Source organism: Motacilla alba, chromosome 3, assembly GCF_015832195.1.
Source record: "Motacilla alba alba isolate MOTALB_02 chromosome 3, Motacilla_alba_V1.0_pri, whole genome shotgun sequence".
In the NCBI taxonomy this organism is placed as follows: Eukaryota; Metazoa; Chordata; class Aves; order Passeriformes; family Motacillidae; genus Motacilla; species Motacilla alba.
The window spans coordinates 97,138,682-97,282,860 of NC_052018.1; the positions used below are offsets into that span (position 1 = coordinate 97,138,682).

General features: G+C 40.2%; 1 protein-coding gene across 2 annotated transcripts; it reads left to right on the plus strand.

Annotated features, from left to right (window-relative positions):
* Positions 1-1,747: 1,747 nt before the first annotated feature.
* C1D (C1D nuclear receptor corepressor) lies at positions 1,748-77,987 on the plus strand. Of its 2 annotated transcripts, XM_038131719.1 has the most exons (5): positions 1,748-1,894; positions 3,148-3,214; positions 3,697-3,752; positions 23,819-23,877; positions 77,924-77,987. In XM_038131719.1, exons 1-5 carry the CDS (start codon positions 1,748-1,750, stop codon positions 77,970-77,972), a joined length of 378 nt encoding a protein of 125 aa, XP_037987647.1. In that variant the 3' UTR covers positions 77,973-77,987. The 2 variants fall into 2 exon arrangements, with proteins under 2 accessions (XP_037987647.1, XP_037987646.1); XM_038131718.1 differs by lacking the exons at positions 23,819-23,877; positions 77,924-77,987 and adding an exon at positions 6,609-7,249.
* Positions 77,988-144,179: the final 66,192 nt, after the last annotated feature.

Here is a 144,179-nt window from a genome sequence, read left to right on the forward strand (position 1 = left end):
AAAACCCCCCTGTACAGCACTCAAAAATCCTTCCTTTCACTTCGTGACTACTTCTACTACAATACCTAAACTTTTGTGACTTGTAATTCTTCATGCAGAGCTGGTAATTTGCTCCACAGGCTAAGATCAAAACCCCACATGTCTTTGGCTGCATGCCAGGGTCTCAGAGCCTCTTGCCAGTGGCTCTGGCCATCCAGGGCACCCAGAGGGATGTCCTGGGTTCCCACAGACAGAAGTAATACTTATGTGTGTGGTGTATGGGTTACATGCTGGGGTGGGGAGGGGACCTTGGTTGGCATTGTGATTCTGTACTCAGTGTGAAAACCACCTCTGACCAGGATGAGCAGTCATGCAGCTGAGTAGGATTATAAGTCTTAACTGTGCAAACAATAGCAATGAAACTGGGCTTGTTAACTGCCTGATCATATTTCTGAAATCATGTGGTGTGGTTAAAACTAAAGTTGCAGACAAGCTTGAGTAGCTCCACAACATTTTTTCTCCCAATCGTCTTCCTTTTTGACCCCCCAGAGACAATATAAATAAAAATAAACCTCTCTCACACATCCCATGCTCTTGCCAGGGAAAGATCAAATTGTTATCTAAAACAAACTGCAGTGATGCGACAGCTCTTTGCTCTTTGTACTGACTGTGTGGCTTGGTGTTCATAGATAAAGTGCACTCTCTCTGATTTCTGTTCCCTCCCTCTGTACTCAGCACCTGGAGAGTGGGATTATCACACTGAGTCTAAGAAAGTCTGCAGTGATCCAGGTGCTCCCACTTTTCTTGATTCAGCTCACTAAGTAGGCAGGAAAATTACATATTTCTTCTTTCCCTAGAACATTTGAAAAGTGTTGCTTAGTAGATGTTGTAGAAAATAATATATTTATTCAGCTCTAAGTAACATTAACTCCCCAAGATAATACCTGATTTATGATTTAAGAGGAATTAAAGATATTGATTATAAACCAGCAGCCAGATGGCTTGGCAGTAGCCATACCATGGTACTATGAATTCTGGGGAAAAAAAAGGATGCTTTGGGATTTTTCACATCTTGTTTCCCAGTTGCTGTGCACTGATGTGTTGACAAGATTGCAAGAGTATTCTGAAATCCGAAAATCAACTCAGCTTTTTTACAGGTAGAGTTATATTGGGGATTATAATACCCCATATAGACTTCAGAAAGCTGGATGCACGGTTCACAAGAAGAATTTTTTGGACCTACTCCTAAATGAACTGACCATGACATAACTGGTGCTGAAGTAATATGTCTTCCTAAGACAGACTGAAGCTATATCCCCATTGGTTTGGTTTGTGGTTTGTGGGGTTTTTTTTGTTAGTTAGTAGTTTTGGTTTTGTTTTTCCTGGTGTCCTGCCTGCTATATAGCTCTTTATATAGTGTGATTTATAGAGCACTTCTTTTAGACATGCAAATAATTTCTTTCTATCATAGATCATAAAAGCTAAATACTGTTTTAGGACTGTTGCAAGAATAGGTACTAAAGTCATGTAAATTGTAATGCTCCTTCATGCCATTTTGCACAGGAGTTAGGAGCTATCCCTGAAATTGCAGGACCTTTAACAGTGTTGTTGCTGGCATTATCTGCTAGAACTCTTCACATGTAGGCATTTCTTATAATGTTTAATGAATGAATGCTAATGCTTTGTGTTGTAAATTGCAGTCTTTTAAGTACCTACAGTCTTTAGGTACTCAATGAAAAGGATTATTATTTTTGTTTCCACTTTCCAGATGGAAATGTCAGAAGATGATAACAACATGGAAGAATACCCCACTGAAATTCATGATTATCTCACAGCATTTGAAAAGTCTCTTGGTTCTGTAGATGAGATGCTGAAGACAATGATGTCAGTTTCTAGAAATGAGCTTTTGCAAAAGGTAAGTTATCTTCCTTTTGAAACTCTTTTCCTTGTTAATACACAAGTACTTGAGAGCCTGAACTGAAATAAAAGGGTCTGTTAGGCCAGCCACTGTACTGAGAAATAACAAAAACGACACTCCTACACTTGACACTTACTGTTAAGTCCTTACATTTCTAAGAAATTCAGGTGGTCTTACAAGCTCAACAATGCAGCACATGCTCTTCCAAGATGATAAGTGATAACTTTACCAGTGAGTCATTTAGCTCAGGGACATTATAGCTTATTCCGACCTTCCTTAACATGCTCCTCCATGATGGAGAGGTCACTCACATTTTTGACTGAGACTTCTTCACAGCAAACTGAATGGAACTGGTGTACCCAGCAGGATGTGAAGGTGAACTGGCAGAAGTGAGAATTGATCTGATTCCAGAAGTCTAGACTTGCAGAACCTGAGCTGTCTCCTCTAGCTATGCTATAAGTCTGCAAAATGTGGCTTTTTATCAGAGCAAGGTAGTGCCTGAGAATTTCATATAAGCATCTCTGTCTTGTAACATTTAAAGCCTAACGTGTAATTTCTTTCTGTAGGGCAAGAAAAAGGCAATACATGAGGGAACTTCTTTATCCTGTGAGGATTTCTTATACAAATAAATTATGAAGAAAACAGTCTTGACAACACAGATCTTTTGACAGCATCCATGTTAGAACTAGTGAGCTCTTCAATGATGTTATCAGAGTTTCTGGAAGTCATGTAGGACTAAAATAATAAATTGACTTAGGCAGTCAAGGGAAAGAAAAACCCTTTCATTACCTTTACCCTTCCTTTGCTTTATATCCATAAGTATTCTGACATGTGTAGTGTTAACATTCATTGATTGTATATTGACATTGGCGTTTCAGCAACTTTTAAACTTTTTTTTTTTTCCCTTCCATTGACAGGAACAACTATTTTGAATTAAGTTTCTGTGGAAAAACGGGGACTTAATTTCTGACTATGGGAGCAGTAGTCCAAGAGCTACATGCTAAGGGATTGTGCTTTTGGTTGTATGGGACTGTGGCGGTTAACTTCAGACTGGGAGAATTACATGAATACTTGGAGAAGAGAGAATGAATGGTCCTTGATGGCACGGAAATAAGGCATAAACATAGTCTCAGTGAACTTGTGATGCAAAAATGTGCTCCCTCAGTGTGTATTCTTTTATTAATATATTTGCAATTATAAAATGTGCACATTACCACAATCTGTGCATATCTTTTTTTTTTTCATTCTAGTTAGATCCTCTTGAGCAAGCAAAGCTGGATTTAGTTTCGGTGTACACATTAAATTCTATGTTTTGGGGTAAGTATATGGTATAAAGAAAAATGTAGTATTTATGATTACCCTTCGAACACCTAGACAGCCACAAACACAAAATAATCATATCTCATAGCCAAATAATTAAAAAACTTGTAATTACCCTGAGGACCCACATTATTGCCATCCATAGGGTAAATGATGTTGAAATTCTGAATCAAAAATCTATATTTAGAAAAGCTAATCTTTTACGTGCGTATGTTTCTGCTTCCTTTGTGTCAGCCTTTTCTGTTTGTTAAAGGACTGAAAGTTTAACCATTTTAGTTGTTAAATTTTAACCACTTTAGTTGTTGGGGGTATTTTAGCTGGAATATTTAATAATAATAGTTTGTCAGATACTTAATGACACCATTAACAATTGTTAATGATTTTGTGTGGAAGCTTTGGTTTGCCTATGTGACTGCTTGATAGGGTCCTCAGTCATAGACAGCCTTCAGTTTCAAAACAATCTTGTTTTTTTCTTGTAGTATACTTGGCTACCCAAGGAATCAATCCAAAGGAACATCCAGTGAAACAAGAGCTGGTGAGTTGCTTACACTGCATGTGTCCTACTTATGCAGGATGGTTAGCCCAAATAGAATTTTAATAATGTTTATATCTACAATTGAAAATGATACATTGCTCTAATAGCATGCATATGCTACATGGTGTTACATAACTATTTATACACCCTGATGGGCTCTCTAAATTAAGAAAGTAATTTTTTTTACTTTTAAACAGTACTGTTTAAAGTAAAGTTGTAGAGTCTGCTGAAATTAGAAAAGGATGATGAATGATATAATCTTACCTTTTTTTCCACCTTTGGTCGAGAACTGGATATTGTGCAGAGCAGCTCTTCACTTGTATCTGTTGAATGGAAAAATGTTACAAGCCTGATAATAATTTATAACTTCCAGTATGGCATTTTTTTTCTTATAATACTTGGAATCATGTTAATCTCTGAGGCTGCCTTTTCTTACTTTTGTATGACTCTAAAAGTACAGTGTGGTTGATTTACTAGCAAAGATGGGAAAGTGCCCTTCTCCCCCTTCCAAGCCCTCCAATAATTCATTTTCTCAGCAGTAAGGAATCCAGTTCAGCAACAAAGCTAAAAGCTTTTTTGGCACCAGTTGTATGTGTATTGTCCAGTAATTCTGCATTAGTGACATATTTATGACCTATAATAAATCTTTAGTTTTGTCTTTGTATTCCATTTAGATGCATGACTACAGTATAGAAGGCCAGCTATCTTGAAAATTCTGCTGACTTAAAAACCGGAATCATTTAGCCTGAAGAAAAAACAGAAATCAAAACTTCTCACTACTCATTTTAATTCCTGAACAAATGAAAATATTAAATCTCAGCAGATGTAAAATAGTTAGCTTAAATGTTATCCTTACATAACCAGTGGAATGGGAGAGAAGAATAAAAATGCGGAAAGCTAGCCAGAATAACAAGAATACTTCTGTTTTTAAATTTGTGAGGTTCTCAGTAGTCTAGACTGTATCATATTAAAAAATGCATCAGTTAATACTTCATGAGCTTTCTCTCAGTTTTTTGTTCCTCCTATATTATATAGTGTCTGAATATTGTGTTAATTTCGTGATACTAAGAACTTTTATCTCTTCTGCTGTGGCTGTTTTATGTTTGTATTTTGCTTCACAACCACTGTTTAACTCTGAAGAAAGAGTGAATATTTTCATAGCCTAGTTTGTTACTCAGGTCTCTTTTCCTTTTGCAAGTATCAAGGTTGAATGAATGCACATTTCTTCCTTCCAAAGACATTGTGATGTTCTTATTCATGTGGAAAGGGAATTAAAAAAGACTGTTCTGTCATGATTATTTTGTTTGTGGAATTGCTCTCCTTGTGTACATGTAGGTATTCAAACTGCATTAGTAAAAGTCACACTCAGGCTATCAGAATTAATTTCTTTTGTCAAGTTGACATTTTCCAGCTCCTTTTTCCCATGTAAGTTTTTCACATGTAGGTTTGCCATCTGTTCTCATTAGCCATCTCAGTTATCAAAGAAATATTATGGCCGATCATGATTTCAGACCCTGTAAAGCCCTCCTTGTTAAAGCTGTGTTTTTGAAACAGGAGTGGCCAAGTTTTTGACAGTTGCTTAAAATGATCACTGAAGAGTTGACAATCAGTTCTGTAGTGTAAGACTTGTAACTTTTGTTCCAGATTCAAAGAGGTGGCAATGGCTGTGAGAAATGTGTGGGTTACATATCAAAATTTATTTTAGCGGTATCCACATGTGTTCGGTTAATCCGCATTCATAATTCAGGTATCACGTAGAGCACTACATATGTGTGTGTGTATATATATATTACTGTTGTTTGTATGACTGTGACATCCAAAGGCCCTACAGTTAAAGGCCATATTAGGCTAAATATGTAGACCTGAAATCTGCAAACCAAATTGTTAAATATTTTGCAGGGTTATTGTAAGTGCACTCCCTCGTCAGAGAAGAGAAGCAGGCATTTATCAGTGGCGAATTCCCTTAAAGCTTCTTAGTACCCTCTCAAAGTAATTTTCTTTATTTGTTGCAGGAGCAGATGAGGATGAGTAGGCACATAAATGAGATTGTTAAGCTGGAGGGTGTAGTTCTGTGGGGCTGAGTCCAAATAATTGTTCGGTCAAAAAAAACCCCCATAAACACCAAATAACTGGTAGGCTAAGATTTGTCATATAAGCGTACCCTTCTCCCTGAAAATAGGCCTGTATTGCTTTTTATGGCCATAAATGAACTTCTGATATGGGAAATTCATCAGGCTGCCCTAAATAGGTTCTTTGATAAGAGACCTTTTGACCATTTCAGGAACTTAAGCCCTAGACTTTGGGGGTTCAAGCATGTGTGATGCTTGTACCATCTTCGATTTTGTGTAAGATGCCTTTTTAGCTTTGCTTGGACTTGCTGATTTTTTTTGTTTTTGTTTTTTTTTTTTTTTTTTTTTTTTTTTTTTTTTTTTTTTGTGGACAGTAGTCAGGCAGTATAATGCATCCATAAATGTGTCAAATACCTAAATATTATTTTGGCATCTTTATGTAGGTCAAACTCCAAACTGAATTCAGTATTTTATTTTCTAACTTTGCTTGTAAGAACAGTTCCCATATCTCTGCAAATTAGATGCAGAATCTGCATCTCTGTAGGACTTTGAGTTCCTGTTATAGTGGGTGTCATGCAGATGGTGTGGTAGGTACCTGTGATGGAAAATATGCCAAAGGGAATCTCAAGTTTGCAAAGGGCCTGTATATTTATTTAAGTAATACTATTCATCTAGTTATTATAGTTCTAGAATTGTACAGTGTGGAGAACTTCTACTCATTGATTCATTTTAGCAGTAATCTTGGGAGAATGGTTTGAAATACTTTTCCTTTCTTTTTTCTCCCTAGGAGAGAATAAGAACATACATGAACAAGGTCAAAGAAATAGCAGACAAGAAAAAGGCATCCAAACTTGATAAAGGAGCTGCTTCTAGATTTGTAAAAAATGCACTCTGGGAACCAAATGCAGAAAGTGAACATACTTCCAAAACTCCTGCTAAAGGAAAAAAGAGACAGAGGGACTAAATCTTTTTTTCCCCTCAAGAATTGCAGACACCTAGAACTTACTTGGAAATGTTTTGCATACTGCATACATCTCATAGAAGTGCTGTATAACAGATTAATTTATACTTACAAATTTTACAGGATTGTATTTTGTCCAGAACATTTGTCACTGAGGTGATCACATTTAATGTGTATCTAAAAGTGCCATTTCATGCACATTGGACATTTAATTACTCAAATGATAATGACCTGACATATACTTGCCGGTAATAAATACTAGTGATGTTTTGTTTATAATGCCTATGAATTCAATTTTTTAAATGATTTATTGACACTTTTTTATATGTCCTCAATCTCCTCAATATTGAAAAGTTTCAAACACTGCTATCCAGTCTGTGGTGTTTATGAAAGAGCATTGTGTGAAATGCTGTATTTTTAGAGTTTTGTAAGGCTTATTCACTGTATTAAACTCTTTTCAACTTGAAGGTGTGCAATATTTCCTAACTTCTGTTGCCTCTGAGAAAGCAGGGCTTCAAGGGCCACAAGCAAACACCCTGGATTCTGCTCTAAGCCCCTGAGTCTAGTCAGTGGAAAAGTTAGATATCCCCTAAAGGCAATTTGTAGGGTCCAAAGAAAAGGAGCAGGCTGGGGATGGCTATTAGGAAACAGCACATGCAGGAGCTTGATGGAATTTTGACTGCAGTGCTCATCCCTTAGTGCTAATGCTGGGAGAAATGTGCTCTGGGGTGGTAGGAGTGTGGCCATCTGTTGGTGTTTCTGAAGTCTTCATTAGGGAAAGCATCCTCTGGTGCAATAAAAACTACTGCTCCATCTTGGAAATACTGTATTTTTCCTCAAAATGTTTTCCTCTAAATGAAGATTAGTTGTTTAGGAAGTGTGGGGTGTTAGGTGGGTTCAGTTTTCAATATGCTGCAATGCAAAGCTCAATTATCTGCCCAAAAGCTATTTAACAATTAGCAAGGAATTAACAATTATGAAGGAAAAATAGATGATTTAGCTCAAAAAAATGCAGTATGGGTAGCAGTCCATACAAGTGTTTGGGAAATGTTGTTAGTGTAAAATGATAAGAACAAAGCTCTAGTATTGCAAGCTGAATGATGTTCAGTGGATGGTTGCTGTCCTTGGCATTTTACTGCAGCAGGCAATGCAAAGTGTGAACTAAACTGAATTAGGTATTAAAATGAAGGGTTTTCCCTAATTATTATCTAAAAGTACACATTTGAAAGAAAAAATTCAATGCATTGACAAGTTTATTAAACTCATTACATGTCTAGAAACTTTTTTAGTGACTGGTTTGAAGTTACATATTTTTGTTTACAATAAACTCTTCAGGTAAATAGCAATGCCTTCAATCCATCTAACAAGAGAACTATTTAGATGTGGCTACCCAACGTTGCTGCCTCAAATCCACAGGACTGCCTATGTGAGTACACATGTCAAAGGCCTATAAAAAGCTAAAATGACAGTGCTTTATTTCTTCAGGTTAATGTCATGGTTGTGTCAAATGAAGGAGCTGTTGGACTTGGGAGTCCAAAAAAAGTAGGAGAGTTGGGAGAATTGTTTTCTGGTTTTTTTTTGTTGTTGTTGTTTTGGTTTGTTTGTTTGTTTGTTTGTTTGTTTTAGTTAAGGTTAAAAACTCAAAAGACCCAAAGTGTGTTCTTGACCAAAAGTAACACATTTATGTGAAGCAGTTCTTCTAAATAGGTTTGGATGGTGTTTATTTGGAAGGCTGTGTTCCCTGTCTTGTACCCCTTTCAACCTGACACTGCAGATGGCAGTGTTAGACTGTTATAAATAGACTTATGGACTAAGTGTGAGTGTTGAGGTCTGCATGTACAAAGCATGAGGTTCAAAATGTTAATCTCAAACCCACTGATCTAAAAAAAAAGAAAAAAGGTCAGGTGTTCTTTGGACTAGTGGGGAAGATGGTTAGAGGATAGAAGTGGTCTGAAGTAGCATAAACCAGAGCACTTTAATATAGAAATTTTCTGGGAGATAACATCTTCTGCTTTGAGAGGCATTGTCTTGAGGAAATGAGTAGCTCAGCTTGTACTTATGTGCAGTGCTGCTAATTAAAAGGGGATTGGAGGACATTTCCATTACATTATTTTCCTCTTAAGCTTCAATTATAGATTTTGTTTTAAAAGGATAATTTCTGAAAAGGATCGTAATTCATTGCCCAGTAAAGTACACAGGTTTCATTGGTAAATGTTTAAACAAGAGTAATGCAAGGCTATTAGCTGAGACTTACTGAGATAGAAGTCCATCTGGCATAATTAATTATATGCAGGTATTTGACATTTGTAATAGGACAGTTTAAATAGATATAGCATGTGCAATTTTGTAATTTTTTTAAGCCTTGCATCATTCAGTACAGCTGTTAATGGTGTGGATTGCAGCTTTGGTTTTCTGACTCAACACAATACGGACAAATACCCCATAAACTAAGAATCCTCACCCTGTGCTTATTATTCATTAACAGCCCTATTTGAAAGAAGCTTGAAATCATGATTATGAATGCTAAGTGGTTTTTATGTCATTGAAGTGATTACTTCGTTAAAAACTTTTGTTTTGATTCAGGCATTTAATGAGTTCTTGGACCTTTTCTTTCTTTCCACTATTTGCACCAAGGAAGTGGTGAGTGTTAAGTTTCCCTGGGATTTTGAGCCGATCTGATAAGCTCTCAACACCCAACGTAACACCCCAAGATAGCTCAGCTTCCCTTGGGGGGCATAAATGAGCAGGAGACTTCTTTTGCAGTGTTAGAAACAAAAAAGGTTTAATAAAAGGCAAAATAACAAACAGAAAACCAAGCCAGGTTCACAGGTCTGTGCTCCTGGTAAAAACACCTCACAAAAGCGATTAGCTTCTTTGTTCTCTTCTTTTTCTACTAAATGGCCCAGGCGGAACTTTCTGGCTCCTGTCCAATTAGCTATCCTTAAACTTGAGGTGAAGTCCCCAAGGTCCTTTGAGGTGGCTTTTTTACCTAATCGATGAGAGGAAATTCTGGGCTCTTTCCTTTTTGGGGGACAGAGGATAGTTCTGTCACTCTGTTCACAGAGGGTACATTCCCACAGGTGAGGTTGGTGAGAGTATGTAAAGTTAGCAGCTGGGACTAGAATTTGGTATGAGGTCGCATGAGGAATTTTCTAAGTTCACAAAAATATATTTCAGAAGAGAAATGAAAATGTAGCTCAGGATGTTAAATCCCACTCGTGTTAGTGGCAAATAACTACATAAAAATAGCAATTTGGCATTAACTGTCCTAGCTATTAAGGAGATTTTTACTGTGAGAATGAGAAACGAGATATTCTCTGAGCTGTGTGAAGTTTCCACAGATCTACTCCTAGAAAACTTTTATCTGACAGAGAGTTTACTGTGGCTGTGCACAAAGGGGGAATTTTCCTAGGGCTTAAATTTCCAGCCTTAAAAGTGCTTGCCATATGACTTGGGAAGTCAACATATCAATGAGGCTCATTTGTACTCCTCAGTTATTTTTATTCCTGGAGAACTGCATTCCTAAGAGTTTGTTTTCTATGAAGTCATCTTATTTTTCCTGGCCTTGAAAATCAGTGGTTGCATAGACCTTTGTCAAAAACTTTCAGTGTTGTAGTTATATTGAAAATCTCAAACATATTTATATGGAATAATGAAAGCTAAGCAAACAAAATTCTTTCAGGATTAGGAACTTTCTTGGGTTTAAGAGAGTGGACTGATACTCAGTTTTTAACTGCAGGGCTGGGAACATTACAAATGTAAAGGGAAAATCCTAGTTTTCATAGTAAATGACATACATTACCCAGGAAGTTATGATGACCTGTTTCTGCAGCTCTAGAGGAAGAGACTTCGGTTACCTGGATCAAGACTTGTATCAACTTTTGGGAGTCAGCAACAGCAAACTCTAGTCTGTAACTGGAAACATGGGTAGAGTTACATTTGTGGAATTGGCTCCTGTGGCACAAGGTTTCCAACTTAGAAGTGCCAAAATAATTGAAAGTGGTTGCATTCCAGATGTATACATGTTATTAGTTTCTCATAAACTGAGATGTAAAGATATCAAAAGAGGGCATTATTAGTTTATGTTATTATTTCTCTTTCTTAGACATTCACTTGCTAGTGACAAAAAAAAAAAAAAGATGTTAAGCTACATCAGTTACAGAAAATAAATACAATTGGTCATTTTAGAATCACACATGATACCTATTTGTTAAAAAATGCATTTATGTTCCACAGTGGGACGGTGTAATTTTCTTTTTCCTAATCTGCTTTGAGTAGTATTTCTTACACAAAGTTTCAGAAAGTCTACATGAATGCTTTTGTTTTGCAGAGCACTCTTAGCATCTTAGCATTAGTGACTGGGATTTTTTTTCTTCAATTTCTGCTTTCCAGTGGGATACACTTCTGATATTTTATTGATAAAACCAACAGTGTATCTTTCTGCTGACTTTTAACCTTTCCTGTAGCAGAAGATTACAGATCTATAGAATAGTTAGTGCTGGTGATCTAAGAAGCAGACCTTGAACTGCACTGTTTTCATCAGCTATACCAGAGGGAAAAGAGCAAAAGCTTGTTTTTATTACTAAGCTGAGTGAATATGGCATGGAAATATTGTAATGGCAAGGTATAAATTTGTAAAGTGATATATTTCAGAAGGGATAGTAAATCTGACTGTAAATGAAAAGTTTTATAAATGGAACATTTAAGAGGCTATCTTTTACTTTTCAGTGGACGGTTGCCTTGACATGCATCATTTCAATTTGGCAGCCCCAGCAAATTGATGGAAGAAATTCAGTATGACAATTCAGTAATGTCAAGAGGCTTCTTTTGAGTCTAGTATGGACACATTCCATGGACAAATTTAAAGCCTAAGTGATAGAAAATAGATTTCATTCGGCTCTATATTGTTCCAACTTTACATCAAAACAGTCTTGGTATCAAAAGTACCTAGAGAGCATATCCAAAGTGTACATGAACCAGAAATTAATTTTTAAGTGAAGGATCACCTCCAATTTATGGTGCTATATCTTGCATAACACTGATCCAGAATAGACAGAAAAGAAGTAAAACTCAAATGTACTTGCAAATGTACCTTATTAGAGTACTAATTCTAGGGGTAAATTCTTAGCTTGTTTGCCAGCAGAGTCTGTTAAAGAAAATGAGCAACTGCTGAGTTCTACAAGGGAAAAAGTAGTCTTTGATATTTTCTCACATGGTATGGATATTTCCATGAATATGGTGTAGCATTTGTTTTCTAGAATGCTTTTTTTCATTGTCATCTGAGTGTTTTTTGCCTCCATGGGAACAAATGAGTCATTGTTTAACAAAATTCCTGTCCCCATTATTGAAAGGTGAGAAGGAGAAATGCGGAGTAACAAACACTGACAAGTTGGATAAGCATAGGCATAAGCATAAGCAATCTTTTTAATTTGTTGCACTGGGCTGACAGACTTACTCCCCAGCTCACACACAAAGTATTTTCTCCTGTGAAGTTTCCATGGAGAGAGCAATTCCTTAAGGCAGTTAATCATATGAGGTGCTGCTGTCTTAAGGATGTACACATTACACATTCACCTGTGTGTTATAGATCACTTGGTTGTCTGGAAGTTCAGTGTTCAACAGCACAAAGTGCATGTTACTGAAATGATGTTGTTGGAGACTCTGTATAACATCACAAGCTTAATTCTCTTTGCATTAAGTCAGTTTAGCTCTTAATTTCATTGAGGTCTCAGTAGTAAAAATCCAGTACAAAAGAATTTGGCTTTATGTAGGTATGAATGTCTTTATGTAACAAAACTAGCACTAAGATATTTACTTCCAGTGAAATTTGTCTGTTAAACTCTACTTCCTTCCTGCTTTGACAGTATTTGATAATCTTTGTTTACCTTTTAATATATACAGGGCTTACTACTCATACTTCCACACAGTGCCTCAACTTCTTACAGTAATATGTTCCCAGATGTCTGTGATTTTGCCAGCTTTTAACTACTTGTGTTTGACTTTTTCATGTTTGGTCTCTGCCATGAGTGAATTCCCCAAAAACCAGAAAGGTTGAGTTGCTGACAGTTACTTACAGTTGCTGAAGAACATGGTGTGTAAAGTACAGGCCACATTGGAATGTCAGCTTAAAATTTCCAACTATGTTTTTCTAAAGGTTGTAACTCATCTTCCCTGAGGGGAAAATTCGAAGTGCATTGTTAGAAGATTAAAAAAAAAAAAGTTATCTCAGTGAAAATTTATCCAGATAAGGGCTCTGGGGAACCTCACAAACTGCTTGGTAGGTACTGGCTCTTACTCTGCTCATGTTCTGGTCTTGCCATGCACGAGAAGCTCCCGGCACAGTTCTGAGGCCACAAATTGCTTAGGGAGCAATATGGGCTTGAAAATTAAAGTTCAATATCTCAGATGATGACAGGGCTCTGTAACATACTATATTTGAAGAATTGCAGCTCTAATACACCTTTGCCATTTTTAATGGTGTTGTTTTAATGTAGCTTTATTTATTTCAGATTTTAAAATACTTAATGTAGACCACAGATGCTCTTATACATATCTGATTACTTTACATTATGATCATGCTGGGATTTAGTTTTGTACCAATTAAACTAAGATGGAATTAACTCATATGTGGCATCTCCCTAAGTGGTAACTCCTGTGTAAGGGTGCCTCTTTTCACTGTTTAAGTATGTTGAATGTATTAAAAATCTGAAAGTTTGGTTTTGTCTCACCTCAGAGCATAAAGAAGGGTTACAGTTGCCATACTAAGTTAGTTTATTTGTTTTGTAAAAGGAGTTGCATTTATTTTTTTTAAGTTGTGGGAGCTGCTCCTTGCTTGAGCTGGTAAAATGAAGACTAGTCCATTTAAAGTATTCTTTTTTAATAGGTGTTCTTGTGATGTGTAGAGTGAAGTATCCTATTTTTTGGAAGGTACTCAGATCATATTAAAAACAAAGAATTCAACCTCATCCCTTATATATAGAATTACACAGAAGACCTTTGGTAGGTAAATGAGTAATTTCTGGGCACAGGTTGGTATTTCTAGGTGTACCTGTACTTTTTCCCCAAACCAGGGCAAACTGCCCAGACTGAGACTTATGCACCTTGCACACTTTATACCCACTTACACAATTTAACAGGAAGAAAATAAGCTTGGAAAAACCTTCTTGTTTTGTTTGTCTTTTGCCACCTGGGTGAGGTTGTGCTATGAGAAAAATTAAGGGCCAGATTTTGCCCATGGATTTTCTTGCACAAGTTTTCAGAATGCAAAAGGCCAGATTCTGATATTAGCTACAGTGACTTCTGACTTGCAGAATTATCTGATGCTTACATTCTCATGGCAAAAAGGTAAGATAAAATTGAGCCAAGCCTTCAGTTAATGCATAATGGTAAGTTCATCTGGTCCAAAGAGAGTTTGAGGTTCTAAGTCATTTAAGACAAAGCCTGCACAGGGTAGTGGGCTGGCTTCAGGAGCCTCAGTAGTCAGTACCTCAGCTGGCAAAGATTAGTAATGATTTCCTCTACTCAAGCATTCCACCAACAAAAATCTCAAAGCTGATTCTCAGCTGGCATTACCTACAGTGACTTTGCTGGCAGTGTGTGTGTGTGCTAACGCATTTATGACCCCCATGTTGCTAAAATATCTGAATATTTTTTTGACATAACTGCAGAGCACAGAGCTTAGGTTTTGAAAAGCACCTGGAAAATGAACCAGTCAACCATGAGCTTAGAAGTTTGTAATTTTTCTCTATCTAGTGTATATTGTACTTCTTCATTTTAGTAGTTTAACTTAATTGTGTAAGTCATAAGTTGTTGGGTTTTTTTTTCCAGTTTGATAATGGTACAATAGAGAAGGTGGGCAAATTCTCATGTTTAATTATGTTAGTGCTTAAAGGCCATTTAATCTCTTTTTCAGTCTTTCAGCTGCCTTTCCTATGTTCACCGTCAACATAATTCAACTGTGTGGCTCTATGTCTGCCTCTGAAGTTAGATTGAATGAAAGAAATACTGCCAGAAGTTCTTCAGAGCTCCTCACAACTCTGTGCTCTTTGAGCACATCTGTATGATATTACCTAAAAGACAGCAATTGCTACAAAAACAAGATGTATTCAAACAGGGAGAATATCTTACAGTATGTTAAATTAGTTTAAATTAAAAGCAAAAGTGAACAGTGTATACCTCACTGGAAGCCAATATGAACTGCTGGACTCCTTGAGAGCATCTTCACGCAAGTGTCTCCCTCAGCAGTCTCCACAGTGTCCTATGCACTCCTCTAGTATGGGCAGCATTCCTGCCCCAAAATCATCTGTTCACAATACAATGAAACCGATGTTTATTCCTTTAACCACTTCATACATCTCATCAGCAAAAGAGGTTAGTGATGCTATCTTAAGGGGTACCTCCCCTCACTTGAGCAGACCTCTCAGATGCTGTGTTTACATCCCAGCACTTGTTGACCTGTACTTCACTTCCTCTACAAGAAAAAGTGCAAGTTAAACATTTACTTTTCCTTGCACTTATATCTACATTAAGCATGCCTGTGTCCCTTAGTGGAGGAGCAGCAAAATGAGAACACATTACTGAGGAAATACATTTAACCCCTGAGGAGTCCCTTCCTTACAGTGTCTATTAGAGGTGCTGTGTAGTGCTATCATGTATTTGTTATTGTGACAGTCTCTTTTTACGTGTCCCCAGTTTCTCCTGTGAATGGCGTACTGTGGAGGCTGCTTAGGGTGGCATTGCCGGCAGTGACCCTGGTCACCTCCCCATCCCTGCAGGTAACCCCGGAGGAGGCAGTGGCTGAGGGGATAACTGGGACAGCAGATTCAGAGGAGCCCTTTGGCCTCAGCTCCAGGCTCTTTCGGCACGTTTTTGCCACCCCGTTTCTTTTCCACGTGGTGGCAGCAAAGGAGCATCAAAGAGGCAGCGAGGAGAAGAGCTTTAGTCACAGAAATTTGCTCCCGCTGTTCTGTGGGGGAAAAAAAGACCCCGTACAGACTGCCCCGCCCAAAAAAAAAAAAAAAAAAAAAAAGAAGAAAAAAAGAAAAAACCCGCAAACCCATAACAAAACCAGCCAACCCCCAAACCCAAGCTCTGAAAGTCTTTAAAAATGCAAAAATACTGCATTTCTGAGACATGTGAAACTGCTGCTCCACCTATCGGGTAGTCTAGTTTAAAGTGCTGCTTTTTTTTTTACCTTTCCTCTTTATAACAAGCCCGTGTAGCAGACTGCATCATGTCTTTTGACTTTGGCAGATATTAGCAGTTTTTTATGAACAACCAGTTAAATTTCCATATGTTCTGCTTAGTTTGTCTGATTTCCTGGAGAGGTTTTAAAGATGGTGTGTGTATACGTGTGTTTATGCATGCACATAATGTAATGTAATCTCTGCAAAATTGGAAAGTAATACACTGACTTCTAAATTCAGCTAAGTTTATAGACCTGTTTCTACTCTCACACCTGTTTTATACTCATGGAAGGCTGCTAATGTGGATAGCTTTGCTCCTGATTTACAGTGGTGTAAGCAAGAAGTAGATTAGGTCCTTTATTCTCAGGATTCTAATATGTGACAAATATTGAGTGGAAAAGGGCAGCGTTTCTCCACTGCAGACTGGAGAACAGGACCCCAGCTGGTGCTCTGGGAGCTCTAAAGGCTTTGCATTTCTTTGGGAAGGAATGATTTTATCAGAAGGGCTAAGCAGGTGTTGCCTTGTGTTAGGTGGTTACTGCTGGCCTGATGTGTCACACTGGGTGTGTCTGAGGTGAGCACATCTGTGCAGTGCCCTCTCCAGATTAAAGCTGTGTCTTTCCCACTGGATGGGAAAAGATGATCAAAGGCTTGGCCAGCAAAAATAGATGTTCTTCTCTTAATGGAATGGTGTTGAGTTTCATCAGCACAGAATGGTAGCCCCAAATACCCCCTTTTTTTTTAAATGACTTTATCTGGCAGTCTTTTTGAGGCAAGGTCTAATTTTTGTGGGTTTTTTTCTCTGCTTAGCATCTAGTCACTAATTATTTTCACGCCTGTGCCTGAACTTGCAAATAAGCACATCACGGGTCCAAGAAACTTCTATGTCAAGTCTGAAATCTTGCTTTAATTTATATCTGTATAAATCCTAGGTAATCTAACTGATTCCTGTGGATTTACACCATGAAAAATATTAAGATATTAATAATGACCTATTTTAAGAGTTTCCTTAGACCTAAAATTTGATTCTGTTTTTTAATAAATCAGGTATGACTAATGAAATCACTGGTGTTATGTGGTTGTGAAATCCTGATGGGGGCAATAGAGCTTGAATTCTGTTTTACATTCCATGGGCAAACCTTCTTGTGATTTACTTCTCCTGCCCAAGTTTGCCTGCTGAGTTTAGGAGGAATGCAAAATCAAGTCCTTTGGGTTAAGTCACAGCCCACTGACCCATGTAGTTATCTATACATTGGTTTTTCTCTTTTTCTGTCCAGAATTCTAGCAGTTGGAGTCCCTTTGAAGATTTTGCTCCTGAATCAACCTATTGGTATAAGATTATTCTGGCTGAATTCCAAGATGAGTTCCCTGTTTAAATCTTGGAGAGTGAATGCAAAATACTCAGCTTCCAGAAGAAACCCTGTAAAGAATGAATCTGGTTGCCAAACCCTTTAGCTTTTTTTTTGTTTTGTTTTGGTTTTTTTTGGTTTTTTGTTTCTTATATCTTTTTAGAGGGAAAACACTCTTAAGCAAATCCATAGAGAAAAAAAGAGCTTTACTCTTTCTCTTCCTCCCTTTTCTTCTTAAATAATGTGTCTAGACTTGTTCTGCTTCTTATAGCACTCCTGAATATCACCATAAAGAGCATCGGTGTAACAATTAAGATGGATTTTAAGACAGGCATGTGAAGTCCTCCATTAGACAGCCATGGTTTCTGCACTTCATTAGAGTTGCCTAGGTCTGTTAAAAAATCCTGTCAACATCCCTAACTAATTAGGTTTATTTGCCCCCAGAAAACTGTTCCAGAACTGTATTTCTGTATTGAAGCTGTTGGTTTAGTGATAGCTTTCTTATTTCAAACCAAAATGTGCCCGTGTGCAACTTACAAGCCATTTGTTCCTGTGTCCAACTACTGCTTTAGTTTAAATTGAAAACCCAGTTTTGCTCCAACTGAAGTGATTTTTTCTGCTTTTGATCCATTACAATCTTAGTTATTCATAGGTTTGCTTTGCAATGGAGGGAGTAGGACTATGCCTGGTAGAAACCTGTCTGTAGGTGCTGAAAATACCATATGAGCACTCTGATCTCAAGTCCCAAGCAAATTTCCCAGTGACTTTGGCTTAGGTTTTGGCATTATAAGTTTCCTTCTGTCTTCTGGATCTGGAGGTGAATCTCTGCTATGAATGCAGAACTTAATTTATCTTTCTGTTAATGAGTACTTCTAATGGTGGGTGCTATTTTCTAGTGAAAGAAGTAATTAGTTTTCTCAAGCTCAGCAGGTGGCCCAAAACTTCAGTCAGCACTGGGTTGTGCCCATTGTCATGAGTGATTGGAAGAAGGGAGGATATTAAAGATTAAATTTTTCTTTTTTTTTTTTTTTTTTTTAAATGAGGCAAATTGCCAAAGGGGAACAGCAGTTTGCTAGCTCATTGCCTTGCAATGTTATTTAGAGGTGCAGAGACCTAACCCTTTTAATTCCTCAAACTCTCCTCAAACAGCAGCGAACAAACCTCCTGGGCTTGTATTCCAGCCAGTGGCAGAGAAAATACAACTAGGAAAAAAGTATATCAACTCTTTTCCCTGCATTTCCCTACAGGTAAGCTTAGTTCTGTCCTGTGGGGATAAGTGCCTCCATGCTTCCCCAGCAGCAACTGGTACACACAGCATTTTGCTGTGGGGGAAGAGGTTGGGGTTTTTTTCCCACAGTCCCTCTGAATCCATTGTTACTATTGTTGTCTACTATAGGCAGGCATGGAAAATTTTTGAAATTTTATTAAATTAAGCCATTAAGGAAAGATTGGCAGAATCATTTAAATTGATATAATTTTGATTATAAGTTTATTATGCCTTGATGATAGATGAGTCAAGGAAACGGACATTTTTCATGACAGAATCAGGTTAACTTGCTGGTTATAGTGAAATATAATTTTCTAGTTGCCTTTAGTGTTTATAGCAATGAGGCCTTTAAGTTTGAAGCCATAAGTGCTCTTCACATCACTACTGGCTGAAGGAGCATTATTTTGAATTATGCCAGCTGCAGATGTGGACCTCCATGTGTGGGGCCATGTTGTAGATGAAACAATCTTGAAAGGCAAAGTTATGGTTCTCAGCATGATTTTAGCAAAATTTTAGCTGAAAAGACAAAGCACTTTCAAGGGCTTCTCCCTTCCCTGTGTGCAAGTGTGAAGGGTTTTCTTTTTGACAGAGTGAGAGCTCTTTGGCATTGCTTTAGCTTTGTTCAAGGACTGTCAAAGCATGTCTGAAAAAAGGTGAGTGAAGATAATGCTTGTATGCTGCTAGACCACCTAGAGTTGCCTTCTGAGTGCTCTTGCCTCTCCTGCTCTGTGCCTTATACCAAACCTGGCCTTTTGTACTGCCTGTGGGTATTGTTTAACTGTCTGAGAGTTTATCTTCTCCCTGCTGTCACCAGACCATCATCTCTGTAAAACTGAAAGCTGTAAAATTCTTTGTGGCCTTCTTGGCCCTGATGTTTTGTTTCCCCTCTTCAGATACATTTTACTCTCTTGTGCTCTTGCTTATGATTTAAAAATCAAGAGTCATGCATTTCTTTTTCTGTTGGCTTTGGTCAATATATAAAATCATTTTGCTTCTACAAGTGTCAGGTTCTTGAGGGCAGGGATACATGGTCACCACAGTAGGGCCTTGAAACAGAATATGTTGTCTCGGATTTGAAGAGGGTAAGGCTTATTTTGCATGCAAATAACAGAGTATTTATCTTAACTTTTAATTTAATTTGCTGCTCAAAGTGAGCTACAGAGCTTCTTACTGTCATTCACAGAAGGGGCAGGATTGCTGGGTTGGCTCATTCCAATCCGTGTGTCATTTTGTCTGTATGTCATAAGAGAAAATTCTGGACTTGTGGTTAGACTGGAAGACTTATCACTTTTAATATACACTGTTCCCCTTTTTCCTTTTGTTTCCCTTTGTTCTTATTAACAAATACAAACACAGGATCCTAACAAGGAAATCTGGCTGATGTTTTGAGGTGATGAAAGGCAACAATCCTATTTTTAAGTAGTCACTAGAGATGAGGAGGTTCAGCCAGTGTTCCTCAATGATTCCCTTGTAAAGGCAGGATCCCACTGCAGAGCAAGTAGTCACAGATTAATTGAGACTGTGATTTCAGACAAAGAGGCATTGAGCTTCTCCAGATGTTTCTTCAGATTTTTCTCCAGATTAAAACAGTTACTCTTTTTCTGTTTAAAGCTGATAGTTAACACTATTTAAAAGGGCTCCCTTTTGTAGATTGTTGCCTGAAGATCACAAAAGATACTAAGAATATTAAAAATAAGAAAGTAAAAAATTAGGCAAGAAATACAAAGGAATAGAATGCATAACATCTCTTTCTCCTCAGTGTTTACCTTGGAGTGTTTCCCTCGGAGATCAACCTATAATGTCAGCTCTGTTTACTCCTTGAGTAAATGTCTGGTGTCACTTTAATAAATCAGATGAACTGTGCTCAGAAAGATATGAAGGCTGTCATTTGATCATTAAGATTATTTACTGTAGGTTATGTAGCTGAAATACAATAGTAATACAGACACACACAAACCTAAACTCCTAAACAGAATAAAATTAATGGATGAAGCCTGACATAGTATGTTTTAAGGTAAAAGGACATAAATCAATCCATACCTAGTTTAGATCATTGTGATGGTGTTTGATGCAGAACATTCTGAGCCAATCCAAAATAGTACATCCTGTTTTAAGTAAATCAGCACAGTGTGTAAGACTAATTTTTATGGGCCATCTGTAGATAACAGTATGCTGTTTTCAGATATTTTTTCCAAATGCTATGAGATGTAACTTGCAGCTCACAGAGCAATGTAGGCAGTGTGAGTCTTAGGTGTAAGTGTATTTACAATTGCAAAGCTGTGCTTTTACCCATAGAGTTTGCTTTCCTTAGGGAAGAGCAACATGATGTTGACACATTATCACCTGCAATTCTTTGTTTCTGTACTCTAGAAATTAGTTGGTTTTGCCAAATTCATTCGTGTCTTCAAAATCAGAGTGTTCATAATAGAAATATGTCCTCAGTTGGCCCCAGAGGTTGTAGTTAGGGAATATTAATTTTTTTTTTTTTTTTTTTTTTGCTTCTTGCTTTCAAGATGCAAATAGCTTTTCATTACTATTATAAATGGTGCCAGCATGATTCCTTGAGAAGCCAACAGACACCAACAGAGACCTGGCAGCTCTCTGTCTTTGCAGCTCATGCAGTTTAATCCTGATTGAATTCCTCTGCAGCTGGGCAAGGCCCAGAGCAATGGGCAGTCTCTGATATCTAAATGTATAATGAGATGGCATAGAGGGCCAGCCTGCCTTCTGTGAGAGGATCTACAGGTGCTTTCTGACAGTGCTCTGTATAAGCTGTGCTCTGATGTGCATCTGGATATCATTCAGAAGACAGTTAAACTGTGAAGGGTTGTAGTGTTCCTGATAACTTCTTCAGGATAAGCCCAAGTGGAGATTGATGGACTAGTGTGTCCACATTAAGAGCAAAGACCTGCAAAGAGATTCTTTGCAGGTCTCCAGGCAGGTTCTGCTTCTGGCTAAGCAGAAGGGGGACCTGCCTGTTTATTGTGTTTCCCCACACCAGGAGTGCACTAGGACTTTCACTCTGTGATCCTCAGGTGCTGGAGAAGTAATTGTAGGACTGGGGTGAATGCTCTCTTACTCCCTAGGCTTTTGTGAGGTCAGTGGAGTGCAGTTAATGCCCTCAGGAGCTGAATTTCACCTGGATCTGCTGCCTGCAGAACCTTGCACACATGTGGGATCCAATTGCAGGCCATGATCTGAGCTGTATGGAGTTTCACGAGGAAGTCTGGGTCAAAGTCTCAAGCCTTTGTATAGCAGAGCTGTTAAAGATGTGCAGAGCTTCCAATATGTGAGTAACCCCCACCTCTCCTTCCAGCAGAGAGAAGTGCAATTACTCAGGACAGCAAAAGCCATAGTGAGCGAAACATGGACATATGTTCTACAAAGAGCTGTTTTATAATCCCTTCTCAACTGGCAGCACAGACTGGTGTCCATGTACACCTGTAATATGTATGATTCAAATGGGGTTTGGTTGTTGTAACTAAGCTGAAACAGACTGGGGGGGGAAATAATTTTATTTGGAAAGAAAGCACCTGAGGTGTTACATCCTATGTTCTTCTGTTGACATTTTCACGTTTGTAAAACCTCACAGTTTGATTTGTTGATCCCACAAAATTATCAGGGGACTGAAACACCAGAAAAGACTGTTTGCCATGAAAACAGATAGTGGGAAATGTACTGGACCACTCTGCTAGTCACTTGAAACAGTAAAAAATTAAATAAATATTAGAGAGAGAGAGAGAGAGAGAGTGGTGGGGAAATGGCAAAACAAGCAGTGGGAAATACCATTCTAAATTTGTGTGGTCTAGGATCTCTAATGATAGGCTTTTATCCCATTACATCTAATTGACATAGAACTTTATCATTTAGAAATTGAGAAGTATTTACTCCCTGAAATATTTGGGACATATTAGTGACTTTCTATTCATGATAGACTGTTGAAAGGACTATTACAGCCTGGCTGACATGTAACCTGGGAAAGTGATCCAGCAGTCTTCAAATGAAATGTCATTTGTCATAAGCCTTGCAGGTGTGACTCTGTTTCTATGTTATAATACGTGATGGAGTAATAGCTGGATTGCAGGCCTATTGCCAAGCATAATGCACATTCTGTGAGTGTCCCTGGTACAGAATTGCATAAATCTTAGTAATAGTGAGAAGTTTTGAAATGCATGATCTTTCTCTTATAAGGTCAAGCAAGACTACACCATAACTTAATTTTAGCCTTGCTGTCTCTGCAGTCAGAATTGTAACATTCAACATTGCCTGTTCACTGTCTTCTCCTGAAGGCTTAATTTTGAAGGGCTTTGTTATTTTATTGTATTGTTTTGTTTTGTTTTACTTTTTCTTATTTCCCTCCATCTCCCTCTCTCCCCTGCCATCCCCAGCCAAGAATGGCATGAGTGAACTGGCTCTGGAAGAGTGTTTTGTAAGGAATTTTTGGGTCCATTCCCAGGCCTTTGCACTGTGTCAGTGCAGAAGAGGTGGCATTTATTCTAACTGCATGACTGAGGATGGGAAAAATTCTCAGATGGCTAACGGTAGCTTTACCAGCACTATTAGTGGGATATTGCAAAGGTTGAGGTACAAAAGCTGTTGAAGTAACTTGCATACAGGAAAGTGCTGTTTGCTAGAGCTCTAATTGCAACAAATAGTGCTATGTTCTTTTTCACTCTCAGATGCTTAGTTGGGGTAAATCACTGAGTGCAAATGTTGGAGAAATTTAAAAGGGACAAATAATACCCAACCCCGTTTAGTTTATCTTGTTAAGGATTTAGTCTGTTATTTCTTGAAAATTATGTTTTCATGTTGTTACTGTTTGGATATTTTATTTGCACTTGCTCTCTCTGGTCGAGAGAGCAAAACAATGGAGAAGGGTAGGTTCTTTGCTGATATGTGAAGCTGATACCCCTGTGCACCATTTTCTGAATTGTTTAGTCAATTATACACAAACCTTAAAATCTGCCAAGCCTGAAGTGCCTAACACACTTGCTTAAACACAAAATCTGAGGTTTCTGGAACAAGCCACTTCATAGAGAAACCTGGAAATGCTCTTTATGCTTTTGTGTATTTCTGCTACTGCACATTTCTGTCCCTCTCTGTGATGCTAACCCACACAACCCCTTTTGAAAGGGGCAGGCAAAGTGCAGGTCTTCTGCTTTTTTTTTTTTTTTTTTTTTTTTTTAATTTATTGCAGTATTGCACAGAAGGTGAATCCTATCTTTAATTCTGTAGGCTCTCATATGCAGAGAAGATGAATTTTGCTGGAGGCCTAGAGACGAAGCTTTACCTCTGTGAGTACAGAACTACCCTGTTGCACACACTTTACCTTCTAAATTAAACTACTTGCACAGAACCCTTAGTGCTAAATGCTAAAGGACAAGGATAGACTTTGTAGGTATGTTTAGCAGAATCAGGTGTTGTGTTGAAATTAAGTTCTTAAATTATGTTGTTGTTTTGGTCATATTAATAATAATAATTTTTTAATGATAGTTTACTGTATATGTTTATAAGTTCTTTTTTGGTTCAAGAAGGCCATGGATTCTGTTGTCCTGAATTTAATTTACCTTTATAGTAACTGAAAGAATCTTCTAAGTCTGTGTGGATAATGTGGCTTGAATGAGTCATGGAGGTACACCTCATCATGTAGCCTTATCCCAGCTTGTAAACTCCATGAGCTTTTAATTTATATTTTTTAGATGTTTGAAGCTGTTGCAATCAGCTCCTAAGTAATATAGTGTGTGCCTTACAGGAAGACTAGTGAACACAAAATACTCTCTCTCTCTTTTTTTTTTTTTTTTCTTTTTTTTTTTTTTTTTTTTAACAAAATATGTCCCATGTGGCCCCTCACCTTCCTCCCTCATTGGTACTGAGATCAAATTTCAAAAGAATTCTAGAAGCATATTGAATTTCAGGTTTTGTTTTCCCATTGCAGTGATTCTGGCCAAAAAGCTTTTTAATCAAAAGGACCAACTGTAACCTTGTTAATAACTAAGAAAACAATGGCCAAAGGGAAAAGACCTGCCAAAAGCTACAAGTAATTTCTGTTGGCAGAATAATTGGTAGGTCATTATTTTGGTTGAAAACAATGTGATTTGTATTTCTAATTTTGTAAAATTACTTAATTAATAACACATGGTCAGCAACGTTGATTGCAGAGTGACTCTTGACAGAGGACACTTTAAAAGAAATGTTATGGGGGCAAAGGTAAGATTACGCAATAGCTGAGCAAATAAGGCCATGACTGCTGTTCAACAGATGATTCTGCCCTTCTTGGGAAGGCATAAATTATTATGACATTGAAAACATAAGACACTGTAAAGAGGACAGAAGAATATATTTGTGACTATGGGATCATCACTAGGGGCAAACTGGGTTATTTCCACTTGGATTGACAAGTAGAACACCCTCCTTAGAGGGGAATGCTACTTCATGGCTGTGCATGGAAATTGGGTATTCAGAAAATACCTGGAGGGGAAGTGTATACCCACAAAAAAGAAGTCTAGGGAATGTTGCTGGCTCTGCAGGAGTAGTGGTATTGTCAGTGTTGTGCAAGAGTTAAGGCTGGCTTAGACTTCAGTACTCATGTGTGTCCATGTTTGTGAGCAGAGAATGTGGGAGCATTAAGGCAAAGTGTGGAGATACTGCCCTGGCCTGTAAGCCCATGGTTCACAAGACAAAAAATCCAAATCCTTTGTTGCAATCCAAAAATGGAAATTCTTTAAACTGTCCTTGTTTCTCAGTGCATGCCTTTCTTGCATGGGTTACTGGCTGCCATGAGACTGAATGTACAGCACAACTTTCCTCTTCCTTGTTTGTTTTGTGCAGTCTGACTGTGTTCCTTTCCCTGGGCAAACCAGCTCACAGCGAGTGTGGAGGGGAAAGGGTGGGAGAGAGGAAGCAGAGTACAGGAGTTTTACTTCTGCGGAAGCCTTACAACCATCAAGACACTTGCTGCAATAATCCATAAGAGTTTTGTGGCTCTTGGGATGCCTGCAAGTGCTTGTCTGCCACGTTATGTACAGTATTTGATTAGCTATTGTTTCACACTGATGAAGGAGGTTGTTCTCTCCATGACTGAGATCTTCACAACCTCTTTTCTGTAAACCTTGTCTTTTTTCACTATGCGGTGCAAATTATTTCCTTTTTTTAGAGTGAGTAGCCTAACACCTATGTACATTGAGTACCAGGGTTTGAAACAATAACAAGGCAAATGCTCACCTTTGAAGCCCTTATTCCAGTCATTACAACACAGTTTATTCCTCTAGAGGACATTAACATTTGAAAATGTGTCAACTAGAGTACAAAATTTATCATGATCATGAACCATCTGCTAACTCATTAGACTTAACATTCTGATTTCCTGTACTCCAGCATTAATCTAATGCTTTGCAGCCATATATATTTTTAAGCCATTTTAGTTTTCAGCAAATTGTTTTTGAAGGCCAAAGCAATATGTTGTGATGTGGGAGAGAAAAAGTAAAGAGCCAAACATGTGGTCAAAGTGGTTATAAAGGTTCAATCAGCAATACAAGCAATGGCAAAACCACTGGAACAGGGGCAAAAAGGAGAGGAAGAGATTAAAAAAAAAATTCTTTATATAGTTAAGGAGCAATTTTAAAGTGTCCAGTCGTTAACAAAAGAGTATATTGGAACTATTCTACAATACTGGAAGTGTGTTAAAGCTGAGAAGAGTTTCAGACTATCACCTTGCTAGAAGTCTGAAAATTCCTGGTAACTTTTCCTCTAAGCGAGGGCTCATACTTCAGCTCAAGGTGTAATATAGCAGTTGGTGCTTCTGCCTATTTTTTCAGCAAAACATTTCTTGAAAGAGTAATAATTCTGGTATTGGATTGAAAAGCTTTTTCAGGATTTTAATAAATGGCATGTATGAAAATGGCTAAAGCATGTGATGACTTTTATTGGCTAAGTAAGACTCCCTAAACATATCTTGTTTTTGTTAGTTCCTGAAGATCCACTCAACAGATGATGTTGCAAAATCATGCCTTTTGGGGTGTTTCAGATTATTAAAATATGCTATGTGATGTTACAAGGCTGAGAGAAAGTGTTCCTTAGTTTGCAGTTGGCATTTACATCTCAGCTGAATCCTCTTCCCCCACCTTGCAATGACCCAACTATTTTGCTGTTTGATTTACCTCACTTGTCAGCGTGCCAAAGCGCTTTATATGAAAGAAACATTTGCAGAGAGGTGTATTAAATCCCGAGTGGTTAATTATTTGCTGTAATTGTCATCTTTGCTGTATGCTTTGCTTTTTCTTCACAGTAATTGCTAGTTAAAAAAAAAAAAAAAAGCATAGCACTAGGATGAAAATGAATATTTGGTCTTGGTGATCAGTAGGTCTGCTCCAAGGAATTAAAATAAGTCTTAGGCAGGTAGCTTCAAACTGATGATTAAGAAACTGCATGATCCCAGAACTGGTGCTTTTCTGTTGACTTCAGTTCAAATCTGATTTTCTCCAGAACACTTTTTTGATTCTTCAGGAAGAGAGAAAGATTGAGAGAATAGTTAATGCAAATGGACAGACACAGCTGTGCAGAAGACTTAATGGAAAAGCAATGCCAGGAAGGGGGAGAGGGGAAAATAATTCCTTTCTTCACTGTGTGAAAAGGCAAAACTTAAAAACCTCTACCTAGAAAAAAAGGATTGTGATTCAGAATAGCTTCATAAACAGAACTTTGTAATAAAAGCCTAATAAAGTCTGACTAGATGCTGTATGTGTATTACAGGTGTGAGCACACACGTGGTTACAAGCCCTCGGTTGAAGAGGTAGCCTTGCACTGCCTTGGTTCCATCAGAGATGTGAGCTGAGAGTGTTCTATGTGGTCTAACTGGTGGCCTGAAGGCCAGTTCCAGGCTTCTGTTCTGATCCATCCAACCTGCCAGCTTCTTCCCTGGAGGAGCTGGGGAACAGCTGTTTGAGCTACAACTGCTCATTCCAGCAGTTGAACTTGTCCTCCAACACAGAGCCAAAATGCTGTTGTTGTTGACAGGTGTGTGTTTTTGGGGCAGAATTAGTTATTACTGAGGGGCAGTAATCCAAGGGATTCTGCCCAGCATCCATGGTGCCTGTGCAGTGCCTCATTGCTGGTGCTGTGTGGAAGGTCTGGAGGCACTGCTGTACTGTCTTAGGGAGAGGGCTGACTGCTGCTGGGGAGATAGAGGCAGGATGCAATCCATGTTGAGGAAGGCAGGAGGGGAAATTGTAAACCCAAATACACCCCCTGTAGTTGTTGAGGCTGGACCAGCCTGTACTATCTACAACAAAAGTGGATCTTCAGGAACTAACAAAAACAAGATATGTTTAGGGAGTCTTACTTAGCCAATAAAAGTCATCACATGCTTTAGCCATTTTCATACATGCCATTTATTAAAATCCTGAAAAAGCTTTTCAATCCAATACCAGAATTATTACTCTTTCAAGAAATGTTTTGCTGAAAAAATAGGCAGAAGCACCAACTGCTATATTACACCTTGAGCTGAAGTATGAGCCCTCGCTTAGAGGAAAAAGTTACCAGGAATAACTATTGGGTCTAGTGCCTCACTGAATTCCAAAAAAAAAGGATTTGGAGAATCTCGGGTGGGAAACATGGAGAAATGGGTGCCTCAGCAGGGAGGTGAGACCAACAGGAGTCTGCCCAGTCTTCCTGCCAATATATGTAAATCAACAATAATCCAGCCTCATGAAGGGTGTGTGAAGAAGTACAATGATTTGCTGCCATGAGAATAAACAGCAGCCAAAACTCAGGACAGACTTGGAAGTAAAAACTCAAAGGTGTAATTTTTTATTTCCTTGCTTTGTGTGTCCATATTTGGACATACAGGGAACAGAACAGAAAATATTTTTTCCTGAGTCCCACTCAGGGACTCAGGAATATGTACCTTACAGTGCAGGAAATTTGTGCTTTGTCCAGGGATTTTACTGGCTATTATTTTCTTCTTCTCCCAGGGATGTCACAGTGCCAATAAAGTGATGAAGCCGTGAGTATAAGCAAAATGTGACTCAGATCTGCTTTAGAACATGTCTATATTATTAACCAATTTAATTTTTGCTAATTATTACATTTGAGCTCATTCTCTGCTCATCACCATACATACCTATCAGTTTTACAGCAGATAGCACATGACTGGATCCAGCCTCCTTGCAGGCACAGTGAAGATGCCATCTATCTCAGCAGCAGCGAAAGGATGAGGTGGCAATGCTTGATTTTGCTTTCAGCTGTCCTGCTGTGAACGGGAGTTTATCCCCTAAGTGAAGTTATGCCTGCAGTATAAGCTGTGTGTGGGCTGTGAGGATCTGATCTGTCGTGTCTTACAGTTTGTGGAGCAGTTTCTCGTTTCCCACATTGGAAGGGGAGAAGGAATCCTGTGGTTAATGACTGCTGTCTGAGCCCTACTAAATTAGGGCTACTTATCTAAGTACAGCAGGAAGACTTCGTTCTTGGCTGGTGTAATAACTGGAAATGAATGATCCAAGTTGCTTATGCTTATTTGCAAGACCCCTTACTTCATATAAAAAGCCTCTGCTGGATCCAAACCCTTTTTGTTCCCAATATTATTGTAGAACAGATTCTGATTTTCTCCTTACCTGCTGCCATATTCAAGCCACTAACAAGTACTAGGTGTACTTCTCACAAGTGCACAACAATTCAGTGGAAGGGCTGAAGTCATGGCCAAAACAACTTGCTCTATTTTTGATTTTTTTTTCCATGGCTTGCCCAATTCTATGACAAATTAGGGTATGTAAAATTATAGTGGGTGATGTCTGAAAGTCACAACATGTCAGGTAGTATCAGTGGTGATATTTCTTGTCTGAGTTTATGCAGAATACATTGGTCTATAGCTACCAGATGGTATTCTCAGGAATTAAGGTATAACACTTCATGTACCGCATACAACTGTATAAACAGGTTTACAAACTAACCCTGTAAATGCTGCATTGGCAGAGATCTGGGTTGGTGTCACTCACTACTTGCAGCACCACCACTGAGCTTTCCTGGCTTCATCCCAGTTGAGGGAACTCAGTCAAACAGATGAATTCCACCAAAACATCTGGAAGGGACTTTTGACTTTATTTTTTCACTGCTGCTAAGGCTGTTTGGAGTGTGTGGAAAATATCTTCAGCTCTGAGGAATGGTATAGTGTAATGTGACAACAAACTCTGTGAAGGTTATCAGTGATATAATCAAATCTATCTGTGGGACAAAGACACCCACTGTACAGCTAATTAAAACTTGTTTCTTCTCTGCCTGTTCTCATTCAAAGGGCATTATTTAGAACTGAACTGCAAGGCAGTGGAGCAGAAAGTTAACAATATTTTAAAAGTAGCTCTGTCCAAAAACTTGTCTTGAAAGAAACCACATACTCTTTTTCTTGTGGGCTGCATGAATGGGAGATCATGAAGCCATTTTATGGAAATTTCCCTCTCTGCAAAAGGTCAGGCATCTGGAAAAAACCCCAAACAGTTGAACAAAAAAAGCCCCAAAGAAACAAACAACCCCCAAACCAAACCACACCACCTAAAAAGCACCACCAGACTCCAAAACTTGTCCTTTTTAAATTTCTTTGAGCTGGTCACATTATTGCAATGGCAATATAAAAACTCTGTCTTGTCCCTTAATAAAATGTGCACCTGTATCTCAGATTGATCTCCATCAATGATTTCTTGTGTATCACAGTATTATGTTTTTTCTTCCTTCCCTTGGTGTCCATGTGGCTATTTTAAAAAAAGGCCACATATAAGACAGGAGACTTTTGGTGAGTTTTGAGGCCATCTCTGCCAAGGCAGTGCTTGTGATTTCAGCAGCATTATGGAAAAGTGAACAGAGTGCAATGTTGTTCTGTGTTTGGCACAAAGAAGAGCTCAACACCTGTCCTCAGCATGCGAGCAATCCTTCCTGGTGTAGCACTGCTATGACTTTTGTTTCCCAAAGCAGGACTTGTGCAGCCCAGCTGTGGTGTGTGGTGACAGCCAGCTAGACCATGACTATTGGAGCAGGACTGGTTTGTGAATTGTGCCAGTAATAGCATTTGTACTGTGGAAGTGACAAGGGCCTCTTGCCAGGCATGGCACATATCTAAACCAAGAGTCATGTAAGGCTCCCTGAGGTGTACAAAGGCTGATGGAGAGTCCTGGAGAAGTGAAGGACTGATCAAGATCCCACAACAGGTTGGTAGTTCAGCTGGCAGTAGAATTTGGAGAGGAAACTCTGCTGGTATGGCAGCTCCCCTATTGAATTTCTTTAATTTCTTAAAGCCAGGATTTTTCCTTTAGACCCAGAGATTGTTTTGCTTATTAAACTGCCTGAGCAAGAGATCTTGGTTTTGGGACCTGTTGAGTGCTTTTCCATTCCTTCCATAAGGCAGGCATATGTGGGTTGCATCTGCTGATTTGTGGTTTGTACCTCAGTGATGCATTCCCAGACCTGTGCTGGGCTGCTTCTTCAAGGTGATGGTATTGTTGACCATTTCCTTCTTCTGTGTGTATATTCAGGGAATGACACAGGGACATCCTTTCTCCCCAGCTGATAGGAAGGGATTGTGAGGTACATATGTTTTTGGGGTTTTTTTTGTCAGCTGCTGTCAATATAAGAAACGTCAAGTTCTGTTGGCATGATATTTTTGGCAAATAGACCCCTGCGTTCTCCACTGTTCCCTGTTTCCTCTTCCACTGTGTGATTTCACAGCAGCAGCTGTTGGTGGTACCTTTCTGTTGTCTAGCTTGTGATGTGTTCTCAGAAGTTATGTGGTCTCTGAGAGAAAGTAGCTGAGATAAAAGGTTGAAATTTGAGTTTGCTCTTGACTCAGTCAAAACCAGAAGAGTTTGATATTGAGTATGACCAGACTGTGAAATATGACTAGTGATTCTTGCAATTCTGTGACTTTGGTGTACAGAATCTCTGCCTTTTTTGGCAGACATTTAACTCTATTTCAGTGCCTTCAGGAGCTGGAGAAGTCACTGTGTCTCTATGTACCAGTGTTGGAACTCTAATGGCCTACTTTCCCTTTCTATAAATGGTCACCCTTCATGTCTCTGAACTTGCATGGCTTTGGCTCCTGGCCATGAGGTCTTGTCATGCCTTTTCCACTAGATTAATGAGATCTTTAGTACCAGAAATATTCCCCTTGTAAGCATGGGTCGTATCTTCTGATACATTTAATAGAGTTCAGTTCCATTTTCTTACCCTAGTTCAGACTCCCCGGCTTAAGTCACTGTGACTTCCAGCAGCCTGCATCTCCATCCCTGCTTTTCAAGGTGTGGATAATGATACTCTGGGTTATGTCTTCCTGTTTTCCATCATGTGGTTTTTTGCAAGCAAGCTGTTTTATGCCAAGGACATTTTCCCTATGATAGCTTTGCAGAGTTTCTGGCCTGTTAGTTCTTGACCTGGGCTGGGAATTGGAGGTGGTTGCTGAGATATAAGTTGTAGCAGGCACAGGGCCTGCAAGGCCTCCCTGGCGTTCAGCAGCCTAAGATAGGCAAAATGCCAAGCCATGATGACTGGACCTTAGGAGCCCCTCTCTCCTGCTCTCAGACCCTTGCTTATCTCTCTGTAAGGCTATAGGTCACTTTCCTTTAACCGTTATGATTGGACAATTCCCAATCCTCCTTTACCCTATATAAACCCCAGCTTCTGCCCGGTTCGGCAGAGGAGTCATCACTGAGAACCTTTGCAGAAGAGCTATCCCCAAGAAGATCAATAAAGACAAGCTGTGGAACTTCACATGGCTCTTCTCCTCTCTCGCCCCGCATCTGCCAGCTGCTGCAGCCCGTGGCCCCTTGCAAGCTAAGAGCTGAAATCACAAATGGGCTGATAATCATGAAAGAGCTGAGATCACAAAAGCTTGCTAAGGTAGCTTGCGGCCGGGAGCTGCTTGGGAACTCGGACAGGCAGTTCTGAACAGGACTGAGCTATCTGGGATCTAATGCAGCCGTCTGGGGACACCCCGTAACCCAGCGAGCAGCGTTAATTAGTAACAAAATTAAAATAAATACATTCAAACTCAGAACTTGCTATGTTCCCCTCCAAGTTTTAATACTCATTCAATTAAGAAAATAGCACATTCCCACACTCTACTCAACTTGAATTAAAACATCATAATGTAAATAATATTTTATTAATTTTTTAATTACTAGGAAGCACATTAGGGAAAAGCCTTTCAGGTAAGATTCTAAATTTGCAATAGTGATGATCTGAGAGGAAGTGATTGTTTGCCATGAAGTAAATTATGCATTAGAGGAGCATTTTAATATTCTTATTTAACATCCAATATTGATATATTTATCGGTCTACAGAAGCTGTATTACTGAAATATGCAAATCAATTAAAACCATGATTAAAGTGAATAATAGGTACAAGCACCAGGACTTGTGACAAAATGTATGTGTATATATATAATCTTCTGTTTCCTTGTATCTCCACTCCGCAGTGGCTGATGCTATTTTAAGAACAAAAGAAACCTCTCTGGGCATAGAAGTTGCAGTAAACAGAGTAATTTGGCTGTTAGCCTGTGCGTGCTGCAGATGATGCATGGCTTCCATTTGCTCTTTTAAAATATGCCTGTTTATGCTTTGGCCAAGCACACACAGAAAAGCTTGGAAGAAAGGGCAATCTTCACATAATTCCCATTTCCTGGCAAAATGAGAACTCCTTGGTCAGGATTGGAAAAATAGGTGGCATACAGGAGCCAGGCAGCTGGATTTTCATCAGTGTTCCAGAGGCAACAGTTTCCAATGAATGTTTGGCTCTGTATGTTTGCTGTGTGTCATTTGCAGCAGTATTTTTCAAACAGGCAAAAGTCAAGGATTCCCTTGCTCAAAAAGCCAGTACCAGCTAGAATGCCTGGATACTGAAAGTTGTGGAGGTTTTTCCCCTTTTCTGAGGTACCTAAATAGGAGCCATCCTCCAGAAAATACTGCCCTTCCTTTCCTGTTGAAGGGGTAGCTGGATCCTTTTATCTGCTCTCTACAAATGGCAGGTCAAAGAAAGTTAAATCCTTCCCAGTGTCTTGGAACAAAGTGGCAAAGTGACTCTCACTTCTTCAGCTTCCCCAGAATCACAGAAGTTATGTTTAACACAGATGCCCTGCATAATGCTGTATCACAGAAGGTCTCTTTGCTGGGTGTCATCCTGGAAGCATCCAGAAGGAAAAGCAGGAAACTGCTGTCTATGCTACAGGCCCAGGCCGTTGGATAGAGAGCGCTCATATGCCCACATTCCCTGTGGGTCTGGCAGGGAGCAGACTCCATGACTTTCCACAGAGTACATCATGTACCAGTGAATATAGCAAAACTATACCCAGCCTTCCTTGCCATTCCTTGAAATGGAATTTCCTCTAAAATTTGCCCTAAATCAGGACACTCCAGAATTTAGGAGAACATCTGTACCTGTCCATCTCCAGCATCATAGAACTCTTGATGAATTCTCAATTATGTGGGCTACTACTTCATGTTTTTTCTCTTTTCCATTGGCTTGTTGTAAATGGAGGAAGAAACAGACACGTGCAGGCAATCCCAAGTTTGTGGTCAGGAGTAATTTGGTACAGGTTTTAATATGGTGTGGAGGAGAGGATAGGAAGACACTATTTTGCTGGCTTCTTGTGTTTTAAGCTGGGAAATCAGAACACTAATCCTAGGACTCTCTGAACCTGGTTTCTCTCACAGCAGCCCCAGCATATCCCAGAAATATGTGACAGATTCTGCCTGCATTCTGCTCTGTACTGATTCATGGCAAGACTTCAAGAGATCTCTGCTTTTGGTTCTTGGATCAAGTGTGGTATTTATGGTTGGGTTTGCTTGTAAAAAGAGCTATGTCTTTAAAGATTATTTTGGGGATTTTTTTCCCCTGAAGTAGAGATATTACAAGAGTATCTTAGACAGTTTCTTTTTCAAACTTCGTTGATTGTAAAGCAAACGATGAGTTTGAATCCAAGTGATACTTTTCACTTTGTATCTGAGACCAATTCATATTCATATAACTGTGCTACCTCAGTCAAATTAAATACATGTCCCTTTCTTGACCTATCTTCTTTTTTAAAGGAATAAGATAAAAATCCCCAAGTATGTTGGCAATGGAGAGAGACCGGGAGACTGACTCGGTGATCAGAATACCATTTCATTGTGGGATACAAATGCTTATATACTATTTCAGGGAGACTAGTAATGTGTACTACAATGATTAAGTTAAATCACATACACAAACTTATGTATATAACAACATCTCTTTCTTGCAGAGTTTAATGGGACTTTCTTTTTCCAGAAAACCCATTTGATTTAATCTTCTTGCAATATAGGTCTAATTTTCAAAGTTCTGTTTGCTTCTGCCAAGGCATCTTGTTATCAAATCTCTTATGTTTACCAGGTCCAAAGTCCATCATCTGTCTTGTGTCTCCCAACATTTCAATACAAGTAAAGTAAAATAATAAAGAGAGCAATGTCTTTGTCACAATGTTTGCCCAGAGTTGATGTCCTCTTGAGACTTAATCTCTAAACTAGAATATTTGTTCACAAGTAGACAGGTGGAATTTCCTGTCATTTGTCATTTTTTTTATTAGTGATTCATGCTATTTAGAGGTTGCACAGAATACAGTACCATCATCATCCCTAGGGTCTTGTTTTATAAGTTCACTAAAACTAAGCTTGGAGAGTTTTCCAGCCAAACCCCAAAGTTGAAACCAGGGTCCTTTAAAGGAACAAAAGAAAATAAAAAAATAAATAGGGAAGGATTAAATAAATAGGGAAGGATAAACTTTCATTTTCAACTTACATTTCTAATCCATGTAATTTTAATTTTTTTTTTTTAAATTTTCTCTCCTCAAACTTCCCTCCTCCTTCCCTCCTCCTTAACCCCACACATCTTTTTGACCCCTGGTTTGAAGTCATCCATATCAACTACAGAGCACAGTTGTGCTTCCAGATGCACTGTGCCTGTGGTTCGGATTTTGTGCTGGTGGAAGAAAGAGGAAAACAAACCAAAACCCACCAGTGTTGGAAAGCAGTTTCTCTGCTTGCTTTCTTTGGGATTGCCTAACACCCTCAATAAACAAGACAAGGGAAGGGTGTCCTTTGCATTCAAGGTATGTTGGGAGCTCCATGCTGAGGGCAAATGGTGAAATACCAAATGTTCTTGGAAACAGATATTAATTCATCTTAACTTATTGAACTACCTGCCCTTGTGCATGGAAGAGGGGATGTGAAAGTTGCGCTGATAGCCAGGTGACCAGCAGACCTATTTCTGGCAGAGGTATTTAAGCCAGAGACACCTAGAACGGAGACCATGAAGGGCTGTTGCTTAAGGAAAATTCTTGTCAGTGGTGCTAGTGACAACCCTCTTCTCCTCTAGTTTGTAACTCTTTACCTTCCTGCTCCAGTGTGATGTCATGGTTTACCTCAGAACTCCAGGTTTCACCCCTGAAATTCCCTCCCAGGTGTGTCAATTGCCTCTCCTTTCCCCACCCTGACCCCTGCCGAGCACTGCCTGTCAATCCTGGAATTCCAGATTGGGCAAATTCAAAAGATGCAGCCTACCCCCTGGGGGGCATTGGGCTATCCAGATGTCCTTTGTCCCCTGGAACCTTCTCTCCCGTACCTGGTTGGTAAGCTTCCTCTCCGTTCCCTCCCCCTCTCCACCAGGTGGAGCAGACCACGCAGTTGGAAGTTCTGTTGGAGCTGTTGCTGAATTCAGAGGCCTGCGGGCCACAGTTAAAACTCTGGATTAAAACCCTCCATCAGAACTGACTCCTTTCCTTCACCTCGCCTTAAAGCTTCTTCATCAGAGGAAGACCTGAGGAGCAGACCCTCTTGTCATGGTTTGACGCTGGCCCAATGCCAGTGCCCCTATGAAAACCCATCTTCCCCTGGTGTCCGCTGTGAGATGTGATCAGAGACAGAGCAAAGCAGGCCTCCACTTGTAAACAAGAAAAAAACTTTATTATCATATAACTACAATAAAATTAACACACAGAGCAGAATGGAAACCTTTTAAACATTTCTCCTCCCCCCACTCAATTTCCACAGAATGACACAAAACCTTAGATCTCTTCCCAGTCCATCACCCTTCAAATAATCAACTCAGTCCATCTCCACCCTTCCGACAATCACCTCTCATTTCATTGAGGAGAGAAGAGCCCCTCTTGTGCTACCACAGGCAAATCCCCCGTCACTCAGCACCACACGTCGTGACTTCTTCCTTCCATGTTCAGTGCTCTCACCACTGCACATGGACCAGAGCTGCTTTTAGGGTTTCCCCTTTCAAGGATGCCTTGCCCAGTTCCAGGAGAAAACGACAGTCTCTCACCTTTTCGGGACACCAGTCCCCCCCAATATTTCACCCCCTGGGGCCGAGGGGTCTCACCATCACTTCATCACCTGTCGTCTCCACTCACATCACTCCTTTGGCACCGCCTCCCCCTAAAATGCAGTCTCTGTATTACAGGAAAGGTTCTATCCATGGCTATACAAGAAAAGTCCAGCCAAAAGCCATTCCATCATCTCCTCCACCTAGGATTTTTTCCTCAACTTCTCTCAGTCGTTCTTCACTTGCACAGCTCTCATCACACTTCCATATTTCCTCTTATCCGTCTCTCTCCTCCTTCGACTCCCGGAGGATCAGCATTTGCCAGGTTTCCACCGTCCCACAGAAGGGTTAAAATCACAGTCTCTGCTCATCTCGAACTCCCACACCAGCTCCGCACTCTTCCCTTGTCGGCCCCCCCTTCTCTTCCTCGGCCAGGCCGGTGCTTATCAAGTTCAAGATAGCACTGGCACCTCTCTCTTTCCCTCTCTCTCCCGAGGGGGGGGGGGGGGGGGGGCTGCCCGCCACCTTTCTGAGTTCTTCCACCCTTCCATCTCTGTGGGGAACTCACTCTTGTCCAAGCCATCGCCTCCCGTCCTCTGCCCAAGGCTCCGGCCCACCTCGGTCGTATGGCTTTCCCCTCCCCTGCCCAGCCCGAAGCTGGGCAGGGGAGGTCTGAACTCTCCTCCGACCAGAACCAAGAAGAAGTTCCCGTGGGAGTTCCTCGCTTTTAACCCCTGTGTTCTCAGAGGCGTATCCATATCCTCAATGGTCAAACCAGGTGCCAATATCCACATCTGGGCACCTATTGGTTTGACCACCACCACCTCCCAAAAACTCACTTCCTCTCAAACCACGACACCTCTTCAAGAGGGAAACTCCATCCCGCTGCCATCGGAGCTCAGCATGCCTGGACTTGTTTTCATGTGCTCTGCTGCAACATCTAGCTAGCGAATAGTGTCTCTGGGGTGAAACACCACAGTTGCCGCTATTTGGTTCAGACGCAGGGGCCAGGCAAGCCAAGGCATGTCCCTTCAGCAATATTGGTAAACTCTAATACCTAGCAGATAGAGAGCAGACTTTATGACCATCCCAAGAATGGGATCAATATACAGTTCATTGTAGCTGCTTGCACAGTTCTGAGGCAATATCTATTTGCCTCTTTTTTAAAAAAATGATTTAGTGAATCAGAGACAGATGGTGGATGTAGTGACAGAGATGTGAAGTAGGAAGAATGGTTGAGGTCATTAGAGGCTGATAGGTTGCCAGGCAGGTTGGCTGTATGAGGCACAATAGGAATTTTAGTAATATCTTCTAAGTCTTTAGCATCTCTAAGTCCCTAGTCTCTTCTCTTGCTTGCAAGGAGGCTGGATCCACTCATGTGTTATATGCTGTAAAACTGATGTGTGGCAGGCTGCAAAACTGGTATGTCTGGTGCTGAGCAGAGAATGAGCTGAAATGTAATAATTAGCAAAAAGCAAATTGGTACTAATATATACATATACTAAAGCAGATCTGAATCACATTTTAAATCACTAGCAACCACTGTGTTGGGAAATTTTAGTTTTCAGGCTTACAATTTGAAAGTCACTTGTAGACAGCATCCTAGAGGATCAGGGCTGACAGTTCAACAGTGGAGTGGCTATAGGATGTGAAACCACTGTTACTTGCTGGCTTGCTGGTTTTGTTTTCTGATTTGCTGGGATTTAATCCTGGTGGGTTGTACTTGTTGGCTTTTTCCTTATGCTTGTCTTTTTCAACAAAATGAAAACTCTTTTGTGCAAAAAATATTGTTATATAAAAGACTTTTTGTATGGGAAACTTTCTCCTATCTTTAAGTGGGAAGACTGGTTAAGAAATTTTAAAAATGAAGATGGAATTTTGTATAGGTGGTGAGATGAATCATCGTATGGGAGAGAGATTACAAAATGCCATGGGATTTTCAAGCACAATTTCCAATGCAAGCTACTCTATTTCTATCTTATTATGAGAAGTTTTAACTTGTAATTTCAGTCTTCTGGCCACAGAGCACTCCAGGCTGTGACAAGATCTGCTTCCAGAAGCAGAAGATGGTGGTAGAAGCGATGAGTACTTTCACCAGTTCTTGAGTGATTCATGGGAACTGTTAGCTGAGTCATTTTTTGCCTTGGAGACAATAATTTGCACTCCTGAAATTGCTGTTTGGTGGCCACTCTGTTCTCTGAAAAGGGCTTGGTAGTGGAAGCCCAGGGGGAAAATGAGGGTCTAAAGACAGGTTCCTGTAGAACAGCTGGATAAGAAACAAATGTTTGTGGCTGAAGGGCACAGTGGGGGAATGTGATCAGATGTAGCTGAAATCTCCTCTGCCCTACAGCACTGGAGTCCTGATAGGGAAGGAGTAATTAATTTAAAAAGAGTGGGGAAATCCACCAGTACAGGACAGAAAACTCTTCAGGGTAGTATTAGTTCATAAAGTAGGATAGATTTTCTTTTGCAGTATTTATTTTCAGATTGTGTTTTAGAACAAAATGAAAATTTCCTGGGGTTTGAGTATTTTCTGTCTGTAAATTGTGATTTTTTTTTTGATTGCTTTTTGTTTTACTTACTGGTTGTTTCTTTGCTATCTTGTGATATCTTCCCGGTAGATGGTAAGCTTTGTGGTGTGGGAATGACAACTGAAATGCACATTGTTCTTGAATTCAGTATTTCTGGGGCAGCATGTTTTCATGTGCAGAAAGGGAGGCAGACTTAAACATGACTCAGGAAGTAGAAAATAGAGGTATACCATACTCTTGTCAAAATCCAAAGGAAAAATAAGCATCCCCTCACAGAAGTCTGACATATTTATGGTACCTGGGTGTTTTGTTTGAGTTTTTAGATGTTTTGAGGTTTTTTTTGGAGGGGCACACATCTTTCTTTCCTCATCTAGCCTTTTATTTACACTATTCTTTATAATGAATGTCATATGACTCTGCCTATCCTGGTTAATCTTCCCAATGACTTTGCAAGGTCATCTGGGGCACTCTCTGCACTACCTTAAAATAATCAATTACTTTCTTAGTGCAATTCTGCAGTGACCATCTTAAAAAAAAAGAGAGAACTTAGTGGAACACAAAATGACAATCCAGTCTATTAGAATAAAATCCCCTAAAAATATCATGACATTTTGAGGATGGATTGGAATTCTTCTCATGAAATGACTTATGACCACAGCTAAAACACCTAGTTTAGGATCCCATTAAGTTCTGTTGATTGCAAATTTTTTGATTTTTAAATTTTTGGATTATAATTGTATGCTACAATTAAGTTCTACTGCTATCCAGGATTCTGGGTCAGTACGGACTCTCTTGGCTGGAGGGAAATTATTTTCTTCTGGACTCCTCTGCTTCTGAATAGCTTAGAACTCCAAGCTCTACTTTCTTAATGAATTTGTCTTAGTTCATGAGAGTAAAGTAAAGGTTATACATTCCAAGCAAGGCTTTATATTATTCCCAGCTATGAAAAGAACTTGTTTGATAAGAACCTGAATTACAGAAAGAAGAAGTATGTAAAAATTAGATTCTTGCTTTGGCTTGGAGGTCTTTGTTTATAACTTCACAGGCTATTGTGATTTTTATTGTTAGCAATATGGATGCTATTTCATGTAAATAAATGTTTATTTTGATTTATAGTGCACCTTGGATTGTCAACTAGAAGAAGATAAGCTGAAGTTTAAAAATAAATTATATAGGAGTAAGACATCTTGATCCTCACATAGCAGTATCCATTAGAGCCATTAATATCAAACTATGATTAAGGAATCAAATTAAGTCCATGCTGGCAAGGGAGGAGAGTAAGCTCATCTTGGTAAATAGGACTGCACCTATTAACTGTGTAGTGTCAAACTTCAGGATTTATCCTATATCTACTTCCAAAGTATGTCATGCACCAGCACTATCTAAATTTTGCTAGCTGTGAAGCTGGTCTGTTTATCTATGGAAGCAATGTAAAATTCTGGTTATTTTTGTAGCAAAAATGCTTTTTTAAGAATACAATGAAGAATGTCTGTAATTTTTGCAGATTAGACCTTCTGTTGTACTCTTCAAGGAATATTTTTCTATTATTATTATTATTATTATTATATATATTATTATTATACATTATTATTGCTATAGAAAAAAGTAGATTATTAGACTACAGATGTCTGAATTGCTTCAAAAGCACAAATTCATTTGTTGCCTTATAGGTCTGTTACAACTGCTGGGGTTTTGTTTTTTCTTGGGAAAAAAATTACGATGAAGGCTGGTAAATAATAGGAAGAATTCTGATGGGATATTCATTAACTACTCTGTCTGGAAAGCTTTGAATTTATGTTGTTGCCTCATAACAAAGTGAAAACCTTTCAAATACCGAAAAGGCTAAGAAAGTAATTGTACAGCAATTTTAGACTTGGTATTTTTTTAAAAATAATTTTCTAATATTGTTCCTTGAAAACTCCTCATCACTATAAAGGTAGTAAGAATATATTTTCATTTGTGGATAAATAGTATGCTCTACAAGAGAAAAAAATGTTCTGGAGAGCAACATTTGGTCCATAAAAGATAAACAAGTGAGTGGGTTTTGTAAATCTTTTCAGAAGAGAACTGATGTTCTTCTCCAACCTAAATACAACAACAAGAAGAAAAGGTAGTCCAAATAGGTTCTATAGTGAAGCCTAGCACTCAGGAGAATACAGGCAGAGGACAAATACATGGTTAGCAACACATATTTCCATGAACCACCACTGCACCCAGATGAACATGCATGTGTTTTATTTACGTAGTGAGAAAAAGAGAGCATATAGACTGCTACCTTGGAGAATTTTTTTTATTAATCTAGCATCATGAGGTGCACCTAAAGATTTCAGTACCTGAAATACCTTGATACCTTACTTGATATCTTAGTCCCTGGGACTGTCTCTCACACCAACCTTCACTCTAAGAAGGTAATGTATTTTCAGGACTGGGTGTTTGATGAACTTGGAGCAGTTGTTTAATTTCCTTGTGCTTGTGAGAAACTTAGTTGAAAATCTTGTATGTTAGAAATGTGTAATCCCTACTTAATATTTATGGATGCAAATTTACCCAAAGCTGCCATCTGCTTGTATGTACTGCACCTAAAGAATTGTATGCAGTAAACTGGGTTTGGGTGTGTTTAATGCTGACACTCTGAATTTGTGTAAGTCTTAGCAAGGAATAAATGAGTCCTGTTACTTCTATTTAATAGTATGTACAGAACAGTTTAGGGAGAATAGTTAAAAATGTAGCAATCTGAAATGAGAGCAGGATTTAAACTCGTTTGCTTAGAAGCTTGTGCTCTAGATTTAGCTTTGATGCCAACAGTCAGGCAGCTCTCTTGAAAGTGCAAGAGGATCCAAAGGATCCCTGTGAGCCAGGAATTTGATTTGGAGACTCTTGTAAAAGACAATGTCTGAGCATCTCCTGCGATTCTTTTGAAGCGGCTGATCAGAAGAAAACACCATGTGCAGAACAAATGACCCTCTTCCCCCAACCACCCCCCATGCCTGTTGTCTCAGCTGACAAGTGACCAGACCTGAACCTGTGTAGACTGTGAGCTTTGGAGAGATAAAAGGACAAATAATGCTGTAGGGAGAGAAAGCAGGTCAGATTTTTTTTTTAACTCAAACATTGCTGCTACTTCACTGGTTTTGAAATCTTAAGCTAATGTAAGAAAAATAAATCATTGTAGAACTGAGGCAAAAGAAAGGATTTACACCCCAATGTGATCAAGTGCAAACCGCAAGGAACTTCAGCACAAAACCTGCCAAAGAGATCTGTTTCCAAAGCATGGGGGATTTATTTCCTTTAATGCGTTTCCTATGCCCATTTGACTTGATAGGAAATCAAATGAAAATCACATGTAGTAGTAACAGCTCAAGAGGTAGATCATTGATGAAGAAAATATTGGAGAAAATTATTACTTTCGCAAGATTTATGCATCTTTTCCATTCCCATTCTGCCTCCCAATTACGCACACTCTTCAATCTGCTTAGATTATTAAAACGAAGAGAAGACAGACAATTGCAACACCTGCTAAATCCAGGGAAAAAAAGGGGTGGAATGCAAAAAAAACCCCAAAAACCAAAAATACCCAAAACAAAGCAAAAAAACCCACCCAAAATCCCAAGTCATCACGAATGGCAACCCAAGCAACAAGCCAACACTTAACGCCTCTGGAAACGAGGCAGGTTTTGTGAGCTTTTTCCCCTTCCTTAAACGAAACAAATAAACAAGTACCTTAACAAGCCTTCTTAACAAGGAAGCTGGTGGTTGTAATAATATCCTGCCTTCACCCAAAGCAGAGGATCTATTCTGTCTCCTTTCACATATGTGGCAAAGGTCACCTATTGAGAGTGACTTGTCTTTGCCACTGTGGGAGTCTGTGTCTCTGTATTACTGGCTTCTACTCTTTCAGTCCCAAGTGTTTATTTTTTTTTTCAAGGCTTCAGGATTCCAAACTTATTGGGAGAGGAAATAGATCAAAAAAAGGAATCCAAAAACAAGGTTAAAAGCACAAATAACGATGAAGAGAGAAATGGAAAGTGGAGGAGAAAAAATGGAGGGGGGATCGGTCCAATTTTCTTTGGAGAGGCATATCATTGTTGGGGCTGTCTGGCAGTGTTCCAGGGCTTCAATTGAAAGTGAATTTCTTTTATTGAATTCTATCCAGAGATATCATAACCTCAAAAGGCTACTATTACCCACAGGGTTTCAGATGAAACCATCTGAGCGTGACTTTCTAAATGCAAGAAGTCACAATTGTTGTTTGACAGCATGGGACCTGCCAAAGACCCTCTTTCCGGACAATAGTTTACATAATCCTTCCACCCACCCTGTTGAGGTGAAAACACTTCCATTGCAGGCCTTCTTACCTCAGCAGGTGCAGAGCAAAACAAAAAAAAAAAAGAAAAAAGGTCAAAAAGACATGGTGAACTCCAGAAAGCCATCCCATGCCTTGACAAGCAATATTTAAACATTGGCTTTTTGAATGTGCATTGGAAGGCAGTGGAAGAGATCTAGGTTTCAATTAACCAGGTTACTCCTCTTGTAGTGATAATTATAATAAAACAGAATGGCAAGTAAAAGACCAAGTTGTTTGAAAAAGACATTAAAAAAAATGCAGCTCCAAACCTTAGCAAAACCAGCATGCAGAAGGTGATTGGGAAGCTGATGAGACACACCATGCACTCTCAGCCTTCTTTGACTATGTAAGAGTGAAACACAACCACTGCTGGTGGGAATTGCTGTCATATACCCCCACCCTTTACTGGGTGAGGTGATGGGGGCTGAGAAAACTTGAAGATGAGCGGCATCCTTCCTTCAGCTTCTGGAGGGCAACATGTCAGCAATCTTATTAGAGACATCCGAAGTTAATTGCTAGTTTGGAAATTTTGCCTGGTCTCCATAGATGCTAGGATAGTGTGTGTGTATGAAAGCACATTTTCAACATGTTTTGGGTTTTTGGCTGCTGATAGACTAACTATGTGTAGAGCCCAAAGTGGAGTTGTAATGATACTCCCACACTTGCCAGGAGGTTTTGATGTAAGAGGAATCGATGTATGGGATGTGTAGTGCATGTCTTTTACTGAGGATGAAAGGAAGTAGCAAAAGATTAGTGGTTCTGTTTTGATACAAGCTCCACTCACAGGCTGTCTGTCAAGAGGGCAGAAAAGTTTACAGTGAAAAGGGGAGGAAGTCTTAAAGCGTGCAGTAGGAAGGCTGCATGAAACACTTGGGGGAGGCAAATGGAAATAAATTTGACAAAGGTCTGGTAAGAAGAAAAATACATAAAAGAGGCATGTTGGAGAAAGGGATGGAAAGCCCAAATGAGGTACATTTTCCTTGTGTGCAGTCACAACACAGTGTGGTTCTAGGTGTGGTGGGGAGGGGGGAGCTCTGGCTGACAGTGATGCAGCAGTGGACAAGCTAGTTCAAAAATCTTTTGATTTTTGGGAGCAGTTTGAAATTGGAACCAAAAGACAAGCTGCACTTTTACTGCACTGTGTGGGTGAGAAGATAAATGTCTTATGATTCGCTGCTCAGCAAAATCCCTGGTGGAGCTGAAAACACCTTTAAAATTTTCCTTCAGTGTTAAGCCTTTCCAGGGGAAAAAAAAAAAGAAAAAAAAAAGAAAAAAAAAGAAGTAAATGAAACATTTTTCTTACATTTGTCTTCAAGCAGGAGAGACAAGATGTAGGTGTGACAGGGATCCATAAATACACCCACAAATACTTACTTGTAAATTTTGTGTGACAGAGGGTGAGATCAAGACAAGATATTTGATGAACTGTTGATGACCAGTTCATGGAGCAAAGTGTTTCAGACCACATTTAGGACAGACTGGTGAGTGTCCGATGATTGTAGATATGTGGTGGAATAATGGATGTTGTGTGGAAAACAGCATTAAGTCTTAGAACATGATAACATCCCTAAGTCCTCAAAAGCCAAAATCAATTTTTTTTACATGCAAGGCAGAAAACAAAACTAAGGAGTAACTTTACAAGACTAGCTTTACTAGGAAATATGTGAAGGAAAAGATGGTACAAAGGAGAGCATGGGTACATTTACCTGTCTGCAAAGAATCTTAATTTGTAGAACTACTGCATGTTGAAAGGTGTTCTTGATATAAAACTTTCAACTCCACTCCTTGAAACTTTTTAAGTGAAAGAAATTATGCTGGCAAACAAGAAAGGCTGAAGAAAATGGAAGATAAAAAGAAAGGAATACACTGGTTATTTGCCAGGATAAAAAGAGATACTTGTAAAGGAACATATGAAGTTTGGGAAATGTAATGAAATGTATAAGGTCAGAAAAAAACTTAAGGGAAGTTATAAAAATAATTTACTTTGAGGTTCTCTTGACAATGTCTCCTTAGTATTGTATTCTCTATCTAGACCCTGTTAATTTATCAGACTGCTTGGAACTGGCTATTTGCTCCAGGTCATTCAGATACATCAAAAAGAAAACAGGGAAGAATTTATGCAGGGAAAATATGGCCTAAGGAGGTACAGATTATTGATGGTAAAATGCCCCCATATATTAGGACTCCATTTGGAAACTTTGGAACATAGCCTTCTTTAAGACCATTGCAGACAAAAACTGATGTCTGCTGTCTGTAACCACAGCAATGCAGACTGTGACAGTGTACAGAACTGCACAGTGAGAGGTTTCTTGGGAGAAAAAAGCTGTAAGCTTGTATTTCTTAATGCTGAGTAAGGTTTTAAATTGTAAGTGGAGAAACATGTTGATGAGCACTCTCATAGCAGTGTAGTAAACTCTGCAAAATCCAGTTCTATTGGAAGTTTGTCAATATACAAGATACGATAGCATATGGAACAGATGCTGGAGTTCTGCTGCAAGAAGAATACTAATTCTGGATATGTGCCTGATCCAGATGTCCTTTCATAAAAACACAAGTTGAAGTTATCTTCTTGGAAGCCATAGTAAATCCATAAATATAATAACACTCAGCAAGAGCAGAAAACATATTAGTGGCACATTTGCAAGGCGTTTGTCGCTCTTTAATTCCATATTTAAGTGGGCATAATTTTGTTGATTGTGCCTTTATTTCTGTCAGGAGAGGACTTTAGCATTGCTAATCTCTTCTAATTAATGAAAACAATAATATCTCAATTGCAGTGAACTGTATGAGCTGGGTAATGAAAGTGTTAGAAATCCGAGAGGGTGAGTTTGTGTGAAGGTGAGCTACTGAGTAACTCCACCTGTCTCTCAGTGGAGAAAACCATTTTTTTTTCTGTGGTAATCTGGAATAAAAGATCAGTAGTTTTATTTTTTGTGAAGTGTCTCCTCATTAACAGTAGGAAAAGATATTAGGGCAGAGAATGAGTCAACTGATTTCACTGACTGGTGCAGGTTTGCTGCTGTGGGTTGGGAGCCTACAGGTGTTAGTCCCAGTGAGGTTTTGTCTTGTCTTCATACAGTAAGAGCTTATAAATACACTATTTATTTGTAATATACTTCCTTCCCCAATACGTTATGTCAGGCTGTAATAATTAAACATGATCTATAGACATATTTTTGAACAAAAGGATTCCTGGCAGAAGAAAAGTGGTATTTTTGTATTATGTTAATTATTATCAGGATATTAATTGATATATTTTCCAAGCCACTACATGTTACACATGTGATCTGTCAGTGGAAAACTGGAATGTCATGAGGCACTGCAGTAGTTCATGAACTTAAATAAGTATATCTCCCTTGGAACCAGATAGTTTTGGTTCTATTCTCCTAAAAGGAAAAAATGAAAATTTTTTGAATGGAAATGTTTTTCCTGAAACTACTTGTTTAACGTGAAGACCTTTTTCACTTAGAAAATTCCAACCCATGAGTGCAATTATGATTAAATCTTGCCCTCTGTTATTGAAGCTAGTCGTGTTTGTTGTGATTTTATCACATGACACAAAAAACCATCTGTAGCATTTCAGCAGGTGCTTGCTGTAGATCTAGCTCAGCTATACTCAAGTTCAGGTGCTCTCTGCAGGAAGTGTTTGAAAATAGGAAGAAAAGAAAAATCATAGGTCACTAACTGGAATGAACCTGGATGCTTAATTTCTTGTCTGACAGTGCTGACAGGGCAGTTGAGTGTGGAGCTTCTTGACGGTTGAGTCATGGCTAAATGCGTTCCTGTCACAGCAGTGCAGTGCAGTTGTGTAATTTCTCTCCTTCAGATTCTATCAACCAATTTATTTCAAGAGGGGAGAGCAAAACTCCTAATTTCATAATTCATAAAACTAAGAAAGAATGCACTGATTTGTGGCTATTCCTACAAATCTTTCATCAGTATGCCTGTATATTTCTTGATACCTTTCCATGCAATAATTTTGGCGAAGACTCTGCACAGAAACACTCTTCTGTATCTCAGGATAAAATATTTCAGTGTCACTAAATTGAGAACAGCAGGAATTTGTTCCACTGTGTTGATTCTGTACAGAATCACTCCTGTTTAGTAAAGTATTTCACAGCACAAAAGGAAATACATATGGGGGATTCCCACATTTCTGTGTGAATCTATCTGGGTATTTTAGTTTCTTAGCAAAGAGTTTAGACATGCAGTAGTGGAAATATAAGTTGAAAATGATGTTTTTACTTATACAAGAATCTCTCATCTGCTGGACTACAGGGATTTACTCACCCTTGGGAATTATCACAGCAGGTGTCAGCTTTCAAAAGTGAGAGAGGACTGGAGGACTGATGCTTTGAAAAACTGGCATTTAATATTTTTTTCTGTTGGAATTAGGTTGAGCTGATGTATTTTGATCTATGTCAGAGCCTCTCTCCTATAAATGGTTCAGTTACAGAAAAATGTAGAGGAGAGAGGTAAATCTCAAGGCTGGTGTGCTGGTACTCTCTCTTGTGGCAGAGATAGCCTGGTCCTGTCTTAGCAAAATGACAAACTGGTTTCATTAATTCCTTTTCATCACCACTAAGCTTCAAATCATCAGGGAAATGTGATTTGGTTTCTGGTTTTAATTTTGTTTTCAAAAAATAGACAGCATCACATCTCTACCTGCCAACAAAGAGTATGTGATAATGCAGTGACAAAAGATGTCTGAAAATGTTGCACTAATTCTTCTTGTCTAGTGGAAATATATACTGGGGCAATCCTCAGGTAAAACAATTCAGTAGGAAGGGTCGTCCTTAGGATGAAAAGGACACTTCTAAACCCTGGCCTGCACGAGCCATCAAATAGAGCCAGGAGACATGGCTTCGCACTGAGTAACACATGTTGAGACCTGAGAAAACAGGACTCATGGAGTTTCATGGCAGCAGGTTACTCAGCTCATTTGATCATAATTCAAACCATGTGTGCGACTAATGATGCTCTCAGATGTTTGGCAGAATAAACTAATCAGATGTTTAACAGCAGCACAGCTTCTCTGTGGCTGACAGGGATTCTGCTTCAGTCAAAGATGCAGCTCCTCTCTGTGTGCATTTTCCTTAACTGTGTGGCTCAGTAGCCTTTCAGCAGACCTATCTCTAAAACACATAGTTCAACAGGAAGAAAGAACATGCTTGGGAAAAGGCACTCTTGATCAGTTGCTGCATGTCTGGTTTAAAGTCTTAAGGGTGAGGCTGTTTACCAAGTCAGCCTGTGTCTTGCCAAATCTGAAATGGTGCGAATCAAATAGTCTCACAGATGTGTGAGAATCAAATAGTCTCACAGATGCCCTGTTGTGGTTTGTATGTGTCTCCTGAGAGATGAACCAAACATTATAGTCATAGCAGTTGGGTTTTAGTTTTTTTAACATTTCAATCTCTCTTCTTTATTTTTTTTTACCCTTAAGGGAGGACTGATGAGACCTACTGGCCCCTAATAGCATGGTATTTTAGCCTAGACCCTCTGCTGTAAGTAAAAGGTGCAGCTCCATGGTTATTAGCGCAGCTGCAGTAGTTGGTATTAGTAAGGAATGTAGTTGCCTGATGAATTTATAGACCAGATTTCCTCCATGTATTTAGAGAAGAGCTAAGCCAAGTCTGATTGATTGACTTGATTCCAAGTCAGAACTACAATTTAATAGGAAAATTGCAATAAAGGCAATAGTACAGAAGCACTGCCTTAAACTGAAAGTCAAAATACGACCTGACACCCTGTTTGCTGGTCAGGTTGATGGTAGAAGTCTGATTAAACTGTGGCTGCAGTCCTATTGGAGTGATGGATGTGGTTGTGTCAAAGTGGAGATCCTGTAGAAAGGTGTTTCTCTCTGGAGGTCCAGTGGTGGTTATCAAGAGCTCTTGTGCTCTGGGAATCCAGTGGTCGGTGCTGCCTGTGCTCTTCTGAGCCTCAGATTATATCCAGGTAGGAATGTTTGGTTCCTCCCCCAAAGGCAGAGTATCTCACAATGGAATGATGTAGTTCTATAAGTCACTTGGGGAGACTTTGGTGGCCCCTTAGCTAAGATAGCCCCATGGAGGGGAGTTATCAGGGCTGGCTTGTGGATAAGATAAAGAGCACTACCCCACTTATCTTAACAGCTTGTGTAGACAGTAGTACATACTTTTGGTTACAACTTACATTGTAACCTAAGACAGTCTCTAAAAGTGAAAATCCATCAATTGCTACAAAGGGCACAATCCTGTTGATAAACTACTGAGCATGTTGAGAGGGGTTCAGGAAACTGGCCATTATAGAAAAGTTTGTATTTTGTTTTTTAACATCCATGTTGTAGGGCCCTGAAAACAGTATTTACAGTAAAGTTGCTGACACCACCACATTCCACAGCTGCAAAACCATAATATTAATGCTGTGCAGGTACACACATTGTTACAATGTATTACTTTGTCCCTGGAACAGAAACCACAAGTACAGTTAATGATGACTTTGGATGAGTGCAGGAGTGCTTTAAAGACAAAGAAATAGGTTAGCCGGATTTGCCAAGGAAGCAATTTTGTCCATTTATGGGATGTATTTTCTTATTTTCAAGTTTTAAAGCTTCCTTTAAGTTTCAGTGCAATGTATTTTGATAGAAAAAGAAGAGTGTGTTTCCAACAGAATTAGTATCCCTAAAGGTTCCTTTTTGCCTGCTGTTTCTGCTGAAAACAGAGGCTAGGATTATTTATCCTTTTGTTTGGTTCCTGACACCCTTTCCAAGGAATAGTGGGCTGCAGAACCTGGGTATAGTTTGCATACTAATCATTTCTGTAATTGATCTTTTCTGCTTTCTTCAGTCACTGTGGCAGGTTGTCAGCTGCTTCTTTGAAGTTAACTAATGATCATACAAGCAGGAATCTGCAGTCGGAGACAGGATCTCCCTGGTGCTGTAGCAGAACAGCTTCCACATGCTGGCACTCTCCTGTTACCTTACGTGGTGTTACTCAAGTGAGCTTGGAGTTAGAAAGCTTTGATTGCTGTGTATATCTTGGGGGTCAGGGCAGTGCAAAGAAATTTCCCCAAATGGAGGAAAAAACAAAAAGCCAAACACAGCACTCTTTCCTCCTTTGTGTCAAAAGTTGGCATATTTGCCAAGCAACTACCTGGCATTCCTTTACATTATTTGCACTGGAAGGGTTATAAAGTCTAAAATAGGCTTTAAAATCTTCTTTCTCACTTGAACATTCACAGACGTATTCATATAACTGAAAACTGCATACAGGAGAGGCTGGACTAGCATCTGAGAGAATTCTTTTGCTGACCTGGCTGGAGTTTTGGATAAGCTCTTAGAGTCAGTCTGTACAGTCAGATACTCATTGTATAGGATGAGTCTATTCCCCCTTGTTTTCTTTCCTCTCACTCTGCCAGCTTTTGAATAGATCAGGCTGTCTTATTTCTTCTTTATTTTCCCTTTTTATCTCTGTTTCTCTGCTCTTGTCTGTGAGTACTACAGCAGAGCTCTTTTCTCTGCTCTAGTCACCCTTAACCCATAAAATAAACTACTTTTAAAAGGGCAGGGAAGAAATGATAATAGATGGTCTAATAAAAGATACTGTCTCTCTCCACAAGCCTTCTCTCACTTCAAAACAATACAGCAATGTGATAAAATAAACTGCTGCTGCCATATGTTTTACTGAAAAACCCCTCCCCCTTTCCTAAGTGGTGACACAGTCACAGTTGTGTTGAATTTGGTAGAGCTGAAGGCTGACCTTTAGAGCTCTTAGTTTGGAAAATTATCATTCTGGGGTGTTACTGTAAGTATTCTTTACTGACAGTCAAGATAATTTCAGTGAGAAAGGAGTAAAAAAAAATTTCTCACTCTGAAAGGAGTGAGAAAGGAGTATGTGTGTATGTATATATATATATATATATATATATATATATATATATATATATATATATATACAGAAACATATATATACATGTATATGTACAAGTGTGTGTATATATATACATACAGATACATATATATACATGCATATGTACATATACATACACCCTGTTCTTTTACTCATGTAATCAACAGAACATTGTTGTGGTCTTGCTCATTTTTCCCTTATTCCTGAAGTAAGAGGCTGTGGGAGGACATTTCAGAGGAAAAAGGGTTGTATGGTTCCCTTGTCCCTCTTGCTGTTAAGCTGAAGTTGTGTTTGCATCTGGATCATACTTAATGTGCCTCCTTGTGAGAGTAACACTTTTATGGCACATGATTTGGTTCTAGAGCCAGCATTTCATGGCGTGTTAGGTTTTTTCTTCCTTTTTCTCCTCTCTCTCTAAGAATATACTTAAGGCTGGGAAAACACTGGGTTTTTAAAAATTTTTTTTAACATTTATTCTTATTTCTGTATTTGTAGCAGGTAAGAAATCGGTTTATCAATCACAGCAGGAGCAGGGCTTACAATCTTAATATCTGTTAGCAGCTATGGTACACTCTGCATTTGTCAGTCAGTCTAGCTAACATGTACTGAATTCCTTTTTTCTACTGTATTTCAGTTCTGATGTATGAAATAACAGTAGATTAAAAGTATATTTTCAGAGGGAGTACTTTCTAAATCAATAAGCTGCCCGGGAACATTGGTTACTTTTAATCATAGTTCATCCTGATGTGTCTTGGGCTACCACTGAGGGTCAGTGAAAACATCTGTAAGCTCTCTAGGCTATGACATTCTACCCTAGAGTTTCACAAGGTGCTCCTCTACTGATATGACTAGCAGGGGTGTCTTTGTGTTGATACCAGCCTAAAAGCTTCATACTTGTAATCCCAGAGGAAGGATTAAAATTTTAAAAGAAAATGTCACTCTTATTTTTATCAGTCATTCTCATGTTGCTATTTGCTTTTCACAGATTCCTGGTTTTGTTAGTGACATTTGGGGCTGGGGAGCATCATTTATGACAGTAGAGATGTCAAGTGGTGCCTTGTGAAAACTGATATGTGTCCAAACTTGAATACTTTATCCCTTTTCTTCCTTCTGCAGACCTGAAAGAAAGGATTTTTTTCCTTAAGAAAGAAGCTTTTTTATCAGGGAAAAATAATATCTATTCTTCAATGACAGCAGGAAGCCAACTAACTGCCTCCCTTGCCTGGTTGAATTGCCTTAAGCCTGATGATATATTTGGAGCTGTACAAGCCTCTGGCATCAATGCAATCAGTCCTTAAAACGTCATATTGTGTGAGAGTCACTATTTTCAAAAGAGACAAATCTGTTCCCGTATAAGAAACAAACAAACTTACATGTGTCTTTGAATGGACTACACCCACCTTTACAGTTGTTAGATATTTGCTAAATAGTCTATCATGGCCAATCTGTAGTATTTTCATACCACATCCATCAAGCCTTACTGCTGATTGTAGAAGTTATGAGGTGGGTGATAGAAAACCCACAAATTACTAAATTTGGAACATGCATGGGTCACCAAAAATATGATCATTTGGGGCTTTCTTCCCTTTTCCTGGCATTAGCCAATTTGTTGCTTCTGCTTCCTATTTTACCTCTTATATAGTACTTTTTATTTTCTTTCTTCTTCCTATCTGCACTGGGATTTTCTTCCTCCAGCATGATGCTGCTGAGACTGGCGTGTGGTGATTCTGGGCTTTTCTGGCACTGCTCACTGAGATAAAAAGTGACAGCCTGGGAGCCCCCTCATGTGCTCCTGTGCTTTCAGCCTGTAGCACAGAGCAGTGTATCAAACACCAGCAGGCCAACCCCTTTTTGTTGCATTAGCCAGTCAAGCATTTTGTGCTGCTGAATGTCATCTTATTTAACATTTTGTTAAACAGCTTCTAAAGGTCTTAACAATATGACAGATGGGCTATTGAATGGATGCTTTAATGGCTAAGCATTAGTTTGGTTTTATTTCATAGTGTTTATTGTTAGTTAAGTACTGTTTAAATAAATCAAACTTCTCCCTCTCTCTTTTACAACACAGACACATTCAAGAGAGGGTTTTATTCTTCTTGTGATGGCTATGTCTTTCATTCTGTCAGGCAGACATGATATATGGTGGTCTCATTTCCAGTCAGTCTCTGCCTCACAGCATATGAACCCAAAGTCTAGGTCATGCCTCTAAAGGTTAAAGTGTGCCTTGAGGATTCTGCCTAGTAGATACTAGAGATACTAAGAAGATAATCTATGGCAAAGTAAAATTTGGAATGAAATTTTTTTGGGTAACCTTCTTTCAAGTTATAACCTTCATTGTCATTTGTCCTGTCTCTGAACTTAATTTCTGTAACCCTTAACCCTCAAGCCTGACTGTTGTTACAGTTCAGTCCATGTGAAGGCAGCAGACTGGGGGAATTCTATTCCTTCCAAAGGTGAGAAATCCAAATAATGCATATGCATGCAGGCAGACCCTTTGGCACAGGTGGAAAAACTTCCTTTTGGCAAGAAGCAGTCAGCTGCCTGAAATCTCCATGTGCCATGCTGGGTAGATCTGATGAGTCAGGACTGAGCTTATCTCCAAAGCAGGTGTGTGGACAGGCAGTGGTGGCTGGCAGGCAGAGCATGCTGTATATGTAGCTGATCTAGAGACTTTTTCCAGATATGGTCACTGATTTCTGCTACCGAGGTATTAGAGGTGCCTTTTGCTTTTGGTAACACTGAACTACTGGATTTAAAAGTTATGTCTGTTAAATTTCAGAAGTTGCCAAAAGTGTTCTCTTACATTCTATGGGGAAGTCAGAGATGGAATTTCTCAGCAGTGTGAAAATTTTGCTTTATCAAGACTGAAGGACTACTGTTGGGATGGCATGAAACAGGAAATAAAATATTTGGAAAGTCAAAGAGAAGCCTTCTCCTCCATACTGCATGTGGGAGGTTGGAAAGCAGAGGAGTAGCATTTCCCATCCCTGAGAGTGCTCAAGGCCAGGTTGGATGGACCCCATAGCAAATTAATTTAGTGAAAGGTGTCCCTGCCCATTGTGGGAGGGTTGAAACAAGAAGACCTTTAAGGTCCCTTCCAGTGTAATACATTCCATGATTCTTTGATAAGTTACTGCTATCCCTGCAGCATCTTCTGTAGCAGAGTCCAACTGGGCCTGAGTTCATGGGCTGCAGAGCTATGGCTATTTTGCAGCTTGCAGAAGTCTGATGTAGTTGAAGTTGCTGATTTTGCTTCTTCAAAGAGTCTGCACTAGCAGTAGTTGTTTTCAAGACCTTGGGATGAGTCACCAAGGTACAAAATGCAAGCAGTGTGCCTCCTCCTCTTTTCCTGACAGCACATGTTCATGGCTTGAGTACAGATATTGTCAGTCTGTTTCCAGAATCTTGAAAACATGACACAAGATCTGAATCTAAGAGTCAGGAATTTAGTGTGGCTATTGATTCTGAGCTTGTTTTGGACTTCTGGGGAATACTGAGCTGATTGTAGCATTCCAGAGAATGAAAACACTTCATGTTTCCTTGAGACAATTGAGAATTTTTGTCTGTGAGCAAAATTTTCATCTGTGATGGTCATTAGAGGGCCAACTTTACAGGAGCAGGTAACACCTCTGATGTTTGACCAAATTCTAGTTTCAGTAAGCAAAGCTTATCTGTCTCTTATTACCTTTGCTATCTCTAGTGGCATATCTATTCTTAATTTCATTCATCATTTACATACAGGAAAGGGGAGGAAATACAGGTCTGTTTCTGAGGCAGAGGCCTTAGGTGATGCCATTGCCCTTCAACTCCTCAGTGGGCATATGGGAGCCAATTTACTTATTTATTTTGTGAGATGGTATCTGGCTTATTAAGTGTCTACACCATTTGTAATTTAATGGTGTCTGGGTCTCACTTTAACTGTTCATGCATCTTTGAGAGACAAATAGCAGTAATAAATTTGCTCTCATTAATTTGCAGACTGCCTTTTTTTTTCTTCATTGTCCCTTTTATTTTTTTTAATAACTCAATCCTCCAAACTTCCAAAACACTCATCTGAAATAACAAAGTGTTACAGATGAGGTCTTCTGATTATTGCCCTTTAAAGCTTTTTTCACATGGTCAGGCTTCACAAAAACCTATTTTACTCATAGAAATTAGGTTTCTGGTTAGCAGGAGCCCTAAATAGACATGAATTACAGGAACGTCCTTTGAAATCCCACACAGTACTTGTTTCATTAAATCCCATGAAGCGACCTTAATTTAGCGGAACACTGGATAGGTTGTTCTTTTAACCTATTAACACTTTGGCCAGTCCCATAAACCATATTCATGGATGATTCCATCAAGAAGGACAACAGTGGGATTAATATTATTTCAGGATACAGTAAATGCCACAATGATGAAGCTGTTTAAGATCTGGTGCTCACTGTGTCACACTGAATGCATTGACATTTACTCTGCCATCACTTCATTTCCAATATTCTTTCCAAATCAGCCGATGCTAATGTTTCAGTGTGTGTGCAGAATACAATTCCATCAGGGCTAGGGACAAGGAGAAATAAGCTTAAAGCAAGTCCCTCTCCCCTGTTCCCTTGGCACCCTCCTGTTCTACTCCCACCCCAGCATGGCAAATGGCTTACCTGCTGTGACATTGTACCTAGCTAGGAAAGAGCAAAGGCACAGGTGGAAATGTGACAAAATCAGGGCTTTTGTTGTGTTGTATGGAGTCAGCAGGAGTCAGCTCATCCAGAGTCAGGTACAGGTGTTGCTCAGTGGCCTGCTTATAGTCCCAAGAGTACAAGGAAAGAGCCCATTTGCTCACCATGTGGCAAAGGGACAGCATGAAAATGACCTTCCTTTTTCACCAACGCCACCCACTGCCTAACTTTGCATTCTACACATCTGCCTTTGGAAGGGCAACAAAGGGTACCTACACCTCTGCTCTACCATAACTGAACTTTGGAAGGCTTTAATATCTTTCCTCCTCAGCAGCTTTGGGGAGTCAGCACAGTGCCTTATGCTGTTTTGCAGGCTGAGGACTCAAAGGGGATTTCAGCTGTAATTCAGAGGAGAGAAACATGCTCTTCTAATGAGATTCCAGAGGGAGCCAAACTGCTCTTGTTAAAATTGTGCAGGAGTCTCTACCTTTTGTATTGCCAAAAAAAGGATCTCAAATTGTCTCGCTGATGTTTGCACAGGAAACCAATTACAGAAGAGAGGTTTGAACACAGGTTTCCCTAGCCTCAGTCTATCCAAGAGACATTCCTTGATGTGGCTGAAAGGTAGCAGGAGGAATGAGAAGAGAGTTGTCATGGGACATGACCAATGTGGCTGTGCTGCTATCAGCTATGCTGGCATTGAAAGTCTGCTCAGGTTCATCTGTCATGTTCAGTTGCAATGCAGGGGAGAAGGTTACACAGCATTAATCACTACCACTCTGGTGAACTGTGGGAAGTAGGAAAGATCTGGGTCCTCTGTAAACCAAAATTCTTGAAGCTGGAAGAATTAGGTAGGGAACTAGTTATGTGCTGGTCTCACATTCCTATCTTCCAGTAGGATTTCTCTGTTGGTCACTGCTGGAGGTGGTGGGAGTTGGTTATTTGCTCTGACTTGGTGTGGTCATTCTTGTGCTGAGGAATGAACACATAAACTACTCTTACAGCAAAGAAAATGAGCATTTTGAGCAGAAAACAAGGAGTTAAGGAGAGCTGGGGCAGCCATTGAGACTTTGGATTTATTGCATGTGCAGGAGGGCTATTGGTTAAGCAAGTCTGCCCAGATATCAGTTTAGATTATTGTACCAAAGGGAAAGAGTTACTACATAGTCCAGGTTAGGCAAAAAATTATGGTAGAGTCAAGGCAATGCAATACTTGTACTTGGATAAATAGAAAATGTGCTGGATTGTGCTCTGCATGGTGGAAATGAATGTGCCTATCTGGGTAATCTTTCTTTTGATTGGTTATTTTACATGATTCAATATAGATAACTGGATACTTGACTGCATTACTTGTATATGGTGGCACAGTGTGTTGAAAACTTCAACCTTGATTTTGTAGGGTGTCCACTGGAATCCTCCATAAGAACTTGTGTCATTTCATTGTATCACCACAAAACCTTATTATTAATATCCTGATGCTGTTAAAGCCTTTGTGGTCCATTTGGGAAAAGATGGCATATTGCATTTGGAAGGCCACATTGCATCCGGAGAACTCAAGAAAATCAGATACTATTACCAGGAAGTGTTAAAATGATAAATTATAAACCCAGACAAACCCATTCTTCATGAAACAGAAATAAACCATTGAAATATAATGAACTGCATTGGTCCTCAGTATTTAATAATGAGTTTTATCTCCTCTTCATAAAAAAGGTACTCAGCTAACTGGAGAAAGTGAATAGATTTCAGAGTCTATGTAGACAGAAATCTATGAATTTGGCCTACATTTTACCTAAGCATTTGGAGCCCATAAGTTTTCTTTCCTCTGTTGCACCCTGAGCTGTAACAGGTCTTCAAGGGCTGCATTACAGCTTTTTTGGAAGGGAAGCTGGTATTTGATTTGCTTCTTGTGCCAGGAGTCTGGAGAAGAATTTTGGTGGAGGAGTGGTGAAGAAAAGGGCTTGGTTCTGGAGAGAAGCCAGAAATAGGTAAGGTGACACCTCTTGACCCTGTTGTCTGTGGTGTTATGCTTGTACAAGATTTTGAGCAACCTGCAGAGTACCAGCAGTTCTGAGCTATTTTTAAGCTGCAAGATAAAACATGATTCTTCTGCCAAAACTCTGATTCTGTCCCATTTTTCAGGGATTTAGATGCTGAAAGATGACACACATGCGTATTTAAAGGTATCTGATTTCAAAATGGAGAAATTATATTAGACTGTGAGAAAAACCCTTTCCTGTGACAGTTTCATAGTCCTTCTTACTGTAAGAATGTGAATGCTTCAAAACAAACACATACTTTGAAAAAATAGACAGCTCTAATCCTCCTTGCAGGTGAAATAATTTTAGATCTAACAGATTACACAGGCCTCAAGATCTGACTGGAAGTCAGGTGTCTCCAGGGGACTTTTGATAAACTTGGCCCTGGCAGTGAAGTTTTCCTGTGGCTTTGGGCCCTTTACTTAGTCCCTCTGACTCAGTTTCTTCTGCAAAGCAAACCTTAGAAAACCCTCTGTGAATGCCATTAGCAAAGACTACTGTGTTGTGGTGTGTTTTGTTTTATTAGTAAGATTATTGTTTGATTTGTAATTTTCCTGTGCTGTCTTTTGGTCTCTGCCCCTTTTCCCAGAACTTTCTTTACTCTTCCTTTCATGAAATGCCAATCTCTCTCTAAAATCTGCCTTCTCTCAAGAAACTTCCCTGTCAGTTTTGTACTTCTTTAAACTTCATTAGTTCACTGAAACTGTTCTTTTCCCTTGGGATTCTTCATTGGTTGATATTTGAATGCCCGCCTTGTATGTTATCTTTAGTTCTCCTGATTAGTTGAATTTTGTATCCTCCCCTGTGACCCTCCCTCAGTATATAAGCTATTGTCTGCCCTGAGATCAGGGTCCTGGGAAGCGCTGAAGGGGAAGCTGTAGCATCAAATAAAATTATCCCAGGATCCATGACTGCTGCCTTTGTTTAGTGCTGTGCCTCTCCTGGCAGCTGGGAATCAGCGGAGTTTGAGAGGGGACTGTAGCCCCCACCACCATCTAGCTGGGACAAGCTACACAACTGTTACCCACAGTCATTTTCCTTGTTTAAGTACAGGAGGATGGTTAGACTTTTGAACTACCACCATGTGGTTCCTTCTCACAAGTTTTTCAACTTTCATTTTTATCAATTCCTGCCTTTCCCAATACATTAAGCATTGCAATCTCTACTGTGTCCTTTGCTGTGTAAGGCCTTTGCCTTTACCAACACTGTTTTGCAGTGGATTTGATTAATTGTTGCATCAAAAGATCTGGCTTACTTCAATCACCTGCCATATTTTCTGTGTTATCAGGTCAACTTCGAGTTATTTACTATGGCAGTTTGCTGGAATCTCAGTGATAAAGTTCTGTGGAAACCTTGTGGGATTTGGCAGGAATAGGATCATCCTATGCAGGTGTCTGACATTTGTTGGTAAAACAAAAGAAGTAAATTTTTGGAGTGATGGACTGTTTATGGTTACATTTTCATCAGCTGTATGGGACATCAATTTCATATCTTTAGTGTGTAACTGCAAATTTTCAATACCTGCTTTCAATAGAACTTCTAAAATAGAAGGGAAATGCAAGGAAGGGATTTGTTTAATCTTGAAATGATGGGCCCTGAAGAACAGCTTGCTCTTTTGTTTTAAAAAAGTGATATTGTACTGGTTTAAGGAAATCTTGCAAGCTTGACCATTTTATGAACACATACTATCAAGAATGCATTTAACTTCTTTTAGTTCTATATTGTGTAGTGATATTTGCATTGCTTTACCATAGTATTAGATTCCTTGGTGACATATTAATTCAAATTTGAGGTTAAGACAAGATTTTCATACAATAAAAAACAGTAAGTTGGAAGTGTCAGGAAAATTCAGTGGGCTAAAAAGAAGTAACTTTTTTAAAGGCTAGAAGTCCCTACTTGAGTGTCAGCTTTTAATATTAAGTGCTTCTGTCACACAGCCCTGTCAAAAGACTCTGTGGGCACTTTTATAAGACCACTCCAACATGGAGGTACTGAAAAATAGTTTTAAATCAAAACAAAATCTTTGCTGTCTTTTCAAGAGCTTGAAAGGCAGCCAGGGACATTACAGCAAAGCAGAATGTCACTGTATTAACACCAGAGAAATAATTGTGCTGATTGTAACAGGGAAGTCTGTAGGGTGCATTCAAGAGACCAACTCTTTTCCAACAGGGTTGATAAGACACCTTGCAAAGTCAATACACTTTCTGTCTGGGAATAAACTAATTTCTATTTTTTTTTCTGGTTTCTACTGGAGAAAATTACTTTTCTTTCTCCTCTGTTGCTAACATAAACTTTATGTTGCACAAGACCACTGGGTTGTGACAGCTGCTCACAAAAATAGTGACCATTGTTGGTAGCTGTGCCTCTGTCTGCCTCCTTACCAATAAGCTTGCTTCATGGATTGTAGGACAATACTGAAAAGCAGATTAGCTAAAGGGGATTGCTGAAGATTGCAGCTTGGCCTTAGTGTAAAGTGCAACAACATGCCTGTGTCCCAAACAAAGGTTGAGGGACATCTGCACTGCCTATTTCTTGAGGCAAAAGAGAGAAGAAATGTTGCAGCTGACAGAAATATGCTTTTGGGCAGAGACTATTCTAGCACTAGCTCTTTTCCTAGAATCAGTCCTCTTGCTTGTTGAGAGTTTCCTGCTAATTTTGGGGGCTTATGTTCAAAGCAGCTATAATGCAGTTGTCTACAATGAAAAACACTTGAGCCTTCTGCATGTACATGACTCATGTTCTCCAATTATTTTATCACCAGTATAGATACTGCCTTTTTGGTTTAGGTCTTGCCAATTTTATACTTTGCACTTCTTAAACTTGGTCCCAGTTATCATGGGTAGAACACTGATGCCAGTGTGGTTCTTAGCCCAAGTAGGAACTGCTTCAAAGACCACTTGGGTTCAGCTTTTTCACATTGTCCAACCAAATTTCTCCTTTTCAGGAGGTCAGCTGACCCTATCATCTCACTCCTGCTAACCAGTAGCCCAGCGCCGTCCTGGATCCCTTTCTTGTTTTCAACCACATTCTGTCAGCCAGTCCAAACAGCTCTTCTGCTGATGACATCATATTTAACTGCAGAGGTGCACAACAACGCTCTTTCCCTTAAAAAGGGACCATTTTATTTTACAGAGGAAACAGGATGACTTCCTGTGTGAGACCTGTTGAGGATTAAGGGTCTGTCAAGATACTTAATCGGCAGCTTCAAAGGGCTGACACGTGAAAGGACTGCAGTGCTATGTGAACCACTTTCAGGCTTAAAACTATTCCTGTAGTTCAGTCCCAGAGAGCTGAATGAATATGAACAGAGAATTCAATTGCTTCCTCGCCAGCCTCAGCAGAGATCCATCTACATGCCAGGAGAAACCATTGCTGAGCAAGAACATAATGCTGCTCTCATGGGAACCACATAAGCAGGATAGCTATCCTCCAAATCCTGCATGTTTGGCTGGAACTCTTCAAAGATTGCTGTTTACCACATGACATACCTGTACTTTTCACCAGTATGTCACACAGGAATTTTGAAAGCTCTTCTCATACTTACTAGAAACTTGAGGACAGATCTTGGTCCCCCATGGCCTGACAGAAGAAACCTCTCTTCAGCAGGCCAGAAGCAGAGCCTGGGGAATTTCCAGGGTGAAAAGACAAAGGGTAAAGCAGGATGGATATTTCTGAGGTTTTTCTCTTCAGGAAGCGGTGTCTTGGGGGGGGGGGGGGGGGGGGGGGGTGAGGGGTGTCAAATCTTTATTTAATTTATTTAGGCACAATTTCCTATTTACCTGTCTTTGGATGGAGGAGAAAAAAATAAAAGAAAATTATCTACAGATACATAATAGCCTTTCCTACAATGACTGTGTATTTTTCAGTTTACCTATTGAAGAAAAAGCTGTAGATTGCCTTTGTAGCATTGGAGGAGATCTATAATGTCTATGTCATGCTTTTTGGCTGTAGCATGTAGTGAGCAGAGGTAGTCATTTATTTTGCAGCTATAACTCTTTGGTAGGCTGCAGGAAAGGGAGAGGTGTCCTGCTTTTGAATTTTGCTCTATAAATGCTATACCTTTGACTTCTCCAGTATGGTAAACTGAGGCAAAAGCCTTTCAGTGAAAAGGAATCTTTTATGTATTGTGAATGTTTAATAGTGTTTCATTTAAGCAGTCTCCTTCCTCTGATTCTTTTGCTTGATTCATTCCCTTTTGTGCAGCCTTCCTTGGCTTCCCTGTCTGTATGAAAGCTCAGGTGGCTTGTCTTTTCTGGGAGACTTGCCAGGGAAAATCTATAAGCCAGTGGTTTGAACAGTGCAACTCCAGTCTGGGTATGTCTTTCACAGTGGCACTGAAAAAATGAAGGACACTGGCACAGTGAAACCTTCCCAGCCTGGTCCTTCCAGTCTGGGATGTCAGCCCCAAAGGTCACACCTCATCTTTTGGCTGCAGGTACCTCCTATGTCTTGCAGAAGGAATTACCCATAACATACAACAGGACCTCAAAAAGTTGCTGGTAATTATTTGCCCATTAACATTTTAAATGAAACCACAGTCCAGATGTAAAGATTTCTGTTTTCCTGAGATGGGCTATTGAACCTCAGAAGCACTGCACTGGATCTGGTTTTGACTATCCTTTCACCTTGAATTTTACTTATATTTCTCCTTGTGGTGCTGACAGGATTATAATGTTGTAACACTGTCGCATCTGGTTAGGGAGAGGGGCAGGAGGAGGAGGAAACGAGGAACTCTCTCCTGAACTAAGCTAAGCTCTATTCTATAAACAAATGAACACAAGAAACTCTGGTGAGTGGGCCACAGTCTCCCACAGCTGCAGAAGGATGTGTCTTGCCTTTTCCTGTGTACTCAGTGCTCTCATTAACTTCAGTGAACCCCAGAGACCCTGACACAGGAAAATTTAGAAAGTTGGTGCTAATGCAACCTTTCACCTGTTGCGGTGTGATGTCATGGTTTGCCTCAGATACTCCGGATTTCTCCCTGAAGATTCCTTCCCCAGGTGTGTCAATCACCTCTCCTTTCCCCACCCTGACCCCTGCCGAGTATTGTCTATCAGTCCTGGAATTCCAGGAGGGCATTGAGTGATTGGGCAGATTCAAAAAATGCCCTCCACTGTGGGGGGGCATTGGGCCATCCAGGTGTCCTTTGTCCCTGGAACCTCCTCTCATGTACCTGGTTGGTGATCCCCGTATTTGTCCCCCCTCCCTCTCCCCCAGGTAAAAGGGCGAGCAGACCACGCGGTCGGGAGTTCTGTTGGAGCTGTTGCTGAATTCAAAGGCCTGCGGGCCACAGTAAAAACTCTGGATTAAAACCCTCCACCAGAACTGACTCCTTTCCTTCACCTCGCCTTAAAGCTTCTCTGTCAGGGGGAAACCTGAGAAACGGACCCTCTTCAAGAGGAAAACTCTATTCCGCCACCACTGGAGCCCCAGCATGCCTGAACTTGTCCTCATGTGCTCTGCTGCAACATCTAGTTAGCCAATAGTGTCTCTGGAGTGAAACACCACAGTTGCCGCTCTTTGGTTCAGATGCAGGGCCAGGCAAGCCAAGGCATGTCCCATCAGTAATATTGGTAATATTCCAATATTCACCTACTGTCTTTTTTCCTTCCAAAGTCAGTGGGAGACTTGTATGTCAAAGAATGTCTGTTCATTTCTAAACATTGGGGTATTTACCTTTTCTAATATCTGAGGTTGCTCATTTGTACCCCAGCAGGTTCCTAGGACCTCACTAGATTATCTCTGGGACTTGGATTCTCAGCCTAAAATAAGAAGATGGGACAATAGCAAGTTTTAATTTTTATTTGGTTTAAATAAAGAAAAAATATCTGTGATTAATGATTAAATTAATGAGACTTATCACTAATTATTATTTGCCATGTGCTAAAGTGAAAATAATTTGAAAATAAGACGGAAGTTTACAAACTACCAAAACAAAGCCTCAGGTTTTGTGGTAATTGCCCAGGCATTTAAATGGGATACACTTTACTTTCAATGCTGCAAAACAAGCATCAGAGTGAAAAACTTCCTGACAGCAAAAAGAATAAGCAAAAAGTATCAGAACCCTTTTTTCCCACTCTTTCCCATTTTAGGACTTAAAGTCTGTTGCCTACTTGTATGACCTTTTGCTCTGCAGTTGGGTAGGACTCTTCCATGAAGTGTAGTGTGATTCCAAGCCTATTTTTGGTCCCACTAATCTTGGAAATGTGACTCACGTCACAGAGCCCAAGCTTGCTTGCCAGATCCATGCTTTTGCAGACAGTCCAAATTCAGTCCCTCTGAGCTCTGTTGCTAGGCTCCCTTTTAGGCAGGTACCAGTTCAGGCTGTGTAATGTTAGCAGCAAGACTCCCTATCTGAGAAGCGCTTCATTGTCTTGATGGATTTTTTTTTTGTGTGTATGTGTGTTCATATCAAGCATCAGTACAGCATATCTGCCTTTATTGTTTTGCCTCTCTTCTTCACCCCCTGGCTCCCCTCCTGTTATGGCTGAGAACCCCTTTGTCTTTGCAGATGTAGTAGGGTTATACAGTAAGATGAAATGCTTCTTTTGTCAGGGAGCCAGCCCAGCTGGGTAGGATCAGGCATGAGAATGTGCTGCTTATATCATCCTCAGGCTGAAGAATTGCATTCAGGTGTTGCACACCAGTTTTGAATAAATAGGAGTGCATAGTGGGGGAAGATCTGTAAAGTATCTGGTATCCATTGTTCTAGTCTGTTATCTGCTTCTTGTGTCTCCCCCCACCCTTCCCCCCCCCCCAATGTTTTATTTTGTTGAGACTGAATTGTATGCCTGAAGTCTGACTAGATGAAGAGGAGTCCTCAAGGGAGTGAGAGGGTTTTCTCTTCTTTCAATACTTTTATTCCCCATTTTCCTAAGGATTCTTTCTGTAGCCCCAGAAGAGCGGGAATGTGGTCATAAGGCACACAATCCTCATGAGTCTCTGTTGATTCTCTTCTGAGCAAACCAAATACTTGGCCTGGGTGCCAGCTGAGTCCTCAGGAGTGGAGTTATACTAAGCTCTCAGTGGGAACTTAAAGGAGAGCATGAGAAGGAATAGTGTAGGGGAGCAGGGTTTCTGCATATGCTTACAGAAGATTAATGGAGATCCAGGGAATCCAAAGAGTTACGAGCCCAAGACTTTTTCAGAAGGATGGAAACATTCCTTCTCTGAACAGAAACTTGAAGATTTGCAGGGCAATGGCAGATGCTGCTCCCACATCTCATTCTTTCAAATTTGTGGGTTGTTTTTCCCTCCATGTTCAGATTTTTTTTTTTACTGACTCAGATTCTTTTTGCCAGGACATGAACTACAAATTATGTAGTTTGAAACAACAACCAAAGTAATATATCTGTTGGACAGATAAGGTTCTGTATACCAAGAGCTTTTTAGAACATAGGGAGCCAGCTCAGCCTCCAACATCAAGGAGGCTGAGACTCATCTGTACTCTTAGACATGTTCCATACGTACTCCTAGGTGAAAGTACCATGATAGTGAGTAACATATGATGCCAAGTAGGCCTCCAGCTCTGGGCCCTGTGACTTCTTTTGACACTTGGAGAGGTGAGTTGTCTGCTGGATTCTTTGATTTAGGAATGGTATATTCCCTGTGAGGACCAGAGTTCTTAAGGCTTTAGATTGAAAAAATAAAAAAAAAAAGAAAAACAGGATAGTATTTCAAGGGTTTGCCTGTGCACTAGGCAAAGATTGTGATCAAGCACAGAATCATCCCTGCAAATCTATGGCTTTTTCAACCCCACTGCTAGTCAATAGGCTTGGGAGATCATCAATAGTTTTCAAGTCTGGGACGTTAAGGAGGCTTTTTTGCATGTAATACTGTATAGCCACTAAAACTGGGAGTAAATAATGAGTACTGCTGGAAGAAGGGGATGTTGAGACTGTTTTACTGCCCCCAGTGTGGGGTGTGGGCTATTACCCTCACAACTTAAGTTAAAAACAGTCAGATCCAGCCATATCTTCTGGCAACTGCAGTGGAAATTATGTGGACTACTAATTCAGTAATGAGGTACAATTTCTGACAGTGTAATGGAGAATCAAAATGTTTAAAGTAGTTTTGACTATGACTTTTGTATTTTGCATGTTCCTGGGGAAATATTTTCTTTTAGGTTTGCTTTTTACCTGGGGGATTTTTTTACATGCTTAATTTCTTTTAAAAGAAGTCTGAATGTGTAGGGTCTACTTTGTCACCTTGCTGTTGGTGCAGTACTGGTCCCAACTGCCAAGAGCAAAGACATGAAATATTATATTTGCTAAACAAAACTGACATATTTGTACTTTCACACAAGGAAGCAGGGGCACTTCCCATGCTCCTCAGAGTTTAAAATGATCAATTTCATTGAATGATATAATGATAGCACTAGCTGAGCACAGCAGTAATTATTATCTCTAGGAGACCTTGGAGAACAGTGTTTTAAAAGGAAAAAGAGTGTTTTTCATGTATTTCTTTAAATTCTGATATCAGCAGGATTTGTCAGGCGTAACTAAAAGTAGAAATTGTAGCCAGATGTGTTTCAGGGGATAGATTGTGTGGAGGCCTCTTGGAGTCAATGGGGTGGGATACAGCCCAGGATTTGTCTGTCCATTGGCTCCAGTGCACTGGGAAAGCTGGCACAGCTCAGCATGTGTATGATGAAAATCAAGTAGAAGGGACTGTATTTAACTTGTATTCAGGCTGTTTGAAGTGGGGGTAGGTGGTTGAGTTGACTCAATTTTTCCCCCTAGGATTTTTGAGACACAGGTGGTCTGACTGCTGCTAGCTCTCAGTTTGTCTGTATATGACAGTGTGAAAGTTAAGAAAAACTTGAAGAAAGGTGAGATGCAGCAAACTTTTTGGAATATGTACTGGTTTACATCAGGAGGTATAAAGGTGTGTAAGCTTTGCTTAGAAGGACTAATCTTCAATATTTTGTGATGCTGACAAAGTAACAACTGCAGGCAAAATAGCAGCAACATGAGAGTAGACATGGCCATTAATCTCTTTTCTTGTAATTGCAAACAAACAAAATAAAAAATATGAGCCATGATAAGGTCAGAAGACTTGAGTTCATCCTTTATCTCACAAGCATTGCTGTACATCTGATGTTTTCTTCTTTCTTACGACATTGTGAGCATCCTCTCAGAGGGTACTGACTGCGGAACAGGACAGCACTTTGCAGAATTCCACTCTTTGAGTGGTCAGCCTACAGAGCTGGCTGTGCAATCTTTCTCAATGCTGTTGGACCACAAACATATTTATTATATAAATAACTAAATTTGGGATTTTTCTGGGAATAAGAGGTCCCTTTAACACCTTGTGTGAGTAGAATGCGATATAATGAGTGAACTTCTACATTATTTTCTCAACAAAAACAACAAAAATGCCTAGAAAATTATACTGGTCAGATCCTTAGCTTGTGTAATTGGCCTTCTGAATGAATTTTTCTAGAGATAAACCAGTTCACTGTAAGTCAGTACTTGGCTTGGTATTAGCATGCCCTGTGTTACTCCTTCCTAAATTCATCCAGCTGGCATTCTGCCCATTGTGGTTATTTTTACCCTTTGTCCCTAAAGACTTTTCTGAGAGCCAAGGTCCAGGTGTATTCTTGGGTGTCAGTTGCATGTCAGATCTTAAGGGCAGCTTTAAATTTGTAATAGGAAAAATGGAGTGCTGGCTGCTCCTTTCCCACTGTAGAAAATTCTCCTACTTGATGACAATTCCTTCATCCCCTAGATTTACACTTCATTAGAAACCCAAACCTACTCCCAGGTTTTCAAGGGCTTGTTAGCTCTCAAAGCACCAAGACTGCTGCCTAATTTGCAAGTGGGAAGGCTTGGGGAAGGCAGTATGACATGAAGTTTCTTTTATCCAGCTTTTCAGGTTGTCATGGTTTGATACTGGCCAAATGCCAGGTATCCACAAATGTTGTTCACTTACTCTCTCCTGCTACAGTTGGGCGAAGGAGAGGGAAAGAAAATTAATGAAGGGCTCATGAGTTGAAATAAGGACTGGGAGAAAACACTCTAAGGGCAAAACTGGTTTAAATTTAATGGTATAAAGTGAATTTGTTATTAACAAAGTCAGAGGAGGATAATGAGAAGTAAAATAAGCCTTTTAAACACCTTTTTTCCCCTCAGACCCCCTCTCTTTCCCACTGACAGTGCAGGGAGATAGGCCATGGGGATCTTGGTCATTTTTCCACTCAAGATCTTTTTCTGTTCGCTCAGGGAGAGGAATCTTTGCTGTGCCATGGTGTGCCTCCCATGGGCAAACAGTCTACCCAAAACTGTTGTGGTGTGGCTCACTCGTCTACAGGGTGCAGTCCTCTAAAGATAGGCTGCTCTAATTGGGAAGCAAGGGCCCTCTATCTCTGGAAGCAGGAGTCCTCTCTCTTCATTCAGGTCTCCCACTAGACTGCAGCTTTCTCTAACATCCACCTGCTCTGGTGTGAACACTTTTTCCATGGGTGTGAATGAAATTTTGCATCCACCGTGGACTTCCATGCACAAGGGGACAGTTTGTTTTGCCATAGTCCTCACCATGGCTTGCAGAGGAATCTGAACTCCAGTGCTTCAAGCACCTCCTCCCTCTCTTTCTTTTCCACCAAACTTGGTGCCGCCACCTTGTTTTCCCTCCCATGTCCTCACTTCCTCCTCTTCTCTGACCAGAAAAAACAACTGCTGCTTGTATGAGCCATCTTCAACAAGTTCCACTAATTCAAAGATTCTTGCAAGATACCACAGCGCTGAGAAGTTGATCTCATCTAGGTTCCTTGTCGGGCAATTGATTGTTATGCTTCCCCTGCCAGTCAGGCCAGCCCCACCACCATTGTGCAGGCAGTGGTGGCTGCCATGATGCTGGTGCTATTTATTGCCTTTCCTCATGTGGAGCGCTGGGAAGGGGAAGCCACCACTCCTGCCCTTTTCACCCGCAGTGCAGCTGGCTAGGGGTGGCCAGGCAGGCAAGGTTCACTGTGGGCCACACCAGCATGGTGGTGGCTGTGGCTGCGCGTTGTGGTGTGCCACGCCGGGAATGGCCCCCCGGAGTCGGCGGCGCTTTGCTGCTGCTGGGAAAAATACTGCATGCACGCTGTTTTGATTTCCTTCTTAAATATGTCATCGCAGAGGCATTATCAACCTCTCTAATTGGGTCAGCTGCATGTCTATCTTCAGAGCCATCAGGGATTGGAACTGTTGGACATGGTGTCCTTCCAGCAGCTTCTCAGAAGCTAACCCTGTGCCCCCCCCCCCCACTACCAAAAACCAGTCTGTGTCAAACCAACACACAAGTGAAGGTAAATAACTTGACCAGGACTTCAGGAGAAAGAAGAAAAAGAAGGGAAAAGAAAGATTTGGCACAGAAATAAAATTTCAGTAAATAGCAGAGATGCTAATTTCTGGTAAAACAGAGTAAAGTCAGTATGGAAACAATTCATGCTGCTGTATCTATGAAACAGAAATAAAGATAGCTGATGCTTCAGGATAAAGTTCTTCATCAATCACTAGTTTATTTTATTAGCATTCATAGTGCTATGTGCCGTGATTATTTCTGATATCCTGGGACAAGCATAATGAGAAAATGCAGGGCCAAACCCAGACCTGGCACTGGACCCACATACACAGGTCTGAATTTGGTCTCTAATGTAACACATATGAAGGCATAAACCTTTCCTGAAGGAACACAGATTCCACCTCAACCCTGGCCCTTATTGAGGTTATTGCCTACATTCAGATTTATTGATAAAGCATTGCTGAAATGTTGTCTCCTCTTTTAAAAAATGCCCTACAAATGATATGCTGAAAAATCTGAGGTTCCCATATTGTCTGGACTGTTATTTATTGTGTGAACGTCCTGGTTTTGCTAACTAAATGACCAAATGCTTTGCAGCCAGCTGGTATTGATTCTTTACAGTTGTGTTCATATATCAGATGCAGATATTGTATTCCACTTCCCCATTACATCTGAAAATGACTGAGTCTGACTGACAATATGGCATTCACATTGAGATGTTTTCTTTGTGAAAACTGGTTGCTGCTCAGAATTATTTTGTATTATTAACTCCTGTACATTGCCCTTGCTGTTTGATGAGCCTGTTTCTCTTTGTTCTAAGCCACATGTGTTTCCAAAACTAATACTTATACACCTTTCAAGGCCATTGATTATTGTACAAAAGATGGTAAATCTCTATGGGATCTAACTATATCCTGGAGCATACAACCTAATGAGGAAAGTTCAAAACACCAAAGCATGATGTTCTGATATTCTACCTCCTAGCTTTCAAACAAAAAAAAGATCTACTGTGATGAAGCATTAGCTGCATGAATAGTAAGTCTAACTCCTATATTCCCAATAGACACTGTATTTAACAAGGGTACTTCCATTGCTTCTGGATTTCTCATCAGTTCTTTGTACACTTTCTGTAGGTGGTAAATACTCCACTTTGTTTGTGAGAGCAGAAAGAATGTTGTCTTGGGGCCTTTTTTGGAGTTATTTTTTAAAGTTCTCAAATTCTTTTTAACTGCTATGTCTATGGAAGAATTTGGGGGAAGGAACATTTTTTTTTTTTTTTTGAGTCGTAAATAAGTGCTGGTTTTGGGCAACAGTGAATATACCCCATATTCTTTTGAACCTTGCTATAGCTATGATGTAGGGAATGACTTAAGGGTAGAAAAGGGAGACAATCCATGTGTGACTTGAAAAATTGCTATTTCCTCCCTTCTCTAAATCTCCAACCTATCTGGAAATGAAGATAGCAGTGTATCTCTGTGCCCTTTACATTTGCACTTGTGCCAGTTGAGTTCCCAAATGGTAGGTGGCTACCATCTGATGGCTGCAAATGAGCAACAGCCTTCTTATGTGAGTCTGGGGAGGAGCCTCAAGTGTAAAGGTACAGCCACAGGAGCAAATGCAAGGACACCACCACCAAAATTACAGCATCAAGAATAAACCTGTTCTGTCAGTTGCTTGGGAAGACAGAGTGTAGGTCTACGAGGATACATTATGCTGGGTCTTTCTGGGGCATCAGCAGGAGGCTGCTTTGGCCAAGGAAAAAAGGGTGAAAGCCTTGCTCCTGTTTGGAGTGGAGGTGCTTCATCTCACTGTTCCTCATTGATTTTTAATCCTTATCCCCAAGACAAAGCACTAAATGATGCCTCTCTTGGGAAGAGGATAGTTGAACAATGATGAGGAAAAATTACTCCATTCATGTTCAAACTGACTGTAAGAGCTTTCCTTCCCTCAAAAGAGACCAATGTTTCTTTTTGCTATTTTTGGGTGATTTTTTGTTTTTGTTTTGTTAGCCAACTAATCCAGTTTTAGTCTGTCATAGATTCTGTTGGGTTTCAGTGCCTTGATATGATAAATATTATTTTAGACATGATAAATATTCACAGGTTCATGAACAGAAGACAGAAGACGCTCAGACTTGACTTTTTTTCTGTAAACCCAATATCAGACTCTCTGTACAGGTACTACAGCTCTCTTAGAAAATGATGGTATTAAAATTGACCAATAAGATACAATTTTCTTGTCCATTGTGAACCAAGAAAAAGTACTTCTTAATGCAGATCTGGTAAATATGTTAAATCTGATATAAAGGCTTTCCTGGCACAGGTAAAAAAATATTTTGGTGGTGCATTTGTGTATAAGCTGTTTGAATAGGATGTTCTTTATTTAGAAACTGTTTCTGCCCAAAGGATTTTGTAACTGCAATAAAACAATCATGCCCATCCATCTTGAGCCAGAAAATAATATTTAATTTTTGTTGGTGGAAATGCTTTAAACTCCTAGCTTAAAACAATTTGATGATCTGAGTGAAGCTCTGAATGAGAAGCACTTAACCTTGGTTACTCCTACATGGGCAGATGCCAGCTGGGAAATAAATAACTTCTAGGTAGCCTTAGTGCCTAACATACTACATGAGTACCTTCTGTCCTTTGCTATATTTATCCTCACCTCACCCCTCTGAAAGGATATATCCCCACTTGTGCAGTTGGGGGTTACATTTCAGAAAAGCCAAGTAATACACAGTTGAGTAACAAGTCTCTATGGGAAATGACAGTTAAACCTGTTTCTTCAGAGCCCTGAGCTACCTCTGCCCTCAGACCTGTCCAAATCACTAGAGATCAAAACACAAAACTGATTAAAAGGTAATAGGACAGTACTTAGCATCTTTGGCATTAAGAAGCTCCTACTATGCCCGGCGGCTGCAAAAATATGTCAACTGGATAGTTGTATTACCAAAGAGATTACTCCCTGATTTAAGAAAAGTAGGGAATGCCAGATCCCTTTTTCCAGGGCTAGCTATAATCAAATTCCTTTCTTTACTGTTTTTTGTAACCCCACTAATTGAGATTACCCAAAATGTTACCATGAGCTGAAGTCAGTGTCAATTAAAAATCCCATTTATATTCCCTGTGAAAACACATGGCCTTCAAAAGTGTTTGATTTTCATTGGACCTTCTCATCTGTTTGTCATTTAAAGTTCAGGCCATTTTCCATATTTCTGTCAAATGCTGCCTCATATGGAAGGAAGTCTGACAAATGAGCTTACAAAGTAACTTATTTGAAGTTATAAATAATCTAATACTTGCCCAAAGTTGAACCCTCTACACAATAATATACAAATTACTGTCTGAAGCTGAGGGACATTCATTTCTCTAGAACTGCCTTGTTAGTTAAAGGCAGGGCTGCACTTGTACACTTACAGCACTTGTAGTTATTCCCACTGGCGCAGATCAGGCCTTGAGGTGGGAAGGATTTTGAGGAGGAAGCATGGCAGAAACTGTAACACCCCCAGCTTTTTTAGGCACAAGTATTGACTCTGCTTGAATTGTCACTATCAAGTATCCTCTCAATTATTTATTTAAAAAAAACTCTGGTGGGTAGGCAAATTTTTTTGCTGTCACATTTGTTCCTTCAATGTCCATTCACATTAAAGTCTGGTCTCTCTTATGCTTGCTCTTATGATGGGAAAGTGTTTGGGAACCTGCTGGTTTTTGGGTGGTTGGAGGATGGACAGCAGCCCCCATAGGGTGCCAGGGCCACCCCTGAAACTTGAAAATAATTTTGAACTGATTCAGCTGTCAAGGTGCTATTCATTCAATGAGTTATCAGGCACAGACAAAGCCTTGTATGCTTTTTCATTTTTTTGGGTGGACAGAATGGATCAGCCTCAGCCTCATGTCACAGGAAATCCATGTCACATTTATGCTTCCCTGACACTCATCTGGGACTCAGACTTTTGCAATGTGAGGTTCAGCAGGTTGTAGCAACAATTTTTGATTTTTTTTACCCTGCCTGAAAAATTAGGATGGTCCTACACAGCCTGTGTTGGTTTCCTTAGTATCTGATTCCATACTGTATACTTAATTTTGGTGTTAGTAGTTAGCTTTATACTGCTGTGAAGAAGTGCCTTCGAGCCTGGCCTTGGGGTCAGACTCAGATCATCCCAGGCACATACTTCATTCCTTAAGTAGGGCTGGTTTGGTGTTCTTCCACCAGTAAACTCAATAGATGAGAGCCTGGGCTGACTTCCGTGCTTCTGGAGCAATTCTGCTGAGTGAACTAGCCCAGGAGACCTGGGCTTAGATCTGCAAATTTGTTGAAGCTCCTCAGGTGCCCCCATCGTCCCATTACTCTAGTCTGCCAAGGGACCACAATTAATCAGCAGCATGGGCAGGTGAGCTTGAAATTTGGGTAGAATTTCAAAGTGCTTATCAGTAAGCACTGGACATTAACTGTAAGATAATTTGAGCTCTTTGGATGTCGGGTCACTTCTAGAACTGACCAGCTGAGATACACCAAAGATGTATCAAACAGGAGAATTTGAGTAGAAAGATGCTGCTAATTTTTCAACAGAGTTGCAAATGTTGTTTCTGAAATCTTTCCACGTGAATTCTCATCATTGTGGCACTACACTTGGTTGAGCTCCTTTTGCTCTTAGGCACCTGTCTCATGCTGATTACATTTTTAACATATTAGTTGAAGGACCTAAACATTTTTGGAAGTTATTGGCACCTGAAATTAAAGTGTATTGTTATATCCTCTCTTAAAAAGAGAGGACTCTTCTAACGTGAAGCTCTTGAGCGGAGTTTTCTTTTTCCTTTTCTTCTAATCAACTGCAGATATAAAGTACTGTCAGGGAATGACCATATCTGCTAATTTAATTGAAACTTGAATGATCAGGGTAGCACTCCAGTTATCATGCTTCCACTTGATGGATTATATTTCAAGTTATTCTAGAGACTTTCCTATCAGGCAATCAGGTTAGTGGAACCTTGATCTTACCAATGCGTATCCTTTTGCTTAGCTCAAGTAGGTGCCCACACAGAGTTCAGTAAACTTTTTACTTATTGCTTTTTTGGAATTTTTTTTTTCACATAGCTAGCACTTAGAGGAATGTGAGAAACTCCATCACACATAAGGTAAAATGCCAGTGTCCTGATTCCCAACAGCAGACACCAATGTTTTATATGCTAAGAGAACCAGATATTCATATCAAGAAAAATGTCCTCTCCTGTGGTAATCCCTTTTTAAAAATCCCTCTTTTACTACACCTTAAAAGTGAATAATTTTTCTTAGATAATATTTTTAGGGAGCAGATCTGTGCATGTAATTCAGTATTTCATGTTGTCCATGATAACAAAGATACTAAATGTGTATATTCAAAGCTACAGGTGGTCTGCAAATACAGTGTTGTACATTTTGTAAGACTTATATGAACATTTTGCACACTTATTCATATCTCCATGTTGGGGTTTAGGAGTTCTACTTGGTTTCTTTCTCCTAGAGAATTTTCTCCCATTTTTTGTTGCTGAGAGACAATAGCAGCTGGGTACTTAGGAGAGACAAAAGAAGTTTTCTTAATTTCAAAGTTATAATAATTTGGAGGAAGGGGGTTATATTTTCCATTCCAAGGGAGGCTCCTGCTTTTCTTAGCAGACACCTGTCCTTCAAACCAAGACACCCCAAAATACAAAAAGCTGTAATTTGATATTTACAAATATTACATCTATGTTTTGGTTAATCGTTTTCACTTTATTCTCTGAAATAGTTACGATTAGAAGTCATTTGACCTTCCTTAATTTTAGGTGTAATCACAAAACCTCCAAGACTGGAGTTTTACAGAATAGCAGCAGATATCACAAGTTTTGTAATAATAAATACAAGAATTGACAGCAATTACTTTCTTTAACAGAGTGGGAATAAGTTAAAGCCACATATTTTTAACATAGATAAGTTACAAATAGGTAGGTGAACAGGCAGAGAAGTTGCTCGGCTCTTTGTCAGCCACCTGGTAGTCTGGGAGTCCTGGATGATAAACACAGCCACCCCCATCTGTAGATGCGGAGTTATAATTAATTACCTAGGACATTGATAAATTTCTTTCATGATCTTCTCTTAATCCATTGGTACATCTGTATCAAGTCCTCCATTCACTCTTCCAACATGAAGAGTCTATTTATGGACTCATTTTTCATTTGAAAAAAAAATGGTCCCCAGGAAAATGTGAGCTCTAGTTCTGCATTTGCACTGGGCTTTGTCAGACATTACATAAGAACTTTGCTCATATTGGCCTCCTGCTCCCGGCTTTTTAGATCATTCTTTGTATTATGTTTCCAGTGCATGTAGACAATTTATTTTAACAGTTTTCTAAATACCAACATGCAGGAAGGCTGACCTTATAAGATAATAATTAGAATTATTTATATACTGTAAAAACGTAACCGATTCTGAATTACTAGAAAATGTGATATTATAATTTTTTTTTAAGAATTTGTTTTGCTGGAATGGAATTAAGTTAAAGTCTTAATTATTTTTCAACTTTTGCTTATGTTAACCTTCTCCTACTTGATCATGTCATTGCTGTAACCATATGTAAAGTTCCCTTTGGCAGTAATGGCTATCCTCTTTATTGCTTTGTTTCAATAGGTTGTTATTCCAAAGCCTCAAAGTTCTAATGAGTTTTATTAACAAACTTACAAATTTGTGTGAATAATGTCTTCAGGTTACTGAAGCTTATGTAGACTTCCATCCTGATACCTATGAAACAAACACAGCCTCCATCCTTGTTGTGCTAGACCATTTATACTATTAACCACTGCAGCCTGGCTTGCCTGAGAGATAAATTTGATCATTGATGAGCAATTAAAAAACAGTTTTATGGAGATATAGGCTTTATGTAGCAGGCTTTTAGGGTGGAGAAGCAGCCTATTTTCTAAAGGTCAGAATGTGACATGAGGGGATGAGCTCACACTGGAGAAGGAAACACAATTTTAATGAATGTATTTTGGTGGTGTGGGGAAGAGAGGAGGCAAAAGGCTCTTTTTTGGTGATGCAAGTTTGATGACACTTGACCACAGACATTTTGATGCCTGAAAGCTGTTCACAGGCAGTTTTATTTTTATTTGCATATATATATATATATTAAAAAAAAAGGCTGCTGAGTCTGAGTTTCAAGGAAAGGCAATGTTTTGACATAACACAATATGGTGCATATACTTCTGTGTTTTTATGTGTGTTCCAATATATGCAACAAATACATGACAGAAACAAAGAAAAACCTCCAGGCTGCTAGTTTAAAAGTTTAATTCATTTCAAAGATGAATAAGTAGGGAAATACTAAGAGGAAGAACATTGTGAGTGGTCATTTCTGCTCCAGAAATTAAAACCCGTTAAAATAGTATCAAAGCTTGCCTTTGCTGCTCTGCACAGAAGTGGAAAGAACAGGTTCAATGCCATGCTCAGGACTGTAGAAGACGAGTAGTGAAATAAGATCAGCCTGTCTTAACTTCAGTTTTGGGTCAAGCCTAGCCTCACCTAGGGACCTCCAGAAACTAAGGAAAATACTGTTATTGAGACATTTAAATATCATGCAACATGCATGGTGTAAGCACCTAGAATGGAGATGAAGATAAGGTGTTAAATATTTAAAGTTTGGGTGAAATGCTGAAGCACTCTGTATGGTCTCTGCCTTTCAAAAGGTAAGTTAGCAGTAGCATTTACAGCAATAGCAGAGGTTCTCTTTAACCATGTAAATTCCTAACCCTGCTTTCAGTCTTGCCATGGTCTTGGCCTTTTTAAAATCCCAGGACAATAAGATTTTAGTACAATTCTAAGTTCCTCAGAACAATTTGCTCTTTTTCAGGTTTGAATTTTTCAGTTTCTGAATTTTTTCACTTTTAATGTGTCCTAGGGTGACATTATGATGCTTGTATCCCCATTTGTGTGTTCTGTTTGTGCTGGATATTATGTTCTGTGCTTTCAAGACTGGCTCTGAAGAGTGAATGTTTTGTTTTGGGTTTTGTTCTCAGCCTGCTCCCCCATGGCTGGCGGGACACAGAGACAGGGAGTACATAGCGCAGCTTTTGCTTTTTGCTGGGCTTTTTGCTTTGCTCTTGCTCTGGCTTCTGCTTGCTCCTGCTATGCTCTTGCTTTTGCTTCTGCTTCTGCTCATTAGTTAGTTTAGCTAAGCGGTCCAAATCTTTTCCTCTGGACTGTTTTTTTTTTCCTTTCTCTTTTTGGAACTACTTGAACCTACTCTGGACTGGGACCTGGAAACACCGAGAGTTTGCACCTTGTGGCCTGCAGCGCCCATCCCCAGCGCCAGAGGGACTGACAACAGAGCGACCACCCCCCAAGAGAGACTTTCTGAATTTGTCATCCTTTTCAGAGTGGTGAAGGAGTGTTATAATCCGGTATTGTTCATTTTGTGTGCTGGGGGGTGCTGTGCCTGTTAAATAAACAGGTTCTTTCCACTTCTCTCCGAGGAATCCTTCCCGAACCGGTTGGCGGGGAGGGGCTGTGTGGGTTTGCTTTCTGGAGGGGCCTCATTTTGGAGGATTTCTCCCAAATTTGCCCTAAACTAGGACATAATGTAATAATCTGTCTCCTTAACTGTGGGTTAGAAGGACTGAAACATCAGGCTTTTTTCACAACATTAGGCTTTTGTGGTATCTTTCCTGCTATTTTATGTCTTCTAGCATCACCTTCTGAGGCTTTTTGGGCACCTTTTAGTACTGTTACTGGGAGATGGGTGGATGTCTGCATGAATCATAAACCAGGCTCTTTTGAGGAGTTATTTTTTGTGATGCAAACCATGGGATTTTACCTTTTTTCCACTAAGCTGCTGTACAAGCCTCATGCTTGAAGCTTGAACTCAGCCTTCTGAGTGACCTGGTGGCTTGTCAGACTGGCCAGTTTGGGTGTTTAAATCCAAACACCTATCCTACATCTCAGAACATTTTTAGCATTTGACAATTTGTCTATGAGTGGGCTGGACAAAACCAAAATGTTGTGGGAGCCTAATTCAGAACAAATTATTTCAATCCACTATGTTCTGTAGCAGGCAGCAATCCTTTAACTTAAATGAACAGAAGAAATGGGACAACTGGGCTAGACACAAAACTTAGAGAGTAGTGCCAGTAAGGAGCCTGACTTCCCTGAAACCAGATCCTGCCCTGACCCACATTAATTACTCAGGAGTTGCTCCCGCAACCAAATTCCTGCTGTCAGTGTGTCCAGTGCTGCCTGCCAGGCCTGCCAATGAAAATAGAGCAGTTGTAAACCTTGTAGAATTATCCCTGTGGCTGGATGTAGTGTCCTATCAAATAATTATTATGTGATAGGGCCCCTAGAGCTTTCCAGTTTCTCTGGTTCCCCTGATTAAATATTAATATGCTTTCAGCATTTAGGATTATTATTCTTGTACGCTATACTTCGGGCATATCTTTCTCTGCAGCCATCATATGCTTTATAGAGCCAAAATACCCTGTACAGGAGAACTGATATTTATGTCTTCCAAGACAGCCTTAAAATGAATGCCCTTAGTTGAATCATTATGCTAAATAATCAGCAGTGCCTTAAATACCCTAATATAGGCTGAAGTAAGCATAATGCAGTATGAAGTACACAGCTTTTCCCAGAAGAATTGTTTCTTTCATCTCCAGCTTAGTACGTAGAGCTGGGGACCTGCTGGAAGCCTGGCTTGCATGTTAACTTGCCATGAACAGCACACAGCTGCCCCATGCTGCAGTGGGGGCTGGCTCCAGGCTGCTGTGTGGGAGAACAGAGACATCGTTTGGATAGGCATGAAAACAAGGGGTTAGATTTACCTAAATGATGCAGTTTTGATAGCCAGCAAGATATATTTTTAAGCCAAGTTTCAGGCTTTTAAAAAAATCTCACAATCTTATCTTTTCCAAAATTCTCTGAAGCTCCTCAAGAGGGTTTATTTAATTCTGTTCTCATGCTTGGGCTTAAGAAGTTCACTTCTGAGTTTTCTTCCTTAACAGGTCTAGAAATGCACATTAAAAATGTTACTTTCTGATAATCATCCACTTTCAAGAGCTTGAAAGGACAGCGCAGAACAAAACAAGACACAACTGTTAGGAGACCTGCAGGGAACCTGCAGGCTGGCAATATTTTTTATGAATGAATGAGTGAATGAATCCAGGCTTTTCTCAGCATGGAACTTGCTCATGATAGTGATTCCTTGCACATAGGTATTTGGCTGTGCAGGTTTTAGCTCTTGCCAGCTTTTCTGGAAAGCATATTAGCTGCTTTGATTTCTGAAATTCCCTGAGGATTACCCAAAGAGAGCTCTTAAAAGTGGCACTGTTTTGCTAATTAGTAAGGCCAACTGTTGTCTGGCTGAATTATCTGCACTAACAACGCGCTCCCTCTGCCTCCTCCAGTTTTAATTCTAATGCTAAAAGAGCACACTGTGATTATGCTAATATTTCTGGCTTTCCTATATAAGGACATATGTGAGGTGTGCTGCATTTTCTAATTGTTTCATTCTAGTCCTGCTCATCCCTGTACATAGGTCTTATTCTACTGAAAAGGACAGGTCAGCCTAGTTGGCATTGCCTCAGCAGGCATTTTGGGGATGGATAGCAAAGGACAAATGACAGCTTTAGCCATCATTAATTGTTGATGTTTACCTTGGTTACTGATAAGGCCACTCATGAAATGGTAGTTGAGCACCTCAAGGTCAGTGTTGCAATCTCACAGCCTTTTTATTTCATGGAGGAGACAACCCTACTGGTGGAGAATTGAAGTACACAAAGTGTCAAGTGGTTTGCTTGGGCTTAGTATAAAAAACCCTAAGGCAGAGAAGACATTGAGCAGCTGGTTAGGAGCCCATCACTCCGGCTTTTCCCTCCTGGCTTAGAATATGCCAAGAGACATGTCAGTAAAACTTACTTTTCTGAGGGTGGAGGACAAATTTTTCTCTGAGAAACTGTAGCTGTGATTGAACTTCACAAGTGAAAAAAGTAGCTCCTCCTCCCAAAATAAAGAAACCAAAAAACAGGCTCTCTGTGGCAGATATCTGACTGAGACATGGACTTTTTACTTTTTATTATTTTTTTTCTGAGAAACTGTAGCTGTGATTGAACTGTAGCTGTGATTGAACTTCACAAGTGAAAAAAGTAGCTCCTCCTCCCAAAATAGTAAGTAGTGAAGTCTTCTTTTGTTTGTTTGTTTGTTTGTTTTGTAGTGGTATTAGCTACAGGTATTAGGTTGAATGTTGCTTATGAATATATTGCAGAGTAAAGATGACTGCCGTAAGAATGTTTTTATTGTGGTGCTCAGTTTCCTCACTAAGACACAGCGTATAAGAGTGGTGCTGTCTAAGCTCTTTTGTAAATAGACCTGAGTACAGATACTACAGGATTATGAACACCCTTTCTCTGCGCAGAGCACTCAAAAGCCACCTGGCTGGCCAAAATACCGCTTGAGGAAAATCTAGCTCAGAGCAGTATAATCAAAGTTAAAACTGTGGATGGGTCCTATCTCTGAGCATATGATGAGAATGAGGCCTCCCAAACATTAAGTGCAACTACTGCTACTCTTCTGGGTAAATACATCAGTGGTTAAGAAAAAATTAAGCTAAGTTGCTGTGCAAGTGTCTCCCAGTAGCTATTGGAACACATGGCTTGTCCAACATGCCCAATCTGGGGAACAAAACCCTCCTTCTGGAAAATCTCAGTGTGATACTAGAGACATCTTGAAGCAAAAGTGAACTTGCTTTTCAGAAATATCCTCCTAAGGTGCAGGGTAAAAATTTTCTTGCAGATATTCACATCAGTGTCTGAGCAGCAAAGGGCTGAGGAGCTATTCCAACCATTCTCTTCCCTTTGCAGTGGGAGCATTAAATGTTTTGTGGGAGCCCACAATACCCTCTTGTAGTATGTCACTTGAAAAATTACCCCAGTCATAAAACTGTCATTTAGGTTTTCCTTTGAGTCTGAGAAAATATGCTCGCTGTCTGTCAGGCCTGTTCCAAGTTTGTTTTCTATTCATTTTGTCATTTAGAGTTGCTTGGCAGAGATGTACCACCCTATTTCTGCCACGTTCTTTTTTATGAGCACACATTCACACGCGTGTATGTGACTGATAAAAAAAGTGTAGGGAATTGCCTTACTGGCCTAGACAACATGCTGTCAGCACCATTTGAAGCCAAACTTCCATAGATCTCTTCCTTTCCTTTCCCTTTCCTTTCCCTTTCCTTTCCCTTCCCTTTCCCTTCCCTTTCCCTTCCCTTTCCCTTCCCTTCCTTTCCCTTTCCCTTTCCCTTTCCCTTTCCCTTTCCCTTTCCCTTTCCCTTTCCCTTTCCCTTTCCCTTTCCCTTTCCCTTTCCCTTCCCTTCCCTTCCTTTCCCTTCCCTTTCCCTTCCCTTTCCCCCTTTTCCTTTCCCCCTTCCCTTTCCTTTTCCCTTCCCTTTCCTTTTCCCTTTCCTTTCCTTTCCTGCCACTCCCTTCCGCCACTCCCTTCCTTCCTTCCTTCCTTCCTTCCTTCCTTCCCCTTACTTCCTTCCTTCCTTTCCTTCCTTCCTTCCTTCCTTCCTTCCTTCCTTCCTTCCTTCCTTCCTTCCTTCCTTCCTTCCTTCCTTCCTTCCTTCCTTCCTTCCTTCCTTCCTTCCGCCACTTCCTTCCTTCCTTCCTTCCGACACTTCCTTCCGACACTTCCTTCCGACACTTCCTTCCTTCCTTCCGACACTTCCTTCCTTCCGACACTTCCTTCCTTCCGACACTTCCTTCCTTCCTTCCGACACTTCCTTCCTTCCTTCCGACACTTCCTTCCTTCCGACACTTCCTTCCGACACTTCCTTCCGCCACTTCCTTCCGCCACTTCCTTCCTTCCTTCCGCCACTTCCTTCCTTCCGCCACTTCCTTCCTTCCGCCACTTCCTTCCTTCCTTCCTTCCTTCCTTCCTTCCTTCCTTCCTTCCTTCCTTCCTTCCTTCCTTCCTTCCTTCCTTCCTTCCTTCCTTCCTTCCTTCCTTCCTTCCTTCCTTCCTTCCTTCCTTCCTTCCTTCCTTCCTTCCGACACTTCCTTCCGACACTTCCTTCCTTCCTTCCTTCCGACACTTCCTTCCTTCCGCCACTTCCTTCCGCCACTTCCTTCCGCCACTTCCTTCCGCCACTTCCTTCCTTCCTTCCGCCACTTCCTTCCTTCCTTCCTTCCTTCCTTCCTTCCTTCCTTCCTTCCTTCCTTCCTTCCTTCCTTCCTTCCTTCCTTCCTTCCTTCCTTCCGCCCTTCACTTCCGCCACTTCCGCCACTTCCGCCACTTCCGCCACTTCCTTCCTTCCTTCCTTCCTTCCTTCCTTCCTTCCTTCCTTCCTTCCTTCCTTCCTTCCTTCCTTCCTTCCTTCCTTCCTTCCTTCCGCCACTTCCGCCACTTCCTTCACTTCCTTCCGCCACTTCCTTCCTTCCTTCCTTCCTTCCTTCCTTCCTTCCGCCACTTCCTTCCGCCACTTCCTTCCGCCACTTCCTTCCGCCACTTCCTTCCTTCCGCCACTTCCTTCCTTCCTTCCGCCACTTCCTTCCTTCCTTCCTTCCGCCACTTCCTTCCTTCCGCCACTTCCTTCCTTCCTTCCGCCACTTCCTTCCGCCACTTCCTTCCGCCACTTCCTTCCTTCCTTCCGCCACTTCCTTCCTTCCTTCCTTCCCCCACTTCCTTCCTTCCGACACTTCCTTCCTTCCTTCCGACACTTCCTTCCTTCCGACACTTCCTTCCTTCCTTCCTTCCTTCCTTCCTTCCTTCCTTCCTTCCTTCCTTCCTTCCTTCCTTCCTTCCTTCCTTCCTTCCTTCCTTCCTTCCTTCCTTCCTTCCTTCCTTCCTTCCTTCCTTCCGACACTTCCTTCCGACACTTCCTTCCGACACTTCCTTCCGACACTTCCTTCCTTCCGACACTTCCTTCCTTCCTTCCGACACTTCCTTCCGACACTTCCTTCCGCCACTTCCTTCCGCCATTTCCTTCCTTCCTTCCTTCCTTCCTTCCTTCCTTCCGCCACTTCCTTCCTTCCTTCCTTCCTTCCTTCCTTCCTTCCTTCCTTCCTTCCTTCCTTCCTTCCTTCCTTCCTTCCTTCCTTCCTTCCGACACTTCCTTCCTTCCTTCCTTCCTTCCTTCCTTCCTTCCTTCCTTCCTTCCTTCCTTCCTTCCTTCCTTCCTTCCTTCCGACACTTCCTTCCGACACTTCCTTCCGACACTTCCTTCCGACACTTCCTTCCGACACTTCCTTCCTTCCTTCCGCGACACTTCCTTCCTTCCGACACTTCCTTCCTTCCTTCCGACACTTCCTTCCGACACTTCCTTCCTTCCTTCCTTCCGACACTTCCTTCCTTCCTTCCTTCCTTCCGACACTTCCTTCCTTCCGACACTTCCTTCCTTCCTTCCTTCCGACACTTCCTTCCGACACTTCCTTCCGACACTTCCTTCCTTCCGCCACTTCCTTCCGCCACTTCCTTCCGACACTTCCTTCCTTCCGCCACTTCCTTCCGCCACTTCCTTCCTTCCTTCCGTGCTATCCAGAGTCCTAAAACATTGAAGAAAGCAAAGCTAAAAATGTATTTTAACCAAGTGAGGCTGCCTTCTTTCATTGCAGCCATCCCATGAGGTTTGGCCAGTCCATCAGGACAGATTTATAGAGGGATTCCTGAAATTGGCTGTCAAAAAAAGTGGCTTTTGAGTGTCAAGAAAGATCTGGATAAAGATGCTGTGGTATGTCAGCTGCACATTCTGCAGGGCACTGGTATGATGAGACTGCAGGGTCCAGTATGGACACCTTCTGCTGCTTTGCACTGACTCTAAACATTCACTTCTCAGGCTAAATTCCTATGTCTTGGGGAGCCTGCAGTCCCTTCAGATGTACTGGTGTAACTTCCAGTTGTGTTGATGATGGAGATCATGCATACTTTGGATTTTGTGAGTGTCTGACTTTAAAATACACCTGGCTCTGTTTTGCTCTCTAATGAAGCTTGACCGCTTAGAAACAAGCTGTAACCAAAGCACATTGTGCATAAAAAGACACCTCCAAAAAATACCACCCAAAATCCAACAAAACCAATCCCAGTCTCAACCCCCTTATTGGACACTGCTTTTGAATTTCTTCCTGCCCTTATTAGATCCGTTTGATTTCCAGTCCTGGTCTGCCAAAAGATTTAGGTTCCCATCAAGGCAGTTTGGAAGAGCATTAATACTCAAATAAATAAATGCAGCAGGCAACTAAGCTGCTCTGAACTAATGGCAGGACACTTGAAAGTGCTGTATTTCAGATAATGGTGTCAGTTTCAGAAAGGCATGCAAACTGGTTTAATCAAAAGTTATATTTTATGAAATTCCTGACCATTTGGAAAGAGATTGCATTGGAGAATTTAAAAGACTGGGAGTTTCTGGCTTTATTTCTGCACTGCTGATAAGCAGCAATTTTTGCAGAAGAGGGAGAAGTAACCCTCTGCAATAAAACCATTTGCATAATAACATGGGAATGAGTTATTGCTTGAGGTGAGGCATGGTTTCTAATGGCTGCCTAAGCTTTCATCTCCATCTTTCATGGTCTAGTCAGACATTTTTATAGTGCTGACACAAAAAGAGAGCATTTATGTTGCTTCCATTCGCCATCTGTCAACAGTTAGGTTAAAGTGCCACTACAAGAATACTTTTCATCTGATTTCCATTCCAACGTGGTTCATCAATATACAGTATTTGAACCACACCAGCTTGCAAGGTCCTTATTGCATATTTTTTATGCACCATTAATGGTTAGCCAATAGAAGGCAAAAGTCTCTTTTTAATGTGAAGAGGGTGGTATTTACGTTTATTGTGAATTTTTTGGATGTACCTCCTGTACAATTTTCTGAGCTATCAAGAGTTGGTTTTCAGTAAATAGTGTGAAAAGTAAAAATACGTTAGGGCTGAGAGGAAGTGGATTTTCATTTGTCTTGTATGAGATACATCCATGAACACCAATGATTGATTAATGGTTTGGGCATCAGGTAGGAGCAAAAGGTGAAGCATTGTCATAATCTCTGTTTTACTTAAAATTCCTTTCAGCTAATGAATCTAGTTTTAATAGTGGCAGAGACCACAAAAAGGTTATTTAGTGAAGAAATCTGGAGACCTTAGTGAAAAAACTTATGTTCTTATTCTGTGTGTAGTGCAGTTGTAAGACTGGACAGGGTAGATGTGTTGGTAACAAACTAAAGCAGACTAAAAGGTGCACAGATTTCCTCTTTGTATCCTTTGGAAATGCTTGTTTTGCGAGCGTCCAGAGAAAAGAAGCTATAACAAGATTGAACTACAAGGGCAACAATTAGTACCTATATTTTTGGCATATGTTTTCTGGATTTATATCTAGGATAATTTTTTTGAATTCTGCTGGTTGGCTTTTTTTTTTTTAATCTATTTTTTTTTTGTTTTGTTTTTTTGTTTTTTCCCCCGGTTGGTCTTCACCTAGAATAGCACCCAGACCCAGGTACCCCCAAATACATCTTTCACTGATGGTGAGAAAAGAAAAGCTGTTACAGACCACTTCAGCATATCTGTTATACAAGTCAATATGTTCCAAAAATAACCTCTGTGTGCTGAGAAAGAGGTGGTTGGGGGATGACAAATTTATTTTAAATTAGAGGAAAAAAGAAAGGAAAAGAAAACCCAAAGAAAGGAAAAAGTTGAGATGCTGAAGAGAGGGAAAACAATCTGGTTTTAACAGGATTTTCTTCCAAGTACCTCTGTCCCTTGGGTATGCAATATTCACTTAGACTAAATTTCTTCCAGCTTTCTCTCAGATTTTGAGAGCCTCATTTTTCTCCAGCTAATATAGTGCAACTCATATATTTTATGGGTGACTGGCTTCCAGAGGAATGTAGGTGTGAAAGACCACACAACCGTGAATCTGAGTTGTATGGAGTGATCACTACAGGGGAGAAGGAGTGTTTAGTCTCTTTCTTGTCATAGTCAGAGGAGGCTTTCACACTGTGGGAGGGATTGTAAAGATCCAGGGAAGATATTACCTGATTTTGTTTCAAGTTATTTTCAGTTCATTGCCTGAGATTGCTTGCTTCTTGAAACTTTGTTTTGATGCTGTTGGCCACTGGAGTGGGTATTAACACACTCTCACTCCATGCCTGGCTTGATCTTTGTGATTTAACTTTTTAGCTGTGGTCTTGTGACCCACGTGTGTGCAGATGGAAAGTACTGTGTCTTGGCTTCACATAAACAAAAGGCTTTTTTTTTTTTTTTTTTTTTTTTTTTTTTTTTTTTTTTTGTCTCAAAAGGGTGCATTGTGTTGCACTTGCTGTCAGAGTCTCTGTATTTGTATAATTAGGACTGTCCAGCTGGTGTATGGGATTCTATTTCTGAATTCTTACACAGCTGATAAATATGCCTGAATTTTAACAAAATTAAGAGATCAAATTCAAAATTCCTTGGGCTGTTTATGTCCAGTGTTTTAACTGCCTTTGTCCTGTTATAGAGTGATGCAAAGGATCAAAATATCTAAAAAGTGCATTAATTTGGGGGCTTAAGATGCCAAAGTCGTGCATATATCTATACATCTGATCTTAAAACTTTTTCATGCAGCTTGGGAGCCTTTTCTTCCCTCATTCAATCTTTCATTGCTCCTACTAGGCAGCGACCAGAGCTATTAGAAAAACAAAAAAAAAAGAGTTTCATGCCGGTTTTATTCACATCTACAGCCTTCTGTTTCTTAGTTGTGATTCTTCGGTCCTCTTCTCATATTGTTGTCCACCCTCTGTTACTTCTTCCCACAATGACAATTAATGGAATACTCTACATCTTTTTTTGAACTCTTGGTTTTTCCTCTTAGTTCCTGATTATTTTAATTCTGCCAGACCCTTTTCATATCCTTTCCTCGTCTGCCTCTAATCTAGAGTATATAATTCCTCCTACTCCAATCCCTCATTTCCATTCCTGTAACGTTCCATGTCCTTTCTTGGAGCCTGGGCTAAGCACACAGACCAGTTAAAATGAAAATATGCTTTCCAGATTTTAGTAGCCTAATTTTTTTATTTTAAATGAAGCTGAGACATCAGTCAGATTGTTCTCTAAACCCCAGTCACATCAGCAGCTAAATGAAAATATCAGTTATTCTCTGCCATTCCCAATCTGCTTGCCTTTAAAAGGTATTATCACAGCAAATATTAGGAGTTTAGACATGTCCATAGTCTTTTGTTGAAAAGCTCTTGCAAACAAGGCAAGGGAGATGCATCTGAAATCCTTATATCTTGTGAAATAATATTAACAATGGGTCTGGCACATGTGAGTGTTTAGACAGGAGGCTGTCAGATCCCAAGAGGTTGAAAGTGAGAAATATTTGAAAGACAAAGAGCAAGTCATAGAAATGGGAAGTTAAGAAAAATATATTTTTTCAGGCTAAGTGGTGAAGGTTCTTGGGGCTGGTTCTCAGTTCTGACACCAGGTCACTTCTCAGCTCCAGCCTGAGATTTCTGAAGAGCTGCACAGGGGTTGAGCATGAGCAGTAATCAGATCCTGGCCTCCCTGACAGTCTCAGCTTTTGTCAGTCATGAGTGCCCAGAGTTAATAGGGATTTTAATTACAGCTGTGGATGCTCAGCTCTGCTGAAAACCAGATCCAGCTCAATAAATGTGTGGCCACATTGGAAATATTTGCCTTTCAGACCCACTTATAAGATTCCTGCCCGTCTATCTTCTTTCCTGTTAACCATAAGAGATACTGCAGAAACTGAAAGTTGCGTAGCTGAAAAAAGCTGTGTTAAGGAGGTGGACAATCATCACATAATCTGCTTAGAAACTTCTCTAAGCTTTTGAAGGTCCTGTGTTTTTACTCACTGAGGAAGCATATAATGGATATTGAAACATCTTTTGATTTCAGGCTTCTCAGTGAAGGCAAATCTGTGAGTCCTGCTGACTAGTGGGGATGGATATTCTTCCAGCAGCTGATTTGTTGACTTTTAGGGGCATTTAGTGGAACAGATTTTTCTGATAATTTTTACTGCTTCCAAACCCTCTTTTGTATCCTTTTCTGGTCTCTCTACAGTTAGCAGTAGATTACTTCTCCTACTCTGACCTGTTTTCTCTGTAACTGGGAGAACAGAGGAAGCTGTGTGAAGAATTTCAGCACATCAGTACTACCCTCTATGTAGGAAAAGATAAATTAAATAGGTAAAATGACAGGGGAGGATGCTGCAGAGGATGAAGTAATTTGTGGTCAGTCAGTTACTCAGAGGTAGGAGTATAATTGTCCCTCCAGGTCTACTACAGGGCGCTTCTGTTTTTCACCCCAGTGGATTGTGCTTTCTCTTCTTATAACTAGATACCTTATTAACAGTGTATACTAGAGGCTAGTCTTACATTAGGGATCAATTCTTTTTTTTTTCCCCGAGCAACTTGCTGTATTTTAGCTTATCATCATAATGAAGCAAAAAATCTGGAGTTTTATTACTTCTATTTCCCTTTTAATATATTGCTATTTCTATTTCTATTTTTTTCCTCTTTTTTCCTGCCACTCAACTCCAAGGGGATGAAGGTACATGAGAGATGACTTTAAGAGCTTTATCAAACTTCTGTGTACTAATAATGAGATTTGCAATACACTTCTAAAGGACACGGATCAGAACCAATTACCATAATGACACTACAAAGTAATGAAGATTCAAGTGGTTCTTATTAGATATGAAGCTCTTTCAGAGAATCCAAATGTGCCTAATATCCTATTGCTAGAGGAGAGGTGGGCATTGATGCTGTGCAATGTTAATTTCTCTTTTTTGTTTCAAATCCAGGCAAATCTGTTTGGATTTGTGGGACTTCACATGTGCACGCTGTGACTCTCCCTCCCCTTAAAGCTTTAAATAAAGGTTCTAGTAAATTTCCATTAAAATAAATAGTAGCCACATTTAATGACCAATTTGTTTGAGTGTTAACAGCCTGTAAGCTAACAAACTCATCATTAACTGGTGATAACTTCTCTTGACTTGTTTAAATAATCCTTTAACATCAGTCCTGTTTGTATTAAGATACCTATGTAAAATTTCTGTCCGATTATTCCTTTTAAGATTTTTTTTGGAGAATGTTATATCTTTTTGGTCTGTTCTTTGATTGTTCCACTTTTCACTACTAGTATTTTCTCCTTATTCATTAAGATTGCAGTTTTACTTTCTTCTGTATTTTTTTCCAGATTTATCTTAAAATCTTGGCTTGTTCAATGAATTAGGTGACAAACCCCTAGGGAGAAATTCAACTATGGAACATAAAAGTAACAAATCAATGGAGCTGTGGGCTACATCCTGATTATGTACAGAATTCAAATGAGCTTGGGGAACCCATTTCTGTGCTGTTAGAGGAAGCAGAAATCATGTCCCCAGTGTTGCAAGGATACCAATGCCTTTCTGCAAGTCCAACAGAATGATTTATGCATAGACTTGCATCACATTTGCAGATCTAGAATGTGCTGGAGGCCTAATTTGGCTGTAGCATTTGTTTTATGCCACAAACTGTCTTGGCTTCATCCTGTGGAAGGAGGATGAGAGTTAGCTCATTTCAAATAAAATATTAAATTTGGTCAACACTCAGGTTGAAGTTGAAAAGCCACTTCATGTGACATATTGTGGGGAAGGAGGAAAGAATATTTCAAAAGAATTTTCTGTGTCATTTTCTCTGAATGATTGCAGACTAAACTGGTAAGGAGTGGTGGGCAGCAGTTCAGGAAATTGTCTGTGTCTCCTTACCTCAGAGCAGGATTGGCAAAAACTCTGTGACATCTGGCATGTCTACCAGACCTCTTCTTGAAAGATCTCCAGGAATGGCTGCCCTGCATCTTTCTGGGGCTTTCTGCCCTTGCACTTTGCTCTAATTATTACTGTCAATACCAACGTGGAATTTTCTTCCTGCAGTTGTTTCCTGCCTCCAAAGATACAATGAAAAAATGATTCCTTCTTCTTTACAGTAACCTGCCATGGACTTTAAAATGTTTTCCCATCTCCATTGAATTTAATGCATTTTAGACTAAATAATTGAAAAAAGTGTGCCCATCTCTCCAGTTGAATGACAACTTCCTTTAGATTCAGGGTTCAAAACTGGACCTCGTATGCAGCTAAGACCTAGCTATAGGTATAAGATCTCTATGGATATGGAAAGATTGTTTCAGGTATCTTAAAATATGTATTTCTGTCTACTTAATCCAAATATAAAGTATTCCTTTTTTTTTCACAGGAGCATTAGCATGTTCTCTAGTGCCTCTCTGAAGATGTGCTATCCAACAGTTGGCTACCACTCTTTATTTTTGCATGTAGTTATTCCTGCTTAACTTAAGCCAGTCCTATTGAATTTTTTTTTTTTTTGGTCTTGTCAGTATGTCATATCAAGTTACTATAAGGGGACCCATAGTCATGAAATTCCCATTTCAGCCTGGCAGATGCAAAAAATCTGGGTTATTCAGGTAGGCATGCATAATGTGTGTGCTTCCTATAACAGTCTTTTCAGCATTTCAGTGTCATTCATTGCAGATTTTACATCTTAGTTACTGTCTTTCTCAATACCTAATAAAACAGACTGTAAAGACTCACATTCTGCAGGCCAAAATAGAGGATACTTCCGTGGTTCTGTTTTCTTAATAAAATAGGATTTGAAATTGAGCAGTCATTCTAACTGTCTGCATCCAAGTCCCTCATAAATAACTTTTGAATATATTACTGCACTAATTTGACACAGGGGCAAAGATTACTGGGATTGAGGCTTCCAGGATTTTGGTGAAAGCTTGAGTGGATGGAAGGAAGGGAAATCTCTTGGCCAAGGTAAAAGCAGCAGCCACATGGCATGCACTGCATTCTCCCTGCCTGCCAGGCAGGATGCCTCCAAGGAGCCATGGATGTTACTGGGAAGTTGAAATGGGGGCTATTTTGGCGGTGAGGGCCCTGGGGTGCAGGGCTGTCATCCACAGGAGACAAAGCAGCAGTGATGCTGAAGGAACCATTTGTTTTGTCAGAGGTTGATTTTGCAAAACAAAAATTAAAGCCAGGGTTGTTTCTAACACTGTTTTTTGTTCAAGCATTGAACACATGTTTCAAAGCATTGGCAAGAGAGTTTTGTGCCATCTTTACAAAGCAGATGTAGGCACTCACGTATCCGCTCTAATAGACAGCTAGAAACATCTAATCAAAAATGACCACCTCTAAACTGTGGGCTTGTTTTTTTTTAATAGTAAAAACATCAGTTCTGTCAGGTCTTTATACTTTATCAGACCACAAAGAATAAAGTGAACAACTCTTGTGTGACATATCTGGTCAATTCTAAAACATGAGCCAATGTTAATATGAGCACATAATTTGAGGAACATTATCTCTGTATTCTTTAAAATGGTCACATCCAGCAGTTGAAACAGATGTAATTCAAGTCTCTGCATCTGAGGATGTTATCTGATTTTTCCATTTGCGTTCTGTTACTTGCAATGGGAAGTGCGCTGGAAAACGTTAAGCACTTGGATGATTCAGTGCTATGCTTTAATATTGTCAGTTAAGCTATGTACCATCTAAAGGTCTTCTCCAGCAGTAGGCTTCCACTGTAAATAAACCTGTCCAGTCTGATGGAAAACTAGTGGAATTAAACACACTTTAAACAAAGGGCTGCATATGCTTCTTTACCAAGAGGCAACAAGTTTACAAATCCTCAGCTTCATCTTTAGATGGAGATGATGCATTTCAGCCATTGGATGACTGCAGGCCCTTTGATTGCCCTAAAAAATCTCTTGTTAACATTTGCAAGGTCTCCATGACTCTCTGGAATGGAGAGGCTGGAGTTTTGGCTTTAAGCTTTCTGTGGATGTCTTAGATTGGGACAATTTAATGGAGAACATTCTGGAATGAGTCATCTCTAAGGGTTCCACCAATAAGAAACATATGCTAATAGATGAAAGTGAAAAAAACAAGTTTATTAAAAGCAAGAATGCAAACAGACAGGGGAAAAGAAAAAGTAAATAACTGCTGGATATTGAACTAGACTTCACCACCCCACTGAAACAAAAGACAGACCTGAAATACCCGTTCTGATGGGGGCATGTTGGGATGGCTTTGGGCTTTGCAAGATGAGGTGACAAGGTGGTGTCAGATCCGTCTGGGAAGGCAGGAGCCTCACGGAGCAGTTTCAGCAGCAGATGAAGAGCTTCCTCATGGCAAGGTGCAGCTTTTCTGAGCCAAGGGAAAACAGCCCAAACACCCACAAAAGGAAGCCAAAAAGTCCTTGCCTGGGCAAAGGCCAAGCGGCTGGAGACACAAATACCATGCTGTGAAAAAACCTGGGTGCCGTGCTTTTTAAAATGCCTGTGCAAAGCAACCCCACCCCCCAAGGTCCCTGGCTGTAGGGCCTTAAAGATATAAAAACAATTTTTAGAGCACAGCTCAATATGGGATACAATATTATGAGTCACCCCAAGACAGGCGACCTTCTATAAAGTAACAATTTCCAAACTGCTGCCTCTTCCAGGACAGTCAGAAATGTGATTTCCTGGGATAGATCAAAGGTCTGATTCCTGTTTCTCTGAAAGACCTTGCATATAAAGATGTCATGTGCTATTCTTGTGCACTCAGGCAGGTCAACTGGAGTTTTCAATTCAATGAAGCTTTTAATCACACTGTATACCACAACAATGTAGAATGAGATGGCTTTGAAAAATCATCTGTGTTAAAAATACTGAGAAAAAACTTCAGTTTTTTTCACATTGCACCTGTGAAAATGGAAGATGTGTCAGAACTGTGTCATTTTATAGATGTCTATCTTCTTGGTTTGTTTGGGCAGTCATCTGGATTTAAAAGATGGTGCAAGGAGTTATTTATTTTATATAGTTTGAAGCAGAAAGACCTCTTACTACAGCAATCTATTAGATGATATTGCATTAAAAACATAAGCAATCTTACTGGAATAGACTTGTGTCTAGGTGCCTGCTTCTATGCCTTGCTAAATTGAGACCCTGGGACCAGTTTTTGAAACATACACAGGCACCAAAGCAAATCAGGTTCAGAGTAGGCAAACATGGAAGTCCAGGTCATGGTATTCCATTGCTTTCTTCTGCTGTCTTGCTCCAAGCAGAGAGTTACAATTATTGCTCAAATATTCAGGGAAAATATGGCTCTATCTCTGCACTGCAAGAGGAGGTGCATAGTAGTTAAAATCACTAGAGACTCATCCTCTGTTTTGTTTAGTGTTGTTTTGTTTTCCTTGGTTGACAGCTCATTAGTGAATGATTTCTTCATAACAAACTGGGATGAAATTGACTTCTCTCATTTTCCTCAGGCAGCAGGGATGGGAAAAGCAAACTCATAGCCCTTGTGCAACTTAGGTGACGAAGAAAATGGCAAAGAAGTTGCTTGTGATGTAGCTGGCTGGCAGTAGTGGGATAACCATACGTGACAACTTTCTGCAGAGGTTCTGTATAAGCGCTGCCTTGCATTGAGCAGATGTTCTGGCTATTCTGGTCACTCTTCACTTTTATCTACAAGGTGCATCAATCACCATAATTTAAAATAGGACATGGAGCCAACAACTGAAGGAGAAAAATCAACCCAATCCTAGGAACAATCTTTTTTGATGGATTCTCTCCCTTAAATTGAAACAATTTGCTGGGTAACCCAGCTGGGGTTCATATGCTTTTGATTACCATGGGCTATTTAGCTTTACAAAATGACATGCTGCTTAATGGTCTTTTAATGGTTATAGGTTTCTCTCTTTTTTTTTTTTTAAATGAGTTTCACCAGTTTGTTGCTAATGCCCTGTAGAAATCTGGCAAAATGCCAGATTTTTATGTTACAAGTTTTCTGATTTTTGTGTGGCATAAGTGAAACCTATGCAGCCAGTGGAGATGTCTGTGTTACTAATCATACTGTAATGCCATTAAAGAAAAGGGGAAAACAAGAATTAATTGAGCATTCTGCAGTTCCAATAATGGTGTATGCAAAGATGGTATCATTAACACTTTGCAGCTGAAGTCTTACAAGAAGTCCAGTCTGTCGTTCAAGCTCTGAAAGATGGAGTTTCTTAAAGCTCTTGTGTTCCACTTGACTACTGGTAGGTTAAGATGTCAAGTGAAGGTTATACCACTGCCAAGGCATAGATAAGATTTTGTCCTTTTTGATAAGGAACTTTCCTAACATTTTGCTAAACATAATGGCCTATGTTTTCAGCAATGACTATAGCTCAGATTTCAAATGGTCCTCAACACTTAGTGTGTTTTTAAGTTGAAGGAGATTCCTATTCTGCAACTTGAAACATGAGCTGATAGTAACAGTGGGTCTTGATGGGAAGTCTGGGCATTGCTTTTGATTTATATAATCTTACAGTGAAAGAAGATTTAATTGTTAAATGGCTGTTACTATTTTAATTTGGTGGTAACACAAATCTCTTCGTGTTATGTATTTCCTAATAGAGCTGATAATTCTTAATGAACACGTAGTTTTACATAAACTCTCTGTTGAGTCTGAACTGTCAAAATATCTTGGGCATAAGGCCACTTTTCAGGCACCAGTTTTAGGTGGGCCTTAGGCGGAGGCTTTGTACTGTGTTTGTCCATGGCATATGGATAGGCCAAGCATGTGCCAAGCTTTGCCAAATTCTCTGTTGAGTCCCAGAAGTGCCTGACATGTAAGAGGAGCCTTGTTGGTGCAGCTCACTGTGCCAGAGAGAGATGTGCCATGAAGCACCATGGTAGTTTCTGAAAGCTAGTCAGCTGTGCTGTAATGTTGCCTTGATGAAGGGGTCAAGAATCATGCAAAGCTTTGACTCCTCCTCCTGGCTCTGAGGGGCTGTGTTGCTCTTCTACTTCCAGTTAAGTAGCTGGGAAATATGGGGCTGTCCCTTGTCACCATAAATTGACAATGCTCGTGCGGTATTGTTGCAATTATACAAATTTACACTGAGTATCTGGGCTCTGGTTTCTTTCTGTGAATACTGAGCTGAAGTCAAAACAATGGGAAGAGTAATGCTGTTTCAGGTCAGAATAAAATCTACAGGATTTATGCTTAAAGAAAAAAAAATTACCGTGTTGTCCTGAATGTGGCTGTTTATGTTTTGCTGAGAATAAGAAACTGCATTTTTCTTAATTAAGAAGTGAATGCTCTTATTCAGAAATGGATGAGAATTTGGTAAACTGACATCCCAGGACAAATACAAAGGAAGATTAACAAACATTCAAGGTGTTCTTTGGAAAGGAGTAGAAAGTTGTAAAAGGATGGCTTCGAGACTTATATTTTGAGCACAGATAACATTAAAAGGTCAGATTCATGACTTTTATGGCAGACAAAACTCAGATGACCTCAACTGTGCTCCTGTTCGAGCCAGTTTTTCTTCTGGGCCTTACACTGCACTCAGGTCATGTGTGAAAAAACTGTGCTTGCTTGTGCAGCTGGAGCCTAGGCAGGATTTTCCAACCATGATTAACAAGAACAGCATCATGGTGTTCATTTGGGTCTATCCTCAGGGCTCTGGTCCAGGATGCTTTTGGATGATTTAAGCATGGCTTAAATCTTTATAGTTAGTTTCTTTGTTTGTAAATTCAAGCAGTGTATGGAATTTTCAGCAATGTTGCTCAACTCCTGGTTAGTGGAAGCAATGGGCAGAAAAGAGCTGAAATAACCTACATCAAGAAAAACTGCCCAGTGCAATATACATCTGCAGCTTTGACTATCAGCACTTAGGGCAATAATGTAAATGTGAAAATGACTATTATCAAGGCAAAATGCAGAGGGTCCTCTATGATTGGCCTGGGCTGGTAAATTTGCATAGCCTGGCTGCAAGTGAGCACAAAGAGTGCTTCCAGACTGATTTCAGCTCCCGAGGAACAACCTGCAGCATCTCTACTCTCATGGCCACTTCCTGGAGACTTCATCTGTGGACAACCAAGAGTGGACTGTATTTTTGTTTATTCTTTATGAAGTTACAGTTTATTTTCAGATGACATCGCAAAAAACAAAGACAAAAATGTCAACAGAAAGCTGATAAAATACCAGTTGAGTCTGCTAGTTTATTGAATGTAGTTGATGCAAATATTTTGTTCCCCATTTCCTTTTGCTCTGAGGTGTCAGAACTTCCTAATCAAACAAAGACAAATACTAACATTCTTAGGAATAGCGTAAACTCAGATAAAAAAAAATCTACAAATACTTATCTGAATTCTCAAATTACATTAGTGTCCCTTTTATAATAATTCAGATGATTGTTCTACCAGGAGATGAATTTGGCCAAATAGTCCCAGAAAGAGTAAATCTAAATAATTATCAAAAGTTGTTCAAAGGGAGTAAACTTCAGCTCTTTAATCTCAGTGTTTGCATCCAGTCAAAACTGGTCAGACTTCCAATGTCAAACACTTATAAAAGATGTACTACTAACCAGCTGCAGTCAGGGATCTTGATGGAAAATGTTTGAATTACTGGGATATAAATAATTGTATTCCTGGTGTTTGAATAACCAGGATATAAATAATTGCAATGTTGAGTGATGCCTCAATGTGTAATCCATCTGTGGACAGATAAAAAAAGAGGTGTAATTCATGGAGTGAAATTGTTAACTACAGTTCTTAATTGTTAACTAAGGACAGATAGCAGCTCTAAGATTATAGGTCTAGGAGCTTGATCTTGGTAAATTTAGCAGCAGTGCTTTAAAACTTTTCTACCAACAGTATCTGTGCACTGAATGGCCCCTTCCCTTTTCGGAGGGATAAAACTTAATTTTACTTCAGTGGCCCCATGATGGAAGCATGTGCAAATGGATTGGTTTTTTCCTCCTTTTTTTCCCCTCTAGAATATTCTTTAAGGTTTTACATAATTTACATAAAACGAATTTGTTCCACATTTTAATAATTTTTTTGTGTAAGGAGAAAGATCATGGGGCTTTCCTGTTGTACTGTGAATGTATCTGCAAATAATATCTCCATTATATACACTCCCTGTGCTGGATCTGACCTGTTCAGGCTGGGATTTCTCAAAAGAACTTCTCAAAAGAACTAATTTCTTACTTCAAGGAGTCTATCAACTTGACAGTATTTGTTCAATTTTTTTAATAGCTTTGATAACCACTATAATATGCTGAGACAATCCCAGCATAGGAGGAGTCAGTCAGATGTCTTGAATCCTTGTACAAATACGTATTTCTCAAGCAGATGGGGAAATCTTGTAATTAAACTTGCCTGCATTTTATTTACTAATGAACACTTTCCTTTAGCTGACCTGGTGTTCACCAGAAGTACTAGGAATCTTCCTGTTAAATAGCAGCAAATTTTGGATCCAACCCTTATTGAAAGTATCTCAGCTCTCCTGAGCAGTCTACCCAATCTTAGTGTCATGGCATTTCTGAATAATCATTCCCATGTTATTCATAGTTCTGCATCTTCAGTTAATTAGCCCCACCACCTTCATGGCAGGGTATGAATATGTCCTTCTCACCTTATTACGATGTCTGTGCTAGCTGAAAGACATACAGACACGTGGCTTCCTTGACAGGGCAGTTTTGGGTAGGAGACCCCCTTCATGAGCCACTTTGGCCTCTTATATGAGAGGATGTAGCAGGGGCCAGAGACACAGCAGTATTTTAAATCTTGCACAGAATATGGCCACTTTCCTTATTTTTCAAGAATTTGTTATCTTTCTCTCCTTTTGAAATGGCTGTAATATTCTTAAAAATTGACATATTTATCACATTTAGCAAAATATTTATCACATTTAGCAAAAGAATCTCCCATTAGTCACAGATCAGCATAATTTTATGGGCTGTGAACAGATAGTGTTTTGCCATGTCTCAGCTCTTATATGAACAAGAATTGCTTAGTTTTCACACTGTAGGTGTATTGGCTGCTCCTCAGATGTTGATACAAGCTTCTGAATGGTGGCTTAGATGGTACTGGCTGGTAGTGTGGCCTCAGGCAGGTGCCCATCCAGGGTTCCAGTGCTTTATCTGGGAGATGTTTCATGGACTGGCTTCAGCTGGTGATCTTGCTGATGCCTGTGGTAGAATTAGGTGACAAACCTGCCAGAAATCGGGCCAACAGAACAAATGTTTTGTATTAGGCAGAATTTTTTAAGATTTGCTGAAAAAAATGGAACACAAAGCTTTCAGTGAAAACAGGGACTTTTTGAAGATCGTTTTTACTTGCTGGGATTTTCTCCCTCTCCCTTTAAAACCTTGCACACATCTTTATCTGTCAGGAAAACAAATCATTTGTCACTAGATTGTTGCTGTGACTAATACTCTGTGACTAAACATTGTGAGACCTTCAGCTCAGCAAAGTGCTCTAAAAGCCCTAAACTGGGGATCCTCTTTAATGGACAAAAAAGAGGGGCAGTGAAGATCCTTCCAACTCGTCTAACCTCAAGAGTGTTGGTACTAGTCTGAAGATTGCCAATGCTCGGTTGAATACTCTCCATCTGGGAAAGGTGCAAGGAAGTAAAGCTGTACTTTGTCACCAATGCTCTAGCTGACAGAAAGCTTCCTATTCCTATTGAGTCCTTTATCAAATATAAAAGGAGATTAATTTCAAGTGGCTTTGAGGTTTTCAGTGAGCACTGTAGTGGCTAAGCTGGTATCATTCTCCCATAGGAACTAAACAGTTTGTAGAGTATGATTAATTGTATTTTTCAGTAATCAAAATGCAAACTTGATTCTAGAAATTATTGTTGTGGTGTTTATTTTTGACCAAATAGAAACATAACTGTTATCTCTTCCTGCAAATTGTATTTATAGAAAATGATTGTACACAAGCCTGAGGCCAGAGCTAGAAGGGCATGCACCAAGGCACCATTCTTTCTTGTACCCACTTGGGATTTTAGCCCATGACATCATCAGGCTGGGATATGTGTGGGGTAGGCACAGACATCCTGTTTCCAGTTTGGACACGAGAAGCTCATATTATGTCGTCCCTGCAGTGGCTCCATTTTCATTCAGTTAAAACTGAGCTTTCGGAGTTCTCAAACAAGAATCACTTGTTACTAAATTCTGCCACAAGCACATGCGGGGGAGAAAAGGTGTATTAGGCAGTAATCAATACAGTTGGGCTCTGAACTAGGAAATGCAATGTTTCCTCTGGGGTTGAAATTAAAATTGACTCTCTTGGGTGCTGATGAGCTGAACCTTCAAAGCGTCAAATCTCTGAGCTGTGTTTGTATCATTAGCAGCATTATTCCTTTGACTTTGAAAGAGGGATTTATTTCAACGGTCCACTCCAGCAGTATTTTCTGAATCTTGCCTCACTATGCAGCTCTAAAGACAGGACACCAGCAATGTTGCTGCTTGCTTGTTGCAACTCCCATGCAGGCCAGCAAAGGATAAACAAAAGTCTTTTGTATAATATTAATAAGCTTTCAGCACTTTTCAGCGTGGCCTGTTGTCATCAGAGTAAATCATGTCTATCAAAAGCCCTTATATGTGAAAGTTTGTTTTCATATCTGGCCAGCTTTTCTATTCAAACCCGTTTATCATCTTGTAATAAAAACATTTGTTTATTTTTTCAATAGCACTTCAGTCACGATGCAGGAACTGCTTCCATGAATAGAACAGCACTTTTATAAGGAACTTTCTTTCAAATAATTTCAACTGGCCCCTTCTAGCTGCCAGTGGACTTTGAATCCTGTTTACATTAAAACAATAGTAGCGGCTTTATAAATAAACAGGAGCACACATGCCTGAAAGCCATCTTGTAATTGAAAAGGTAAAGTTTTCTCCTACTCAAACTCTTTTACTTTATCTAATTTCCTTTGCATTTGAGCGAAATGTAAAGTTCTCCTTTTATGCTTAATGCACAGATCATATTCTATTGATGTGCCCTACAGTGAAAGTTTTTAATTTAAACAGGTTCTGCTAAGTCAATATTTCCGTACCAATGGATATTTGCTAAAACAAATTCTTTTCCTTGTCTCAAGATACAGGGATAACATCCTGCCAGTACCTGTGAGTAAATAAAACCCTGAGACCTGGCAACCTTTTATGTGCTCTTGAGCTACTGCTACTTTTCTGTTTGCTTTCTAGCTTTTCCTGTGGCTGGCTGCAAATGCAAGAGGATGGAATTAAGGAGATGATGGAGAGAATAAATGAGTTGGGTTGCCTAATAAATACTTGTTAGGGGTCTTTTAAACCTCTCCTATCTCAGGTTCAAGGTATGCTTCTGGGCACTGTAGGAAAAATTGTTTTACTTAATTTTGAACCCATTTACATTTATGATTTCTGGCAGCTTCCTTGTAATTTCATGCTCAAAAAGGATGCAAAAGCGCCTAAGTGATTCTAGAGTTGAAAAAAGCCTGGGTAAACAGAAATCAAAGCTTCAATCAAAGCTGAATCAAAAATTCAGCTAGCCCAAAGTCCACTCAGACTCTGAGGGGATACTGAGATAACTGGACAGGTAAGGAAGCTGCATCTCTGCCCACAGGATGGGCTCATAGATGTGATAAATTACTTGTCCCATCTTAGGCACCCAGGTCTTAGGACCAGTCCCACACTGTCATGTCTCTGTGGCATGGTATCAGCAGAGATTTGTGCAGACAGAGAAAATCTGCTTGTTGGATCAGCTGTCAATTTTTTTGGCCAGGGGTTTACCAGCATCTTTGTCTCTGGGTGAAATGCTGTGTTTTCCATATCTGGAAAAATATGTCCATAATTTGTAGGAAATTTCTGTAGTCAAAGGAAATGTCATCCTTTAAGTTGCATTTCTTATTATCAAGCTCTGACCTCAGAAACTTGATAAAATACTTTTTGCCTGGGCTATTTATATTTTTCCCTCTGCAAGCAAAACAATGGCATCTCTAGCTGACCTGACCTCCTTCCTGGCATGTCCAAAGGAGCAGAGGGCTAGGAAAATGGCTCAGTAGTTGGCTCAAACATCCCATGCTTCTCTCGTTAAGAGGGGGCTTTGGAAGCATTTCCACAGCTCTAATTTGATCTCTGGGAAACTGAAAGGTTAATTGCACAATGTACAGGGGCAAAATAGATTTCCAAGAACATCTGGCACTATATTATTGAGCCTGAAATGAGATTAAAGTCATTCTTCTGGGACATGAGCCCCTGCCAACCACGATGGGGAAGGTGTACAAACTTTATCTGACTTTAATGAAGACAGGGTGTGTATATTTATACACACATAAATGCACACACATGTGTTGGCTTTTTTTTTTTCTTTTGCTTTTGGCCTGTGATATCTGTGCTTGGTTTTACAGGATTTTCCCCTCACTAAATTTCCATGAGCATCAATTAGGGGACATTTTGCTACCTGCACTAAATTTGTTGGAAGATATGTGGTCTTTTCCCCTTCTTCTTAAAAATGAAAAATCATCAGGCATCTTTCCTCTTATTTGCCACCATCCCTCTGTGCTACCTAGCAATAACCTGATACTTCAGAAAGCAAGCATGGGGAGTGAATATCAGGGGACATGGTAATATCTTTTCAAAGCCATCTATGTTAAAGATCAAGGCAAACATTTGCCATCTCTTAAACACCAAGCTTACTCTTAAGGTATCTGGGTGTGTAATTAGGGACAGAAGAAACACTTGCTTGAAAAATATGAGCTATGCTTGTGTCCAAGGCAGGTAGGGAAAAGACATGTCGGAGGGGTGCACGTGTGGGAGTGAATGGTGAGGAGGTGACTTATTTCTTCTCAGGGCATTTTTCTTTGCCAAGGTCAGGTGTGATCTGTGCTTTTCCCCCAGTTTTTCTAAGGATGAAGGAGGAATCTGCCAGTGGAAGAAATGGCAAGATCGTCTCTTGTACTGGAGAAGTCCTAGTGGAGAGACCCTCTCTGAGCCATCCGTTTGCCTGAGTGGATGGCTCAGTATTACTTATCTGCCTGATATGTGACACTCTGCTATCTTTAATATGTCACAAGTTCTGACAGATTTGGCAGGTCTTTAGCTTGAAGATCAGCTATGTAGCTGGATGGCTGAGTAGACTGTAGAGGGCAGTCTGAGACTGCCAGTGATGGGCTGCTGCAGCTGCTGGAGGTGTGCAGGGTCCAATATTTGCTATCTGTGGGGATAGAGTGCTAGTAGGGGGGAGTGCAAGAAAAAAATGGGGAAGCTGGTCTCCTGATTTTACAGTAAATATCTATTTGGTGTCACCTAAAAGAAATGCTTTATAGGACTTATTTTTCTTTAACCACTCCTTTGCCCCATCTTGCTCTGTTTGAAAAGAGCTAATGCTGCTACTGGCTGAGCGGCTGTTTTTACCCTGCAGTCACTATTTGAGCAAAAGAAGCAAGTCGTGCAAATCCTTCTGCTGACAGTTGAAATTACTTTTAGTCTGTTCATAATGGGTTTGACTTCACCACACTGTGAATGAACATGACAGTGAGCGGGATGGTGTTGTCCAAACACCATTTTACTGCTCGTCAGTGCTGTGAGTTAGACAAGAGAAGTCCTAGCACCTGAGGCAGGGTGCTGCCAAAGCAAGCAGGAATGATGGATGTGGTCCCAGTGTGCAAAGCAGAGCAGTGCTGGACCTGGGCAAGCATTCTTTCTCTTATTGAGAGGGGCTAAAAAGCAAATTTGTAGCTGGGCAAAACTCCTCACCTTTTTTTTTCCCCCATGCTTTTAACCATCTGTGAAGTATGAGAGTTGGGGCTTCACCCTGTCTCCCAAGTGGTGATGATGTTCAGTCATAGTGGTGATTTTGTGTTTCAAGGTAAGGGCGTGTGCCATTGGTGGCTCTGTAAAAGGTGGCCGCAGGTCTGTCTAAGAGTGGGGTTACCGAGGGGAATAGCTTGGCACAGTTGCTCCTCTGTTGGTGGGCACATCTGAGATGTCTCATACTGTTGCTGAAAAACCAGGCTCTCGTATAACTCCAGTGTCAAACCAGTCTCACTTTTCTGCATTAAATCCTTTTTAAGAGAACATCATCTGAATTGATAAGCTGGGGGAAATGATCAGTCCTGTCAGATTCTGAAATTCCTGGCAGTAGAGATTTTAGCTGTTCTGCTTTCTGCATTAATCAGAAGAACAGAAAGGTACTAGCAAACACACTGCTACTCAGTTTTCTTCTAAGAATGTGATTCTACCAATTTGATTTCTGTAATTGCACTCTAGGTAGTCAGGAGCAGTCATGCAGCACTTGCCCCTGTAAGCACCTTCATGCATAGGCATATTATACGTGTTAGTATTCTCCTGGCTTTCGCTGAAACAGTTTGTACTTGTAAAAGTTGAGTCTGCAGAATTTGGTCCAGAACTTAATCTGATTTCAAATATCCTCCCTTTCTAATAAGTCTCTGCAAGGCAGAGTTTTTCATGTGGCTGCTCTGATTTTTAAACTGCCCCTTTGCTTACAGGATGCTTGGTATTTATTGCCTGTCATCTGGAGGGCTTAGTTGTTGCCGTTATTAATTCAGCTTCACAGAGTTCCCTTGGAGGAGATGAGTAGCTTAGAGCCTGTGTAAACTAAGGTAGCACAAAGCCAAGAGGTTGTTTTCCCTTAGGTCTTCTGACAAATCTCTGGCAGAGCTGGGAATGCAACTCAGCTTTCCTCTTCCCCAGCCCTCTTCTGTAACCACGGGCAAGCTGGAGCAAATTAAACCCAGGCAAAAGGGGTACAACTCCTTTAGCAAGCAGGGAGGATTGTGCCCATCACACAAGCTCTGTGTTTGGCCCATTGCCTGCATGCTCCTAGAATAACAGACATATGGAGCATGTTGCCAAGTTAGGTCCTTAAGTCAAGCTTTTATAAATGAATTCAGGAGAAAAGGAAACATACTTTATTTCTGCAGAAAGGGGGGATTGAAGAAGGTGGCGTCCAGCTAGCCCCCCAGGGGGGTTTTATTAGGCCAAGTGGCCTTTTCCTTCTCTGTAATACATCTATATCATAACTAGGAATTCACTTTGCAAAAAGATAGCAAAATACAAGCCTTGCTTCCAAGTGAGTGTTAACACTTACATTTCAGGTGATCAAATTCTGATAGGGGCCTAAGCTGTTGCCCAGCTAGTAGACCAGCTAAGAAGAGTCTGTGGTACTGAATGTGATAGAAGAGGGAGGGAGGAGAGCTCAATTTTTAGGCTGTAGAGCACATATTCCATGCGGACCTCTTTTGCAACAGAGTAGGGGTCCAAGAATCCACTTAAGGCAAAAGAATGCTGTCATGTTAAACCCTTGGCTGTAAGCCTCAGTCAATTGCCAGCATCAACAATCACTTTTCCCATGAAAAAGAATGTTTTCTGCTCTGGCAATGTGAACATTGCCCACTTTTAAATCAAGGCAGACTGTGCTGATACAGGACATGGCTTTGCAGTGCCAACCTACACTGCATTAAAGTATCTGTAAACCCTTATGTCCTTTCTGTTTACTTCTGAGCTCTCATGAGGTCCTGCCTGTTTTCTTTACCTTGTTTTCCTTTTTTCCTTCCTTTGGGTGTAGGCTTCTGAAGTATATGTCTTTAACCTTGAATGTTGCTCATATGTGGCCCACCTCCTTCTGCTTGATGGCATCTTGCTAAACATGAGCATTGGTGGAAAGGAGAATTTTAAACTAGACTCTCAATTCAGAAGGCTTCGCAACCCACCACCAGACCTGTGTATTCTATGTGCTTTTGTAAAGGGACAATGAATAAGAGAGAGAAACATGATGGCTTTCAATAGAAATGGGGTAGATTTGTTGGTTGTTTTTATTTAAATCTAAAAAACGAGGAAATAATCTAATTTGTGTGCATTGCTATCTTTTAGAGTCCTCAGAAACATAAAATGCATAACTGCATGCTTTATATCCATGTTTCTTAGTAGAACTACTTTAGTCCTACATGCTTAGTCAATCCCTAGAGGAGCATTAGAGCAAGTCACAGTATTGTGCCCTTTGCTCCTCACTGTTTTTTGACATTTTCTGCTGTACTTAGTAGGTAGAGGTTCACTGTTCTCACAAAAAAAATAGCTGTTTTCTCACATAAAAAAGAGTTTTACTACCTGACTTTCTGTGCTGTCCTTTCTGTCAGAAATTAAAACTAAACATGAAACTCACAATTAAGTCATTCATTCAGGATCTACATGTAGTCTACCTATATGACCATGGTGTGCAAGGAATTTCAACAGTTCTTGAAAGGAGGATGCTCAAATGAACATCTAACAAGCATTGTGTTGGCTGAGGTGTATTCACATCTCTTCTTTGGGGAACAATGCATTAACCCTAAGAGGGTTTGGAATACACAAAATGTGTTTTCCAGGCACATTATTCATGACCAAGAAAGCAATAAACTGTTTTCCTAATAGCTTCTTCATCCTCTTTCCTGCCTTTGTTTACAGAAGGAGATTCTGCATGGTGAAGACAAGTTGATGATAAGAATCAAGCTGTGCTGAGTTGTTGGCAGAGACATCTAAAGCATCATTGAACAATTTAATCTATTCATTAATTTAGCAACTGAAAAGTATTTTTGAATACAGTGAACTGCAGTGGTTTTCATTCATGCTGAGTCAAGTTCTCCCCACAGCAATCTCCATATGCTAACAAGATAAATCCCACCCCTATCCCAGGTGGATAATCATTGCTCCATTGGCTGTGTAGCTGGGTACATGTGCACAGGTCTACTGTCTTTCTAGAAATAAGGAGCAAGTCAGAAACAAATAATTATTTTAAGTTTCCTGACTTTGTGCTTCTCCTTCATAACTGCTAAAACTGAAGGAGTCTTTATTTAGGGTTTAAAAATCAAATCCACTTGAGAAGGGGCAAAGGTCATCTTTGTCATTATCAGAGCTTCTCAATAAATTTATTTTTATCTAGTAATTTTTTTGATTTAATAATCCCTTCCTATGTCTTAGCTGGTCCTGACAATTGCAAGTGTGTTCCTTGTTTACAAACACTTAGCTAATGATTTAAGGACATAAATCCTGAAGTGTATTCAAAATATTTCTACTCTGATGAGTAGCTTTTTTTGACTTGTGTTTGCATTTGTCTGGCTCATGCAGTAATTTGCACCCTGACTGGATGGTCAGAACTAGTTTAGACAGGAAGAATAAACTCAGGCTGTTGGTAGTACAAGGACTGGCCCTAGTGAAGAAAACATTGCAGCTTACTGCATTTATCTAGTTTTAGACAGTCCTTTCAATGAACACTTCCCAGTTGCTGCTGAACAGAGGTTGTGTATTTCAATTACCCGGCATCTGCAAATAAAAATACCCTTAGCAATGCATTTTTGTGCTGTTGTTTGGGGAGGTTATCACATGTATCAACTATGCTTGATATCTTTCTTCTCTGGCCACAGAAAGGTTTGTTTTGGCAATGTTGTGAAGATCCTTGGTTAGTATTGGCTTTGGTGCTGACTGAGGTTGAGATTCCTTCTGCTGTGTCCTTCAGTATTTTATTCCTAATTAATTTTTGGAGTGAGTTCTGAAACCAAAAAGTAAGTCCAGGATTAAAGTTGAATATAATCTCTATTACTGCAAAAGTCTACTGTTGTTTGATAGTTGGATTTTCTGTATTCTGAGGATACATAGGCTAACACCAGGACTTGGAGAAATCATTATCCCCAGAATGTCCCAGTGACACCATCCATCATTTAAGAATCTGTCTTGAAGAACTTACTGATTCCTATTCTATTGGTATTTATGTATGTTTTGGCCCTTTATATTAGTGGTGACAGAAACAAGGTCTCAAACAATGTGTAAATGCCATACAATCCTACTGCTAAAGCTTTTCTCTATTGCTGAATTCTTGCATGCAGTGATCAGTCCCTTCCTTTGTACATGGAACAATTGTCTAACCGCAACCTGTAGGTACAGATTTTTAAATAACAAGCGTTAGAAATATTTCACACTAATTAAAAGGAAAAATAGCATATGGAATGTAGGATAGGAGCACGTGGGGGAAAGGTATCCTACTTAGGCTGAAGACTAGGCTTAGAAGGCACAGTCTGACAGTCTCTGTACCTCCTCAGCTGGTGACTGGATAATGCCATTGAGAACATTTTAAATGAACAAAAGTGCATGTAGTTGCTTTTGACCTCCTTATGAAGTGCTTTTACAGCAACACAGAGCTGAAAAGCCACTCCCTGCAGCTGCAGTGGAGACATGAAGAAAGCAGCTGCAAGGGTTTGTTTTCACATTTCATACTCATGTGCCTTGAAAACAGGAATGCTGGAAGGGAGCTGGTGTAGGATCACTCACCTACAGGGCACAGACCAAGCCTGCAATCCTTGCCTGGGCAGAAGTCCCATTGATGGATTTCAGTTTTTCTGTGAAGCTGCAGCCTTTGTTTTCAAAGGGAAGCCTGGCTTTTGAGCACAAGTAGAGAGCAATAGCTTGCCAGCTGTGAGCTGGGCCATGACCCTTTGTGTGTGCACTTGCTGCAGTCTTTGTAGTGGGAGTGAGATATTTCAGTTGATGGAGGACTGAGCAAACACAGTTTCCTGTGAAAACAGTCCAGAGTATTCATGCTTTCCCTGCGGCCTGTCTCAATGTTAGTGGAGTGCAGTGGGTGAAGCCATGTGGTCTGTGATCCATAACCAGTTTGTCATGCTCAGTGTCCCTTCAGTAAAGGCAATCTGAAATGTGCCAGCCTCTGAATACAGCTTGGTCCTGACTTGAAGATACAAGACTATCTGTCTTAGGACATGTACCTCTTTCTGTCCTCCAGTTAAAAGCCTAGTGGGCAATTTCAGTTAAATGTGGCAGAAAGAAGTCTTGAAGTTACATTATTCCAACGTGCCTTGTGAAAGATAAGCAGTGAGGTAGAGGAGAGAGACCTTATATGTCTCCACTGGGGAAAAAGCTGTGATTTCAGCTCACTCTGTGTAGAGGCTCCACATGAAAGAACCTTTAATAATATGCCAAACTGGAAGGAACTTTTATCAGAGCATACATGTTTCAAAACACAATTGAACCTGACCATGATAAACAAACCCAGAGAAAATCAGATTTCACACATTCTGTTGCTCACAGATATTTATTTATTATTATTATTTGGAGAATAAAGTAGCTGATGACAATAGCAGCACTAGTCTAAAAGTGAAATCTGTGAGAACCGATGGAATTAAATATTTAGAACCATATTGCATCTAGGCTTCCTGGAATCGACTCATTCATAAAATCACAGAATATCCTGAGCTGTAAGGAACCCACAAGAATCATCAAAGGCAGAAGGGAAAGGAGAAACCTGAAAAACTTCAGTGCTCCGTGTTGAGAACTCTGAAGTTCACCCACCTGCTGCTCAGCTTCAGCTGGACTGAAAGACAGGATGGTGGACTTTCCATGCCAGGTTCTGTTAATGCTGGGGTACTTTCCTTCATATCACTCCTTTGTGCTAAGAGAGTTTTCTTTCCTGTGCTCCAGCTCACCTAATTTTTATCTAAATCTGATGCAAAAAAATCTGAATTTCTGCTTTTACAACTGCTCAAAAAACGTCAGACTTTCCAATGAAATTTCCTTTTCCTTCTGAATTTGCCTGGGCCAGTAACACCTCAGAACAGCCTTTTTAAAGTGTATCTGTATTTCTTCTTCTTGAGAATTAGCGTGTGAGTTTGTTAAGATAACGAGTCGTCGTGGTTTCACATAGCTTGATTTTTAGTTAAAGAGAAAATCCACCACTTACAGAAGGGATTCTCTGTGAGGACTGCTAACAGCCTCCTCCAGGTCCAACAGAACCAATCAGCTGGCTCGTTTTGAATATTGACACGCCGTTAAGCCACTCTAGAAAGCTGGACACGCCTCCGTGAAATGCCACATGTGAAAACGAACAAAAGCGGGGAAGCGCATCTTGCTCCCGGCCTTTGAACAAGTAGCTGGGCTCTGGCCAGGCTGGATCCCGCTCTGCTGCGCGGCCTGGTGGAGCCGGGCCGAGCCTTGCTCAGCCGCAGCTCGGCTGAGCTTCTGCTGCCGCCAGGTTCCAACCGCTTTGGGTGGAGCCGAGCCGGGCTCCGCTCTGCCTGTGAGCTGCCGAGCCATCCTGCTGGTGCTGCGGGAAATCAAATGGCTCTGCCGCCCGCGCGGAGAGCGGCCAGGTGGCTGGAGCTGAGCACAGCCGTGAGGCCAGGGTGGCTGCTGCCATTCTGGCCCAGCCCCCTGAGGTCCTGCCAAAGTCCCTCATTGCCCAGCGCAGCCGCCGAAAAGTCCTCCACCGTAAACAGCTCCGGCCGCCGCCTGGCAGAGATCACATAGCCATCCGCAGGCCTCGGCGAGGTATTAACTCTTTCAGTGCATAGGTGAAACTTACAGACATCAGTCCTCTCTGGAGTGAGAGAAAAAGGAAAGGGTGAAGACACGTGAAGGAAAATAAAATGGAACCTTTAAGGTCAGTGAAGAAGAAGGCAAACCCCAGATGGGAGGAGAATGAGGAGATGCCTTAGTGTTGGGCTGAAATTCTGTTGTAAAGCCATGGTGATGAACTATGATATACTAAAATATCGCCTGTAATTCATGAAAAGCATGGGGGGATAGAGCATTCAAACCATAAATATGAGCAAAGGCACTGGTGCTAAACAAACAGATGTTGAAACAGCTGTGATCCCATGAAAAATTTGAACACAGAGAGAAAAGTGATGAAGACCCTTTGCTCCCAGGGAAAAGGAAGCTCTGTTTCCAGAGGTAAAGATGATTTCAGAGACAGATGAAGAGAACCTTTACTTTTGAACAGCTCATCCTTAAAAGTGTACCCCATTAGCTAAAGATTTGAACTCTCAAATACAGTTGTGGGGAAAGCTGTAAGTCAAGGGAAGGGACTTTACATAGCAACAGATTTTCTTTTCCCTGGCAGCTGATTTGCTGTGATGTCAATGCCATGAGAGAACTATTTCTTATGGAGAAGTCTCCATGGCATGGTAAGAGAGGCTCCTCTCCCTAAGAGAACTGAAGAAAGATTATTTTAGAGGTTGTAAACTGACTGAAAGTCCCATGTTTTGTCTCTTATATTGTCAGTGGGAAAGAAAAGAGGAAGTGGGGGAGGAGAAGTGTTCTGAAGGTTTATTCGGATTTTTTACTATTTCTCTTTTAGTTCTGTTAATAAAGTTTTCTTTATACCCTTTAGAGCTTTGAGCCTGCTTTGCTCTCCTCCTAACCCTTATCTCACAGCAGAAAATGAGTAAATAATTCTGGTGAGTGCTCTGGTGATTGGCCAGCACTAGACCTACTACATTAATTGGTGAGTTGGCTGGGAAACTCAGATTTGGTGAACCCAAACCACTGCACTTAATTGGTGTTTCCACCCAGTTTTTGAAGTGAAACCACCACATGAGTCAAGTTATTTTTAAATCTACATGAAGTTCTTTCCAAGTCCGAATCTAGACTTGAATTTTGAATTTTGAGAAATCATTTAAGTTTCATTCTCCCTCTCATGGGGAAACTTTGAAGGACTTGGAGGCTAAAAGCACAGTCTTCAAGATATTCCTGTGCTCAATAAAGACCCAAATTTTGCTTAGAGAAGATAAAAATTCTAGCTAATGTATGTGGATTACAGATTGGGGGATATTATACTAGTGTTTTATAAAAGCCACAAATATTTGGCTTGTGATAACACACAAATCTCTGAAGATTTTGTGAACAACTGGTTACAACTATCAGGTTTTGCAGAAAAGAAAATAAACGTCATTGCATCCGCATCAAGAAATGCAGTACTGAGAATGATAACTGAAGTTCTCAAATGGATATGAAACCATGCAATGACCCATAGTGCCCCCCATAATGAATCACATAACATGAAATGAAATAGTAACAGAAACTCTCTTGAAGGAGTTGGACCTTTGCTTTTATTCCTTATAGGTTTGTCTAGAGGGTTATTAGATATCATCTTTAATAATAAATTATTGCTGAATTTGGATCAGCCAGTGCTATTTTACCAGATATTTTTTCCTCCTTAATACCCTCAATTATGAGCAAGTTCATAAAAACTCTATTTCATTTGCTAGCTTTTGACTCTCAAGCCACTCTTTTCTAATTGAGCTTTAAAATTTCACTGCTGTTTTTTTGCTTGGGGGAGAGGGGAGTGGGATTTGGGAGGGAGGATGACTCTTATTGCCAGGTTCAGATTTGCTCTCTTTCCCTTACATTGTGGGTCATTCACAACATGTAACTGATGTGTCTGCTGTGAGTTGGATGCCCTGCCTTGGCGCTGTTTGTCCCAGAAATCTTTTGGCCAAGATTGGAAAAAATCTTCAGTTTTTTGCAGAAAGCATGTGATGGCTGCAGAGAGATGGCAGCTGATTCCATATCAGAACTCCCTACCACTGCAGCCACCAGAGGGGGAGAAAAGCGGGATGCTATAGAAGAAACAAACTTTTGCAATTGGATTCATACTGTTAAGATTAATGATAGAAGGTAGAGGAAAACTAGAGTAGCATTCCTAAGCCTGCACATTGGAATGATTAATTGGATTAAGGCACTGAGAAAGAACAACAGCTGCAGTCCATGAAAAGCCAAATTTATCTAAATTTCTCCAGCTGATCAGTGAAATCATCACCAAGACTTCTAGTTTATAATTGCTTTTACATAGAAAACCAGAGCAAGCAGGGAAGAAAAAATAAAAAGTTCCTGATTATAGAGATGTCTGTGTTTATTTTGCCAAATTTTATAGCTAGTAAACCTTTGTGTAACAGAATTCCATATTGCTGCTAGCAATAGGGATTTTCAGTGGAGCTTTCAGTGGAGTTTGGGAATATACATCCCAGGAAGGTGTAGTTAGGACCCTCTTTAAGCAATAACTTTTGCAGTTTGGAAGTTCATATCTAGATGAGTTTTCAGGTTTGTGTCTTGAATACAAGGTCTGCCAGAGTGCCAAGGCTTCTCATAGGGGAAGATAGGTTACAATATAGACACAAGTCAAGGTACTCACAATGGGCTGTCTGAAGATTTTTCCCAATTTTTCTGCTTCATTTGGCAGCATTTAGGAGTCTCCATCATCCATCCATCTCCCAGGATCAGATAATGGGAGAGATTGTTATCTCCATGCAACGGCAGGATGACTGAGGTGGGGGGTGATTAAGTTACTTTGCTGAAGCTTGTTTTGGTCAACTGTAGCAGTACAAAGATTTGGACCACCTATACTAGTGGCTCCTGTCCAAGATTGCTTTTTTTTCTCCTTTCAAAACTAACCCTCTCTCTGACCAAATATGATCTAATGTTAAATCAGTCTTTTGCTGTTGATGTCTCCATTGGGATCTGTGATGTCCATGAAGTGCTTTTCCACTATGGTTTACTGTACAAGCATTTGCTGCTGTTCTGCAGTAAAAAGGAGAAGGGGTAGTGGGACACTGATACTAAAGAAATCTAAAGATGTGGTATATTAGTTTATGTTAATAGAGGCAGAGTTTTCTTATTTGATGTTATATCCCAAAGTATCTTCCGCATGTTATTTCAATATATACCAACATATTTTCAGTATATTTCATATAAATCTTGCTGCTTGGACAGTGGGCAGCTGTAGGGCAGCTACACAAAGCCCCTGTGTTAGATATGTGGGCAGCATGTCATCTCCTCTCTTTTGGATGGGCTAGATGACCCTGATGAGAGAGAAAGGAGGACTTGCTCCTGTTCTTCCCAAGAGAGGGAATGGAGGAAGGAAGTGTGAAAAGGAAAAGCTGGTGATGTATGAGCCCAGAATGAACTCAAAGTAGAAGAAGGAAGTCCAGAATGGAAGTTGTTTTGGAAGGCTCAAGAGGAATGACATTGGGGTGTCGAAGAGTAAACTGGGAGCTAATGTGAGATGGTTTGATTTGCCTTCTGCAGGTCCCAGAGCCCCATGTTGCATCCTGTTTACCACCTACTCCCTTGGGATTCCAGCCCTGCTCTGAGGTCCTTTGCAGGATACAAGTGTCCTGCAAAGCCAGCTGTGTGTCTGATACTGAAAAGGAGGAAAAAAGGATGCAGGCTCATTGCAGCTCCAGAAGTTAGGATGTGGCTAAATTTTGTAAGGGAACCTGTTGAGGAAGAGGCTTTTCCTGCCTGACAGGAGGGAACTGTAGTGGCTGTGCCATGCTGGCCTGTGTAGCTCTCATTTACCTGCTGACAGCTGTCTGTTCTACTTAGTCCCACTGTGGAATCAGAGCCAAGAAAATGATTAAAACATGTGAACTTGGGTGTCTGGGTCTCTGATCAGCAGATGTGTGTGATATGGCATGAATGTATTTCATATATCATCCAGTAATTTTCATTATTTGATTTTATTTCTATAGAATTATGAGAATAATTTTATCCTGGATAAGGATATATTTTTTCTCATCTTTTTATGGCATTATGTATGTTTTATTTATGGATGTATGTGTGTGCGTTTGTGATTTTTTCTGTGGTTGACATTAACCTTTCCTGAAGTTTCCCAATCTTGTGTTTGATTGCAAGTACTTTAAATAAATGGACTATAAGGAGGCAATTTTCCTTCACTTGAAAATTTTTCTATGAAATACATCTGTGGCTCACTCAATAATGTTTTTGTGGTATTTTCTCCAGCGTCTTGCTAGAAAATGCGATTTTCTCTTATGTTTCCATGCATTACCAGCCACTTACCCAGCGTCTGGAGCTGGATCAGTAATACATGGTTGTTCTGGCTTTCCAGTGCCAAGGGAGAGGAAGCCACTCAAGCCTTGACCCCTCTCCCTGTATATTCACCCCTTTAATTCCTGTACCAATGCTTTAATTTCCTGACCAACCCAGTAACACCAAGAACTGAAGAGTGAGTGTTTAACTGCCTTTTGTTTCAGCCTGTACTCTGTTTACTTTTTTTTTGTTTTCTTCTCTTTTGGTTCCATTCTGTGCAGGTAACAAAGGGCATATTGATGCAGCAACTAAGTAGATACTCTAAAAGGTTAAAAATGGCCACTTTGGAGTTGCAAAGTCAGTGAGAGTTTCAGCTCTGACTCGAGTGCTATTTAATCTGTGAAACTTTCTGCTGAAGAATGTAATATTCTGTTCTCTTGGACCACATTTACTTAGTAGGATCAAAGGGAGGAAATACTTTTTCAGTTCAGAGTAACTGAATTAAAAAAGCACATATTTTGATTAGACTGTGTTCAACCTTGAGGGCAGATTTTAATCTAGTCTAAATGTGTGTAGCTCCATAAACTTTACTGAAATTGTACTGATTTATAGCAGCCAAAAATCTGCGTTTGTGCTCACGTTGCCCCCGCATTTGAATGATTGAATACTATTTGCTGTAATATTTGTGAAATACAAAATATTTTGTGTATTCCTTTGTATTATCTGAGATGTATGCCATGGTAGTTTGATTACTTTAGACTTGTAATCAGATATTACAGTCATCACAAGATAGCATTATGCTAAAAATTACTTCTTCCAAGTTGAATTTTTCTTCTTCTTTTCAAGAGAGTTGACATGTCTTCTTTAACGAAAAAGGCTTTTCATCAAATCAGTGGTGAAAAACAAAAAATGCAAATAAAAAATAATTCAACATGTGGGCTGTCACTTTTCCATGGAAAATAAAAAGGAATAAAGAAAAAGAAAAAAGTGCACTGGAACAAAAAATATTTCCTGACCAGTCCTACTTAGAAATTCTTATACTTAGCATATCTGTCGGTGCCGTTCCTTCTTTGCAGGAATACTTGAATTTCTTTGTAATGCAGTTTTTATGCAGGTTATAGTAATGATGTCATGAGAGCCACAGACTGGCTGATACACCATGGACATTAAGTCCAAGCACTGGACCCTCACAAATACACCTTTTTTAGCTGTCCAGAAGAAATTCACAAGGGCAATCCAATTGTAATTTCGATTAACAAATAATCTGTTGAAACTGGTGATGTTTGAACCAGCCTGCTCCTCTGGCCAGGGTAGAGCGGTTGTTTCACTCCCTCAGGTTTTGCTGCCTGTGGGACTTAAGGGACCCTCAACCTCTTTATTTACAAAGCAGTCTGGCCAGGATTATTTACATTTACATCCCTCTGGGCACTTTCTGGGATCAAACTGACTTTTTCAGGTGTTGTATTTTGTTTTTCAAAGCATTTTATGTATTGGTACAGGAATACTTTCACTTCAAGATTCCAGAAGCCTTAACCTAAATTAATTTCTACCAAACCCAGCTATTTGGGTTGCTTTTTTCTTAGTGTCTGCATGCTTTTGGTGTTAATGTCCATGCCAGTGTAAAATAGCAGGAATTCCTTCTATTTTCATGTTTGATCTTCTTCAGATCGTATTTACAGGTATTTCCATCTTTTAATCTGAAGTTCTTAATCTTTTGCTAGAATGGATGTGCCTTTTGGTATAATTTTCTTTGTATCTTTCAGTGGTTATTGTGGGATAATTGTGTTTTTCTCTGACAGGAACATTGCTAATAAAGTTTGCATTTACATAATTAGAAAATTTTCTGTGCATTTACGATTACATAAGTGGTAAGAAAGTTTGAGGGAAGGAGTTGCATATGATGGGGTGATCTTGGCTAAATTCTTCACATGGATCATTTTGAAGTCAGAAGTCATTTCAGTGCTTATCTCAAAGCCTGCCTAATGAGAGTCCTGTATACTCACAGACACGTGTAAATATTTGTTGCCCAATGAATGGACTCATTTCCTTAGCTTGGGTGCAACCTATTAGTGTCTCAATAATCCAAGCCTCTCATCTGAGACAAAAGAACCCCAATCAAGTAATAGGTGTTTTGGGAGCTTATTGCTGATAAATCTACCAAGTGTTAAAAGGTGAGGAAACAGGAGGATTGATGCTGTATCCTGTTGAACCCTGGTACACTTGTAGCACAGGGACTCAAATTTTTAAGTTTGATGAGAATAGCAAAGATCTGTCTGGTCATGCAGGATTGTGTTCATCCTTGGGGACTGTGATCTCTACTGTGCACTTGTAATATGTGGTGCAAATATTCTTCTAAATATTTTGAGTGTGAAAGATATTGACCGTATCCAACTCCTATTCAGTATTACCTCTTTGTGCATCTGTTGAGGAATAACTTACTCATTGCTTTTGGGCATGGGGTTTAAAAATTTGGAGCATTAATTTCACAATTCACTTCAGCTGCTGTTCTGTCCCCAACTCTTTTTCTGTTCAGCAAATAATAGCAGGATAAATTTTCCTTAAGCTTCTGCAGAAATCCTGTGGTACCAAAAGTCAAAGCCTGATTTTCCCAGGCTCCATATTCAATGAGTGGAGAGGTCAGTTCTGAGTATCTAATTTAGGTTTAAGTTTTGTGTTAAGGTGCTTATCTGCTTATTCAGTCAGAGAGCAGAAAGAATGCCATGTACTTTTCATCTGCAGTTGTCTCCTGCCAGAATAAGTGACAGGAACTGAAAACTTGCAGACAGCTTTTTATCACCAGTAGGGAGAAACAGCCAGCTTAAAACTTAGATTTATTATTTGTTAAAAATTTTGCATACAGTGATAGAAAATGAATTCTTATACTACCTAGTCATAGCCATTTGAAGGTGTATTTCCAAGGAATAGCTCTAGGTTAAGAAAAAGGAAAGTTTTTACTTTATTCTTGAACTTTATGAATGGGATTTTAACAAGCAATCCTTAAGCAATTTTAAGAATTGCTTACTGGTTTACCTCTGGTTTTAATAATGAGATGAAGTTTTAACTCCATTGATGTCAGTGTCTGTTTAACTTAAGCAGGAACAAGATTTTACCTCCAGTGTTTTCAGACATAAGAAGTTATATCAAAATTAGATACATTTCACAAATTCCAGCCTAGACTCTTACCAAGCTAAAGTTATTATAATTCACAGGGATTCTTGGGGATCTCTTCCCTGGCTAGCTGTTTTGGCTGAAACACTTTAGGGAGCAGTATAGTAATATTACTCTCTGTCTTGCCCATCTTCTTTATTGGATCTTTAATATCCCATTAGCTAAATTAGTGGTCTAGGTACAGGACAGTATCTAAGGAGTGGCAGCTTGTAAACATCTTCTACAGTGTTGTGTGTCCTTACTTTACCTGAAATGAGATTGAATTTAGTGTTGTTAATGACTAGTCTTACAGATTTTTAAAAAAGCAATCATAGCCAGAAGTTACACCCTGAAATAATCCTACTGTGTGTCATTCCTTATTTAGAGCCAAAATATTCCTGGTCTAACTCTAGTCAGGTCAATAGAATGAGTGACTTCTATCCCAGTAAGTGAAATGAATTCAGGCCTGTGATGGAGTGGTGGTTGATGAAAGATGAAAGGTGGTTACCTTTCCTGTTGGAATTTAGTAGCCATTGCTCATCAGCCTCACTGGACTTCTCGACCTACTGACTCACTACTCTTTAGGGTGAATAAGAAATTAAGAGTGTGAAAACTCTTAATGCTATTTGCACTTAAATGCCTGCAGCTGTGAATCTGGAATCCACACGGTTCCTCCAGTTTCTCTGTTTTCAATTTTGATTCTTCTCCATAAAGGTAAAGCAATAACCTGATTTCAAGTTGTATGAACTGTACGGAATTAAATCTTTGACATCCACTTTGAATACTGATATCTTTTTGCTATCTCATGTGGAAGGTGAAGGGAAATGAAAGGAGTAAACATTTATTTGAAATCAGATCTGCCCTTCTACCAACCACTCACCCCCACAAACATGAAACAACTAATTTCCAGGCCAGGAGTGCTTAATGTTACTCCAACCCTTTTGGTCCTGGGGAAAAAAAAGTGTGTGGGTGGTGATGGAGGGAGAAAGACTTTTATTTGTTAACCTGTGAGGGCTGGATTGAAGAGCCTGTATTCAATATTGCCCTCAGTAATGCACAGCTTCTCCTACATATGTAGTCTCTGCCACTGACTATCAGATCTCCCCCAGAAGACTGTGTCAAGGCATCTAGTCTAACAAATGGAAACCACAAAAGTCAGCTTTTGTCTCTTTTGTTTTTACTTACATAATTGTAGAAACTGCCAGTTCCTGCAAGTACACTTCTGTACTGGGAAAATGTGCTTGTGATGCAGCTTGCTTTGATTCTCAGAAGAGTTCTGCAGACTCTGAGTCTGTCTCTGCAGGGAATTCTATTTTTCAGCTCTCTCTGCTGTGTGTCCAGTTCTCTTCTGATCTGGGTTGTTTTATTAATTAAGATTTTTGAGTACAGTATCTGAGGTAAGCAGATATCTGCTAGTTTACAAGGGTGTAAGAGGAAATCTAGCTCTTCAGAAGAGAAATAAAAGTATTTCTAAGTGGACACAGATACCAGGAAATTACAGATGTGAGAAGTCTGTATAGATCTGTATGCAGATCTGTGTGCAGTCTGTATGCAAATTGTATGGTAAATTGTTTAAGATTTCTGGAGTGTCGATGACAATTGAGGTCTATAGATCCCCTGTGGCACTTCTGTATAGCACACTTAAATTCTGTTAAACCTGACCTGTTTCAACAGGTTGATTTTAGCATTTAGCTGGATGAAAAGAACCATGTGTAATCAACAGAACAGGTTTTGTTTTGGAAAGCCCTTGGTGGTGTGTTTTAAGTACACTTGAGGTGAACTGTGTTGAATAAATATGAAGTATTTAGGGGCAGAATTGCTGAGGATTTTATGGAACAAAACAGCAAGAAGCTTTCTCATTCCAAGCGGTAAATGATGCCTAGCTGAGCTCATAAAACACACATCAAAGGTGTACATATGGGTTACATTTTAATATTCTTTCAATATTAAAGACCTGTTACTAATTTTAAACTGCATTGGTAAAAACATTTTTTCTTTTTGTCTTTTCTTCTGTATTGCTAAATGATGTAAATGACTCATGTCAATTTTATGCTGATTTATGCCAGCTGAAGATCTGACTGTGAGAGATATTTTCCCTCTGTATAATCATCCCAAATAGGGAAGGGAAAAGAAGAGGGAGTGGTGTCATCTGGATATGTGAATAGTTTGGCTGTAATACAGTCCTGAAAAAGGCTCTGATATAAAGATGGAAATATGGGGATTATCGTAGAAACTGTTGAAATAATCCTATAAATAGCAGAGGAAATTCTGGCTATGAGTTGTCTGTTGAAACCATTTTGAAATGAGATGGCTGACAGGAAGAGAATTTAAAGCCAGAAACCACAAGGCAGATCCTCACCTGGGGTAAATCAGGAAAACTACATTAATTTCAGAGGCATTGACTGGAAAGAACTGTGATGCTCTCCAGCAGTTGAGGATCTATAACCATAGGTACTGGGTGCCAAATGCTCTCACACCAGTGTAAATCTGGAGCACCTCAACTGACTTGGTGGCATTATTTTGGATTAACGCTTCTGCACATGAGTGTAGGACACCATCATTTGTGTTTGGAGAGTGAAGACAATTGATTCATAGGATCTAAAGAGTGTCTTTTTGGATCAAGGAATACATATACTTGAGAGATTGTTTTAGTCTGCTATTGCAGATGTAGGCTGTTTAACAACCAGGAATTGCCTTGTTCACTGTGCTGTTACGGAAAGGTGTTGACTCCACACAAGCGCTCATGATACTCTTGGTCACCTAGCTACCACATCAATAAATAACCTAATAAATTCTCTAGCATTTCACAATATATTTTCCCTGCATGTACTGATAATGACAACAGTACGTGCCCATTGTAGCTGACTGAGGCACTTCAGTGTTACACCAGCATCACTAAGGAAAGAATTTGTTCCTGTGCAGTAAAGAAAATAGAGTCAGAAACGGGACTCTCTCTTACATATGTCTTTTCATATGTATGTAATAATGTCAGTCCAAATTCAACACATATGAAAATGCTGACACCTGGGGAAGCCTTGGCTTTTCATTCAAAACCATTGCTAAAGGACCAAGATTTTTAAGAATATTCTTTGATTTATGAAAATACATTTATAAACATGTGTGAGGGCCTCTATTTTCCAGTATCTTTTGGTAATTCCTATTGTCTATTTAGGGGCTAGATCAGGACCTAGAAAACATTATCAGTAAAATACTTCAAAAAGGTCACATAAATTAGGTCCTGTGTGGCTGCTTTCCCATCTACAGCTGGGGACTGTGTGTATAGCAGGAAAGGACCTTCTTCAGCTGTGATTGCCTTGGCAGAAGGAGGAGAACACATGGCTGTGTACTTTCAGGCAGCAATTCCTAATGACTCTTTTCTTAACATTACTGCATTAATATCTCCAGTGAGATCACAAACATGAAACGGTTTTCAAACCATGGCTAGTTATACTCTGCCTTTAACAGTACTACTCTGACTCTTTTTTAAATGCCATGTTTTTTAGCTGGTTACATGTGATAACTGGTTTTTTGTTTTTTGTTTGTTTTTTTTTTTTAAGGCTATAGTAGAGTTTACACCAGCTGCTTTCATCACTGTGCTCTAAATAATATCTAAACCAAAGAGTGCTGGTCTGGAGCTACACAGATGCATAAGAACCAGAAAGATAAACATTCATATTGTATCCAGAACATTTCCTGTAATTACTCTGTTTCCTGCTCTAATTCCTACAGAACTTGTTTACTCTCAACTGTCTTTGGCCTCCTGTTTATTGCATTAACCTTTACTCAGTGTCCCTGAGCATCATCTGTTCCATGTGGGGCACTGAATCCTACATCCCACTATGCCTACCCCACATTCCGTGAATGGCATTGACTTTGACAAGGACATAGTCAGCTCAGCTGCTGTTTCTTACAGGCAGTAGAAAAACATAGTTTTAAACAAAATAACTGTTATAATAATAATAATAATAATAATAATAATAATAATCTGTTCTGGACTTAACTCAGCTGCTTCTGTGGGAAGGTTTGTATCCCAAAAGCATAATGGAAGAGTCATATTTCTGTAACTGGATTTTTTACTGAGTTTGATTGATCTGATAGTGAATCTTACACGAGATTGTCACTTCTGTTTTCCGCAGGCCTCTAAAACTGTTTTAGCTTCTTCTGTGTGTTTCACTTTTGTTTCTTAATTGCTGTTGTCCTGCAGGGAATTATGAACTGGATCACTGGAGGCAGGGAAATGACTTTTATCAGCAGAGCTACCAAAGTAGGGTTGAGGTTATCAGCATTATTTACCACTGAAGCAACTGTACCTTTTGATAACTCTTAATCATGACATGGCATTGGCTGGGTTTTTGGTGCAGGACTGGATGTACAAGTGTTGCACATATGCACACAGACATATCTTCAGAGTTTCCATGGTTTGGAATTAAAATTCTCAATACAATTATGAGAAAAGTAACCAAATAAGGAGGGTGTGGAGAAGGATGAAGGTAAAGGGTGAAGGATGATCTGGTAAACAGGGCCTTGTGGTAGGGCAGGGGAGAACTACTTTATTTTCTTGCTCTGTCTCAGACATTTCCTTTGGCAGAGGGATCCTCCTCCTTTGAGAGGGATTTAAAAAGAATGACTTGCTTGCTATTGTCCAGTGGAGGACAAGGATGCCCTTGATCTCTGCTGCTTTTTTTGTGCATGTGTGTTTTGGGGGACTGAGCCCTCCAGTCACTCTGTTGGATATCTCCAGTCAAGCCTTTCACAGTCCCAGTGAGAAGCTCTGCTCTTGTTGGAAGTTGGTGGGGAAAAAAAACTGTTTAACTCCTGGTTTTGCCTTTGAAAACATCTCCTTGCTCTTATCCTCTATTGTCCAAGTACAGTAAGATTTCCTGCAGCCATCCATTTTGGGTTTAAATGCTGAAATAGAATAGCCTGGGGGCTATATAAGCCGAGTGCACAGTGACGTTCCATGTTTGTACACACATATTTTTCCGATTTGTGTTTATTTGCAGTGGTGATGCTGCTGTCCTTGGTCACTAGTTGGATTTGACCTTTTCTTCAATTCTGGGTGGGATTAATTGTTCCAGCTTTAGCTATTTAGAACCCGTCTTAGCAATTTGGTTTTACTCTCCCTAGCCAGTGCAAAGAGTAGCAGCAACTCCAAAAAGAATTAATCCCATTCAAAGATAAGTGTTTATGGTATGAAGGTTTTGGGAGTAGTTTTTATGGAAGACAGTTTTTTTATTGAATAGTGAATAAGATGTAGGAAGAAAATGGAAGTGTTTGGCACATCTGGAGTGCAAGGCTTTATTCCTTAAAACTGGCAAACCTCTTAACAGCATCATCAGTCCTTCTGCAGACACAGGAAAATATTTGGCACAGAAGATCTGATTTTAAACCAAAGCAACAGTGATATTGGAATTTATACTAGGATTTGATTAATTCTATTAATTTCAATTAACTTCTAAAAGTTTTTAAGATCAAAATATAGCTATAATAAATTCTTTTTCCTACAACCAGACATCTGAATAACCTGATGAATTATCATGGTACAGCAATTTTAGTGACTCTTTCACTATTTTGAAGATGAAATGACTGCATTTCACGACTGCCTGCCACAGACATGTAGTTTGATACTTCAGTTGATAGAGGTACAACAAAAAAAACCCCAAACATCCCAGATGTATTCAAATATATGTAGTTCTCATTTAAAACATCATTATTATCTCAAATACTGCTGATTTTCTTAAATAGAAAAAGACTCCCACCTTTTTGAGTGCATTCAGCATCAGACTAGCTCTCTCAGAATAATTTAATGAGTGCTTCTTGCTGTGATGATTTGCACACCTCCATTTCTTGTTTTCGGTGTACTCAACTCCATTTATATTTTTTCCTATGGGCTGGAAGGGATCTGACTTCAGGGAATTCAGGTGGGGTCTAAGGAAAAACAGTTTAAGAGTAAAAGAAATAAGTAAGTGTAAACTTAAATATTATTGATAAAATGATGAAATACAGAATCATCTGTTGTAGGAATTAATGAATTAAAATCTTGTTTCAGATTCTCCTTTTTTCTTTCACAAGGTGTCGTGGTTAAGCGCTGGCCAAATGCCAGGCACCTCTCACCCTCCCCTGCCACAGCTGGGCAGAAGAGAGAAAAATTTAACAAAGGGGTCATGAATTGAGTTAGGACTGGGAGAAAACAATCCAAAGGCAAAATAGGATCAACCTAGAGGTACAAAGTGAGTTTATTAGTAGCAGAATCAGAGAAGGATAATGAGAAGTAAATTAAGTCCTTAAAAACACCTTTTCTTCCCCCATCCCCTCTCCCCTTCCCAACATCAGTGCAGGGAGACAGAGGGGGGTTTTGGTCAGTTCATCACTGAGATTTTCTTCTGATGCTCCAAGAGAGGAGTCCTTCCCCTGTGAGGCTGTGGAGTCCCTCCAATGGGAGACAGTTCTCCATGAACTTCTCCAGCGTGGTTCCAATCTCACAAGCAGCAGTCCTCCCAGATCTGCAATGTGAGTCCCTCCCATGGGTACACAGCCCTCCCAAAACTGCTGCAGCATTGTGCTACAGGTGTGGCTTCTGTAGAAGCTGCTGGAAGCTTCCTGCATGTTTGGCAAAGCCAATGCTACCTGGCTTCGGGATGGATCCACTGCTGGCCAAGGCTGGACCAATCCGGAATGGTGGTCACGTTTCTGTGATAACATACTTAAGAAGAAAAAATTATTGCCCAGATGTAATTATGGCCAGAGAAGAGAGACATGAGAACATGTGAGAAGAACAGCTCTGCAGACACTCAGGTCAGTGGAGAAGGAAGTGCAAGGAGTATTCCAGGCGCCAGAGCTGGGATTTCCCTGCTGCCTGCAGTGACGAAGATGGTAAAGCAGCTGTGCCTCTGCAGCTCATGGAGACCCCTGGGAAAGCAGTGATCCATCCACAGGCCATGGAAGACCCCATGCTGGAGCAGGGAAGGACTACTTTCCCTGAGCAGCAGCAGGAGCAGCAGCCAGAACAGCTGGCTCTGTGATGAACTGAGTGATGAACTGACTGTAATCCCATTCCCATCTTTCTGCACTGCTGGGTAAAGAGGTAGAGCTGGGAAGGAGATGGGGGAAGGGAAGGTGTTTTTAAGGTCTCATTTTACTTCTTATTATCCTGCTCTGATTTTGTTAATAATAAATTCAAATGCTGTCTCTAATTCGAGTCTGTTTTGCTGTGACAGTATTTGGTGATTGTGGCGGATTTAGGTTTTAGTGATTTTTCCCCCATTGATACCAGGGAGACACTGGCAGGAAGGGAGCCGCTTTCCAGGTGAATAGACAGCAACTAAGACACAGAAAAAGGTGGCTATTAGCTCTGGCATTCCAATAAAGTTTTGGGTTTTGGGACTCTTGCCTGCAGGGTGGGCTCTCCCAGTGGGGTTTTCTTCGGGAATTGCAGCGGAATGCCCTGAGCCGTGTTGGGGCTAACCCGAGACTTGCCTGGGCAATGGGGGCTGACTCTTTGCTTTTCCGCTCCGGGATCGAGAGAGGGGTGAGTGTGTCATGGACATGTACCTGTTCCCGGGATGATGCTGTGCTGTAGCTTGCTACCCGGCTCTGCTGGCTTTCTCCCCTCTGCCCATTGCACCAAAGGGTGTGTGCTGCCGCCAGGACATTGCTACGTTGTGACTAGCTGCTGCTGGTGGTACAGACACCGACTGCTGCCCTTGAATATTACAAAAGGAGCAATTTCCGTGCCCGAGACCTCCGCTCCCCCACCACATGAGGAAGTTTCTGGGGTCCTCTGGGAGCACCCCTGAGGCCACAGGGGAGTCACTGCAGCCCCTCTGTCTCGCCTGAGCCTCCAGTGCTCCCGGCTGGTTGTGGTCACAGCTTCACAGGCAGGGAACTTCTGGTATTGTTTTGTTGTTGTTTGTCCATCTTGGGACACATATATATTATAGTAAAGAGCTGTTATTCCTTTTCCCAGAATTTTTGCCTGGAAGAGCCATAATTGACATACAATAATTTGGGGGCAGGGGTTGTCTTCCCATTCCAGGAAGGTTTCCACCTTCCTCAGCAGACATTTGTCTTTTAAACCAAGACAGTTAGTGATCTCTCTCTGTCCTTAACTCATGAAACCTTTGTTATATTTTCTTTCCCCTGTCCAGCTGTGGAGGGGAGTGAGAGAGCAGCTCTAGTGGGTGTCTGGCATCCAGCTGGGGTTAACCCACCACTGATGCCTTAGGATTTTAGCTTTTGTATTTTTCATTTATTTGTAATCCTGCAATTCTTTAGTGTATAACTCCAAACTCCATACAAACTGTTTCCCATTTTGGTCAGACACAACAATTCCTCTCTAGGCCTGGGAATCAGGGACACCTCACTGTCTCAGGCCCAAAGAAATGTAAACAAAAGTGAGTTGGGGGAGGAGCAAACTCGGGGTAAATGACTTCATTACCTGAAGCTGTACTTGGAAGGTTGACCCCCAATATGCAAATAGAGCAGACTTATAAAAGTGTAAAAACCCATCACCCATTGTCCATTTTTGGATGTACCCCATGGGGGGGCTTTGTCTGCCTGAAATGTACCTGAAGGCCTTTCAATAAATATAACCACTTTTTTATTCCCTTAATTTTTGACCGGCTTCTGTTTTAGGTAGTCCCAAAAAGGCATCACTATACCAACAAACAGAGAAAAATGCTGGCAGGGAACATTTCAATACATCCTAAAAGCAACTTATGGGAGGAGTGGAACATAACATCCTGGAGAAAAAACAAGTCAAATTTGAAGGTACTGTGTCCTCTGCATTGTGATTTACACATATCAGCTAGGCAGGTATCAGGTCTAGCATGTAAATGTGGGAGAGGGTCAGACTGAATTGTGCTGGACTGGCATATATGTGTCTGGATACCCATGTCAGTAAAACAGTCATGAAGAATATTGGGAGCATTTGACTGGAAAGGGACTGCTTGAAAATGTCAGATTATCAAACCTGATGGCCAGACCTTTAAGGCCATCTAGATTATCTTCTTACATGAAAAGGATTTCCTAATAATTTTTTGCTTCAAGTCCAAGAGTATTAAATAATACTAAGTAACTGCTAATGCAAAAAACCAGTATATAATCTGTTGGACATACCTTGGTGACATAGCCATGAAGTTTAAAAGGCTTAGAATAAACAAGCATAAAAGCATACTGTAGCTTTTCTTTTTCATAAAGATTTTTCAATTTTGTGTTCAGAGAAGCCTTTTACTGCAAGAAGGCAGTTTCTGATCTGCTCCTGGATATATATATATTTTGGGGAAACATGTACTGGCCACCTTCTCTACAGACTCAGCCTGTCCCAAGCCTGTGCTGTGTCCTGGAGCTTCTTTCCTGAGGGAGGACTTTGTGTTTGCTCCTGCTGAATTTCACAAAGTCCCTGTGTGCCCTTTCCTCTGGCCTGTCTGTGTCCCTTTGAATGGCATCCCTAAGCAAGGGGAGTATCAATAGATGCCTCAGCCTTGTGTCATTGCAAACTTGCTAAGAGTGCTCTCCATCCTCTCTTCCTGGTCACTGATAAGGATGTAAACCAGCACATGCTGGACTCTGGGTAGAGTATGACCCCATAACCACTTCCTTCTTAGCAGGGTTATCCAGCCAGTATTGTACCATATAGTTGTCCTTGTAGTTAAAGTAGAATTTCTGGAATGCAGCATATGATCAGTGATGCCATGTAAAAAGTGAACAGGGAAACAGTTAAAATTTAATAAAAGGAAAGAATACTTTTTTGCATTCTGGTTTTTTTTTTTTTTTGAAGGCTGTGCAGTTTCTCCATTGCATTTAAACATTTTTGATTCACTTTTCCTAAACTGAAGAACAGAAATTTATTTCCAATGTATTAAACAAAAGAATATAATACTCATCAGCTGCTTAAGAAAAAAAACTTGTGATGCATGCAACATATGTAATATTTAAAATCACTGTCACTGATAATCACAGAATCACAGAATTTCTAGGTTGGAAGAGACCTTTAAGATCATCGAGTCCAACCCATGTTCCAAGACCTCAACTAGATCATGGCACCAAGTGCCACATCCAGTCTTTTTTTAAACACATCCAGGGATGGTGACTCCACCACCTCCCTGGGCAGATGATTCCAGTATTTGACCACTCTTTCTGTGAAAAACTTCCTCCTTAATTCTAGCGTGTATTTCCCTTGGCGCAGCTTGAGACTGTGTCCTCTTGTTCTGTCTGTTGTTGCCCGGAGAAAGAGACCGACCCCCAGCTCACCACAGCCACCCTTCAGGAAGTTGAAGAGAGTGATAAGATCACCTCTGAGTCTCCTTTTCTCCAGGCTAAACAACCCCAGCTCCCTCAGTCGTTCTTCATACGGCTTGTGTTCCAAGCCCCTCACCAGCCTCGTTGCTCTCCTTTGGACACGCTCAAGCATCTCAACATCTCTCCTAAACTGAGGGGCCCAGAACTGGACACAATACTCAAGGTGTGGCCTCACCAGTGCCGAGTACAGGGGAAGAATGACCTCCCTGCTCCTGCTGGCCACACTATTCCTGATACTGGCCAGGATGCCATTCGCCTTCTTGGCCACCTGGGCACACTGCTGGCTCATGTTCAGCCGACTGTCAACCAGAACACCCAGGTCCCTTTCCACCTGAGCACTGTCCAGCCACACCGTCCCCAGCCTATAACGTTGCAGGGGGTTATTGTGGCCAAAGTGCAGGACTCGGCACTTGGATGTATTGAACTTCATCCCATTATATTCTGCCCATCCATCCAACCGTTCCAAGTCCCTTTGCAAAGCCCTCCGTCCCTCTAACAGATCGACACACGCTCCCAGCTTAGTGTCATCTGCAAATTTACTAATGAAAGACTCTAAACCCTCATCCATGTCATCAATAAAAATATTAAACAGAACTGGCCCCAGCACAGACCCCTGAGGGACACCACTGGTGACTGGCTGCCAGCTGGATGCAGCACCACTCACCACCACTCTCTGGGCTCGGCCATGTAGCCAGTTCCTAACCCAGCACAGAGTGCTCCTGTCCAAGCCACAGGCTGCCAGCTTATCTAGGAGTATGCTGTGGGAGACAGTGTCAAAGGCCTTGCTGAAATCCAAATAAACAACATCTATAGCCTTCCCTGCATCCACCAGGCGGGTTACCTGGTCATAAGAGGTGACCAGGTTGGTTAAACACGACCTACTCCTCCTAAACCCATGTTGACTGGGTCTGATACCCTGGCCATCCTGTAAATTCTGTGTGATGGCACTTAAAACTGTTCCATTATTTTGCCTGGTACTGAGGTCAGGCTGACTGGTCTATAATTACCAGGATTCTTCTTTGCACCCTTTTTGTGAATGGGTATCACATTGGCCAGCTTCCAGTCATCCGGAACCTCACCAGTGAGCCAGGACTGTTGGTAAATGATGGAGAGTGGCTTTGCAAGCTCACCTGCCAGCTCTCTCATTACCCTGGGGTGGATCTCATCTGGTCCCATAGATTTGTGAACATCCAAGCATTTCAGTAGTTCTTTGACTGCTTCCTCTTGGATAATGGGGGGACTATTCAGCTTCCTGACACCATCAACCAGCCCAGGCGGGCGGGTGTCTTGAAGGCAAGTCATCTTCCCACTAAAAACTGAGGCAAAGTAGGCATTAAGCACTTCTGCCTTCTCCTCATCTGTAGATACTAAGTTTCCTCCTTTGTCCAATAAAGAACAAAGGCTGGTCTTACCCTTCCTTCTAGCATTAATGTATTTGTAAAAACGTTTTTTATTATCCTTTACAGAAGTTGCCATTCTAAGTTCAAACTGAGCTTTGGCCTCCCTAGTTTTTTTCCTGCATGCTCTAGCAGCTCTCTTGAATACTTCCTTAGAGATTTGACCCTCCTCCCAAAGTTGGTACATCCTCTTTTTATTCCTGAGTTCCTCTAAAACCTCCTTGCCCAGCCAGGCTGGATGTTTACCCCGTTGACTTATCTTTCAGCACACAGGGACAGTCTGTTCCTGTGCCCTCAAGATCTCTGTTTTGAGGCATGCCCATCTTTCCTGATCTGATCTGATAATCTCGCTTTCTGTCATTCAAAGCTTATAAAGATGCTCTCTAAGTAGGGATCAAATGTGTAAATGATATTCATGTTGCTGGTAGTCTGTAACTCTGATTGTAACTGTGATTTTAAAAGAGGAGAATATAGGCATTCACAGCAACCTAAATAGTATTTTCTTTTTCTCTTTGTTGTAATCAAATACTCACCTTTAGATTAAAAAAATCTAATAATGACTAATGTGCAATGATCTTCTGGATTAGCTGCAGAGCATTCAATATCTCTTTGAGTAGCGATTACCATCTTTTTTGGGGGGGGATATCAATTTAAAGGTCAAGTGCTTTCATAAAGAAGAGTGATTATCCAGTATTTCATATGTTGAACAAAAGCTTAGCAAGATTCATTGTGTGTCAGTTGCTTTTGTGTATAGCATATATGCAGTGAAATGGATTGCTTAATTATCTATCTACCTGTCTGCAGAGAAGGGATGTGACCGTGAATAGGATCTGTCGAATAGATACTTTGCTTTGCTTGTGATAGTTAATCAATTACTCTAATGGTTTCAGGTTATAAGTTGGCTTTTTACAAATAGGCAAAAATTTAAATGACTTTAATGCCAACAGCCAGGAATTTTGTTATAAATGGGTGATTTTATTTGGAATGGAATGTGGAATGACGATGAAAAGGAGGAAGGAGCAAAACAGGTCTAAACTTACGACTGGTCCCTTTCTCTTTTAATTCTCATACTATTCTTTTACAAGCTATAAAAGTATTCTGTGACATGATAAAAATGGGTAGGGCTATATTTAGAACAAATTCAAGCAAGTGAACTTGAAGCTGTTTCATACATTTTTCTTCTTTTATTTATTTTTTATAATTACTGTTATTTTTTCCTGGTGGATTTTTATTGGTTAATTTTGTAGGTTAATAGAATTGGAGGTATCTTAAATATGTTCAAACAAAATATGCAGAAAAAATACCACATTTTTATTTTTCAATTGTTTTCCCCCTACTGTAAGATAGTTTTCTAAACTAACAGCTGAAGACATTCTCATTTGTAATTCAGGATTACCTTCTTAGTTTGTAAACATTTTTTTTCTGTTTCTGGATTTTGTTTTTGGATCACATCCTTTTTTTCTACTGATGTGCCTATATTTGTCAAATAATTAATGTGTGTTTGATCTACTGCATTTCAATAAACACTGCTGGGTCTTTGTGGGGTTCTGTTGGTCACTCTACATGGCATTGTTACTTCTCCCTTAGGGGAAGAACAGCTTTTAAAATTGAATAGTAATAATTGATATCAAGAAAAATAGGAGTAGTGGATTGTTAATAACCTTTGCTTTTCTTCAAGTAAAATATTTATATATGAGAAAAAAGTCTTTGTGTGAAGTCCAGCCACCAGTTGGACTTTTGTAAAAACAGAGATCAACACTGAAGAGTATAAGGTACATAACTGAGTGACAACATGCTAGGAAAATTTTTATCAAATGCTTTTGATAAGGTTTTTTTTTTAAGGAAAATGTCTCTTAAAATATAAAATCTAAATTTAAAAAATTATATTGCTGTTGTAGAAGGTATCTAATAAATACTTTAAACATCTCAAGCGGGCTAGGAATTGTAAGGCTTTTCTCATTTATACAGACTCACTTAGGATAAGCTGTTTTATCTGCAGAGGGGGCAAGAAAGGAGACTGGGGGTTTTATAACATGGCAGATCCAGATTAATAAAAAACAACAACAAAAAAAACCCCAATGAGTTTTCATTAGTGTTGTTGTATATTAGCCCCACTCCATGCATGGAAGTTTTTCTTAATTATGTGAGAGGTGAGTACCAAGACAGTTAAGATAATTCACTTGAGGTACACTGCCAAAAACCTGTGTTTGGTTTTGTGTCCCTACAGAGTGTTAATGCTTAGTGCCTAGGTGAACATCCACCTTTTAAACAATAGGCATTAGCTATTGAGCTTTGTTGCTTTCTTTTTTTATTTTTATCTTTTTTGGGTTTTCCTCATGGCTGCACACATGGTAAATCTTTAACTTCAAGTGTCCTTCAGCGGTGACCAACTAAAATATTAGCAAAATAAATGTTTTATGGGAAAATGTTGGCAGAAACCCCAGCAGAAACAGGTGGTATTGGGTTATTTCAATATAATGTAATGATGCAGCCAGGTTTCCATCTGGACAGCATGTGGTTGTGTCTACTAAGAGAGTATCAAAGGGTGTGAGTATGCACCAGGGATAATGGTAGTGTGCAAAAGTGTAGCTGAATGGCTACTGTGCAAAATAATAGTCAGGGTTCCAGGTTCTCTGGGTTAAATACTTTTACTGTCAGAATCTGAACTTATTCATAAAATATTAAAGATGAAGCAAACCTCTGACATGCAATACTGAGCCGTGTAATTATAAGGCAGTTCCTGGAAGCCAAGTATTGCTCATATTATAGCTAGGCATTTATTATAAAAGAGTTCATTACCCTTGGAAGCCAAGATATATTTCAAAAGAGTCCCTGAAGCAGAGGCACTTTCAGCAAGCTTTACTTTATGAGGAAAAAAGCTCCAAGTAAGTTGATGAGAACATAATTAGGAAACAGGAGAGGAATCATTGGAGACATGATTGCCAAGGACCAGGTAAACATCTGGAGTAAATGTCTTCATCTTCATTGGCTTCACTGTAGGCATGCTGAATTGCACTGGGTAAGGCATTTTTAAAATCAGATGTGGTTTTCCTTTGGACTGCCAGATCCTCTGACAAAACACAGCTTTGCTAAGATATGCCACAGACCATCTTCATACCTGTGTGCTCTCTGTACAGAGGCAGGTGAAATCTGGTTACAAACACTGGCAAAGGCTGAACTGAGGACAGGATTTAGTCCGATGCATTTACAGGGAGATTTGGAAGATACCCTTGTAAAATATAGTTTTGTGAGCAGGGATATAATGGGCTTGTGGGCTAAGAGGAGGAGCAACAAGCTCAAACTCCCTTGGGGCTGTCAGGAGGAGCAGAGTTGACACAGAGCCGTTTCCATTACTTGGAAGTGAAGAGCTGTGTATCAACTCTTGGGAAGTGTATTCCAGACACAAGCAGTGTATCCCAAGGGAAATAGGAGGCTCTCTTAAAAAACACACAGGGCCAGGGCCTGATTCTTTACTGTCTTTGTATTTTGCACATTTAGTCCTTGTTTACTGTATCAATGAGCTTGATAGCATGTGACGCCCTGTGTCAATTGATCAGCACAAATGTAAATCATGGAAGCAGGGCTGAGGAAAATTAAGACCAGGTCTTTGGCTGCCATGAAACACATAGCATTTGTGGGCTTCTCTGATGATTGATCTGAGGAACTGGCACAGGCACTTTTTCACTGCTGATATATCACTTCTATAGATGTATGTGTTAAGAATCCCCATGTCTCTTTTCCCTTTGCTCATGGATGACCTGATTACACTGGAAGCAGTTTTTCTGCCAGGGAGAAGAACCACTGAAAATTTAGAGTGCTGGCCAGCAGCGTTTGGCAGCTAAAGATCAACATGCTGCTGCCATTAATCGTTAGTATCACACAGAGGTGCCAAAAGCCATGGAAAATATGAGATGACATCCAGCAACTGATGAATGTGATGATTACAAGATCAGCAAGTATTTAACAGTAATGGGTATTGGACAGTATTTGGAAGGAACAACCCTTACCATTCAGCTGATATTAAAAAAACCCAAAACCATGCACCTGACACTGGCTAATGAGGCTTTGTGCCAAAAAGAGATCCTTTCCCCCTTTCCTGAACAAATCCAGCTCTGGTTCATAATGCCTGTACTGAGAAGAAATGTAATTAGAACAGGTACCAAGGGCCAAACATCTAAGGCCTCCATCCAGATTGCTTAGAAAAATAAGGATATTCTACTACAAGTGGCATTCTATGAAAAGTGATGTTATCTCACTTGTCTCACAGTGCTGTAGCTTTCAGTTTCAAGTTGCACATGTGCTGAAGTGCTTTGCTGGACCAGGGAACTTGGTGCTTTTACTGGAGCTCCAGTGACTTGAGGGAAGCCATGTGATGGTGCAACTTCATTTTATTGTTCCGTCTCACCGTGTTTGTGGTGCTTCTTCTGGGGACCATGCCTTGGTGTGTTGTGTGTCATTTCCGTTCACTTTGCCCTTTGAGGTCCATGGAGGAACAGCACTGTTCAAATTACATTTTACAGTTGTTGGATTATGGCCTTCTTTCAAGTGAAATATTTTCAGCAGACTGAAAGGATTAATGTATTCCCAGTTTCCTCCAAGTTCAGAGCTGTGGCTACTCAGGCCATGAGTTTGTGTGGCTTCTTCCCTTTCTTGCTAAAAATAAAGCCATGCCTAGACACAAGACTAGTTTTCTGTGATCTGTAACTTTTTCCTCCTCTTGCCACAAGACTAGAGTTGCTGGGGCAGCAGAGAGTTTTTCCAGAGTCAGTTAAGCTAGTTTGCGAATGGTTCTTCAATCTCCATAGAAGCCTCATATGAATGACTTGTGACAGCAAACAGGATGAAGGTAGCGCAGATTAAGTATGTCAGTGCACATGACTGTCTATCTACATCCTGATTATGATGCTGATTTAATAGGTCTGGTTCAAGACTCCTTGGCTGCATAGACTGATTTGAATTTTAATTTACCAAGGATGAGAAGAACTAAGACATCCCTGATCTGAGCATGACAATGAAGTAATGGGGAAAAAAAATGTGGTGGAGCATATGACCAGCTGCTGTCTGTACTTGTAAATCCCTGTTCATCTTCTGCCTCCATTATGTTTCTGGAACAGCCCTTTGCCACTCACCTTTGCAGTGCTCTGTACCTAAAACCAGCCTGTGACCACAGGTACATTAAAAGTATAGTACTGCATGCTGAGAGTTTAAGAGTTCTGAGAAAGTAAGAGGAAATTTGGTGCATTCACTCCTCCTCAGAGAATTTTTTCATTTGGATAATCCTGTCTACAGACATAACATGGTCACTTCAGATCTGGAAACAACCAAGGAATTTCAGTGGTACCTCCTCTGAGGAGGCTGTCAGCTGTCACTGAGCAAGTGCCTGGTCTTTCAAGGAGGAGGAGAAAGGGAGAAATCAACAATTCTCTGGAGGAGCCTTAGCAGTCTTAATTTTTGGCCTACTTTCTCTCCCCCTGCACACCTGTTTTAACAAGCAGAGTAACTCCTTTGGGCGCTGAGTCAGGCTGACCAAAGTCATTACCCTCCACTTGTGAGGAAAGAGCAGATGGTCTCAGCGCAGTTCCAGATGTGGGGGAGAATTAGTAATGAAACACACATCAGGTAAGGGTGATTAAGAAACTTCTGGGTGACACAAGAGGAAATGATCTAGTAGTGATGCCATAGTTTCTGCCAGCACATCTCTGCTGTGGGATGGGAAGCCTGAATTTGTTAGTGGAAAAGACCATGATTCCCATTCCTCTGGATTTTGGCTCTTGCAGTGGAGTTAGTGTATGCTAATTTCCTTGACCTTTTTGGTTGGCAGGCACAGTGCATCTCCTCAGCATGTCTTGAGATTTCCATTTGAAGTCTGCATGTGGCTTTGAATTAAGAAACAGTTTGGGTTGGAAGGGACCCTAAATATAGTCTTGTTCAAATTCCACTGCCATGGGCATGGAACCTTCCACTAGACCAGATTGCTCAGAGCACCATCTAGCCTAGCCTTGAACACTTCCAGGGATGGGGCATCCACAGTTCCTACGGACAGTCCATTTCAGTGCCTCACCACCCTCACAGGGAAGAATTTCTATCTAAGGTAAACCTGCCCTCTTTCAGTATTAAGCCATTTCTCCTTGTCTTGTCAATCCATGCCCTTGTAAAAAGTCCCTCTCCAGCTCTCTTGTAGCCCTTTAAGTAATGGAATGGCTGCTCTAAGCTCTCCCCAGAGGCTTCTCCAGGATGAAGAGCCCCAACTCTCTCTCAGTAAGAGAGAGATCCGTCTCAATAAGAGAAGTGCTTCATGCCTCTGATCACCTTGGTGGCCTACTCTGGACTTGTCTTAGCAGGCCCATGTACTTCTTTGGTTAAAACCACAAATCTGGATGCAACACTGCAGGTGGGGTCATACCAGAGCGTAGCGGAGAGAATCCTCTTATTCATTTGCTGCCCACTCTGCTTTGATGTAGCCTGGAATGAAGACGGTTCTCTGGGCTGTGGGTGCACATGTCGGGCTCATGTTGCTTCTCATTCATCAACAACCTCTATTCCTTCCTCTCAGGGTGGCTCTCAAGCTGTTCTATGCCCAGCCTCTTTTTGTGCTTCAGACTCATCTGGCTCAGTTGTGGGACCTTATACTTGGGCTTCTTGAGGTTTGCACAGGCTGCCTCTCAAGCCTGTCCAGGTCCTTCTGGATGCCTTCTGTCCCTCCAGCATGTGACCACACCCCACAGTGTGGTGTCATAGGCAAACTGCTGAGGGTCCATGTCACTAACAATACCTGTGAATTCTTTGCTTCTTTTTTGCTAAGGTCAGGATTAAATGCACGAGACAGTATTTCATGTTTGGACTCAGATGTTTATTAGTTCTTATCTATATTACAGTCTCACAAATTCTGAGTTCTACAGCACTTCGCTCTAACAAATTAAAATGGAGCTGTATCTCTCTCTACAAGGCCTTTTAAGGATAAACTGAAAGATATGATACCTAATGGAATGATACCTAAAATGAAGAAATGATACCTAAATTATTTTTACTTTTAACTTAATAACCAACCACCCATGGCCTGCAATGCGACTTTTTTATCAAATTACACAGTACTACCCAAACCGTGAAGAAGGACTAGGCTCCACCCTAAAACTTCTTTCTTACTTTATATATATTACTATATTCTAAAACCTTAAACTAAGTTTTCCACCATGTGATATTGCACACTTATATTCAAACTACATACCCATAATCCCAATTCTGTTATACAATTTTGGAGGCCTTTTCATGGCTTCAGGTCAAATGTAGTGTTCTCTTGGGGGTCAGTGTTTGTCAGCACAGAAAGTCTAAAATTCTTAGTAACCAGTGTTCCAACAAATACCAAACATGGAGGAATGCCTTTTGTCACTGTTGTTTACCTGGACACCAAATGATTGACCAAACCTCTCTGAGTGTGACCATCCAGACAGATCTTTGGTCAAAAATACTTAGGAATAGACCCATTGGCTCGTGGTGACAAACCCCACCTCTCCCCAGGAACAGGTCAAATCCAGGACAGTCTTTTCCTTATCCAGAGAGGTAACAACTTCACAGCTGCCTTTGGATTTGAAGGCTCTCTGCTCCTGTTTTGACACATATAAACCACTATTTTCTATATGCAGAACTGAGGTTGTGTCTGTGTCTGCCACCATGGTTCATAGGTCTGCATCTCAAAGGATCTTTGGATCATTTTGAGTCTATCCAGAGTGGAGAAAGTGTGTGTGTCTGAACTTGTTTGAAAGCAGTTCATCAATCTGTAATGTTTTCAAGAAAGTTTTATTTTGCTGTTGCATCTACTGAAGAGTTTAAGGCTATCCTGGCAGAGGATCAAACCCTGTGTTATTTGGTACTGTTCTGACTTCATTTTGGATTTGCAGGATGGACTCAATTAAGTCTAACAAATTAGGAAGGTGTGTCTTTCTGGTCTTTAAATTAAATGCATACTGTTTCTCAAGTATTCGGGAGTTGAACATATGCCACATTTTGAAGCCAGTATATTTGAAGGTCCACAAAGAAACGTACTATGCTACGTATAATTTATCTCCTGGAAACAATCTAAGGTGCATTTATATCTTCTGCTGTGAGAGATGTTAGTAAGTGCTTCCAGTAAAAGAGCATATAAAGGTGAATCCTCAAAGACAGGGTAAAGAATTGTAGGATATTATTATTTATCATTGAGTAACATTGCAAAACTCTCCATCTTCATTTCATTGGAACCCTGACTGTGTCAAAAGACATAATAAAAACAATCAGTATATTCTCATTTTTCTGTGTGAGAGGATGAAGTCATGGCATATGGTCAGCTCACCAGTGCTGTTAATAATAAACCACAGCTAATTAAGTGCTGATTTATTCCTCTAGCTAAGTGAAACAAATTACTTCAACAGCTTTTGCTGAGGACCATCTAGTCAGATGGATTATGTATAGGAAGTTCAAGCTAAAAATTATTAGAGATCATATTTCAGTGTGGTGGAGTTTTATGGTAGAAACAATTAGAAACCTAACAGAATGTGTCCTGTATTCTCTTTGATGGAAAATCAGATATTAATCTGGGGAAAAGTCTAATTCTCAACACAGCTGCTCCCCTTGCTCTATTGCACCAGATTTAAGCTGGATAAAAATGGAAACATGTTTTAAAAATTGATCATAGCTTATAATGTCAATAATCACCTTGAAATTGTTTGTTACTACAGTTAATGAACAGAGCATTAGAGCACAAAATGCCCTCAGATTCCCTCTATTCCCTCTATTAGCTAACATGCTGGTTGTTAACTGCTGGTCGGATAGTATCTTTATTTGGTGACCCTCTTTCAAAGACGTGGAATTGATCCTGGGAAGCTGTGGGATAGGGTGCTTCCTTGGAGTAGTGGCAGAGAGAGAGTGGAACCTTGGACAGGTAATCTCCTTTATGACAATACCCTTTCCCCCATATCTGTAGTCCAGTTCCTTTAGAGTGTGATTATCTGTGCAAGTGAAATCCATGCTGCTGGCTGTGAGATCCCACTACAACTTTCCCAGCTGAAAGTTTTTCCCAAAAAAGAGGCAGGGCAACCTGTTGCAGGGTGTTGAAGGTCTCATACAGGCAAACCTGGGGCTCTTTGCAACTAGAAGCTTGGCTTGGCAGACTGGGATGGGGAGAAGCCTTTCCTTTTCAGAAATGTGTAGTGGGATTTTGCACTCTTGCTGGTAGCAGTACTGTACAGTTTCAAAAAAGATAGGAGTTGTTCCTTTTGTTGCACTGAGCTTTGCATATTCTATGTTCCTTTTTTTTGCATTGCTCACATAGTTCCTTACAAAATCCTGCCTGATATGGAGATACTGCTTTAGTTTAGATGCTTACTGCTTTCTGAGCTGTGAACTAGTAAGGGGCTAATAAAATTATATCACTGGAATTATCTCTGCTAACCTAAAGATTCCATTTTGTCTGCTGAAGTTTTCTAGTGTTCATAAATTTATGGTTTACCAGTCATTTTGGTATCTTTGGAAAACTTAATGTCACACAGCATTTATGACTAACTTGGTGTCTTGATCCTGGAAGTCTGAAGTAATAGGAGCAAATTTCACTATTGCACATGCTATATTTAGGTGTGTTTTTTTCTCAGCAGTGGTGGGACCCTTGTTCCTAGAGAAATAGCTCTTTACCAGAGATAGTTGCAATTTGTGGCAGTGAATTTTTTCCCATGACTTGTGACATGTCCACAACATTAAAAATGCATGTGGAAACAAATGAGTGATTTTGGGTAAATTTCTGAGTGTTTGATAGAAAAGATTAAAACAAAACATTTTTCTTGACTAATATCTGGCTTATAGCACTAGAGAGGTTTGTTGTGCAGATCACCAGAAGCTTATTATGGGGCTTAAAAGCCGTTTATATCATGCTAAAACTTCAAGTATAATTATGCTAGCTCAGAAAATGTTTCACAGACATAAAATTCCATGTGTCAGCCTATAGCTGCAAGAAGATCAGGCTGCTATAGCAAGGCGTTCCACCTCCATACTCTGAAGGCTGACTCATTTCCAGGATGCAAGTGTTCTGTGGTCTGTCATGACCTTTTAAACTTCCTAATTAAATTGAAGAGAGGCAACTTGCTGAATGTAATCTCTGTAGAGTGGAAGCTTTTTTTTGTTAATTTTTTTTTTTCAATATTCTGCCAGTAGTTTATGTAACTTCATAACCTCATTTTCCATCATGGTGTCAACCATTATTTTCTCCTTCTTCATGGGCCATGCTCTCCTGCAGCAACTGGTTGCTCACATGGACCAGAAGCAGGCTCTGGCAGAAAGGGTGGACCCTATGACCTGGAGGAGCTATGGGGTGGCCCAGCCTACCAGGGAAGCTGTGGAGTTTGGCCCTATGGCACACAGCTTAGAAAAAGCTCTGACAGCAACAGGCTGCTGCACTGCAGTGGGGAGCTGGAAGCAGGGCAGGAGCTGGGCAGTGTCTGCCCCACCAGGGTGAAGCCCTGTGGCAGTCCCTGAGCAGGACCATGGGGTAGTAGTGAGGAACCAGTGAACACCAGTGACAGACAGATGGGGCTCAAGGATGAGGCATGGCCAGGGTGAGAGGTGCAGGCAGGACATCTGTTAGGGGCAAGGGCAAGGTGGTTGAGTAGTCCCATCTGGACCATCAGGGCAATGAAGGCTCATTAGTACCCTCAGGAGCCTGATAGCACCACGTGGGTTTTCCTTGATCTCATTCGCCTCGTGGTGGAGTTTCTTTGTATTAAAAGAAACCTGCACTGGGAAAGGGAATGACTTTTGTGAGTGTATTGAAGGCAGCGTGTAGGAGAACTTGTTTCTTGCCTAGGCTCTAGGCAATATTTAGCTTTTGATATTGTAATATTATCATTAAATTGTATCATTTGAACAAAGTGCGAATAATACTTCTCCCTGTAGGTGTTTTTGTGTGGGTGGAGAAGTGAGGCATGGACTGTAATTTCCATAGGAGAAAGCAGGACTGAGACTAATGCCACTCGCTGGGTCATGGGGTGTCCCCAGATGGCTGCATTAGAAACCCAGATAGCTCAGCCCTGATAAGAGCTGCCTGTCCGAACTCTGAGCAGCGCCTGGCCGCCAGCTGCCTTAGCAAGCATTAGTGATCACAGCTCTTGTGATTTTCAGCTTATAAGTGATTTCAGCTTTTAGCTTGCTAGGCTCTGCTGGGGCAGGCAGCAGGCATTCGGCTGACGTGGGAGAAGAGAGGAGGAGAGGAGTATGAAGAGTCCGCAGAGATGTCTTTATTGGTCTTCTCTTGTAGCTCTTCTGCGAAGGGAATCAAGGATGGCTCTTCAAATGAACCGGGCAGAAACAGGGGTTTATATAGGGCAAAAGGGTATTGAGAATTGTCCAATGGTAAGGGTTAAAAGGAAAGTGACCTATAGCCTTACAGAGAGATAAGCAAGGGTCTGAAAGCGGGAGAGAGGGGCTCCTAAGGTCCAGTCATCATGACTCAGCATTTTGCCTATCTTAGGCTGCTGAACGCCAAGGCAGGTTTGCATGGCCTGCGCCTGCTACATGAGACTTTCTACTTCCTCTCCAGATGTTGTCTTCTGGCCACAAAATAAATGATGAATTTCAGTCTTCTTTATATCTGATTTAATTTTATTAATAGAAGTATCTGTGTCAAGTGAAATGGAAGTTTTGGGTTTTGTTGGCCCAATAAGACAAAACTGAAACTTATTCTACTTTGGTTCAGCATGAATAGAAGGATTTTTTCTTTTTTTCTTAGTTTTAATTCAGCTGCCAAATTGAAAAGAAGTTATTCCCACAGTCCTGCCTGACAGTTTTTTTTGGGAAATAGTCTTCTGAAAAATATTTTGTAAAAGATCTCTGATTTGCTTTGTGGAAGACAAAACGCTTCATTCAGAATTGAATGAAAACTGTAGAAGGATTGCAGTAATTTAATATGTTTTATCCTAAATTCTGTAACATTTCTTCTGTAGTTACATCTACTCAGACTACCTAATGATCTCCCTGTACTGATCAAAATTCCCAGAAACTAATGCCATTAAAAGTATAATGATGTTGTTAAAATGTAAACAGCATTTTCTGTTTCTGTGTTATAAACTACCTGAAACTTTTCAGCTAAATGGTTTATTCAGTTTCTACTGAGTTGTACCTAAAGTGCTGCACTTTGCTGTTATAGGAAATAAAATGTATTTACTTATCACAAGTAAGATATGGGGAGAGAGTAAGGCTTTTTTTTTGTTTTGTTTTGGTTTTTTGTATGTTTAAAACCATATTTCTTAACATTGAACACTACTATTGTAGTTAAAACCCTAAGAGACCTATATCCAGCAGCCAAAGGACAGAAAAACCTGCTCTTTGATTGAGGACACTTGCCAAAGTTACATCAAAACCAAAGTGAAATAATGTCTAAGCCAGCTGATATTCCTGATCATTGTATTCTGGTCCAGAGAACAAAAATAGGAGCATGAAGCAGCTACCAAGAAAGTCACATATCGAAAATGCACTTTCGGGTGAATTTATTTCCAGTTTTAATTTTGAGTAAGAACTCCTTTTGATAACGGCCATTATTTCAGTAGGGCTGTAGCCAAAGTAGACTTTGGTGTAAATGTGTAGTTTTTGTGTGTGTAGAATGTGAAGTTTGGCTAGTGGATCGTGCTTCCAGTTAGCTTGCAGGTAAACTTGATTTCGGTATAGTGCCCCAAACCTTAAGGTAAATGCTATTGAGAGATTTTTCTGTGAGTGTTGAAAACTCCAGAAATATCTTTGTTTCTTATTCTTACATTAACAGTTAAGAAATTTACTTGCAATATAGCAGTTCTTACACCTCCTCATCTCCACAAGTGATCTGGCATTTTACTGCTTAGCTGTGTCCTCTAGTAACAGTCTGCGAGGAGGTATTTTCCTGAAAGGTTACCTGGAGAGAGAAAAAAACCAAAACTGGACACCTGTATTCCCTGAGTTTTTCAGCCCTGTAAAGGTGTTGTTCTTAGTCACTTTATTAAGGAAGCAGCTATCTGGGAAGAACTGGTAGCATAAGAAATGACTTAATGGACCAGAAAGGAAATTTAGGACTTGGAGTAGAGACACCAGGGGCCACACCTGGAGGTATGAAGATATTAAAGCTGGGATAAGTTTGAATTCTCCTCACTTCTCAGAGTAAAAATGAGATAAAGAGACAAAAAATTAGCCTAATATTAACATCATTTTCAGAAAGATAGTTTTCCCCAAGAAGTTTGAAGCTTTCTTGATTCTGTGTGAAATGCATCTTAGCTGGAGTGGAAGAATGGTGGGCTGAGGCCAGATTTTTGTGAATCTTTGAGGAGATGCTCATAGTGAGGCTTTTAGAGTTTAGTTAGGTAACAAAATAAGGATGAGGCTTCCAAAAGAAAGAATAGACATTTACATAAACTTCAGCATGCTGTAAGCTGATTTTAGCAAAACAGAGGTGACATACAGTTGTTAGTTTCTTCTTTGACCTTCACTGCAATAGTTTTGTATTCTGGCATAGATAAAAGCCTAATTCTCCAATCAGCTCTGTTTTCGGAAAACAAGACATTGAATGAAATGCCAGTATTGAGATATCATTGCACTTCTGTCATGCAAGAACCCTGACCTGCTTTTCAAGTTGCTCTGTGAGGACTTTCCTTCCCCAATCACGTTCTTCTTTTCCTTGAGTCTGTTTCCAGCTAAGCTTCATTGTCTTTTCACAGGAGTCTTTGGCTGAGTTTTCACTGCTACTTACCCAGCCCATACAGTAGCAGAGTTTAGTTAAATCCTGCTTCTCGTGTTGTCTGTACTTCAGCATCTGAGCTGTCTGTGTCTGCTTACGGGACCTACCTGTGCATGTCTGTTCTTACAAGCAAAGTGTGGCAATTCAGCACACACTGGTGGGTTTTAGCTGATGGTAGCAAAAGAAAAGCAGTTGCATATGTTTATCTGTGTCAAGTACAGACTTAAAACTGTCTGGTTTAGAAAAACTGCAGATTCGCATTATATTCAACTCTTTCAGTAACAGGTCTCCTGGAACAGTACATTTGTTCTTGTAATGGAGTTTAGTTCTGCACTTTATATTAAAGTTTTACTTGTATATAGTTTGTAAAAAGGTAATAACTAAAAGTGTAAAAAATGTAAACAGCTTGGCCTGTAACAGACTCTACACAGATATCTAAGGGATAAGTAACCATTTTTTCAGATACGCCTCACACTTGGATACACATCTGTGTTTTGGAGTTACCTCCCTGTCTCTGCCTTCCACTATTATTTGTAAAATTGTCATGTTGTTATACTGGCATAAGGGAAAAATTGGTCCAAGTCGAGAAAAGACATGGAAATATCTTTTTGTTAAAAAAAAATAAATTGTTGCTTCTGTTAGTTGTATTAAGCAAAACTAAACTCTACACTTAACTAATCTGAAGTTTCTCACCTAATTTTGTCTCAGTTAATGCAGAATAACATTTCCTATGCCTAGAAACATGCTCAAGCATGTTTTCAGGCATCTTAGATATGTCCGACGCAATGGTTAAACACCTGTGAGGAGACTTCCTCTCTTAAGGATCTCAAAGAGTCAACATGCTCATCACATGTGCCTGCTGAGATGTGCTGGTTCCCTCTGTGCTGCCCCTGCTCTGTGGCTTTGAGTTGCTGGGGGGACTGCTATAAGAAGTCACAAGCACTTGCCTCAGGTTATGTACCTGCACCCTGCCTGGACATCAGGACCAAAAAATGCTGGTTCAGCTCATGTGCTTGGCATAATTATGTGTTTTGCTGACAAGTGGGAAGATTTTCTACTTCCTCAGACAGTAATTTCTTCAGTCTCCATGTCTTAAAGCCTTAAGTAATGATCCCTAACATGGACTTCTCCCCAACCTCATTAACAAATTAAACAAATCAAAATAAAGAGTTCTTCAGGCTGCAAAAGATTGCTTAGAGGGCCTATAGCACAAACATTATAATTTCCATTTCCATTAGAAAACAGAAACATGATGCCCCAGATGGTCCTGTCTTCACAATTTCAATATGCTGTGCTATTGCACATTAGCACTTTTTTATACAGCCCCTCTTCCAAGTGCCCAGCTCTGTCCCCCCAAAATATCCTGTGTTGCTGCTTGAGTCTGTTTTCTTTCTCTGTGTCAAATTCTGTTTTGAGGGGTATGGGACAAACAGCAAGAGCATCAGTAATGTCTGGCTGCTCTGCTGCAGTTTTATGGCAACTTGTTCACAAGTGTGGGATGCTTGAGTTTTTGAAAGGGGTATTTATTGTTCTGCTTGCCAGCAGGAAGAGCAGGATAATTCTTTGCCTGACTGAGAATACTGTGTGCTTCTCTCTCTGA

Excerpts from the sequence above, each read along its gene's own strand:
- C1D (XM_038131718.1), top strand. The coding sequence starts at position 1,748 with ATGGAAATGTCAGAAGATGATAACAACATGGAAGAATACCCCACTGAA. Across the intron at positions 1,895-3,147 it reads GAAATGAGCTTTTGCAAAAG|TTAGATCCTCTTGAGCAAGC; the intron begins GTAAGTTATCTT and ends TTTTCATTCTAG. Across the intron at positions 3,215-3,696 it reads ATTAAATTCTATGTTTTGGG|TATACTTGGCTACCCAAGGA; the intron begins GTAAGTATATGG and ends TTTTTCTTGTAG.